Genomic DNA, 109,091 nt, shown 5'->3' with positions numbered 1-109,091 from the left:
TTTGGAAGGAGTTAGAGGAAGACCAGTAACGAAGTCCATCGTAATTCGCTCCCATTTCCAGTCAGGAATCTTAATTGACTGTAACAATCCAGACGGATGCTGGTGCTCTGCCTTAACCTGCTGACAAGTCAAACACCTTGCCACAAAATCTGAAATAGTTTTCTTCATACCAGTCCAAAAGTAGCGCTCTTTGAGATTATTGTACATTTTGTCCCCACCGGATGCATAAGGACTACTATGAGCCTCCTGAAGAATAACCCGTTTCAACTCATCATCTTTAGGGACGCAGTAATGACCGTGAAAACACAAAATACCATCCTGGTCCACAGTATACTCCGAACTCGATCCTTGCTTAACTTGTTCAATAATGGGAAGCAACGAGTTATCAAGGAGTTGTTTAGCCTTAATCTCCTCGGCCAAAGTAGGTTTAACTTGTAACTCTGCTAACAAACTATTCTCATCAAATAAGCTCAAGTTGGCAAATAAGGCTCTGAGATCTGATATCGCCTTACGGCTTAAGGCGTCTGCCACTACATTAGTCTTCCCTGGATGATATTCTATCTCAAAATCATAGTCCTTTAAAAGCTCCAACCAGCGACGCTGTCTCAAATTTAATTTTTCCTGAGTAAGAAGATACTTTAGACTCTTATGATCAGTATAGATATAACACTTTTCTCCGTAGAGGTAGTGTCTCCAAATCTTTAAAGCAAAAACCACAACAGCTAATTCCAGATCGTGACTAGGATAGTTACACTCATGCGGCCTTAACTGACGTGACGCATAAGCGACAACCTTCCTATCTTGCATCAAAACACATCCTAATCCAGAATGAGAAGCATCACTGTAGACAGAAAAATCCTTCCCATATTCAAGCTGAATCAACATTGGGGCTTGAGTTAGAACAGTCTTTAATTTCTCAAAGCTAGCTTGTTGGTCCTCAGACCAGACAAATGGAACATTTTTCCTTAATAGTCTCCACTTTGCTCGGATAAAAGCAGCAGGGGCATTAGTTAACCCGAATGACATCACTAAAAACTCATAGTGCCCATATTGAGTACGGAAGCAGTCTTCGGAATATCTGAATCTTTCACTTAAGTTGATAATAACCAGATCTTAAGTCTATCTTTGAAAGATATAGAAGCCCCTCGAAATTGGTCACCCCACGGTGATACACTGGGTCGGATAAATCCCTGTCCAACAACTCCTGGAGTTGGATTTTCAGTTCTTTAAGCTCCTTTGGGGCCCATACGATAAGGACCATTGAAACCGGGGTGGAACCAGAATAGACTTCAATCACAAACTCGACTTCTCTATCTGGAGGTAATCCAGAACTCCTCGAGAAAAACATCGGGAAATTCCTTGACAATTCGAATGCCTTCAATATCGGATTGCGATCTCCTAGTGTCCAAAATATAAGCAAGAAACGCCTCGGAACCCTTCCTGATCATCTTCTCCGCTACTAAAGCAGACACAACATTCGTCAAAAATCCATGTCGTTCCCCGATCATTACAATCTTTCGATTATCTGAGGTCTTCAGAACAGCTCTCTTAGTCTCAAATCAATTTACTCGATGTTTGTACAACCAATCTACGTCGAGAATCAAATCGAACTCTTTAAAGGGTAACTCCATCAGGTCAGCCAGAAAAATCTCCCCATTGATCTCTATAGGGCACTCTCTAAAAATACGATCCAACACGATGGATTGGCCTAAGGGACTTTGAACTATCACTGAACGCTCAGTATTCTCAACATGAATATTTAGACCCTCAGAAACGGAATGTGATACATAGGAATTTATAGAGCCACTATCAAATAATGCAAAATATGGAACTGAATGAATAGTAACAGTACCTGCAGTCACATTAGGCCCATTACGAGATCTTGTCGAAGTCTAGCAGTAAACCAATGCAGGTTGTCTGGCCTCAGATCTGACTTGACCCCTACTCTGAGATGCTCGGCCCCTATTAACTGATCCAGGTGCTCTCTCCTGAGTACGACCACCCGCAGGAGTCTGAACAGTACTCTGAGTACGAGCGGAGTACGAGCTGTGTCTGAATTGTAGAAACTGACACTGTGCAATCCCTTATAATATGGTCACTAGAACCACATCTAAAAAGATCTGACTTGACCCCTACTCTGAGATGCTCGGCCCCTATTAACTGATCCAGGTGCTCTCTATGAGTACGACCACCCGCAGGAGTCTGAACAGTACTCTGAGTACGGCGGGAGTACGAGCTGGTGTCTGAATTGTAGAAACTGACACTGTGCAATCCCTTATAATATGGTCACTAGAACCAATCTAAAACATGTGCCAAATTTTCTTCTGTATTCCCCAAGATGATGTTTCCCACATTAATCACATGTCTGCAAGGTTGCAACCCAGAAGATCCACCATGTCTAGTAGACTGAAAAGTTGAAGCACCAGAGCAACAGGTCTGACACTCGCACCGCCTCTCTGAAAGGAATCACCCCTGTCTCTTGCTAGGATGTGCAGAAGAATTAATAGAACCAGAAGGCCTGAATCGGGTTTGAGCTCGATCACTATCTCTCCGGTGCTCCATACCCAGTCGCTCTATTTCCTCAGCAGTCTTGTTATCTCAACCAAAGCATCAAAATTCCTCTCTCGGTGGGTAGCGACTCGACTCCTGATTTCATACATGAGTCATTCTCGAACCTTAAGCATCGATCTGTCTCAGTATCCACAAGTCCAGGAGTATATCGGCTCAATCGGATGAACTCCACCTCGTAATCCATAACAGACATATACCTTGCTCCAGGTTCTGAAACTCCTGGCGTCGCTCCTGCAGATATCTCTCCGATGTAGCGACTCCGGAAGCGCGTCTTGAAAAGATCCCATGTTAATTGGTCCTCGGAATACTACCAGAAATGGATTGCCACAATCTGAAGCTTTTTTTCTTCAACATGTTAGGGCCCCCTTTAACTTTTGCTCAGGTCTGAGGTCCTCTCATCCATAATCCTCTCTGTGTCCTCCAGCCAATACTCAGCGTTGTCGGAGGTCCACCGTAATACCCTCAAATGGTCTACACCAGCAACCAGAGAATTTGAAATCTCCACTGCAGTCATGTTATAGGGGCTCTAGCAGCTCTCTGAACATGCGGAAGATAGCTCTATAATGGCGTCTTCATTCATCTCAGTATCCTCATCTTCAGTGACAGGAGGGTCTCTCATAGGAGTAAACTGATCATCATGAGAAAGAGTCGGATCTACTTGCGGAACAGGAGGATCACGTGCTGACATCGGATCGTCTATCGTAACAGAATGTCGAGTGACTCGCCCTCTACCACGTTCACGTCCTATCCTACGACCTCTAGCAGCATTCATCGTTGGATCTATAAGGCTCTACAGAAGAATTTGAAACATATGTCAGATTAGCATCAGGGATCTCGAGAAAAACTTTAAATCATAACATAAGGTGACATTTTTTTATTTCTTAAAAATTCAAAGTTTAGGACCCATATACAGTCCGAGTGTTTAAAACCGAAAGCTCTGATACCAACAAATGTAACCCCCTAGACCCGGTCTATGAGTTAGACCCAAACCTAAGTGGTCACATATCCCATTCAGAGGTTTTTTTTAATATCTTACAATACATTATATTAATAATACAGATATGTCCAAAATTATAGCAAATACATGTCACCAAACATAACTGAAAAACATATAAAAACATATGTTCGTACAAAATAAGTAGTTGATTTCCAATGATGCCAAATCTGCTAGCTTACTGTTTGCTAGTATCTGAAAAAGGGTAAAAACTACAGAATGAGCTAAAAAGCTCAGTGTGCTCCATACAGTATATAAGAAAAATATACAGATAAAATCTTTCAATGAAATCGGTTTATGCAACATGTTTTTATTTTTTTTTAAACATGAACACTACCCCCATCCGTTCACATCATAGTTGTGTAGGTTCCCCAGAACCATACACCCAACCGCACATGCCATTTAGACCCTGAGCATAAAGCCGAAGTCTGCAGATAATCTTCCTTCACAATACCCCCAATGACAATGGAATGTATTCAATTAAAAACATGATTAATCACTTAAACATAACAAATATTTCATACTTAGAAACCATATGCAAAAATACGGAAATCAGAATTCAAATCAATAATCAGATATCAGATAAGCAGATCTCAGAAATCGGTATGAAATACCTTAATTCAGAAATTATATCAGAATATACAGCAAATCAAATATCAAATACTCGGTATTCAAATAAATTATTTAAATTAGTAATATAATACTGTTAGGAAACACACCTGTAACAGTCTGAGAAATCAGATAGGGAAGCCTATTACTGGGTCTGTCGATCACGTTCTCTGCTGCTAGATCCTACGAATTGGAAAAATCCATATTGGAATCCTAATATAAATAATCTAAATATTATTTAAATAATATACGGAAACCTACGGGTAATTCTCGTAGTACGTGATTTAGGCTGATCTAACGACCAAATAATACCGGACCTAATTGATCCTTGCTCAGGTGAAACACAAGTACCTTTATAAAATATTTTATTGAATAAATCCTTGACCAAATCTCATTTAAATAATCAAAATATTAAAATATTAAGCCTTTTGGGTTTACAAGCTCGATTCGGGAATTTCGAGTCAGAATTTGGCAAAACGGACTTCGGAATCAAATTCAGAACGTCGAAAAATATAAAGTATGACCTTCCGAAATTTTGAATTCTTAGTCAAAATTAAAGTCAATGGGGTTGACTGACGATTTGGAGACTTTCGGGTTTGAATTTAGCAAAACGGACCCCAAAAACGAATTCGGGACGTCGAAAACTATCAGGATAGGTATTCTTGGTCGAAAACAAAGGTCGTTTAATAGCTGGTCAAAGCCATTCAAAGTTCTGGTCAAAGGAGGTCAACAAACTGTCAAACATTTTACACAAATAGCACTTTTTTAATAATTACCAAAATAGCACCCTTTTCGAATTAATTCCCACAATAGCACCAATTTTGAATTAATTCCCAGAATATCACATTTTTTCAAAAAGAATTATTAAAATAGCACCAATTTCGAATTAATTCCCCGAATAGCACTAAACCGAATTAATTCCCAAAATAACACCGGTCAACGGTCAACGGGTCGGGTCAACGGTCGGGTCGGGTCAACGGGTCAACGGGTCGTGACCGGTCAAACCGGTCAAAACCGATTTTCAGCATTCACTCGCCGCGGCGGCGCGTGTGGCGCGTGCGACGTCCTCCGGGACTTTAAAATCACGGAAAATTTCTAAAAATTATTTTGAGCAATTTCGAGATACTTACAAAGATCAGTTCAAATTTTTGAACGGCGGAGAGCTCGATTTCGACTTGGCCGAATCTTTGACTGATCCACCTCCCCACGCGCCGCCGTCAACGGAGATTGAGGATGACGGCGGACTCGGACGGGGAACACGATGGTGCGGGAGGTGTCGTAAACGGAGCAACGATCGGCGATGAATTTAGGATTTTCTAAGCGATTGAGCTTAAAAAAAGTCGATGCTTTGACTTGAAATTCACAACGTTTGGCAGCGTTTCGCTTCAATTAAATTGAAGGGTTTGTTCATCGCTCGATGATGAACACGATGGTGGTTTTAAAATGACGATCGGAATTCGGATGGCGTCGGGATCGTCGTCGGAAGTTGAGGTTGGGAGAGGGAATTTGGGAGGAATTGGTTTCTGATTTTCAGAAACCAATTCACGTATATAACAACCCATACCTAACATTTTAGGGTAAATTCAGGACTTGGTCCTTGAATTTTCTTTAACTCTAAAACAAGCTTCAAGTTTTAAAAACTTCCAATTTAGTCCCCAAAAAATCCACCAATTTTCACAATTAAAACCTCAATTCCAAATTAAATATTATTTTAAAATTTTCGGGTTGTTACAAGCAAGAACCAGATGGCAAATCGATAGCTGAAATTGGAGGTCATTATTGATGAATTCAAGAAAAAAGTGAATGAACTTCAGATAGTCCATTTGATGGAGGATTCTAATAGATGCAGTCATCCGAGACTTATTGAAGCATGTACAAAAAGCATCTCGTCACTTACTCGGTTTATCCAGAGAAGCCGGAGCAGTTCGACAGGGCGTTCGACTGATGACAGACGAAGGCAAAAGACTAGTCAACCTGTTCCGGGTCTAGAGGATTTAGTCAGAATATACCTTTGATGTTTTTGTCTCTTAAAAGATAAAACACTTTTGTCCCAATAAAGATTATTTATAATAACAGACATGTTTTCGGATCAATGCCTCGAACATCTCATGCATTTTTTGCATTTTGCATCTACATTTCATTTTAAGCATTTTCATAAACATGAAATTTCTTCATGGAAGATTCAATGAAGTGGTTATAACCACATGGAAGCACGATTGTAACATCAAAAGAAAAAACTGAAATCGATACAGTGTGAGCTTGATCAACTGCTTGTATGACTAAGCCTGTCAGGATGATCTAAGAAAAGAGTCCACATATCCTAAGGGCCACGATATTGAAGTTGTTTGCAGTTGCCACGTAAGAAACCCCAAACATCTATCTAAAAACTATAAGGCACTAAAGCGCGAGATCCAAACCCTGATAGATTTAGGGGCATGGACAACCGAAGAAGGGGGCATGACATATATCATTTGCACTTAGAGGATTGTTTTGTTTGAACATGTCTCTAATCTTTCATCTTTTGCATAATCTTTTAAACAATTGAATTATGCTACTTTCTAAGGTGGAACAATTGAACAAATTTTAATCTTTAGTTCTTCGAATATTAAATGAATTAAGGATTCTTTTAATCCTTCAAGAATTATAGATTTCTGATATATGGAAAGATTAGACATTTCTTATCCTGTCTCAAACCCCAAAATAAAATACCTTGATTCTTTACCCAAAATAACTCATGGTCATTACCAAAAAGACAAAATTTTGACATTACCTCCATTTGAATTTTTTTTAACAATGCCTTTATCTTTTTGATACACCCATACCTTTCTTTGAGTCAATAAAGTCACACCATTGTCTTTTTAGACTCAAAATTTACATTTTTATACCATTAAAATCCAAGGCATTGAGTTGTTCATTTGAACATGAGCATTCTTCTAAAGACACAACTTGGGGCATCTTGCAGAGACATGTTGGGGGCAAGAAGCAAAAAGAATAATTCATTCGAAATAATTCTATCATGCATTAAGTATAATGCTTTCATGTGAATTAAGTTAATCTTGAAAATCTATCCCCCTGGGGATACCTCTTCTTTGAAGATTTACATGTATGAGATGATAAACGGCTTTTTTTTCTTTATCCCTTCACAACAGGAGAAAAACTATATCTCTTGTGTCCCCTTTTGAGCCTATAATATTTTTCTTCTAATTCAAAACTAACCAAGGATCACCCTCCACACTAGGGGGCAAGGTGGAGCAAATCTGCTCGCATGAGTGAATGCATTGATTCATATGAGATACCGAAAGGTGAACCAAATGCCAAGTGTGAAGATTCAATCAGAACAAAAAGAAAAAAAAGAAAAACAAAAGAAGCAAAAAAGAAGAAAACAAAGGAAAAAAGAAAGAACAAAATCAAAAAGAAAAGGGACAAAAAAGAACATGCAAGATTCTCTGAAGACAAATGGCGCATCAAGCTTCAAATTATGAGATTGATCAAGCACAAACATTCCCGAATCACTGAATCACTTCACTCAAAGATCATAGAGCATCAAGAGAGAGACATTTTGAGCAGGACAATTGAAGGCATCAGAATGAATGATCCTTGGTTCAACACCCTGAAACACTTGTTTGAGCCTATTTATCCTTTTCTTTCATAACCATGAACCTTAGCCTACATTACATTTCTTAAAAGTCCCTTCTAATCATACATGGATTTCTAAACAGAAGAGACTATCTTCAGATTTCATCCCGCCCATCATGATTAATATTTGTTTGCAAAAAACAATGTAATTAATGCATGGTAGAGAAAAATAACAAAGGGGGGTTCAGGACGTAAATCATGAATAACGTCTTGAAACCAAAGGAGGATTCGAGTTGAAAACCTGAAAAGGTGGCTCGAATATAAAAATTGTGCAACTGATGTGATCACACAAATTCCTTGATAAGGCATCGCACAATCCAAATGTGACCATGAAAGCTGGGAGTCGGAGAACACTTCCAGTAGAGAAGCATGCAAGCTACCCATCCAACCTTTGAGCATCAAATGCCAAACATTTGAGCATCAAATTCCAAACCTTTGACCAAACACAATAACCTGAGACCTTTTTATCCTTTCCTTAACCATTTCCCAAAGATAGCTTTGATCTTGGCACGTGTCAAATAGCTATAATTTATTGAATGATTAACATTGTAATTAAACCTTTGATATCCGATGAACTCTAGTTTTATGATTCGTCTCAATTGTAAAACCGCGAAAGTGACAATATTTTCAAAAACTTTGGATTAAACATCTTTCAAAACTCTTTTAATTGATAACTTTGAAAATAAAAGAGAAAGAAATTTTTTTTTTCAAACAATACAGTCTCTCTAGAGTAGATCTTGGTAAATGACATGTGACTCTTAAACACAAAACTCATGCTCAGAATCAAGGCTGAAGTAAGAAATGAGGAACATTTGGGGCATCTTTGAAGATTCAACATCAAATATTTGGACATTTTTTGATATTGAGGCATCTTTGGGGATTCAACATCCTAATGCGAATTATCAGACCTTTCAGGAGATAAAACATAACCAATTCATATTACATGCATCTTATGCATACATTTTAGAACATCATATTTGTCATTTTTTTCCACATACATAATTTTTGTAGCTTTTAGAGTCAAGTTTCGACATCAAGACGAAGGATACTCGATTCAAAAGCACCTTTAAAGAATGATATTGAACTCAAAGCTACACAATCAACTCGAGAGTAGATTTCAACTTCGTGACGGAGAATATCTAGCTCAAAGCCAAACTTCACAATACTTGGATTTCAACTTCACGACGAAGGATATTCAAGTCAATGCTCAACTTCACAACGAAAGGGTCATCCGCGATTTCAACTCCACGACGGAGGATATCGTGCCACTCCAGACAACACAAGTTCAACTTCACGATGAAGGGACCGCTGGTTGTCAACAAAAAACTTCTCAATTTCAGAGCCAATTTCAACTTCACAACGAAGGATATTGGACTCCAGACAACGCAATTTCAACTTCACGACGAAGGGACCGCTGATTGTCAACAAACAACTTCCCAATTTCAGAGCCAATTTCAACTTCACAGCGAAAGATATTGGACTCCAGACAACGCAAGTTCAACTTCACGACGAAGGGACCGCTGGTTGTCAATAAACAATTTCCCAATTTCAGAGCCAATTTTAACTTCACAGCGAATGATATTGGACTCAAGACAACGCAAGTTCAACTTCACAACGAAGGGACCGCTGGTTGTCAATTTCCCAATTTCAGCGCCAATTTCAACTTCACATCGAAGGATATTGGACTCTAGATAACGCAAGTTCAACTTCACGACGAAGGGACCGCTGGTTGTCAATTTCCCAATTTCAGAGCCAATTTCAACTTCACAGCGAAAGGCATTGGATTCGAGAAAGCACAAGCTGAACTTCACAGCGAAGGGGCAGCTGGCTGTCAACAAATAATTTCCCAGTTCCAAATCCAGTTTCAACTTCACAGTGGAGGATATTGGACTTAGAGCAAGACAACTTACTTGGATTTCAACTTCACGACAAAGGATATCCAATTCCAGACTCAGCTTCACGACGAAGGGGTCACCCGCGGTTTCAACTTCACGACGAAGGGAATCGTGCACACAAGCAACATCCATCTTTTGGATCTCAACTTCACAACGAAGGATATTCAACTCAAAGAAGAAGTGTCTGTCAACAAACTTCCCAGTTTCAGAGTCAATTTCAACTTCACGGCGAAGGATATTAGCCTCGGAACAGCGCAACTTACATTGGATTTCAACTTCACGTCGAAGGATATCCAATTCCAAGGCTCAACTTCACAACGAATGGGTCATCCACGGTTTCAACTTCACGATGAAGGGAATCGTGCTCACCATTGTCTCTCTTGAGACAGTTTCCCTTGAAATAAATTTTGTCTCCCTTGAGACAGTTTCTCTTGAAACATAAACATTGAGACAGTTTCTCTTAAAACAAAATTTTGTCTCCCTTGAGACCGTTTCTCATGAAACAACAAATATCTTTGAGATCGTTTCCCTTGAAACGAATTTTGTCTCTTTCAAGACAATTTCTCTTGAAGCATCATCCGAAATGTGCCATTCAGATCGAGGGCCTTTCAATCACATGTTGGAGTCAAAGAGATACTTTCCAGTCAAATCTTTAAACTAAGGTCTTTAAATCAAGAAGAAGACCGAAGTGGACTACAGTTTGGCAATAAGAAGTCACATTCTGATTCAGATTCTGAACTGTAGCTTCAATTCCATTTTAAGATGGACCCAACTTCACGACGAAGAAGTCATCTGCAACACAGCAACACCGAAGTCTTCATGACAAGTTCCACCTTCACGACGAAGTATCTTGGGCTAGAAGACGATCCAGGAGTTACTTTCTCTGAGTTCGATTTCAACTTCACGATGAAGGATTTCATGCTCAGAATTTTTCAGTTTAGACTCAACCTCACGACGAGGGAGTCATTTCATATTTTAGTCCAAATTAACAAACCAGTTTCAATATCGGAATTCAACTCTACGATAAAGGACATTCGATATGGGCGAAATTGGTGTCTTTTAATCTTTGCTCTATTTTCGTTACACGATAATGAGCAAAGAGGGGCAGCTGTAGACACCGTATTTCGCCCTTATTATATAATGCATATATTATATAATATGTATATATTATTTACATTTTTTCCTTCTTTTTACAAGCCTATACATGGGGCCCAAAATCATTACACCTAGCCCATTTACAAGACCAAGTGGCCCAGTAAATGAACCTGTGAACCCATCCAGCGTTGTTTTCCTCTTCAGCAAGGACTCCCCAACGATCGCACGCTTCTCCTCCGCTTTTCACGCAACACACCACCATTCTCGGATCCTCCGGCGCAAGGAGAGCACGACAACGACCCATTACCAACAAAAAACAAATCAAGTGTTTTAGTTCGTATATGATTCTAAAAATAGCCGATAGCTTTGGCTATAAAATCATGTACATCGAACAGAGGGGGAGATACACAAGCAAAAAAATCCACGATTGCACACTAGAGACTTACACTGAAAAATACGGGAACACACGAATCATACACCCGAGTTTACACGAAATGGACTACGATTAGGCACAGGAAAATCACGAAAAAAAGGGGGAAATACCTGAATCAGAATCGACGGGGAAGGTTTCACGGCCAACCGGTGTTGTCCAGCCGCAATCCAAGTCAACTGTGCTTTCCCGGAGAAGATACGCCTTACCACGGCCACGAATAACCGAGCACAGTGGCGTAAGAGATAGGTTGGCTAGCCCGAAGCTCGCAGGTTTGATGATAACCCGCTCCAACGACGGTGGCTGCGAACGGGGTGCGAAGGGTTCATGAGGAATGGCCCGCGAACTTACCTTGATGATGAATGACGGCGCGACGTTGAAAAAACTCCACGAACGGCGCTGCTATGGTCTGAAGCGAGAAGGCCGAAAGAAGAGGAAGAATGAACCAAATCTGCATTTGGTTTCACTATTATTGGATAAAAAGGTCACGTGTAATCCATTGTTTTTGGAATTTTCAAGCAAATTATTATCTTGGCCCTTCAAGGTTCTGACTTATTCCATTGTGACCCTTCTTTTTTGCATGAAAAATTATTTTAATCATTCTAGTTTACCCCCTAACTTTTTATTTTTAATTTTGCAGTTCATTTCTATTACTAATTTAACTCATTAAGTTTAATTTGTTTTAATTTGATCCTTTACGTTTTTTATTTTATTATTTTTAATTTTTTTTCTTATTCATATTTTTCTTTATTTTGTTGCTTTTGAAATTTAACTTTTTTAAAACATTTTTAATTATTATTATTTTTTTGTGTTCTTTGATTTTTTTTATTCTATTTTTATTTACTTTCCTTTGACTTTTTTTCATTTTTCTTATTATTTATTTAATTTGTATTTAATTTTTTTTTATTTTCTTTTCCTCTTGATTTATTATTTATTTATTTTATATATTTTTTTAAACATTTATTTATTTATTTATTTTTTGTCTAACGTTTCTATCTTCTAAAGGTCTTCATTTAAACCAATCAAATGTAAACAATTCGAATCGAATACTTTTAAATTTTAATTTTCGCAAATAAAGACAACCGACAAATTAATTGGTACCGAAAGGGCGGTTCAAGGGTGCTAGTCCTTCCTTGACCGTAACCGACTCCTGAGCCCGACACGTTTCTGGTAAAACACAGATCAGATAAGATGGTGTCCGATCAACCTAAAACTTGTTTTTAAATGATCGGTGGCGACTCAACCCAATCCACATTTTTCAAGTCGAAGCCCAATTCTGGGTTTAACCGAAAGACGGTTACGACACTCCTCAATAATTTTTCGATATGTTGCAGAATCGTAAGTTTCCTGTGCTCGGTCGAGATGTTCTTAATTAAGTTGATAGCTTCTCTATTATCTGACTCTAGAATCACTTTTCTTTCTCCCCTTAACCAAGCGATTCTTAAACCTTCATGGATACCCCATAGGTCTGCTTCCAAAATAGAACAGATTCCTATTTTTTTCCCGAAGCCCCAGCGCCATTCACCATTACAATCTCTTGCAACAACGCCACACGTAGCTTCCCCAGTGCTTTGTCTTTTGGTTCCATCAGTGTTTATTTTGCAGAAATTGCTTGCTGGCTTTTTCCATTTGAATCGGGAATTAACTCTAAAATTCTTGCTGATAGGATTAGTAGAACCCGAACTCTGTATTTCTTGGGTAAGTCTTTTTGCTTGTATGAATTTAGATTTCAATATCTATAAAATTATAGTGTGATGATCAAGCTACGCTTCACATTGTTTCTAGTCCAATTTTGTATGAACAAACAAAATACATTGAGATTGATTATCCTTTTATTCGTGAAAAAAATTAACAAAGTTCGATCATTATTAACTATGTGATGGAGAACAGTTGGAAGATATTTTGACAAAAACTTTCAACGCGGATTGATCATCTATATAATAATACTATGGACATAGTTAATATCTATGTTCCAACTTTAGGAAGTGTTATATACATATACTAAATATTAGGGTTAATATAAATTGTGTTTTGTATATGATATTATATAATTAATGTAAGATTGTTTTATATATTACAAGACCTTTATACTTGTATATATATCCATAACGTTTACGAATAAAACACAAAATATTATTCCCTTCCTACTATTTCTACATTACCATTATTCCTTTTGACAAAGCAGCTTTTGCTGCCCTTGTCATCACTAAAATATACAGCAGAACTCATTCTGAGAAGGAAGATTTCAAACTGTCTGCAGTCGGCAGCTACTGAGGTACCACAGTGGTAACAGACAAATTGCTTTCATGGCATTCACAATGAACTCCTTCGGCAGTGCACCGCATCCAAAAGCGTTACCGTCACCAAGGAGCATTAAGGTTTCTGCTCTCGGAAACATCGAAGTAACATTACGGGCACAAGCGAGACCGAAGAGAGAATGCAATCATATACATCGATGCACTCCTTTGTCAAGGACCGGTGCCCGAAAACTGGTCCAAATGATGACGAGAGGGTTGCAATGAGAGTTTAATTGTGTTGCCCTGCGACGATCCGCATACATCGATGCACTCCTCCAAATCGTCGTCACATGTTAATAACACCCACTCGGAATCATCATCCATGTACCTTAGATCAAATCTAGTTATATCATCCAAATTAAACCGTTTTGTAATTTCATGCAATAAATCTTTAAACCACCATTTGCTCTGCATGCGGAACCGGATCTTCTCATCTCCATACGTTACCTTTACCCTTTGAGCTTCTAAATCTCGAGTGATTAGACTAGCAGTCTTTGATATGAGTTGAAGACTGTCAAGGTTAACCTGTTCCTCAAGAGATACAAGGCTCTGGGATCTTGGGAACAGCTTCAGTTCTTCTTGATTTAAGGCATGCAACTCTACATTACTTTTCACCCTTTTCAGCTCACTGTTCCCAGAGCTGTCTCCAATTTTAAGCTCTTCATTACCAGACATGTTAAAGTTCGAAGGTTGATGTGTTCCACTGGAAAAGCATCGACTCGAACTGGAACTCTGACTACACGAGGAGGAAGGTGAATTTGAAGTAGCAGCTTGGGACACAAAATTACCACCCTCGGGCTGTACCCTTATTTGCTTTGGCTTATCGATCCATGGTGAGGTCGATAATGGACTGTTTCCTACCAATTTTGGAGAAGCCAACTCGGGAAAATTTGCATAGAAGTTACTAATATGAAAGGCACCAGAGGCACCTTGTACCGAGTCGATGACGTGTTGGAGTTTCTGCAAGGAGTGTCCAACTTTATTGATTTTTCGAGACGGCCAGCGTTTTATTCCGTGTTGCCTACAGATTCTTTTCAAGGTTGTGGGACACACTGAAATCGAAGAAAGAACAGGAGAAGTCGTCAAATTATAAGAATTCTTTCTGAAACACATTCAGCTGATAAACCGAATAAATTTAGCTACACGGAATAACACTTACCACCAAGGCCCTTTGCTGCATCTTTTAGGCTTCCGGCAAAATATTGGCGGAGAACCTGCAAAGTGATTGTTTTTTCTGCCTTGCTACGCCTCTTCTCTCCTGTTTTTACCGTAGCCCTACTCGAAAAGTTTATCTCATTAAAAGCGGAATCTCCGTATTCAACACTTTCTCTTAGGCTAATATGTTCTTGATGCGGCTTCACATCAGATAGTTTTTCATCCGACATCACCCTTGGCTTTTCTTTTTCGATTATCAAGGCAGTGTCGTAACTCTGTTGGACCTTAGTGAGGCAAGATGAACTTTCTTGAGAGAACATTTGCGAACGGTGAGTGTACTGCCCTTTCGATAACTCTTCTCTAATAGGTATGCCATCCGAAGGGGCTACAACTTCACTAACTGCCAAATCGGTTTCTTCCTCTAGCTCCTTATCCGTCACAACCCGTAAACTGCAACATACTTGTTGTATAATGAAGGATAGCGAATTAAGCATCTTCCTTTGTCCCTCCGGATCTCTGCAATGCGGGGGTAAAAAGAACTCCAAGACAAAGTCCGCTTTGCTGGTGTGAATGCATCTGAAACGTATCGCAACAGCAGCATGCAACTTGAACATCATTGCATGGTGAGCAAGAGGATATTCGGTCTTCTTAAAGGAAGTTATGTCGGGCCAGAAGCACGGCTGGTTAGTCATGAATGCTCTCCCGACAACACCCTGACCTTTTAACAAGTGATGCTCAGAGCAAGCCTCGTGAAAACCCCGGATATTAGGATCAGCAACACAGCAAGCATCATCCACCGTGGACACGCAATGAACATAGTTCTCGGAGGAATGCCAACAACCCTCTTTCCCTTGTTGGACACAAGAAACCCAAGCCTGAGCTAGCGGTAATCTGTGCGTCTCACAGGCACACCTTAAAAGTTCTTTGATCTCGGGTAAGGCGGCTTGGTAGCAATTATTGTAAGCCTGATAAAACATAAATCTAACCCGTAAGTGCAAGAACAAGTTCCGAACTCTTAGCAATTAAACGTATTCCGTAAACGCGATAACTTACCTTCATGCTTTGAGTGCTAGAAGCTATAGAACTCCTAAGGTTGACAGCCTGCTTGCAAATAAAAACATGATAAGGAGCAATTTCAGGACTTTGAACTGCATTCTCTAAAATGCAGTTATAAGCACAAAGTTAATCACAGCAGCTTACGACGACTACGAATGAAGAATTACGAACAAAGTAACAGAAACAGATCGAAGTTTTCATTTATTTCTTTCGTAAAGTCGGGAAGCAATTAACAGCATCCAAGACGGCACTAAAAGCTATCAATAAGCAATCTATAGTGTGGAAGGAATGAACAGTTTAATACGAGACAGCACTAAAAACTCAACGAGTTTTCAAGCAGGAAAAGAAAAGTTCATTTAAGAATTCTATCGTTAATCACATGAAGGAGATTGAAAATTGCAGTAATCATTCACCATCACTTGCAGTAAAGCTAAATTAATATTCATTAACAATTTTCCGGTACTAACATAAAGTTCGTTGAACAAGAACAAAGTACACAACAAAACAATAAGAAAAAAATAGGTATAAGGAAAAGGACCTCTAATGCTTTGCAAACACTTTCGAGCTCAGATCGAATCTTGATTTTCTCGGTTGTCATCACGACTTCAATAACGCCCAAGCAAGTTCCACTACCTTGTTCGAAAACAGGAAGGGCAAATGTTCCGCGGACATCGTGTTGTTGAGCATCATTCACTCTCATATATTCATCGCTTTTAAAGAATCGAACATCGGGAGTCCACTCCGGTGCCTTATTCAAGAAAACCCGACCAGGCAATCCTGCAGTGTCCTTGGAATCCTCCTCTGCTGGAAAATGATATTTGACGGATATGTTCCTATAACTTGCAAGCTTTTGGCTGTTCGGATCGAGTGAAAAGGGTTGCTCACTGGTTGTTAGAAAGCGTCTACCTCCTCTATTTACAGGCAACCATAGTTGTACAAGGACATCTTTTTCGTTCGCAGAAGCTTTAATATAACCAAGTGATTGAATTAACCTCTGCATAACAGAGGTTGCTGGACCTGGATTAGTTCTCGGTCCAATCCACCATCGTTGACACGACTCAGAACCGTCGGTTGTGCAATCGGTATGCAGACTGTGACATTGGCTAAATTGAGGAGTGACCAAACTTTCCCCTTGAGCTTCATTCATATGTGAACTTCCAGACAACAATGATCTTTGATGCTCTCCTAGGTTATGTATTAGACAGAGGCCACCACCCGAATCGCCGACATTAGACTCCGAATTCGACCATGTAAACAAAGGATCAAAGAAATGATTTGAAAAGGATAAACTAGGATCAGCGAAATCAGATCCCGGTGTTGTCTCCAACCAGCATCCATCTAACAATAATTCATCCATGAAGTCGAAGTCCATGGCTGAATCCGGCGGTCCGCCGATCATGGCGCCAGGTGAGAAAATAGCATCCTCCATTGCACAAAGATCCCCTTCGGTATGGCCTAATGTTCAACTATAAATTCGACAAGAGAAACTTTTACTATCAATTCCAGGTCTTCACTAGATAATCTGTTGACAATAGATTGACCAAATATGAAACAGATCAAATACTTGAGGAACACAGACTTGAGAAAAAGATCATAAGAACCATGAAATTTTCAGAAATTTGAAACAGCAAAATATTAAGGCAAAGGATAAGGAATAATCAGTGTGCTGTTCAGCATCTAATATCAGTCCACTCCCCCCCCCCCAAAAAAAAATACAAATCCGCAGCCGAGAAAATAAGACTGAGAATCAATCAAAAGGAGAAATCCCAATTTGAGGAGAACCATATTTCATGAAGCAACTTCAGAAAACGAGAACAAAAGAACCAAAAAGAACCCCACTTTTCCCACTTATTATTCCCAGCTGGTCAGCTGATATACTGCACTTTTGATTCAAGATTCTTGTTTTACCATACAGAAAAAAAGGGTATTCTTTTTCACCATAAATCCATATTATCAGAGCTAAGCAATCTGGTTTATGGAGATTAAATCCAAGGGATTTACAGTTCCTTGAAAGAAAAAAAAGGACAAAAGACAGCAACTCACGATGTTTGGATAGGTAATACGTGGAGATTCTTGAAGATACCCCAAATCTCAAACGGGATATTTATTTATTCATTTACTTATTTTGTATTGAAAGTTGAAATAGTAGTCTCAAAGTGAAGATCTGTCTGAAGAAGCAGGAACAGGAAACGTTGAGCAGCAAACAAAGAGAGAAGATCTCATAAAAAAAAAGCTTGTTGAAACAGGCTGTCTCTGTTCAAAACTCCCCTAGATGAGAGCTGTTAAGCAAAAAAGATTAAGACAGGAATGATTCTGGGGTTATTGAGGAGGAATTGAAGATTCCGCCATCGAAGGGCATTGACCCCACGTCAGCTAAACGAAAATTCTCTGTACTTTGGGCCTTGATACAAAGTCAACTTTTTGGAAGCCCAGTGGTGGAGAAGAACACCACCAACAGCTATTGACTAACCTGCTTTGCTGATGCTATCATGCTTTGGTTAATAAATAATAATGGAAACAAGTGGTAAGATTTTTTTTAAATGGTTGTTTTCAGAGTGTGTACCACTTGAGATGCTCTTTGTTTAACTTCTCCTCTCCCAGCTTCCTTCTCTTGCCACAAACGTAAACAATTCATTTTAATTGATTCCGTAAACAACTGGTGCACGATGACTCGCTGACTCAGAGACAAAGAGGTACTGTCCCAACTTGTGAGGTTAAAATTCCCAGTTTTAACAGTATGTTGTTTATCTTTCACGTAAAACATTGTTATGTTGAAAAGGTGAATGAATGATGCTCAAGGCTTTTTGATCCGGGACAAGGAAACCCGCCAGCCTCCATTTTACTTTCGTTTTCATTATACAAGGACAGGGTCAGATTAAGTTAGATTTTCAGTTCACTTTAATCCGACCTGAAAATTAAAACGCTTCATTCACATCCGATTTAATATGAATTTAAAAAGATTTCATCCAATTTGATTTTTAAGTTAAAACTCGTATTCAATCTAATCGACTTAACTTAAATAAATAAATAAATAATTTATTTTTATTATACCAAAAAATAATTTAATTAAAAATATATGAATAAATTTTAAAATTGATCTGATACCTAATCAAATTTTTTTTTAAAAAAATTAACCTAATCCAATTTGGAGTCAAATTTTTAAAACAAAAATTATTTCGATCGAATTAAATCAAATCAGAACTCGTTTGAATTCGAATTAAAATGCAACATGAAAACATCATGCCGTAGCCTTCTCCTCTCTTTTCATTTTCATTGCCTTTTTTCTTCTCCTCATAAAACTGTTTCTGGTCTTCCCCGAGAATTAAAATTATTATTCTTTTGGTAAATCCTTATTTGCAAATTGGAATCTCAATCTCGATGCATGAGATTAGAGATTCATATCAGTCTCGTTAAAATAAACACTCTGCCTTAATACTAAGAAATTAATAATAAATAAAAAGGGTATTTTTAAAATTATTATTTTTGGATACACACAATCTTTAATCAGTTTATGACTTAAGAATGGTTCTATGCGAGAATAGATTGATAATGGTGGTCTTGCGGGGCTGATGTGTATAAAAAGTAGGAATATTCTACTTCTCTATTTTACTAAATAAATATTAGGGTAAACTACACATTTAATAATCCAAATAATTTGGAGTTTTTTCTGAAAAATCACCGATGATCGGTATATTTATCGATCTAATACCAGTCAGATTATATTTTTCGATCTAACACCCGTAGCAGTAAAGCGTGCCCCCTGCCCCGTGCTATATGATTTGGCGCCACGTGGGGTATAGCGCGCCCTCTGCCCCGCTATACACTGACATGGGTATAGCGCAGCCCCTGATCCGCGCTATACGCCACGTAGGGGTATAGCGGGGATCAGGGGCCGCGCTATACCTGGTTATCTGACACGTGGGGTATAGCGCGGTACATGGGGCGCGCTATACCTTTAATTACCCACCCGTTCACACCCCAATCCTCCCTATAAATACCACATCCTCAATCACTTTCATCACACCAAATTCTCTCAATTTCTCTCAAATACTCTATCTGTTTAAGATATATTTTATAATATTTTTAATATTATGTATTTAATTTATTTAATATTTTACTAATATAATTCTTTTGCAGATATATAATGGAAGGTTGTCTATTTCGCTTGGATGGAAATCATATATCTCGACACTTTGCTGATACGGTAACATTTTAACGTTTTAATTTAATTTAAATTATTAGTAATAATTAGTTGATTTATTTAATACATGATTATTAGATTAAGAATTAATTTTTATAATTATTTATTTTTAGGAGAAGGATCGTGTATTATATCCTTTTATTATGAATCTTAAGTTAGTGATACCTAGTTGTGTCTTGCTGTATTTAGTAGAGGCTGGATTTGGTTACATAGGTAGATATCAGGGTTACTGTAAGATAGAACCAGACTTTATTTCTGCCTTAGTAGAGCGGTGGAGGCCGGAGACCCACACATTTCATCTTTCGTGCGGAGAGTGCACGATCACGCTTGAGGATGTTGCTATGTACTTGGGGCTTCCAGTGGATGGAGATGTGATATCAGGGATAACTTCCGGTTCTTGGACTATTTTGTGTCGGGATAATCTAGGACGTGTCCCGGAAAGTTTTATCGGAGGTAGGATACCGTTAAATTGGTTAGATGCCAATTTTCGGGAGTTGAGCGCAGACGCCTCTGAGGATGAGGATAAGATGTATGCACGGGCATGCATATTGCAGTTGATAGGAGAGTTTCTGATGCCAGACAAATCGCGCAACCTAGTTCACTGTATGTGGTTGCGACATCTTAGCGACTTTCGTCTCGCCGGATCATTCAGTTGGGGCTCGGCAGTTTTGGCTTTGTTGTACAGAGAGATGTGTGGAGCCACTGACTACAGGCATAATGCTATCGGCGGATGTCTCCTACTGCTGCAGTCTTGGGCATGGTATCGATTGCCCTTTTTATGTCCCGTTGTGAATAACCCATTCGTATTTTCACTACTTCTGAGGTAATTATAAAACTGATTTTGTATACTAATAATTTTATACAGCGTATAATAATTTTTTTCCTTGAATAGGTGGTCTACTGATAGGAAAAATCATCAGGAGCTACCTGATGATTTAGAAAAAATTAGGGTGTTAATCGATCAGAAGGCTGGCACACAGGTATGAATTTTAATGTTTAAAAATCGATTTTAGATTATAGTTATATAATTAGATTATTATTTTGATAAAAATTATATATTATTTATTTTAGTTTGAATGGATGTCATATTCTACTGATAATGTGAGGGCGATGATTCCACCTGAGTTGAGGGGTCCATCAGATGTTTGGATGGCGATGGTCCCTCTGATCTGTTATGCGACCATCGAGTGGCACTCCACTGATTGCGTGCTCCGGCAGTTTGGTTGTTTTCAACCAATTCCGGAAGCACCTCGCAATATGGACGAGTTGCATAGCTTAGATAGACGCGGCAAGACAGATACAGATTGGCTGGTGAGGCATCATGAGTGGGTCATGTTGTGGGAGGATCGACATCGACGCCTTCCACGTAGAGAACCCATTTTTACTGACTTCTTAATGTATGCTGAGGATTATTATGAGTGGTTCAACAGTAACGGGAAACCGTTTCTACTTCTCGAGGATGCACGAGGGCATACCTTTCCACGACATCGACAGAGACGTTCACCGACACAGCAACATCATCCCCCGACTCGTGGACGGAGAGCAGGTGCTTCCGGTTTATCCTCAGCTGCACCAGCAAGACCTTCACAGCAGCCACCGCAGCCATTTATAATGCCGCAGCCATTTATGATGCCGTCATCGCCTTTCCATTACTAGATGCCATCGTCACCGCCTTCACCTGGTTTTATGACCCTCCGCCGCCACCGTCACCGTCACAGTCACAGATGACCTCTCCTTGAGGCTATTATGGGTCTATGTTTGTAGATCTGACTTGGGGTTCATATGCTGAATATTTGGTGGGTTCGGCCTCATCACCCATGGCCGCAACACAGACACCTCATGTACAGTTTTCACACTCAGCGATGTTTGGGTTTTCCCAGTTTTCGCAGGCCGGTGGGATAGTCAGTCATACACCTCCAGGGTTCTTATTCTATGGATGTGCTTCATCGACATCAGCTCCTCATCAACCTAATGTACCTGCTCAGGACGACGACGACGACGATGATGACAGCGAGGAGTCAGAACCAGTGACACGAAGAAATCCTCCTCGAGACTGACAGCCACCACCCTGCGGAACACATTCGCGACGTAGACATCGATAGATTTTTTTTATTATATTTGTATTTACTTTATTTTGTTTAATTGTAATTTTTTATTATTTCTCATTTAATACTTACTTTATTTTGTTAAATTTGTTGGACTTTTTTTAAATATATTTCAGTTAATTTTGTTTATTACCATTTAATATCAGTTATTATAATTTGGTTATCATTTACCATTTAATTCTTATTGTAAGTTTGTTGTATTTAAATACCAAATTGTTATTATTTTGATAAAATTTAATGATTGTGTTCGTTTTTTTAATCTTCATCAACAATTATCGAATGACATTAACTTGAAGTAAATGCAAATTAAAATACAAGAATTATTATTTGATAAACAAATACATCATTTCCTCATCAATTGTTACTTGATGACAACATAAGTGGACATGTTTTTCTAGTGTGTCATGAGTTTCTACAATGCCCACATCTTCTATCTTGTCTAGATCTTTCTCGAATATCCATATCGCAATGAATTCGATTAGATTTTGGACGACCACGCTCCCTCAATAAAACTCGGATTTAGTACAATCGGAAGCCAATCTTGAACCTCATCAGGGTCTTTGTCATTACCTATGGGGGGAAACTCAAATTCGTATACCTTAAAAACTTCAGATAGTAGGTATACGGGATCCACAAAATGGTTATAGTCTTGACGTGTATGCGAGCAAGCTGCTATCACATGAGAGCATGGATACTTCAAAGCTTGAAAAAACCCGCAGTCGCACGTTCTGTCCCTTAGATGTACTCTTAACGACACAGCTTCAATCCTTTGAAGAGGTTGCGGCAACTCTGTGACACGAAACATTTCATGCCTTCTAGAGAAGCTTGTTACAGACTTCCATTTGATGCAACAATTTTTTTCCTGTAGATATGCAACTAATCTAGGGTGATAAATATGACCGCCTTGCATCCAGGTTTGAGCTTGTCCCCCGAGCTTCGCAAAAATTGCCCCCAAACGAAAATATGTAGTTTTTACCAAAGCCGCTACAGGTAAGTGATGTGCACCCTTTAAGGTTGAATTGATTGCCTCAGCCAAGTTGGTCGTCATGTGTACATATCGATATCCACCATCATATGAGTTCGTCCATATTTATTTATCGATGAGGCTGATGTAATCGTATCCTTCCTCGTTCTTTGCCCGTAAATCTTGAAGCATTGATTCAAACATTCGAGGAAGTAGTTCGTAACCTGATAAAAAACTGTATAACTTACTAACTTTCTTTCTTTGCAAAATTAAAATGATCAAAAAATGTATAACTTACTAACATGCTTTCACTTACCCATGCCCGTCGATCTGGACCACAGGCTTGTAGTATTTGGCAGCATTAACGTACTATGGTAACTCCAAAAAACCCGGTAGAATTGGCTTCGATCGCGAAGAACTCGATCATTATGGTATGCATAAGAGGTTTCGAAGTCCACAATTGTTCCAGGATTCAACGTCCACACCAGCCTAAACCAACCTGAAAGTTCGTTGTAAGATACATCTCATTCGCCATGAAGTTTGACATTGATATTTTTTTTTTGCCAACCAAGCTTTTTTATAGGAGACAGTATACCCATACTGCGATTGTATAGTTGAAATCAACACTGCAACAACTATATGAGAGCTTGTTTTTACCATGGGAATGATGGCTTGTCATATCATTTCAGAGTTCAAGTTGGGATGATATTGGTTGACCCCTCCAGCACAACATGTGTGAGGACCGTTGTATACTGTTAGTTCCCATATGTTGTTTTCGCTCTTCATTTTCGATACGCGAACCATCCAATTGCATCCGTTTTCGCGTCGGGCACAATAACATACATATTTTTTGGTCGTCGATCGGTTGACTCTGGACTGAACAGAATTACGGATATTGTAATTTTTTATAGCCATCATCATTTCTTCTTTGCTTGAAAACTCCATGCCTAAAGATAACTCACCATTATTTATTGATGAGTAATATCCATAGTCACCGAGATGAGGCATATCCGCAAATTCTGGCCCGTACATTGCACCATAATCAGCTTCATACATGTGTGCAGGAGGGTCAGTTTGTGTCACATTTCCTGGAACTTCATCTACATCATCATCATCGGAGTTGAATTGCGGTGGTGATTCTGGGTGAATGAATAGTCCGGTCTCAGCACCATCCGCACCAGGCTCACGAAGTGGTTCTTCTGATGGATATGATGGTTCCTCCGGTGGAGATGATGGTTCCTCCATGCGCTCCACATTTAGGTCGAAGAACCTACTACTTGCATGTCTTCCCCTTGAACTAGAAGGCATATCGACAAAGAGATCGAAAAAACTCGCAGTCGAATGCCTCCCCCTGGAGCTTGAAGACATCGTGTCAAATGAAAACTCCACAGATTGTTGCGTCGATGACATCTCCATATTAAGGTCAAAGAAATTTACAGATGAATGTCTTCCCCTTGAACTGGATGCGGTGTTGTCATACGGATTGTTCGTGGACCCACCTAGGTACATATCGTAAGGAGTTGCGGATGAATATCTCCCCATTATGACATTAAAATCATTACACATTACTGTAGTCGGGCTGTCAACTTGATCAACTTGTTCAGCCAGCCCATAGTGGGAGCTTAATGATTGACCCCGAACAGTACGCACTTGAACAAAATGTAAATACATCTCAATAGCGACGTCTGAATAATTACTTTGAGCTTTAACCATCATTTGAACATCATCATAGTTCGAAAGTTCGAACATTGTATAAGTTAATGGCAACAATGATGTTGGAAATCTGCACTACAACGACAACATTCTTCTTCTACTTCCAACATGAATCTTCCTCGAAATCTTCGTTATTAGCTCCTCAAGAGTTATGTTTCTCTTGAATGATATTTTAACACGCTCATTTGATACGAAAACAACGCCGATTTCATCTTCTCGAATGTCACCATCATAATAAACAATAGCTGAAAATCGCGCCATTCTTTGAGTTTAAAAGTGCGGTAATATTATATCTGCAAAAAAATTAACTAAAACAAACCTGATTAAATAAATTATATATGAACGAAAATATAACACAATAAATTTTTTACACATCAATGTAAATAATTTAAATAATATAATTTTATATTATTACCTACACCGCAAAACTATTTCGACGTATGCTCCCGTTTTTCAATTTTACAAACATAAAAATTAATTGAAAATAATAGTATAATATTTTTTCAAATAATGATAAACAATAAGTATAATTAAAAATTAAAACAAAATTACCTTATAACGAAAAATCGCACGAACTTCTAAATCAAATATGAGAAGATTGCCAGAATTATTACTCGTTGACGGAATTGTTGAATTAATTTATAAGTTGAGAGGAGAGATGCGATGAGTGTATTTATAACCATATAAGGCGCGGTACCTGCACCGCGCTATATGTAATTATTAAGATAAAAGATATAGCGCGGACCAGGGACTGCGTTAAATATAATTCACCCCTATGTGGCGTATAGCGCGGCCCCTGATCCGCGCTATACCCCTACGTGGCGTATAGCGCGGATCAGGGGAGCACTATATACACGTGTAACCCATGTCATCGTATAGCGCGGTACAGGAGGGGCGCTACCCCAAGTGGCGCCAAATCAGCATATACGCGGTTCAGGGGCGCGCTTTACTGCTACGGGTATTAGATCAGGAAATATAATCTGACCGATGTTAGATCGGTAAATATAACACCGGTGATTTTTCGGGAAATACACCAAATAATTTTCTTAATCATATATAATATTATGTTTTAATTTTATTTTAATAATATATCGTAAAAAAATTAAAAAACTATCGTCATGACATTTTTAACTTTTTCCAATGATGACACGACATTATCTTATGATAATACATAAAAAATATTATTAATTTTTGAACGGTGAATTATCAAAATGAAAACAAAACATAACGTCAATTCTGATTTTAAAAAAATGATTGAGTGACTAAAATGGATACACTCATATAATTAAATAACTAAGTATGTACTTTATCCTAAATATTAATATGGATGCTCACCTCAGCTAAACTGTTTTAATGTTGGCAGAAAAATTTCACCGGCAGCAATCTTAATATACGACTAAAGAAAAATATTACCGGTTTTGTTATTATTATTTTAACAAAATCATTAAAAAAATTGCCGAAAACATTACTATTTCTATCGGTTTTGTTATTATTGTGCGCTTTACCGATTTTGTTAACATATCTAGTAAAATATTATTAGTTTTGTTATTTTTTTACTGGTTTTGTTATTATTAAACATTTTACGAAATTTTTTAAAAAATATTAATATTTTAGGTAAAAATTATAATGTTTTAGGTAAAATTTTTTATTGATTTTGTTAAAAAAATAATAATAAAATTAATAACGTCTTTCCTTAACGTATATTATTACTGTCGCAAGGTATAACTTCCATGTTGGCTCTTAGCCAGTTACCGTAGCATGCTTTCTTTTATCCATCTATTTGTTTATTATTTGTTATGCTTCATCTTATTATTACTTTAATATTTTTTAATATATAATAATAATGATAATAATTAATATCCAAACAAATAACTAAAAACGTATAAAACTATTAAGACTTTCAAATATGGTTAGTGGAGAAAAAGATTTATGATTAATTTATCAAATTTGTTAAGATGCTTCAAAAATTTAAACCTAATTATTTTTATTCGTGAATTAAAAAACTTTCATCTATTTATATATATCTTGAATAATAATTATATTTGAATTACCAATCAATTAATTCAAATTAAATAGTATAAATATTTATTATGTGAATGGTTTTTAAATTTAATTTATAATATTTAGATTTAAACTTTAAATATTATTTAAAAATTTAACATTTTATCTCATTTAATCTATAAATCAACACGTAATCATATAATGAACAATAATTCTATATTTAGAAGTAAAAATCTCTAAAATTCCAAAAGTTTTATAAGCATTTGTGTCTATCTCAGTTGGTAGAGCACACAGCTTTTAACCTTGTGATCGTGAGATCGAGTTCTACTAAGGGCAATTAATATCGGAGGTATTTTACGGAAGTTGCTCTCAACCTGGCGTTAGAAACATCCTACTACCCTACCTTCCCCTTATCTCATTACATATGAGAATAGGATCAGCTAATTTTTATGTGTCACCATCAGTAGTTTACATTCCTCCAATACATTCAAACATTGTGGTTTGAAAATGGTGAAAATATTTGTTAACAATATTAAACGATAAATTTTCGTCAAGTATTACTGTTTTTTATTGTTTGATGAGATATTTAAAAACATCTCTAATTAGTATATAAATAATTAGTGGGACGAGAATCGGAAGCGAGAGCGTAGCCGACTACTGGGTCACAGACAAGTTATTTTGAGAGCTGAGAGCAGCAACTTGGAAGATACGTCCAAGAAACGCGCTTGGTGGGAGAGTGTGACACTGACATATTCTATTTTTTTACTGTAACCAGATAACCTAGCCTTTGTTTATTGTGTAAAGTAGCCTACACCCTACTTTAGTTACTACAACTAAACTGAATAGCCATCATCGGTTAGGTTTAATTTAATGGTTCACCAATCATCCACACGGATCTTGCCTCGGTTTCCCCCTTCTCTAAACCACACTCTTGAAGTTAACTATAAAAAAGTAGCATCACAAGCCAAATTGGATCCTACTTGTAAACAAAAGATAAAGTTCCCGTGATAATTCTTTTTCATCAGCAAAATTTGATTGCATATTTTATTTAAAGAATATTAAATATTTTACCACTAAATTTATTTAATAATTTTTTAAAAATTATTTTTAAAGAAATTTATAACAGTTTGGGCAATTGATTAACCCTTTAAAACAATCAAAATTTTCTCTAACTCGTGATTTCGTCTCTTAAAATTTAGGATAAAATACATATTAACTGCTAAAAACATACATAATATTATTTTTTGATTTTATTTTAATCATCTATTATTAAAAAAATTAATTAAATTACTGATATGATATTTTTTTATAGAAAAATCAACAATGACAGGCATGGATAACTCTCATCAGTAAGCTAATTCCAAAAGAATTAGACCTATAAATCTCGCATGGATACGTGTAATTTGAGAAGAGCACGGACGGCAAAGAGTGTTTTTACCTGAGACCAGTATGAGATTCATATGCTGCGGATTTCACGAGTTATGAGTGGATCAGACAAGGCGTCAACCCAGCGACACAGCACGACGAATAGGATCGGTAGGGAAGTAATTTATCTGAAAAGGAGCACCACAGTATCTGATCAGAACTCTGGCTGTCATCACTTATAGCATGTATTAAGTATATACATATATATTAATTCAACACGTGTAGACATTCAGCAGTTAGTTATTGTGCTAGGAGAAATTAATGGAAAAGAGCCAAGTACCCACTCATCCATGTGCGTGAAATTCATAAAACCTTCATGGTGATTGTTGTGATGAGCACACTTGGGAGCATTTGCTGGGGGATGCAGATAGTTTGGTCCAAGCCTGTGCCTCTGGGTGTCGGCATAGGAGAAGATACGAGTCTGGAGCAACTTATCATCTGAGTAGTGGATTTTAGGAACCACAATGGCAGGGCAAAAAGCAAGCTGCTCATTTTCGGTAAAGAAGTTGCAAATGTTCTTATTTAAACCAAGCGACCAACAAGCTGCAGGGGCAAGATGTCCTCAGGCCAGGTCTTGGTCACATCAAGGGGGTCAAAGTCAAATCTGTCTTCATGGTCGGGATCTTTGTCAGGATGTAGAGTTTCCACTCAGGATAGTTGCCTGCAGCAATTGAGTAGATCCTGAGTGGCATGGCTGTGATTGGTTCCTCCAACCCTTGATTGCCTCTTCTTCCAGCAAGCATTTGACCCCACAAGTGGGCTTCCAGTGGAATTTCACTTAGTGCTTTCCTAGCCTTGTTAATCAGAGTGTATGTGTTTACACCAGAACCTTCCATCAGTTCCATGTGTCTGTAGTCTTGTGGAACAACTACACCATCAAATAGGAAAGTAAACATATGCAACCTCTCAGGTTGGTGCGAGAAGAAGTCAACGATCCTCCAATCCTCCTGAATGTGAGACCTAGGGTTGGGCTTAAGAGCGCGGATCATATCAGGGAATTCCATTCCATCACGAATAAAGAAGACGGGAAATTGTTTCCCACTAGATCAAAAATACCCTGGTTCATATTAAAAGTTCAGAACAAGAACATATCAATACATTGGCAAATAAATAATATTTCAAAAAAAGTTTAATGAATGAAAACTCAGCAATTTATTCATGAACTAAGCCTTATACCAAAAGAGGACAAGTACAAAATGTAATCAATAAGCAACACACACAGAGCTATATATCTTTATCTTCAAAGTATGTTTTAGCTAATAACCAAAGTTACAAACTCTCTAAACATCTTTTTCCTTTACAGTTTACAATGCATCAAATAAGATTACTGGCAAAAAGCAGGTAACAGATAAACTCTTACCTCTCGAGGGTAAAACTTCACTGCAAAACCACGAGGACCCCTCAGTGTTTAAGGGCTTCTACGCTCATGAATGACAGTTGAAAAACGTACGATAACAGGAGTTTGAACTCCAGGTGCTCGCAGAAAATCTGCACACGTAAGGTGAGAAATGTCACGGGTAACCTCGAAGAAACCGTTTGCACTGGCTCCCCTAGCATGGACAACACGTTCAGGAATTCACTCCCTGTCGAAGTTGGCAAGCTTTTCCACCAGATGACTCCTCAAGGAGGGTTGGACCTGTCAAATAGAACGATGGGATCCAATTTGTCAACAAAATGTGTTAAAAAGACAAAACATTAGTCAAAAAAGTTTTAACATAGTCTTCAAGTACGCCAATTTCAAACCCCAGCAAGGAAGGTTTATTGTTTAACTATATGATCAAATACACAACATAAGCACACTAAAATAAGGATGCTGAATATGGCAAATTCCTCGAAAAGAAATCACGACTAATAAACTGTCAGTCAAGTAGTTCATGAGTTTCATTATAGGAATAAAAAATCAGATACCTCTGGGTCCAACAGTGAGTGATGAATTGTTATTCCAAACTGGAGCGCCAGAATTGGTTGTCCAGAATGGAGGGTTGAAAGCACTTGAAGGACTGTGCTGCATCATCCAATTTAGTATACAAAAAGAAAAAAAGAACGATTAATCACAAACTACAGATAACTGCAAAGAAAAATGAAAGACTTCGAAATATGCAAAAAGAAAAACTAGATTAATCAATAAATTATCGTTACAAAGAATCCTATTCGAAATAATTGTCAAATAAATTTCATCATCCCTCATCTAATTATAACAACTCAAGATAAGAAACAAACTAAAGAACGCAAGAGGAAGTAAGCAATGCTTCGGTACAAAGATCGTCGAGGATCAAAGATGGAGTAAAGCACATAATATTCAATTAGATCAATCAGAAATAATAATAAAAGAGCAATTGATTAATAATTAGTATAATAAGATCAGAGAAAAGATAAGAGTACCTTGTAGGGATCCATAACCGAAGGAAGGAAGAGGCGAAGTAGACGAAGAGCTTGAGACGAAACGGAAGGGTTGCTGTTTGGTAATATTATGTTATAAGGTGAACGTGGCTCACGGTCCCTCGTTTTTTTCTGAACATACAATTAGGATGGCAAACGGGTAAGTCGGGTGCAGATACCCTCCCCATCCTATACCCACCTAACATGTTTTAATCTATCACTGACCCATCATCCATGATAGGTACAAATTTTTAAATTTACACTCGCTCAGATTAATACATTTTCAAATTCATCCCCACACCCACTATCCACTAGCGACATATTTATCTAGACCCGCCTGACAGTAAATTAATGGGATGTTGGAGTTGGTTCCCAGACGTTCGTATGGGTAGCACATGCTTCAATTTGTCAGAGGAGTAGCTCTACGAATGTATGGAGACAGATTGTAGGGAGCATGTAGTCGCAGAACTGGATTGTTGAGTTGCTTTCGATGTTAATGCTCATAATGCGCCTAATATGGATTTTGAGGGACTAAAGAACATGAAAAGTGATGTGGTTAGTGGGATTATGAATTTAATCAAAGAGCCGAATATTTCCCTAATTAAAGACCAGATTAAACACTAAATATCCTTAATATTTGGTTAAATTATATGTTATATATTATACAATATTAAAATTTATAAATTAGTCTATAAAATTACACCTAAATTCATAATGATCCAAAATTTAATAGATATTTAGTGGGCGGCGGATGTGGGGTGGCGGATGCGGGGCGGGTAATGTCTCAAACCCATTACCCGCCCACCACCCACGGCGGGTACCACTTTATAAATCCACACCTGCCCACTACCCGCTAAAATTATACCCATCCCCGCTCCAATTGAAGCGGATGCGGTGCGGAATCTACGAAACTGTACCCGTTTGCCATCCCTACATACAATAATTAATTCATTATTGTGTAAATTATATTGATCCCTACTGTTCTTAATCTTTTATTTTAATCATCAATTTTAAGAAAAATTACATTTTAATCACTTTTATTTTCGATTGTCTTATTTTAGTCATTTGACCAAACTTTCATTAGTTTGCAATGACAAAGGGTTGCTACGACTTGCGAACAAATCATTTTAGATAAAAAGTTGAAGCTATTTTTTAAGACTAGAACATCAATAAATTTGCGATGCCTTTTTGAATGAGATTAGAACATTTTCTGAGTTGATATACCTTTTCACAACAAGGTTATATTTCTCGTAGTTTTCTAAAGCATCTTAAAACGCACCAATTCGATGCTGAGAGCTCAATATATATTTATAATAATTATGAATTTTCAATATTTTATTGATTATTTATAATTTAAATCAATATAAAAAATATGTATTATGTATTAGGATTAGAATGACCATTTGCTAGGGTGTCCATAACTCCTTAAAAGGAAGGTTTTTATTCATCTATAATATTCAAGTACTCTTTGAGTAATTTTTTTACAAGATTCTTTTATCTTGTTTCTTTAGAAATTCTTTCAATAAAAAAATTTATTGAAAATCTTTTAGTGAACCATCTCTAACTTTCTTCTTGTTGTTTCTTAGAAGAGAAATTTGAAGAAGTTGTTGAAAAATGGCATACAACTGAAGTCTCTAATCAACATCAAAATATTTGGCCTCTTTCCCTTTGTTGCATCTTATTAAATATACATATAAATATAATTACATTATAATAAAACTACATTTTATATAAATTTAGTTCAATTTCACTTTTTTATTATAATTTATCTTACCTTCAACCTTACTTTGAATCCAACACACATCTTGCTGAAGTCAATTGCACTGCCTTTTCAAGTGAATATCCATAAAAAACTTACTAATAATATTTATCTGCAACTCTGCACAAATTAGAAATTATAGGGAAAATTAAGATATTAAGGGAAAACCAGTATGGCTCCTCGTGTAATCATACAATACAAGCAAAATACTTCTCCTAAGTTATGGACCACAATTAAATGTCGAATACATACTCTAATATCTGTGAACAGGTCATCATCATATCTATACGGAGAGGATTAACCCCCCAAAAAACGAAGGCAAAAGAATAATCAACAACTAATTTAGATTTGGGGTTTCCATCTATTTATATGGATATGCATTTATATATGTAAGATTTATGGAATTTGTTCACACTTGCTCATAAGCTGTAAAAGAGCAGTTGCTTTCCTCTGAGCTCTATTTGTTCCACTCTGCTTGATCTTAACTAAATGCTCATATACCCCAAACTGAAGGGCTGCAAGGATGTGAGATGAATTATTCGAACTCAACTCGAGAAGAACCGAAGTTGCACACTCCTTGTTCTTAGGGGTTCCGTTTTTGATGAAGTCGACAAGAGTTTTCGATGAACGAGAGCTGTCCGATCTCAGTCTCCCCTCCGGGACAGTTGCAAGAAGTAATAAGATGGAGAGAGCCTCATCAACCATGCCTTGGTTCTTGTCCTCGAGTAACTCCAGTAATGGTGGACAATGCCTGCTTCAATGGCCCTAACCTTATTTAAGTGGTTGAGATAGGCTGAACAGTGCAGTGACAGCATCCCTTTTACCTCTAACCGTGCCGTTCTGCAACAAGTCCACAAGCGGGGGGATGCCATCTTCGAGAGCTATCGTCACTTTGTTCTCGTCGAGCATCGACAAGCTAAATAAAGCCGCTGCCGAATTCTCTCTCGTCTCCATACTTCCCTTTTGCAAGACTTCTATTATCGGGGATATGGCACGCTCATCGGTTATGAGCCTCTTGTTAGACTCGTCAATGGATAAATTCAGTAAAGCTGTAACCGCATGCTCTTGGATTTTAGAATCTGGATAGGACAACAGATGCACTAATTGTGGGATTGCTCCACTTTTGGCAATCAAAACTCTGGCCTCTGGATTCTCCTTGGAAAGCATACGGATATTCTTAACGGCCCTTCTCTGAACTTCTAATTGACTGGAAGATAGTTCTTTAACCAGACATGCCATTTCGTCTTTGTGATCAACCAAGAATCTCTTGGAAGATGGTTGATCCTCTTTCTTGGGGAGATGAATCATGTTCTTCTCACACCATTGTGCGATCAGGTTCTTGAGGGCATAATTTGGTGCCACTGACAAGTGAGCTAGAGTCTGCCTGGTCTTCGGACAAGTTCGATGGTTAGAATCAAACCACTTCTGGATGCTCTCCCTTTCAAATGTCTGAATTTCATGGAAAAAAATACAAGAAACATATAAAATCAACAAGTTTCCCATATCATAACATGGTCATCTCACGTCGTCTCGTCCCCGCTGCATTGAAGAGTACCTATGCACTATGTTCCGGTTCACTGATAAGGAAGATAGAGTTGGGGTGGGGGTCTACGATGTGATACTCAAGTATGACCCGGGGAGATACATCTAACTATGGGTAGGAAGCAGGAACCTTTATGTAAATAACTTCGGGGGGGGGGGGTAAAGATCTCTTATACTACCATCGATCGACAGAGCGAAACGACCAGAAAAAGAAGTGAAGTTAGAAAGCCGTATGATAGGTGGTAACTATACGATAAACTGTCACGATCTGCCGGACTGACAAGGTACTACTGCTTCCTTGGGTCGCTTCATACCGGTGTCATGAGCACAAGGTACCCAAAGTTGACAATACTGGCTTGTGCTCATTGACATGGCCTAAAAAAGTTGCAGTACCTTACCGATTGACGGATCATGATATATATATATATATACACGCATTTCATACTGTATTAAAAGGAACCGAATATGACCCAAGCTAGGTCGGCTCTTCATAGATGCAAAGGTTTTTGTTGATAGGAAAAGTTGGGTTATGGAAGTTGTTAAAGGTTTACCTCATATGATTTGGGCGGAGAATCGCGACCGTTTGTTCAGTGGAGGAAAGGTAGAGAGTAGACGGGATGAAGATAACGATAAACAAAAATAGTTTCTAAGTCATCATATAACGCTTCTCTCTACTTCCCCTCCACCGAACAACCGCTGTTACACTCTGTCCAATACAAAAGGAATGAACCGGCAACAACAGCTACATCCAACTTTTTCCATCGAACACTTTTGTTCTTGGTAATAATCGATACATAGTTTAAAAAGGAGAAGATATATAGATATATAACGTTACCTGTCCACTGGCAACAATAACGGGATCTCTCATTATTTCAAGTGTGATGGGACAGAGGAACTCATGAGGAATGACCAAAGATTGGGATTTCCCCGGCATTTGAGGAGTGGAAGGATCATCAAGAACGTTGGTAATTTCCATGCCTACAAAATGCTGGAATTTGTTGAGAAGTCGTATAATTTGCTGCTGTGTAGACTCTGAAATGCCGCCTCTTTCTTTAACAAGCTTCTGTACAGCTATGGTTTCTATCTTCAAGTCCTCGACGGTATGTAGCTCTAGCTTTTTGGCTAGCCTTTCTACTATGGCTATATCAGCATTCCTTTCATCAGTTTTGATGATACCGCCATCAGATCTACAGCAAGCTCTATATCTTGTGTATCTGTTCTCTTTTTGGCTCGGGTTAGTTGTGTCAGCATCAGCTGAATCTGAATTACAATCCAGATACAATTTATATAACATCATAGATATATTACCAATAATCAAATTTACCTGCCTTGAATACAAAACATATTATATGTATATATGTGTATATGCATATATAGATATATGTATATTGACATGCAAGAAAGATAATATTTTCTTACCTGTTCCCTCACTTCGTCGGATACCTGAAGTTCATCATAAGGCAAATCTTCCAAAGCTTGGATCAACTTCCCGTAAACAGTGTGGAATTTGATCATTACGGCCTCACTCTCGAATGCCTGAATTTCAAAGGCAAAACACAAAATATATATTTAAAGCAACAATTACAACTTTTGCAAATCCATGATATTTACCGATGGTTATGGTTGGATCGAATTTTTTTGTCTATTTGAACCTAATTTAAAAACAAAATCCTTTCACCCGCACTTGATTTAATATGAGTTTAGGAGTAGTTTATCCAACCTTATTTTTGAGGTTAAAATCTACTACGACCCAATCCAAATATATATGTATAAATTTAATATTAATAGATAAAATAAAGATCTAATTGAAGATATATTTTTACGAATATCTCTAAATACAAAGAATAATTATAATATTACCTCAAATCAAATTTTTAAAAAGTCAACTCAACTTGATCCAAATCCGAATTTTCAAAAAAATAATCAACCTAATCAAATGCAAAAACATGTCGGGTATCAAATATCTACCCTAAACTGACATTGAAAAACTAAAAATTGATAAATCCCTCTTACCAGGTAAATCTTGCTACCCTCGTTGCAAGTTTTCAACAGCTTCGCCGCCAAACGAATCGCTTTCTTCAACTTAGACAAAGAAGCCACACCATTCGGGCTGATGGGGGAACCGAGGTGCCGAATCTCATCGAAGAAAGGCAAGAAAATCTTCAACCGCCTAACCATATTGTAACATTCTTTCTTTTGGCTTCTCCGATAATCCCCAAATCGAGCAACGTATTCGATCATATTCACCATTTCATCAACCATACCGGCGGGCGATTTCATTCCGTTATCATCGCCGAACTTCTCCCATCCTCCATCTTCGCCATCTCCGTCTCTTTCTCCAGCATCCATCACCATCCGAAGTTGTTTCCTGCTATAGCATTCTCATTTCTCAAGATCTAGACAACTGAAAATGTGCTGTGGCTGACTTGCCAAGTTCCGGCTCAAATTTTCGCTAGACTAACTCAAGGTATAAATCCGATTATCTATACGTCAAACATATGAATCACTTTTTTTAATACGTCAAACATGAATCATAGACAATATTACCCGGGAATGAAAGAGGGGGATCATCATAGATACATGCAAAGAAACCCTAGCCCTAGATTTGCATGAATGCCGGAGTGTTTTATCGGGACGTGATTTTGCGGGCTTTTCGTGTTGTCTGTTAGAATTAATAAGTTTTTTTTCCGCGGCTTATTCCTTATAATAGAACCAAAGTTTGTTACTCTTAAATGGACGGCAATAATTTACTTTTAGAAATTCAAATTATTAATATAAATAATGACAAAATTACTCGCCTAATAGTTGCATGGGCTGGTTCACTGTTTCTCCATATCATATATATGTTTACCTTAAAATTTGAAATTATTTCAATTAGTCACACATTTTATTGGTGGTGTCTATCCTATAATTTTATCTATGTGCATTCAATTCAAAAAAAAAAAATTATTATTAACATATGTGTACATCATAAAAAATATTCCTAGATATCCACCAACAGATATTTGTACATATAATTACTTTGTCTCATTTTTTTTTAATTTTTGGAAAATTTTATTCTCTAACATTTCAATTTTTAGTTAAAACAAACATTTGTTAGATGAAAACTGTTAATTAACTAACGGTTAATCTATGTTTCTGACATAATATTTTCACATATTTTACTGATGTGGTAAATGTCTCATCATCATTTTGGTGACATGAATGTTATCATTTTAAATGACGTGACATATATTATATCATCATTTTAGGTGATATGAATGTTATCATTTCAGTAACACAAAATAATTCTTTGTGCAACCATTGGGTAGTTTTGTTGTAATGCCTAATTTATATTATTAATTATTTTTCGTTAAAATTTAAATTATTTATTTAGCTTATGCACATGTATTTAAAATTTGGTGATAATTTTAAAGTCTAGACAAAAATTTGATGCAATTAACTCTGATTTTAAAGCATGAACCAAACTATTTAGTGATTTAGGCTTATGGTTATCCCTTAAAACTTTGAGTTTGAACACCTCATATTTAGGCATATAAAGGTTTTGAGACTTTGATAAGATACTACTTTGTATTCACTGGATTGAAACTTGTGAATATATCCGATTATGTATTTGGGTCATGATATTCCATATCCCAAACTTCTTAATACTCTTTAATTCAGCATGGTCCAACCCAATAACGACAGAAGAAATAGAAATAATAATAAAGGTAAATTTTATAATGGTCATTGAAGTTTTTGGGTGTTTACATATTTGTTCGTTATATTTTTAAAACTTGTAATACAATAATCAATTTTTAAAAAAAATTGATAGTCATCATCAATCTTATAATACCGTTATAAAAATGAAAAAAAAATTAAACAAAAAAGGAATTATGACTGATTATGTTTTTAACAATCGTTTAAGAGATCGCATTGTATCGATAAAGGTTCAAGTTAACCTTCATATCAGAGTTATTCCATCCAACAATCAAAACCTTCTGATTTTCAATCTCAAAAACTAGATTTGTACGAGCTCGCATGAATGGCATAATCATCAAACTTGTAAATCCTAAGAATGTCTAATGGTACAAGTTTAATATTTTTATCGATAGCAGTATGGTAAGGCACCTTGAAATGTACTCAGAGTCTTGCGTTTCAATCATATAGAGTCTTGAAACATTATTGTAATTGGTTTTTCATAAGACCAGGTTGAACTTCAACTGAATTAAGAAGTGCAAAGCGTAGGATTCCAAGTAGGAGATGAACTAGTGCTTGATCGAGAATTTTGGGAAATTCTAAAGGAGAGGTAATTGGTAGAAATGTTTTGGGATGGTAATGTTTTTTAGTATGATGAGTGTTGTATTTAGTGTCGACAAGGATAGAAAGAACAACAAATAATTATAATACATACGAAAAAAAGTCAACGACTATCAATTTAAATATAAAAAGCTTTAATTTTAAGAAGAAGATTTTAACATGCTACATCATATTTTCTTAGTGGAAGTGATTGTAATAAAAGTGAATTAAAAATTCAGTATTATATTACACGTATTAAAAGTTAAGTAGTCAAAAATGAAAGCACCGTATAAGTATATGACCATTTATGTAGTTTATCCTAGTAATAAAAAGCCCTTATAATTTGAAAACACATGGCATCGGAGGCGTTGTGACTTTACACCCAATTAACTAGCCGTTAGATTTGAAATTAGAGAAGTTCTGTTTGCCTCTATTTAATTTGGTCCTTTTGTGTAAAAGAAAAGGAAAAAAAACCCCCAAAAACAAAAACCTGAACGGGAGAAAGAAAATAGAAAAGTGAGAGAGAGAGAGAGATCACCCCATTGCTGTCCATTTTCAAATGACAAATTTGGGTAATCTCTCTTCTTAATTTCATTTCCCCTTTTTTTCCGTGAAGTGAACATCAAAGGAGACGGGGTTTTTTATTGGAGTTCAAAGATCAAAGAGGAAAATTCTCTTGAGACAGGTTCTTGACTGTTTTCTTATCTAAGATGATTTGATTATTTCTTTAATGGGTCTTTAACATTTCTTTCAGTTTTAATCATTTAAAAAAATGATTTGTTTTAGTTTTGGTCGATGAGTCTTGATTTTGATGACCTTCATTAGGGGATTCTTATTCAATATATCTGTTGTATGTAGATACGGAATATATGGCTGGATCAGACGAGAACAATCCTGGAGTTATCGGAACCTCGCATCTTCAAGGTGACTGAAACCCATTTTTTTTCTGATAATTCATTTTGATGTTTAAATAACTATTCGAAATTCCAAGTTTTTAAAGAAACGTGTTTTCTTTTTAATTTCAAATAAAAGGGGGTTTGCCGGCGACCGGGCAGAATCGAAGAGCATTGGGCACAATTAATCGGGATGTACTTGGATGTCCACCTTTCCCATGCGCTGTCAAAAAGAGACCTTTATCTGAGTGAGTAATTTCTTAAATCCTCTCTGTTTAGTTGCCGAGAACAGAAAAGAAAGTATTCCCTTTTTTCCTTCCAGTTTGCTATTGTTGACTTTGTTTGTAATTCCTAAATAAGATACGAGTAAATGATGTAAATGAGTGGGGTTTCCCTTGGTATTCAAGGGGCCAAAAATGAGACTGCTTCTTTTTAATTAATTAATATAGTTTTGGATATATGCTTTTCTCAGCAGCAAGAAAAAAAATGAAGATTTGTAATCAAGGAATAGTGTTATTGTTCTTTGTCCATTTTCTTTTTGTGTTTTATTTCAGAAGGAATGAAATCTCTAATAAGATTCCATCCACGCATGTGCATAGACCTATTACTAGGTCAGTGAAATTTTCTTTAATGTTTTGTGATTTTTGTTTTGGTTTCCAGAAAAACATATTCTTCTTTTCCTTTTTGCTTATGGTTCTTTTTATCAGGAGGTTTGCTGCGAGATAGCTAACAAGCAGCAAATCAAAACCCAGGTACCAATTTTACAACGAGAATTTTTAGGTATCATTCAAACTTTGATGATAATGATTAGTTACTCTTACAGGTAATCAAGGAATCAGTCCTTCCAGTGCCAGTTCCAAATGAACCTGATGATTGCACTGTCATAGATTCGGATGACCCCAAGGCAAGTAAGGAATTGGATGTGCAGATGTTTGTGCAACAAGCTGAAGCTATGTCGGAGGAGATTGACAGGATGGTTCAGGACACCTCCCTTTACTGACTCATCGATCGATATTGTATTATGGTTTTGTTTGTTTTGAAAGGCACTGACGCTTTGCTTCCATTTGCAGGAGGTTGAAATGGAAGATATTGATGAAGAGCCTTTTCTGGACATTGACAACTGTGATAAAAATAACCCTCTTGCAGTTGTCGAGTACATTGATGATTTATACAAATTCTACAGGAAGGCAGAGGTGATTTCATGCTCCTTTTCAACTTAAATTGAGTAGTTAATAAGTGGTTGATTTTCTTAACTTTTTCCATTAATTTTTGCAGTGTATTAGTCTTGTTCCTCCAAACTATATGTCACAACAATGTGACATTAACGAAAGGATGAGAGCTATCCTCATTGACTGGCTGATAGAGGTAAGCGAAATGTTGCATTAATTGACACCGCTCCCTGTTATGAGATGAACCAGGTAGTAATTCAAATTCCATCATGAATTTGACAGGTTCATTACAAGTTTGAGCTGATGGGAGAAACCCTATATCTGACAGTCAATATAATCGATAGGTTTTTATCAGCTCATCAAGTAGTGAGGAAGAAACTTCAGCTGGTCGGAATAACAGCCGTGCTTATTGCCTGCAAATACGAAGAAGTTTCTGTTCCGGTTGTAGAGGATCTGATTCTGATTTCGGACAAGGCTTACGACAGGAGAGAAGTGCTCGACATGGTTTGCGATTTTGTGTTTTAAAATACATTGAATCTACAAGTAATAGGGGATGATACATATGCACACCTCTTGATTTGCAGGAGAGATTGATGATCAATACTTTACAATTCAATCTATCTTTTCCTACGCCGTATGTGTTTATGAGGAGATTTCTCAAAGCAGCTCAATCTAACAGGAAGGTTTGTGACCACAAAACATTGTCATTTTGCTTTTGTTATCCAACAATATTCATTAACCTTAGATGGTTTTAAATGTGACTTTTGAACCAGCTTGAGCTTCTTTCATTCTTCATGATCGAGCTTTGCCTAGTTGAGTATGAAATGCTCAAGTTTCCACCTTCTTTATTAGCCGCTGCTGCTATTTTCACTGCTCAGTGTACTATTGATGGTTAAAGCACTGGAGCAAGACCAGTGAGTGGTATACTAACTACTCGGTAGAGCAACTAATGTAAAGTCTTTTTGGCTCTTCTTCATAAGTACGCCATAAAGTTATGTTCTTGCAAGCTAAAAACTTACTTTTGTTATTTCTTGTTTTTTGGTGTAGGGATTGCTCAAGAATGATGGTAATTTTCCATCAGAAGGCAGGGTCAGGGAAACTTACAGGCATACACCACAAATACTGTACCTCAAAGTATGATTATGCTGCAAAAACTGAGCCAGCAACTTTTCTGTTGGAGACCAAATCCTAGCACAAACATAGAAGCATTGACTTGATTGATCAAACCCGGCCACCAAGTAGGAACCGGTGGGGATTAGGTGTAATCGAGCAACACAAGTTGGCCCCCCTGTGTTTATGATCATGATACTCTGGCTAGGTTTTTTCGTCCTCAGAAGTTTTCCTTTTTCTCTTTCCCAGAGATTATGTGATTTTCCTTCTCTTTCCCGGAGAGAAATAATTGTATTAGTGTTCTAGCAAGGTATCTATGAATAAAAGAACTAATTTGATATTATTTGAATTCCTTTCTTTATGCAAGCAATTAAAATCAGAACTGAAAACAGATGTGCTTCATCTTGTGAAATGTACCCGAGCCTTGTGAACTAAAAGCAATTAGAAATGAAAACAATATTGGTAGTTGTTCCATTTGAACACTGCAAATGAGCAGTCATTTGGATACGGGCAGAGTAACTTAACCTATATATAATTTCTTTTTTTCACATCAAATATGAAGAGTACAAATTTGGTTACACTAAAAAGGAATTTTCCAAGCAGCTTGCAACAATGAATGCTTCTTGAGCCACGGCCAGCAGCTTGAGCCTGCAGAACAAGAAATAATGAAGTTAAAGATCGAGAACTGATGCACAGACACACACAAGGACATTACAGAATAAACTTACTTTGGCTCGCACTGCAACAGCTCTACCTCTGCCAACTCCAAGAGATGAGCTCTTACCCTTAATCAAGTTACAAAACGAAGTCAGAAATAGTCCATTGAGTGTATAATGTCAGAAAACTGAAAACTTGCAAGTAAAATGTACCTTGATTTTAGCATCCAGACGTTTGAACATAGGAGCATTCTTCAACATATCTGGTATGACCATGAACCTGTTACAGTATATTTCCTATTAATAGTCAAACAAAGTTTGTCTGATGTCTAAACGCATCATAAACAACAGTACAAGGTGAGGGGGACGAGAAAGGGAAATGGTCATAGTACCTGACTTTACTGCCTCGGATGAAAACATGCTCAAGCTGCGAAACCTTTCCATCCTGAAGCCAAGCCAAAGCAATCATCATAAAATCAGTTTCAAATTTATGTAAACCAGAGGGAAGACGAAAACATGCTAGAGCCAAGGGGTATGACAGGATTTTGAGAAGGATTATGCACTTCTGAAAATGAGAGAAACATGCACTTCAATCACAATGAATTTTCTTGGAAATAAAAACGGGAACAAATAAATAGTAAAGAACCATAATGCAAGAAACTCGGAAACAGGGTTACTTCATTAAATCAGCGCACTACCTAACATTTGTAGGATATGATTTCAGTTCTAATTTGATTGAAATGGACAGAACAACACATAAACAAACCAACTGGAATAACATAACAACCAATAATCACAGTCAAAGTGAGTGATTGGCTAGTTATATCGTTGAATTCAAGCAGTAAACTCCTTCACCAGTTCCTTTCTCTCATAGGATTTAACATATTTATAAACTTAAGTCCGGGTCCAGATTCCGATACCTACATCTAAAAAAAATGTTTATACTAGCATTTTAAGGTTTATCACTAACACACCAAAAACAATAAACCTTGAACTAATCAGATCGAAATAACATAGAGGAATCAAATTCATTATGAAGCAACTAAAAAAACGGGGGAAGGAGAGTGTAAGGTACTTTAGCAGTGAAGGTGATATTCTCAAGCTGGCAATTCCAATTATCCTCGCACTCGACCATGCTTCCTCTGTAAAGCTCTCCACTCTTGAGTTCCACCGTTACAATGTGGCCCGACGCCTCATGTAGTAGCTTCACCGGTATGCCCAAGCTCCGACTCATTGTTTCTCGCTCGCCTGCTTTGCTTCTGTCAAGATCGCAAAACCCTAACGATGATACTCGGCTGGCTATTCACTGATTACTTCTCATTTTACACCCACTTCGGTTTAGATTTCGACCCAAAACTGGACGGTCTATTATTAACCCAATTGACTCTGCCCTGCTTGATGGGTCTTTTACTATGCCCTTTACCCAATTGAGTTTATAATGCTTTGCTTGCTCTGTTAGCCCAATTTAATAGATGTAACGCATCGCTGGAAAATGAAAGGGTAAACTACCTGTATACTCAGTAAACTATAGGGGTGACTTTATTTTAACCATATAACTATAAATTTTATCAATTAGGTCAAGTAAGACCAGATTAATGGAATATATAAATAATGATCATCAAATATATAATTATACAAATTTACTTAACTTCTATGTTAACATTTCAATTAACAATTAATGGTTTCATAACTTTAATGAAACCATTTTAATAATGACATGATGGTAGAAAATTATCCCTAATGTTTAACTTAATAGCCACTTTAGTTTTTATCTTATTTTTTGAGCATTTTAACCCATCGTTTCATTTTAAGACAAAATTTTTATAGTTGAATAGAAATCGTTAATTGATTAATGACCAGCGTTTGTTATTAATTTAACAAGTCTTGTGTCCAAAGTGATGATGTGACATGTCACATGTACATAAGTGATGACAAGTCTTATATGTTCAAAGTGATGACAAATCTTATATGTTCAAAGTGATGACATGATATGTATTATGTGTTCATAAGTGATGATGTCGTGCATGTGTACATAAGTAATGATATGAAACATATTACATATACATAAATAATGGCATGACACATGTCATATCATCACTTTGGACATATAAAACTTATCATTTCAACATGCTTAAAACTAGAGTCACCAAAGGATAAAATATATAATCATCACTAACAATTTTCATTAAACTAAGGGACATTTAGTTAAAAAAATAAAAATTTGGGTCAATTTTTTTAAAAAAAATAAGAGTTAAAGTGATTATTTTATTAAGGTGAATTTTAGCATTAAAGACTTAATGATTTAATTGACAAAATTCATAGTTCAGTGGTTAAAATAGAACGATCCTATAATTTTGTGACTATACAGGTAGTTTACTCAAAATGAAAACTCAAATTAAAATGGTAATTCTTAATGAAAGAAAAGGGTGAAGACGAAATATTTCGATCAAGGATTGCTGCTGCCGTATCTGATAAAGCAAGAATTAAGAAAGCTTAAGGTTTTGGACAGGAGAAGAGAATGGATGCTGCAAAGAACAAGTACAGTATAATAGTACCAACTTATAACGAGCGCCTCAACATTGCTCTCATCGTCTATCTCATCTTCAAACATCTCCGGTATGGCCCTAACAACTCCGGAATCTCTCCTTTTCTCTCTCTTTTTACATGGATCTCTTTCATCATAGTCTTTTTAGTGAGCACCAATCGGGTTCCGGTTACTTTTCTTAAATTCGCGCCATTTTCTTGTTCTCATCGGGCTTATGTTGTGGTTCTCCACGGTCTTTGAATTTTCTGTTGATTATATATGTAATTTTATATATCGTATTGTTTTCTTATTCTTGAAATGATTTGAATTCTATGATGGATGTAGAAAAATCGTTTACTAGGTGTTTGGTTGGAAGGAAAGAGTGTGAACATAAAATTCTACCACTGGCTGTGTGAAGCAGGACTTTAATCAATGATCCACTTATTGTCTTTGTAAATTGAAATTCCTATCTATATGTTAAAATTTCATAATAATTGTGTTTGTGGAAACTGAGTTTTCACTGAAATTGAGCTGACACCACAGAAGGGAAAACATTTTCTGATTTATAATCATCAAAATGAGTAGCAATGTTGCTACATAACACTCAGTAGATAAGTTAACAGAGATAGGTTTACCTATTTTAGAAAATCTTTCCTCCTATTCGTGATATCTTCGGATATAAGCTGTTGTTACTTATCATGCCTGGAGCAGGGATGTTGATTTTGAAATAATTGTTGTGGATGATGGGAGCCCTGATGGTACACAAGAAGTTGTGAAACATCTACAGAGACTGTATGGGGAAGATCGTATTGTAAGTTCCATGCTAATATACCTTCGAAATTTGATTCAGTTTACAGTCGGTTTTGCTAATTGATTCGTATGCTTACATCTACTTCTTTCCCCTTAATCATGCAGTTATTGAGACCGAGAGCTAAGAAGCTTGGATTGGGTAAGTGAAAATCATTCCCTTTCAGGAGTAATCTGCTGCTGGCCTTTGAATTGTTATTGGTTTCAGGAACGGCTTATATACATGGTTTGAAGCATGTATCTGGGAACTTTGTTGTAATCATGGATGCCGATCTATCACATCATGTAAGTGCAATGTTGTGTTTTATATGCCTCTTATACCAGTTAAATCCATTTACAACACTTCAGTGCCTATTTACCACCACACATGCTGATCTATTTCTTCAATCTCGTTTTGCAGCCGAAATACTTGCCAAGCTTCATCAAGTAAGAAATCCTTTGGTTGATCCATTTTGGGTTATAATTATGCCCGATTTGCTCAAATCCTTCTAACGTGCTGGTCCATGACATCTTTCAGGAAACAGCTGGAAACTGGTGCCAGTATAGTTACTGGAACACGATATGTCACAGGCGGTGGTGTGCATGGATGGAATCTGATGCGCAAGCTAACAAGTAGGGGAGCCAATGTTCTTGCACAGACTCTTTTGTGGCCTGGTGTTTCGGACTTAACTGGATCCTTCAGGTGTGAGAACTAGTCAACAGAAAATGGGCTATTTCATGCTGTTATAGCTTCAATATTTAGACCTAACATTTCTTTTGTTTCCTCTTCAAAAGGCTTTATAAGAAATCAGTGCTCGAAGATGTCATTTCCTCCTGTGTTAGCAAGGGATACGTATTTCAAATGGAGATGATTGTTAGGGCTTCAAGAAAAGGCTATCACATCGAAGAGGTAAACTTCATTTCATTAGTTGTACTCTTATGAACAAAGTTAACAGATATTCGAACCTGAGAGAACTTTCTTCTTGCACCGACTGTCAGTGAACTTGATGGTATTATACACCGTTAGTGCATCAAATACCCTTTTCCTATTTATCTTTCGACTGGAATTCACAATTGAAACTACCATCAACTCCTACATTTGAATGTCCTGCCCTGCAATTACCAGATAGTACAGAAACTATCTGCATTGGAGTTTGCTCATATGCTTTATACTCTATTTGGTTTTCGTCCCGTCCCCTGTTTCATCTTTAAGCCGCCTTCTCAATCTCATTGATTTGTTTTATACTGTCTACAGGTTCCGATAACTTTTGTTGACAGAGTATTTGGAAGTTCAAAACTCGGTGGATCTGAAATCGTTGAGTACCTAAAAGGCCTTATATATCTTATGATCACTACGTAGGACCTCAGTACATATAATAACCGGCACGAAAATCATCTTTATCTGTTTAAAGCGAGAAGTAGCCGACGACTGAAGGTGGAGACTCTGCAGCAAACAATTCTTACAGCTTGTTCTTGGAAGTTTCTTTGCAAACCCCGACTTTTGATGGCAATGTCTTTCCTTTATTTAGGTAGAACTCTATCAAGTATTCTGGTACTGGATTGTTGGTTAACAATGAAGAAGACGCATCGTCTTAACATTTGAAGTGTGTTATTTAACCACAGTTGACATTTAGTTCTGAATGGTTCAAAGTGCGATGTCATAGAGAAAGTTGTTAAAATGTTACAAGAGATTACAGAATACATTTATATAATAGGTAAAAAAATTTCATTATTTTTTCATCCAAGGGTAAGATTCAGTAGTTACTTTTTCGTTCATATGTACTTATATTGATCATCATCGTCCAAATATGTAGGATTTGAGATGATAAAAGATCAAGTTGGATCAAATTTTTTACTCATTCGATCTAATTCAAGAAGTATAGCTCTTTCTTCTGAATTCTACTTGATTCGATTTTGAGACATTTCATCTAATCTGAAATTCAATCTGAAATTATTATTATATCTTAAATTTAACTTGATTTTGATTGAATTTTTATTCAATTGATATTATTATTGTAATATCTTAAATGTTGTTTGTGAATACACTTAATATATAATGGTTCACCATTCAAAAACATTTATATAATGATCCATTATTTTTTTTCATTCAAGGTTAAGATTCAATCAAATTAAGTAATTTTTATAATAAAAGAAAATATAATTTTGTTATGTCACTGGATTTTGAGTAACTATATTTATAAAATGTAAATGTTTTTAACATATATTATATTTATAATCACCCCAAATTATACTTTAAAATGTAAGATAATTGAATACACCATCGATTGAGGATCGAATAGTTTAATTATTGTATTAAAAATTATAAAAAGAATGTCATTATCTTTTTAACCTATAAAAACAATAATTAATCTGTTAAAAAAAACTGCAAATTCCAGTCATCTAGTGAAAGTATATACTGTACTATATATTCCCAGAAAAACTAAATGGAAATTAACAGAGAAGCCCGCCCGTCCATCGCAGCAATCGCAGAGTCAGCGTTATTCTTCTGATTTTATCTGCGATGGGTGGTTCATTTCTTATCGTCTATTATCTCCTCTCCGTTTCTTTTTCATTGCCAATTCCCTCTATTGCAATCGCTAGCACAGATGCTGATCTCGCTCAACCTTCTTTTATTCCTATCAACCGGGATCTTTACCATTCCAGGTATGTTTTTCTCTTTTTTCTTCATTGCTATTACTTTTAATTCTTTTTTTCTTCAATGTGATTAAAAAGATTTCTATCTCTTAATGGCGTTCGATTTAATTTGAAAAATACAGCATCGTCAAATTGAGTAGGATAGAGTTCGACTTTTTAAATTTTTCTATCACATTTTGGCGGATGAACGAATCTTTTGAATCCAAGAAAGAATTAATATAGTAGGTTTGCTGCAAATTCGTTCGTGAAATAGATAAGCTTGAAATACAGCTTACAGTGAGAAATCTTAGTAGATTCGAGTAGAGTGATCTCTATGTAAATTTGTTATCGATGCTCCAAGTAGGGAGATTTCTATAAGAAGATGTGTTCTCGATACTTCCTTAGCCTGCTGTTGTCAAATTTGATGTGTGATCTTTCTTTCAAGCAGAGATTCCAAGCCTTAAACCTCCAGATCAATTTTAGGGAATTACATGCTATACTCGCTGTTTTGAGATTAATTTGGCATGGTGGAATCTGCAATAATTGAATGTCAATTTTGGCCCTTCTGCCATACTTTTTTAAGTTGAGTGTTTTTTAGATCTAGACATGAGAACAAAAGGAGTAACAGTCCAAGTGTAGACTGGAAGAACAAAATGAACTAATCTAGTCAAGACTGTTGAAATGGTTGGAAGAATCTAATTCAGAATGTCCAATTATTCCTTTCAATCCTTGTTTTAAAAGTACCGCTGAACTTTGGAGTTCAGAGTTTTTTTTATCATGTTTTAATTTACTTTATATTATTTTTGCAGTGATGCTTTGATTGAACAAATAAAGTCGTTGGTTCATCGACACCCTGACAAACTCACTGTAGGTGAACTACATCTTATATTTGGAAACAATTTTCGTATGAGAATTTGGTTTTATATTATTCATACCATAAACAGGTAGAAACAATTAGAGCTGGAAACAAAGGGTACAAGTCAGAGATAACTGTTGTTACTTATTGCCACAGTAGGAAAGACAGCGATGACAAATCCAAGTTCCGGATCCTTCTTGTAAGTTCCTGCATAATCATATTTGGTAAATAGTATGGCAAGAACAATTGATGGTTTGCCTTGTAGTTATTAAAGATGGTAATTGATTGAACCCACTGCTTAAATTTCCACACAATCAATGTATCTGCTAACCTTTTCTTATCTGTTACGTAGTTAATATATGATCTCAGATTAGTACTTGCTGGTTTTCTTGACAGATTATTCATTGTCTTCCAGAGTTTTGGGCAGCATGGACGGGAGCTTATTACATCTGAACTGGCATTGCGGATCTTGTCCATCTTAAGTGAAGAACAGTTTCTACCGAAAATGGATCGAGCTTCCTTAAATAGTACCCTCGAGAATGTTGTCGTAAAGGTAACTTTTTTTACTTGCAAGAACATCCCTGGCTTTTGTTGGGCCTTTGTATAGTGAAGTGACTTGTTTATGAAAATTTAGTTTACTCAAACTTCAACTATGACCTCGCTGCAGGAGGAAGTATGAATAAGATTTTTTTTACTGAATACTAGCATGTGATGCTAGATTGCTTGAGAGATACAATATACAGACCATTTACAACTTGAGTGCTAACCTTCAATAATATGGCAGGTAGTGCCAATGGAGAATCTAAACGGTCGGAAGCTTGTTGAAGCAGGAAATCTTTGTGAAAGGAGAAATGGTAATTCAATTTTATCTTAATGTTATAAATATCTATGATCTTGTGATAAGAAGTTGAAATGTTTAAATTGGGTTTCTTTGGCAGGGAGAGGAGTGATCTTAATAGGAATTGGAGTGTAGATTGGGGAAAGAAGGAGAAGGTTCATCATTTCTCCCTTTCCTTCATGCAAATCCTCTTTGATGTAGTTCTTACTACAGTTTCATGTTAATTTGTATCTCCATTAAGATTATGCTATTTTTCATTCAAATATTTTGTTCGATATAGGATTATGATCCATATGAAGAGAATCCTGGAATTGCTCCTTTTAGTGAGCCTGAGACCCAAATCATGCGGAAGCTTGCCGTATCATTCGATCCTCACATATGGATTAATGTACACTCTGGAATGGAGGTGAGTGATCATGAATTGCATGTTAACAATTCTTCCTTTTTACTTTAAGTACTGATTTTCCTTTAACTATTGTGCAACCCTTAAGCTATTATTTTCTATGATTGCAGCATAAAGTACCTTTTTTGGACATTGAACCTCTAGGAGATATTTAGATTCACTAATAGGAATTTTTCTTTTACCTATTGTGAAGAGGAATCAATCCTGCCGGTTCAGTATGCATCCACACATGACAAAAAATATAAAATCTTATATATAAAGTGATATTAATCCATAATCAAGAGAAAACTTTGGATGTGTAATCCTGTAAAACGTTGCTTTATGCTTTTTGTATTTGCCTTTTCCCTTGGAAATAGGTCAGATTTGTTGCCTAAATGACACGTTTTTGATTTAATTCATGTAGGCACTATTTATGCCATATGACCACAAAAACAGAACCCCGGATGGATTGCCTTCTCAGCAAATGAGATTGTTGCTTGAAGAGCTGAATAATGTTCATTGCCACAACCGTTGCATGATTGGTTCTGGTGGAGGTTCTGTCGGGTTTGTATTCCTATACTTGAAGCAATGATAATAAGTCATGCTAGTTATAATATTCATATACTATTTACTTGTAATACTCCAATAATTTGAGTGATAGGATCAGTCTTCAATAAAGCTTTTGGCATTGGCAATTAATCATTTTACTAGTAGTGTAAATAGTTCATGACAATGAATCAATCCTAAAATACGTTTTTGTACTAGAACACTATAGTTCAATGAGTTGCTGATATATATGCAAGCAAAATCATCAAATTAGAAGTCTTTCGAACAGGGGTTTTAATGGAAACCTTTCTGTTTTTCTCATCAAAATCATGCACTTAATAGCAAAATGTCCTATTGGACCAGCCGGTTGAACCCGTCATACCGGTAGTACCACAAAGCGACCACTGGTCCAATGTCTTATCTAGTTTCAAAAACATTGTTAAAAGTTGAAAAAAAAAGTCGTCTTTATATTTTTCTTGTTTTTCATGCAATTTCGTTCCACTAAGATATGAATGTTACTGATTTCAGGTATCTGGCACATGGGACAGCAACAGATTACATGTATGATGTTGTAAGAGTCCCCATGCCATTCACCTTTGAGGTATTTGAATTGAAAACTCTCTTTCCACAAATAAAAAATAGAAAATAAAGCGAATTTATATCATTAATAGCCATACTTGCATGTTGGGTGTCAGATCTATGGAGATAGTACGGCCACAACAAAAGACTGCTTTAAAATGTTCAATCCTGTTGACCATACCACCTTCAAGGTATGTTAATTTGCCCCTTTTACTAGTTGGTGTATCGGTAACAACTAAACAAAGATTTTCTGGGTTTTCAGAGAGTTCTCAATGATTGGGCTGCTGCTTTTTTCACAATATTTAAGCTGGAACCACGTCAGATTGATGTCCAGTCCAAGGCACATAAGGTGGATAAATGGGTGTCCATTGACGACTACTTCGATGCTTAATGGGAAGGAGAAACAGATATGGGAAGAAGATGGAGGTTCTCGAGGTCGGAATGCAGGAAATAAGAACGTATTTCAGACTTTTCTTGCTGTCATCGGTATTGTTATTGTTCATGTTCTGTTCTCGAATTTCAAAAACCGGCAGACAAATCGTTTCGGCCATTCCTCTGTGAATTTTTACGTCAGATACGAACTCAGAACAACGGCACAAGAATGTTGTGATTTTGTACACGTTAATTAGATGCCTCCTTTTTTGTATGTCGATTACATTCTTCTTAGATACTGTAGATATTACTTTTACCATTTCCGGTGTATCAAAGCTAATTCTTGTTAGCAAATTAAGCCACAAGCTGAAGCTATTGACTACATTACTCTTTATTTTTTTTTGATATTTCAATGTTTATTTTATGATTCACGTTTGTTCCAGTGTTTGCAGGCATGTCAACAAATATTATTTCTTCTATAAAACGAAATTTGGAGAACACAGGTTAAAGTACATTTTGAATATTGTTTTCTATAGAATGTTTCTTGTTATGATGTATGATACACAAGATACAATGTTCCTATTTCGAAATGGTGTCTGACCCAAATGCAAAGATGAGAAGGGCGGATTTCTTCATGTTATATGGCTAATAGTCCTAACGTATGGCTAATATTCCTCATTCCAAGCTTTGGAACACGGCTCGTATAGTTCGATCTCTCCGACGATTCACACAAGGATGACCCTGCATGGCAACATGAATAGATTGTTCCTGCAAAAAGTTTATGAAGGGGGAAAAAGTTTACTGGATGCAGCAGAAGATTCCCAGGTAGGTTAAAAGTGTCCATTCACCAATACAGAAAAAAAAAATCTTTGAAAGTTCTTTTAACTGAGGAACTTGTGAGCCGAAACCGCGAGGAAAACTTGCTCGCTCGCTTTCATTATGGCATTATACAAAACGTCTGTACATCAAAAGATAATGAATACTAACCTCAAATTGACAAGTCAAACAACAATTTGTCATAAATTGCTTTAGTCATACGGATTATGGATTGTTAACTACGACTTCACTGCTTGCTTCATGTATCTCAGAGCAGACCGCAACATTGCCCTAGCTTTCCTATCAGGGGTGCAACCAGACAAAATCATCTCTTCAAAGACCGACGGGACCTGAATTCAAACCACACAGGGTATCAATAACAAAACACGAATGTTAATTATGAACAGATGACATGGTGTAATGCATTACATCCACAACAACTAAGATAGAAGCAGCGTTGATTAGATCAATACCACAAATTTATTCGATCTTTCAGTGATTTAGTGAAAATGACAAATAGAAAAACTTGAATCAATGTGCTATATGCAAAAGAACAGACACAGAAGGTGTGGGAGATAGTCAGATGTCAGTAAGATGCAGGTTTATAGTTGTTTTCTTTTGAGGGTTACTTACAACCATTATCCAACATATAAATAGCAAGAACACAAAAACAGCAAAAAGCAAAGACAATAGGCAACTGATCCAAATGCCTATGTATGCAAAGACAAAAATATTATTTATGATACAGGAAAGCAGCGGGCTAATATCTCATTCTCATAGAAGAAAGGACATGTTAATAAATACCTTATGGAACTTGTCAACACGGATAAGAGCTTTCATAAGCGTGGTATATGTGACTACATCCGGTTTTACTCCCTGTACATGAATCGAACCAGATAACAGTGTCATAAGTATCACTCAAAAGAATAGCACTGATAATTTTAAACCAGGCAAAAGGAGGGAACAGGGTACTCACATTTTCCTTCATATATGCAATACAGCAAATGCCTCGGCATCCCTTCTATCCTCACCAAAAGCATTTATTAGTGAATTGAGAGCCAAGAGATTAGGTTTCAAGCCATCTGCTCCCATAACCCTCAATGCATTCATTGCTTGCTCAGATAAACCCTGTTTAAAAGCAAACAGAAGATAATAAAGGTATGCTACAAAATGATTGTCCCTCTTTCCCATATGTATGGGGTAAGAGGGAGGTAAAATAGTAGGCTACCCCCAACACCAGGTTGAGAGCAGCTTCCGTAAGAGACCTCCGAATTATGAAATGCCCTTCGTGGGACTCGATCCCACGACCTCAAGGTTAAGAACCTTGTGCTCTACCAACTGAGCTGGATGATCATATGATATAGCTAAACCTCAAACCTTTTAAGTAGAATAATGAACTGACAGAGCAATGGAAAATGCAGCCTTTGTGACAAGCAGATCATTAGACTGGTATATGTTATTGAGACTACATAGACTCAGATAACCCTGACTAAGCATTTTGACTCACTTGCCAAAATTATACCTGGCACCTTTCCCAACCAGTTCCTACTAACCAGGAATCATGCACAAGAATTATCATGATATAGAACGTATTGAAGATGATCTGAACTCTCAACTCATCTATATACTATGAACTCACTAACTCATAATGGCACTATGAGAAGCACATAACTCTGCCTCCCACTGGTGGAGAATATATACCAACATGAATTTACAATTAAGGCAGCTGCAACCAACTCTACAGCCAACGAATTGATTAAAGAATACATATCGTAGCAATTCATGAGTCAGGTTAAGCACGAAATTCCAGCCTAACTGGAGAGAAAGAGAATTGAAACAATGATAGTATAACTTACCCTTTGTGCATATGCATTTATTAAGGCATTATACATGGTTGAGGAAGGTTTTAGTCCAGCAGATTTCATGTGCTCCAAGCACTCTATGGCATCACTAAACCTCCCAGACTTTCCATAAATATCTACAAGTGTGGTATATGTTACAATATTAGCAACAAGCCTTCGGCCTGCATCTTCCCCAACAAGCTCTTCACATCGTCCCACCTTTCCTGCTCTCCTAATGAATTTATCATAATATTATAAGTTGTAGTACATGGTGAATACTCTTTTTCTTTCATTTCCTCAAACAATTGATCCGCTCTGTCATGCCACCCTGCTTTACAGTGGCAATCTATTAGCGTATTCCAAGTAACAGTATCTGGCTCGATCCCCTCTGATAGCATCCGATCAAATGTGGCCATGGCATGATCAAGACAGTTATACTTCCCAAAAGTATCAATCATGACATTATAAAAATGTCTATCAGGTTGTATCCCATTACTCTTCATTTCCCTCAAAACCTGGAACGATCTTTGCCATTCTCCTTTGTTTCGATAACTAGCTAAAATCCTACTATAAACAAAAGAATTCGGCTTCACATTATTGGCTTGCATCTCTTTCAATACAATTCTTGCACTCTCCCATCTATCGGCATTCGAATAAGCATCAATTAGAAGACTATATGTATGCTCATCAGGTGAAACCCACTTCTCTCCATCTCGGAGACAACTAACTCAGCATCTTTCAGAGAACCCGCTTTCACATACCCTTTAAGAAGCGCATTATAAGCTCTGGTTCTAGGCTTCAATCCACTTCCTTTCATTTCCTCAAAACAGCTTCAGCCTCTGCAATCCTCCCACAACAGCTTAAGGAATAAATGACCGCCACTAGCGTAGCCGTTTTCGGGCTCAGACCAATTGCTTGCGCCGTAGCTAAAAACTTTAGAGCACGGCTTGGATCATTCGCTTTAGCGAAACCGACGATTATATCATTCAAAAGTTGCCCATCTACCTCAATTCTATCACACTCAATTTCCCCATAAAGCTTCTGTAGAAGAGATGAATCAATCTTGTTGTTCCTAGTAAGCGATTGAATGATCAAACTGTAATTCACGAAATCAGATTGATAACCATTTTGACGCATTCTCGACATGAGATTAAGAGCCTTCTCCAGATCGTTGTTGCGGGCGCACGCGTTGATTAAAGCATTATACGTTAAGGGAGTAAGGGTCTGCCTCTGAGAGAGTAAAAACGCTTCGTATAGCTTCTCGGAGCGGCCAAGCGCGTGGATTAGAATTGAGTAAAGAAGTTCGTAAGAAAAACAAAGGTTGTGTCTTTGAAGCCACGAAACGACAGCGTAAGCTAAGTTGATAGAAGATGAAGAAGAGGAAGATGACGAAGAGTCGCATAGAGATTTCAATAGAGAGTGCCAGAGCGGAGCAGGAACTGCGCGGTATGACTCGGCCAACTGGAATTCGATAGGGTCGAGTGAAGTGGGGGAGACTGAGTCGGAGTCCGAGTCAGACGCCGACTTGGAGCGCGAGAGGTAGTTGAGTAACGGAGTGAAGTCGTAACGGCGCCTGTGAAGAGAAAGAACATCATTCTGGTCATCATTTTCATCTCCATACATGTCTCTACCTCTCTCTTTATCGACTGAGAGACTGACGGAGGTTTCGGCGGCGGAGGCTGAGCATTGGGATGTTTGGAGGCTGAGGTGGAGGCGCGTGTTTGGTGAAGATAATTGAATAGAAGGGAAACGCGCGGGGAGCGGTGTCGGCAGCAAAAGCATTTCTTATTCTTAATTTCTGCGTCGTTAGGGAGACGAAAGAGAGTGGCCTTTTATCGGTTCTTCGGCGGTTAGTTTTGTGGTGGTGACCGTAGCGAAGCAGATATTTTTCCCTTTTCTTTTCAAATAATAATTTTTTCTTTGACGTCAAAGAAATGGGTCTGCTCATGGCCCAATTTTTTTTTGAGTAAACTACGTATTTAGTCATCCAGTTATTAGTGCAGTTCTGTTTTGATCATTCAATAATTATTTTTTAAAAATCATGTCTAACATTACATTTTGATTTCATTGGTCACTAGCCGTTAAAAAAATAATGATGATAGTAATGAAACATCACCATTTAAGAAAAAAAAAAGTTATGTTAGCAGTTATGTTAATTTTTTAATGGTGAGTGACCAAAATAAAACCAAAACTTAACGTAGATATGATTTTGAAAAAAATAATTAGGTGACTGAATACGTAGTTTACCCTAATTTTTTTATGTATGGTTGTTAAATTAAAATGATAAAATTTATAAATGTGAAGAGTTAAATATTTTAGTTTATTTAAAATTAAAATTAAGTTATATATTGTATAAATAGTATATATTAAATGTGTTATTATATTATTAAAAGTTATTAAATTTATTAATTGTTTATTAATGTATTAATGAAATGATTAATATTTATAAAATCATTGACAAAATTAATAATTTAATTCGATAATTAAACAAAACATTAAGTCATTGATATGATAGTTTACCTTTTGTATATTGTCGGAACCGTCTTTCGGTTGGGCCCCGAAATCGGGTTTTGACTTTGATTAAACGAATTGGAGTCGCCACCGACCACTCCAAAACGAATTTAAGTGGGTCGGACACCATCTTACATGATATGCATTGTACCAGAAACATGTCGGGTTCAGGAGTCGGTTACGGTCAATGAAGGATTAGCACCCTTGAACCGCCCGTTCGGTACCAATTAATTTACCGGTTGTCTTTAAATGCGAATATTAAAATTTAAATTGAAATTTAGAAATCTTATTCGAATTACTTACTTTTGATTGGTTTAAATGAAGACCTTTAAAAGATAGAAATGTTAGATGGTAAAATAATAATTAAATATTTAAAAAAAACCCAAACAATAGAATAAGTAATCAAAACAAATAAAAAAAATAGAAAATAAAAAGACGAAATTGAATATATAAAAAATGGTTTTAAAAAGGATGTTAATTAGTGACTAAAATAAAACCTGCATAAAATCTTAGGGCATATTCAAAAATATATAACTTGGGACTAAAATATACGCATAATAAATTAAAATTCCGAATTAAAGTACTGAAAAATGAAATTCAGTGACCAAAGTACAAATATGACAATACCTAATGGTTGAAGACTAAGTTTACCCCTCCATAAATTACACTGAAGTCTCTCCCCAAAACGTCGTCGTTTTGAGAAGGGTATAAATAACCCCAAAAACGGGCCATTAAAGCCCCAAGCTTTCATTTGCTCTCTTTGCTCTCTCTCTCTTCAAATGAGAGAACATAGGTTCTCTCTACCCTCTCTCTACATTTCTTACCAGAGCGCCGCCGACCGCCGCCCCAAAACACCCCGAAACACTCACTTTACCCTCGAGATCCTAAATATAAACCCTAAATCAACAAAGCAAGCCCCGATATTTGCAAATCTACTGAAATACCCCCGGTTCTCACCTTTTTTCCGGCGACCTTTTGAACTTTCGATGGGTTTTCCTCTTCGAGCCGAGACTTCACACCGCCTTCTTCCTTTTGTTGGTTGTTTCTGATGTTTTGTTTTGCGTTTATTGTTTGTGTTTTGCCCTTGGTTGATGGTTGCTCACTGCTTGGTTTTTGTTGTGACTGTTGGTATTGTTAGTTTCGACGATGGTTGTGTTGTGTTGTTAATCGGTGTAGATGCCGTGTGTATTATTGTGTAGTCCCCTGTTGATGATTCTCTGTCTATATTTATAATGCCCCGACGGGGACTGTTTCTGGCTATCTTGGGGTCGATCCCGGATTATTCGGGGTTGTTCTTGTTACGGGCTATTGTGATTCCTTGTTTCACGTCGGCCGCCTCGGGATGATTCAGTCCCGTTGGCGTGGCCGGAAAGTGCGATGGGTGTTGACTGTATTGTTGGCTCGATGATGCTTGAGATTGCTTCTGGCCGTTGGATTGGGTCAGATCCAACGGTCCAGATCTGCCTGGACAAATGATGTTTGAGGGTTTGTAAGCCCTAATCCCTTACTACAGCACTGTTAGAACCCCAATCTAAACTATAGGATGCCTGAGTTGGGTTCATCCTTGGACCATTTGGACCATACCTTTGGACCTGAACCAGAAGAAAGAAAAATAAATAAATAAATGAGAAATAATAATAAATAATAATAATAATACATATGAAAAATATTTTAAAAACAATATAATATAAATTTTTTAAAAATGTTTCTTTTAAAACTATATATTATATATAAATTTTCAAAAATGTTTTTAAAAAAACTATATAATTTTCAAAAATGTTTTTTTTAAACTATATAATTTCCAAAAATGTTTTTAAAATTATATATTATATAAGTTTTAAAAACATTTTCAAAAACTATATATTATAAGTTTTAAAAATGCTTTTTAAAAATCATATATTATATATATTTTCTAAAATATTTTAAAAACTATATATTATATAGTTTTCAAAAATGTTTTAGAAAAACTATATATTATATACATATTTTCAAAAAACCGTCTGCAAACTATAATATATATATGTATACAATAATAAAAATGTGAACGGAAATCCTGATAGTGAAAGGAGGAAAAAATGCCTCAAATTTATTAAATTAATTCGAAAAGAGGTTCGAAATAAAATATATTTGACTCCTCAATTCTTTTATACAATGTTTAAATTATCTAGATATTTGTATTAATAAATTGAAAAAATATTAAAAGTTAAAGTATATTCAATTTTATTTTCTCTTGTATATTATAACTTTTCTTATTACTAATGAAGATTGGATTTGTTTCCTTTTGGCGAGTGTATATGCTACTCTGATTATCAAATGTTTTACTTCAAATAAAGTTAAAACTTCAAATGTTTTTAATTTTAATTATTTCATATGTTTTTATTTGATTTTATATAAAATATAAGTTTCACTTCCAAATGTTTTAATTATAGTTACAGAAGTTTCATACATGTTTTTCTTTTTGGATTAATTCCAAATTTATATACCATTTTTACAAAAAAAAAAAATTAAATAAAAGTGAATACTCTTACTATATTTACTCTTAAAATTTTATTGAAAAAGTAAATAGTTTGTATATTACCGTCACATGACTTTAAATAAATTTTGTATTTATTCATATCATCAATAATATTATCATATTGTTCTAGAGGATTTTCAATGGAAAAAAAAGTAATATAAAAAATAATGTCTCAAAATTAAACTATTTTTAAAATAGTACCCCTAGCATATTGAAACATTTCCCAAAAGGTATTGGTCGCATGCATGGAGAAATCTCAATAATGGAAACACTTTGTGGTCAATAACCACTCCAACCTTTATGTCTTTTGATCACTACTACATGATGGATGCTCCCAAAAGGTCCTTGCCACCATGAACAGGCAATATCTGTCACCTCTTCCTTTCTGATCTCCATTTATACACTGGCTTGGAGGTTGGACATGTCAACTCATCTTCTCGGAGTTTGCGCTTCCGGCCCTTTTCTGTCCCATTCAATCAAATCGAAAGTTTACATGCATTGCTCACGTTATATCTATATTTTAAAGTTATCAAAAACTTCAAAACGTTTTAATAGAGATCTCAAAATACGAGTATTATGTCAATCATGGCCTTCTATCAACCTAATGTCAACTTAAGCATTAATGTCAACCCAAATATGACGTAGTGTATATTAAAAACACGTGAATACCTATTGCATGAACAACCTGAATCTAATATGTTAAAAATACAAACATGTGATTAGAATTAGGACTGTTTCAATTTTTTAGTACATTAGACTCGAGCTATCCATACAATAGGTACAATTATGTTTTAAATTTGATCTACTTTTTTAAATATGCTCATCGTCAAACCAAAGATAACATTTAACAACTAAACTGATTACCAGAGTAACAGAAATATTTTATTATTACGACGCTGATACTTTGAAAATTCAACTAAAACGCTATGAAGTTATGACTAATTTAGAATCTGGGGTATGGTCCCATACCTGTAATTCCTTCTTCAGGGACATTTCCATATATAGTTTCTCCAACTGATTCACTCTACTCTTCCTGGCCTCTAATTCCCTGTACGAAGTAGCAGTCTTCCTACACGTGAAAGGGAAAAAAATGTGAAGATGTGTAAACATGACCAAGATGAAGACAATTTTGGCAGTGATAAGTTAGCACAAGATGGGAAAATTCTATAATATTACAATCAATCATGGCTTACGTATTAAAAGGCAAGAAAATAATGCTTTTAAGGTTGAAATGAACAGCAGTAATTAGGATTTAATGATTGATTAACAGAAAAGGGTTGAAATTAAATGAAATGGGGCAGGTGGAAAATAGTATCCGTAGGGAATTTTAAGAGTATTCAAGATCATAACATTTTCTCTATTAATCAAAATAAGTTACAAACATATAGAGGTATATTCATCTTTAGGATAGTAAATGTATTCATGGATGCATTTCCCCTATTATAGAAGCTTTTTTTTAATAGAAACCTAATGTGATGCGACTAAGAGCTTTATATGATAAGTTCCAGAAATGCTAAAAATTCAGACTAGTGCTTGAAACTGAAGAAAACAAGAAATACAATGCAATCTATAACTCTTGATCAAAGATAAAAAGTTGAACAAACAAAATTTATATATATAATGGTCCTAGATAAGTCCAGCATGCAAATGTCAAATTCCAAGTCATTTATATTTTAACTTAATGATAACTTAATCATTTTTGTACATTATCTCTCCTCAAGCAGTAAGTTCTAAAGTACTCGGTCCACCAGCAACAAACAGAGCCCAAGATGACTATATCTAAAGGCAAGAAGACTATTTCACTAAACCGCATAAAGCAGCAATTTGACAACCAATATGCATAGCACATCCATCTAGTAAAAATCAATTTAGAAGAGGATGAGACGAAGAAATTTCATCTAAAATCATATATATTTTCCAATAAAGTTCCAAATATATGACTTTATTACAGATTATTCGGTCAAAACTAAAAAGCATCTCATTGCCAAAATCAACAAATCGAATAAAGAGTGATTGCTTTAGAGATAACCTTTTCCAATCTCTAATGAATATTAGCTTTAGAAATTGCATTGGTTTTAAAAAGTAAACTGACTTCATAGGTCAACACACTTGGATGGCCAATCCAGTTATTCACTAAACACTAAGTAAAATATAAGTCAATTAACTAACCTTTTAATATGATCAGGGATATCACCAGAAAGGAGAGTAACTTTGCTTTCTAAAGCTTGTGATTGTAATTCTCTAGCTTCTTCCCTGTAAAAAATAATTTATATTAATACATATTTTTATATTTCACAACAATATATAATATCAATGATTAAAAAATTTACTATGATTCATCCGAAGATCATTTGTTTCTTTTTTCCCTGTTTCTGAAGATGAAGAGAACATGTACTACTAAACTGCTCTATATCTTAGGGATTAAGATTTCAACTAGTTTTACCAGTTCAACAACCATGTCAATGTGTAGCAAACAGAGATGAAAAATCAGAGTAATTGTTCTAATCAGAGAAAGCAAAAGCAAGCAATTTCAACTGTATTTGCATTACAAGTGTTAATGGTTAAACATTATTTTTACTTTTATGAAAGAAGTATCCTGAAGGGAAAAAGTAGGACAAGATCACAAGATAATATGAAGAAAAGACAGCATGTGGATGAATTAGTTGGCTATTGAGTCAAACAAGGTTGTGTTTTGAATAATGGTTAATCTTGCATGCATTAAACTGCGTTTCAGGTAGATCTTGTGTTTCATAATTCAAACATTATACATGGCCATCTAGCGCATCAATTTCATTAATACTAAATAAATAACACACTACATGAAGAATAGAAAGGAATATATATATATATATATATATATATATATGCATATTCACTGGTATGGTCCTATAATCATGAACCTATTTCTTTCAGAGAAATTCATTAAGAAGAGCTTTGTAATAAAAATACTCGAGATTCTTTTAATAACACTTTCTAGCATAATACAACCAATAATAATGAAACAATTAGGCTGTCGACCATGTATACCGCAAAAGAACTAAGTTCTATACCCTGTTCCCTAACCAGTAATACAAGCACGCCGTACCATACAACTATTAACTAGTAATGAATGATATCCATCTACCTATAACCTATCTAATTTTCGTCCATCTCATTAAGATAGACGTACACATGTACAATCTCAGCCATAATTATCTTTTTTCCATGATCTTACGTTTGTCTTCATTCACATAAAATGCAAAAGAACTTAAAAGACAATCCCATCATTAATATCATGGATGCAAATTTCCATTTTTGTTTTTCTTCTTTGGCCAACCGTGGATGCACGTTTCTGACAATATAGCATTTTATTGATTTCACAATTTAATATGATAAAGGTTACTAACAAGATTCTAAGAGCTTAAACATCAAATGTCATGATGGATGCTATTCAAAGAATGTGGCAGAAAACAGAAGATAAGTAGGTACTTTTGGGTTGAACTTAAAAGAGAGGAAACTAAAAGTAAATCACTCTTTCAAATAAAAGGCCATCACCCAAGACTAGTCTTGTACAGCAACAGCTCGCACTTTTCTTTCCTTTCTAGCCAACAACTAGAGAAGCAGATACAAGGGGAAAAGAAAGGTGTTATTAAGAGATCGAACCTGTCTTCTGCATAGTAAATGTGTCTGTTAGATGGATGATTATCAACAGAATGCAACACTGCAGTTAGCTTCTCAACTTTCTGCAGCAGAATCAAATAGTATCAATAATACTATAATAGGAAACATCATATCCCTTGACAAACCAAAAATACCTTTCTTTCGCTTTGCAATTTCTGCAATATATATCCTATATCTTGGGTCTTCATTAGCATGAGTTCTTCTTGAGAGTATTTGTTAGCTTGATTCCTATACAAAAAAAGGGGGAAAAGAAAGAAGACCAAATAAGCTTTCTAGATTTTAAGCTCAGATAGAAAACAATAAAACATGAAAGTCATATTATACTCTGGCTTATGAACTCCATCCACAGTTCTCGTTTTTATCATCTGAAAGTAAAACTCATCCGGGTTTCTGAAAGCAGCTTTCTCCTTGAGTTTCTGTAGAGCAAATCAACAAACGAGCACAAAAAAGAAAGAAATTATATAATCATGAAATTATAGCCAGCACTCCTATTACAATCTAAGAAGCAAGAAATTGGGTGCATTAACAAATAAAGTTACCCGTAAGGTCTCTTCCTTCTTGTGGAATGCTTTAGCACGGACGACATAATCCTTGTGTTTCTCAAGAAGCCCAAATTTTTTCCTCGAGGACCTAACAAAAAACAAGGAAATACGCCACAAGGAGAGACTTCTATCAATACGAAAGCAGAAAGCTTGGTAGAACGATGGCTATAATAAAGGGAAAAGCAGAGACTCACGGTTGAGCTCGTTCCTTGTGTGCCCGTCTGCTGATGGCGTTCCTTAGTGATGACATTTTTTAGAGGACGTAAAGCAATTTTTTTTAACCTCCTGCAACCTTGAACCAGCAGTATTATCTGCCTCCAATGCTGCAATTGAAACCCAATACAAAAATAAAAAACCAACACAATAATCAAACAAACCCTAAAATACCTAACCACGTACAAAATCGAAAAATCCAAACAGAAAATAATTAGATAAATTGAATTCTATATTTAGATTAATGCATTACCTTATAATTTATTTAATTGTTGTAGGTCTGCACAACGTTTAGTCTCCTCTGCGTTGCAAAACCACGATCGAAATCTACATGAAAGAGATTAAAATAACAAAACCAAAGCTCAGAGAATCAGTTATGCAGTCAAGACTTCCACTCTTGTAAGATTATGAATAATCACAAAAGAAAGTGAAGGGGGTATCTTACAAAACAAAATTTAGGGTTTCTAACTGATTTCTTCTTTGTGTGCTTCTTTTCTTTTTCTCCTGAATTCTTCTCCGATTGTTTGGTAAAATACTGTATTAGTCACAACATTATTACCGAATTTCTAATTTGGTCACCAATGATTTTTTTACAAATTTGTTACTATGATATTACATTATGATTCCGGTTTGATCACGTTAAAAAATTAATGATAATATTGACGTGTCATCATAAAATAATAATATATCATCATTAAAAAAATAAAAAAAGTTACCACATCTACAATTTTATTATTTTTTAATGATTGATTATCAGCACGAGAAAAACATAATAAATGTAATTTGAGAAAAACAATTAAGCGAGCAAAACGGAAGTACAAGAATGGTTGAATAGCTAAGCACGTAGTTTCTCCTAAATTCTTTACTTTAGAAATAACCTCTCCTCTTCACATATCCCACCGTCGCCAAATTTCGAAACATTGAGGGTGTATTTGGTTAGAGGAATATAAGATTCTCATGATAATGAAATTTATATTTTTTATTTAGTTGGTAGGAAATGTTATTCTCTGTAAACTTACATTATTAATAGTGGATTTTTTGCGATATATTACCGGGAATGTCATTACCTCCATTTCTTTAAGTATTATTGGATTACCGGCGTTTTAGACTAAATGTCTTTAATTTTTTTTAAAAAATATTATTATTTTGTCATCGAATAATAAAAATTATACGAATGTTAAATTATAAATTTATCCTTAAACTATTTTAAATTTACAAAAAAATTAAAATTTTATATAAAGTTCAGAGGTTAAAATAAAATTTTATCATTTCATTAAACATTTTTATATTTTAATTTTGTAAAAAAATTATATAAATTTATGAATTTAAACTTTTTAAAAAATATATATAAATATTTTTAATTTATTAAAAAAATAAATATATAATAAAGATAATTTAATTAAATAATCTTTTATTAGTAAACTTACATTAAAAAAAAACAACAACAACAAAAACAACGCACCCTGAAGGTTTCTACTGGAATGCTCTTTACTTCTGCGTCACTCTGCTTTACTTGATTTTCTGATTTTCATCCTACTGCTTCTTACTCTGTCTCATAGTCAGAGCCACCGGCAACACCTCTACACCACCGCTATTTGAAACCCTGGTGCAGCTCACCATGGGAGGATCTCGTGCTCAAGTCAGTAAGGCTCACAAAACCCGTTTCGCCTCTAAATCTTCTCGGAACATTCACAAAACCCTCAAAATAGGTTGCTCCTCGCTATTCATCTTCTATGGCTCTAATTTATATTAGTTTTTTTTTGTTTATTATGATTTTTTTTCCTATTAAGCATTTTGTCTGTCTTCTGAATAGTTCTTTGAATCTTTTTGTGGTTTAGATAAGAATCGGATTGCAAAACCGAGCCGAAATGTAGCGCAGGGAGCCCGAGCTGCTTGGCATCAGCGAAGCAAGATGGTGAGTGATGATAAATTTGAGTTGTGTTATGCATTTTGTCTCACACTGGAAATTGCTATTTGATTTTGTAGCTAAGAGAGCAGAAGAAGGCAGCTGTTTTGAAAGAGAAAAGGGCTTCAAGTGGATCAGCCATCCCTCCTCGTGTCATTGTAAGATTTTTTTATAAATTAATTCTTCCGATATTGTTGCTTTGAGTAGGCATCCCTCTCCCCCTAAAATCCTAGCTGTTTCTTTTGCCGCAGCTTCTTTTCCCTCTTTCTGCATCTGTGAATTTAAGTTCACTTGCTGAAGACATTTTGAGATTGCTATCAACAGAAGCTGGTGAAGCCTTGTCATCAACAGTAGCTTCTTCCGAGTACAAACTACGAGCAACAGTATGCAGCACTACCCTATTTTCATGTTATTAGTTAAAGAAAGCAACTAGTTAATAGGTTTAAGGTTTTAGTTCTCTTTGATTTGTCAAATTTATTTTGGATATCATTTATCTTTTTTTAGGTTCAGTGTAATGTTCTTGTAAAATGTACCTTTTAAGCCATGATCCTAAGTTCAAAAACTTGCAAATCTCTCAATCTTAAAGTTGTTTTTTCTAGGTAATGCAAACTCCTCATGGGGATCTTTTATCGTGTATGGAAATGGCTAAGGTAAAATTGTCATGATATTTTGTGTTAACCTCATTTACCACCACCCTCTGTTTTGAATTATAGGCTAATTGCCTTTTGAATTCTAGGTTGCTGATTTGATCGCTTTTGTGGCATCAGCTACTGAAGAAAGCACATGTGACTATATTGATTCATTTGGAAGTCACTGCCTTTCAGTGCTCAGGTCTCTAGGCTTACCAAGCACTGTCGTTTTTATTCGTGTATGTTACCGGTTCTCGACTTTATATGGTTTGTATGCTTGTGGCTTTACTAAGAAAGAAATTTTTCTTCCAGGATCTACCTACAGAGCTTAAAAGACGAAATGATGCAAAAAAGATTGTTACTTCTAATCTCACTTCTGTATTTCCAGAGGATTGTAAGTTTTATCCGGCAGATACGAAGGATGACTTGCACAAGGTGATTTTTGGTACCATGAGTTATCCTTTTTGGGTTTAACTAATATATACGTGGATTAATTAGATTGATATTGATTTGTGTACTTTTTTTTTTGATAGGAGATTTGTGTACTGATTGTGATCCATTTGTTTACATTCTTTTCCTCTTCTAATACTCACCAGTATCCACTGATATGTTGATTGCAGTTCATGTGGCTTTTCAAGGAGCAAAGGCTCACAACTCCTCATTGGAGAAATCAACGGCCTTATCTCATGGCACAAAAGGAACTTCTAAGTTCTTGTAATTTTTTCTTGAATTTATACATTGTTAAGGGTAGCATAGATGATGAGTAAACTTTAACAAAGGCATTTTGGAAATGTAAGTCTTGGAGATGTTCATATTGGTGCTTAATGACATATTTGCGATCACTTATTGCCATGCAGGCTGCATGGGTCTTAGATGATACGGATGAAGAGGATTCTGGCGCGGAGGATGATGGAGATGATGATGGCATGGTACTGGATGGAGGAGAAAGTGCCTTTCCTAATCAAGAAGGCACCAATAATCCTACTTTGAGGAAGATCAAGCTTCCTTGTACTTAAGGGATTCTGATGAAGAAACTGAAAATGATTCAGTGATGATGGTGCGTCTCTTTGATGTTTATGTCCTGATGCAATTTTACTTGAATTATAAGGAAGTGCCAGCTTTATGTTCTTCTATATACTTGCTCCATGTGGCATCAGTATCATATCATTTGCTTTTAAATCTTCAGTGTGTGAATAACGTTCCTTTTCTAAATGCAGGAAGGGGAGAATTTGACAAGGGAACAGATAGAGGATGAGATTAAAAAAATAAAAGGCACATGCTGAAGATGAGGGTATTTATATTTTCTGGATGAGTACTAGAGTTTTTGTTCTGAGCATTGCCATGTATGAGCACCTCTTGTAATGTAGATGCTAATATGCTGTTGTTTAAATGTTAATTTCAGAATTTCCAGATGAAGTGGACACTCCCCTAGATGTTCCTGCTAGAAAGCGATTTGCGAATATAGAGGCCTCAAGTCCTTTAGAACATCCTCATGGGACCCCAAAGTAATTTATTGTGATACCATTTTAATAAGATATGTTTTTAGTTAATGTTATGAAGTTGTTAAAAGTTTAGCTGGTTATTGTTAGGAATCTCTACCTCCAGAATATGCCAGAATTTTTGCATTTGATAACTTTGCAAGAACACAGTAGTATGTTATTGCAAAAGCCTTAAAAATGGAGCAGGAAGGCAGAGATGAATGTGCACCAGCTGGTTCATATGCAAGGCTTTATATCAAGGATGTACCTCTTCATGTTGCTTCAAAATTGTGTGCAGCCTCTAAAACAGCACCTGTTATATTATGTGGTCTCCTGCAACACTAGTCTAAGATGTCTGTGCTTCATTTCAGGTATCTTCTTCCACTAATATATTCCTGGTTATGAGTAGCAGCAATTTTCTTTCTTTATTTTTCTTTTCTAATATGATTTTTTTTTGGTAGTATAAAGAAGGTTGATAGTTATGATGCTCCTGTTAAAGCCAAGGAAGAACTCATATTTCATGTTGGTTTTCGCCAGTTTGTTGCTAGGTAATGCCTCTATACCTTACTACTGTTTTGGACACTTTACCAAAATTCTGAAATCTCTATCTGGTTATTTTCAGACCAATATTTTCGACTGACAATATTAATTCAGACAAGCACAAGATGGAAAGGTTTCTTCATGCAGGGCGTTTTTCAATAGCCTCAGTATATGCCCCTATTTCTTTCCCACCTCTCCCTTTGATAGCTCTCAAGGGTGCAGCAGGAGCGGGTACACCTGTAGTTGCTGCTGTTTGTTCCTTGAGAAGCGTTGACCCTGATAGAATAATTTTAAAGAAGATTATATTAACTGGGTATGGGTTCTTTTTTTGGTGATGAAATTTTTATTGAATTTGTTATCATATGGTTTCTTATACTAGGATTCTACTGGGTTTTCTTTAATGGGAATGATTTTTGTACTGTGGACTTGTTAATTTGGATTATATCTTGGTGCAGTTATCTTCAACGGGTATCCAAGTTAAAAGCGTACGGTATATGTTCCATAATCCAGAGGATGTAAGATGGTTTAAGGTAAGATGATCTTTACAAGTGAGAAAATAAATGTTACTGTTGCCTAAATTAGAATCAGCATTCGTAATCTGGATGTGGTTGCAGCCGGTAGAAGTGTGGACCAAGTACGGTCGAGTGAAGGAACCTGTTGGTACCCATGGTACGTGGTTGCTAACGTACAATATACAATATGTAGTCATTTGGCCATCTTGATCAAAATGTACTTGGAGTAAATTTTGTTAATTTTTCTTTATCAGGAGCAATGAAATGCGTATTCAATGGGGGTCTTCAGCAACATGACACTGTTTGTATGAGTTTATACAAACGTGCATATCCGAAGTGGCCGGAACACCGCTTCCCCGTTCTCGATGCTTGATCAGGACTCTTTTGCATGAATTTTTTTATACCGTTTCCATGTTTGCTGTTAAATATTTTTTTTGACAAAAGGGGGGAAAAACATCTATATATTGTGTGCTGATCTGATTTTATTTCTTTCGATCATTGTCAAAAGCATGTGTGCTAGGTGTTGAAGAATAGCGCTTGGAAACTATTTCGACTTCCATGCCCATTTTCTCAGGCAGAATCACAAGTTCTTGGTAGAATAATATTAAAAAACTTAAAAATGAAATTATGAATTAAAATAGAACATGATGTAACCCCAGCCAATAGAGGTGAGTAGAATTTCACTCGAATTTTTTTAAAATTTAAATAGAGGTATAAAATATAATTCGAATAACTCGAAAATTTTAATAATTAGTGGATTAGTTTTCAAGTTTGAGTTGGATCTTTTAACTTTACATGATATATGTATATTACATATAAAAAAATGTATATGTATATCATATATAGTTATAGAAAAGTATGATAATATTATAAATATTTATAATTAAATTTAAATAAAAACTTGAACGAGTTGACTTTAATTTTATGAATTTGATTTGAAAATTTTATAAATAAAGTTTGAGTTATAAAATAAGATTTATTAGCATGACTAATTTTAAAAAAAATATTCGATTTGATTGAATTCTTACTCTTACCAAATTGTTCAGTGTTGTATAACTTTATTAAATCATTAAACTGAGTGGACTTTTCCCTAAGGTGCCAAATGCAAGGAGCTCTTCGTTCTTCTCTAGCATAATCATGTGTTGTTCCTTCATGAACACCAATGCTTCGACTCCATTCTCCAAATCTGTATCCATGAGAAGAACCGTATTCTGGATCGCAGCTTCTGATTCGGCACAGGCCTTGCATACCCACGTCGGCTTTCCCCACCCATAATCTATCTCATACAGACCAAAGTTGCACCAGCTCGTAAAATTAATAACATCAATCTCACCACGACACCTTGCCGATCTCTTTCATATACTCAAAGAATTTAAGCCATCCTCCATCTCCTCGTAGAGAAGCAACAAAATCGCCATCAATTTTCCTTATTGCTTTCCTCAGAAGGCAGACCAAGCTATCCAACTCTGTTTCGTTTTCAGTCACGAGAGCGGCCGCAACACATAAGAAGTTTCCGACTGAAGTTTTCGGGATTTGCGGTACTGTCCTTTGACGAAGATTAACTGTATGATTTATAAGTGCCGATTTTGATATAAGAGCAGCCATGATACACTTGCTGAGGAGGGCTGAGACGACTTCGACTCGTGTCGGATTCGGTACACTTGAACTAGCTGTTCTAGCCTCAAGTGAAGCTATTGCCGAGGCATCAAAAACAATTCTCGTAATTCTGCATGTTCTTTCTTTGAGAAATGTGGTCATTAGTGTTGAGGTTGCCTCCTTGGAGAATGCCGTATTCTGTGGAAAGACAACAGAGGCGTTGAAATCCGGTAAAACAGCTTCATCGTCGGATTTACGAGTCAGTGAAGCCCAACTTCTAAGAAATGTTGTAATGCTAGTTCCATTGACAACCATATGAGAGAGACGTGTTCCCACCACAACACCACCGCACGCAAAAGACGTTACTTGTATCATGGCTACATAACCTCCTGCACTCGTTGCAGGGAGCAGTTGAGGAACATAAGACGAATCAGTGAGCTTGAGAAACTCCCCAAGCGGACGATTAACTCTAGCCTCGACGTAGTACGCCCCCTCGTCATTACAATCAACAGAAAGATGATGGTCCTCGATCCTTCCGGCAAACGGGTAAAAGAGAGTTAAGGTTTCTGATAGAGATTCCTTAAGCAACCGTGCCCTCCTAGGAATGATATCGGCCGGTGGAATGCTGGTTTCTTGGTTCATATAAAAGAGGACTATAGGAACATAAATTGAAGGAAGGAACTGATCCAAAAAGGAAAGCAAGTGTGTTCTAAGATGATGAGGCGTTGGAGAAGACGGTTTGATCAATTCTTTTGAAACTATTTCGACCTCCGTCACCATTTTCTCTTGCACGAAAATACTCTGACGTTTAGCACAATCCACATATCATTTATATAACTAGATGTTTTCCCAATGCACATGCAGTTTGTATTTAATAATCAATATTTAATTCTTATAACATATAAAATTAATAATTTAATAACTATTATGAAATAGTAACATTTATAATTAAATGTTTATGCTAAAATCCATGAATTCCTCATTTTTCTTTGTGTTACTTTGCTTTGTTTTTTCATTTTTCTCCTCTCCTCATTATTTTACAAGCATAAATATTTTTCATGAATATATATACTTTAGCTCTCCAGTAGAGAAATAGAATAATTTTTTCATGATTTTTTACGAACCAAATGATCTTAGTTATTAAAGGATTGTCGTTTAAAGTTATGGATTTGAATATCACGTTTTCAGGGGTATACGAGCGTTCATTATCAAATAAAAATTTTTAGTTTACTCAAAATTTGGCATACCTAATCTATATGAATAGAATATGAAATTCAACTGTTGTATTTTTAAAATATTAATTGTAAAAAAAATTAAGGTGTATAATTCCCACAAGGCTTTATTCTTCGATTAAATGGATTCTTAAGGCAAATGCTAAGATTCAAATTCACACAAGATGGAACAACATAAATAACCTTGATCACTCGATCAATTAATGAGTCTTTCACTTAGATTTATTCTAATGTTTAATCTATATTTCTCAAACTTTACAAAGTTGGTACTTGTATTTATTAAATCTGAATAGAACATGCATTGCTAACGCTAATGCTTCAATTCCGTTCATGTACAGAGTTCCTACGTGGGTGGTTCCACTACGGCCTAATGTAAGATTAATGTATGATAGTTTTTAATCTAAAATGTTATATGTTTAACCTAAAAGTTATATAATTTGCAATAATTTCAGTTACAACAAAAGATATTACATAGTGGCGGGTTTTAATTTATAATGTTACGTGTTCAACCTAAAAAATTATACATTTTTCAATAATTTAGATTACAACTAAAAATGTCTTGAATATAACTTTTTAAGTTACAATCGGAATAATTATACAATTTATATGATTTATTATGAAGAAGTAATATTTCGATTTTAACCTAAAATATTATGTTCAAATTAAAAAAATTAGTCTCTTAATAAATTTTTCGATTACAATCGAATTTTTATCGTTTTTATCTTATATTAACGTATTGTACTTTAGACCCATCCGACACACATTGGTTTTTCCACCCAAAATCATCTCATAGAGACCAGAGTTGCACCTATCTTTTTCATGTACTCACAAAATTTAAGCCATCCGTCATCTCTTTGTAAGGCAGTTACAAAATCACCATCAGCTTTTCTTATTGCTTTCCTTAGATGTCACGCTAAGTGATCCAACTTTGACGCATGACTTTATAATATTAGGGAATAAATTTATAAAATCTTCAAAAATATTTTTTAAATTAAACACATATATTAATAACATAATTTTTTATATGAAATAGATACAACCAATAAAATAAATAATTAGTCGAATAAAATTTAAATCTCAAAATGAACACGTGCATAAATCTGTCACTGATTAATAAATTCAGTCAACCTCCATTGGAGTGCACTTCCCTTAACTCTGCATATGACGATGGCAGTTTTCACAACACCGACATGGAAGCATTGCAGATCGAGTATGTGGATGATCTCTTATTAAAACATCACTGGAAGAAAATAAGTTAAAATATGAGTACAATTTTGAGCTGTCTGATGTAATGAAACTTTTGGAAGAACCATTTGCAGCAATGTTAGATGAATGCCAAAATTTAGCTCTATTTAAAGGTAAGAATTACGAGTGAAAAGACTTTGTTTCATCATAAATTTTGGATAAAATAGAAGCCAAACGTGCAAGGCATGCACAAAATTTCCATGTTTTCTCCTGCAGCAAATCCCCCTGAATTAACCACCCCCAGCTTCTCCACGTAAATAATAGCATGTTGATGTTCTCCAAATTTGCTATCGAGTATATTAGCAGTTGAAACTGCCAGCATTTAAATATCTTCTCCTGGGGGTAACTCGGCGAGCTTTGGAGGGGTGCCGAGTACTCTTTCCATATCAAATCGGACTTCAATGTTACGAAGGCTGTATCCAACCACCATGAGCCAATAAAGAAGCTTCGCTAGTTCCGGTGCACTAGTCTCAGTTACACTTGTCTGTAACACAAAACAATGGTAGGTTAGGATGTCTTTCAAAAATAAAATGAAATTGCAGTATGGATTACACGTTTCTTCTCAAGGTGCATGTATCTCCCAAATCAAAAAGTGGAATTCTGATTCTGATTCTCCAAAACAAAGAGGATGGAGATCTCCAACTGATTTCTTCATTCAAATGAAAATTTAAACCATGAAACCAAAACCATCAAAGTAATGTAACGGTAACCTTCATTTGGTTAGGATCCGAAACAGCTAAAAGACGCTTAATGAACGTATTCATTGCAAATACGACATCCTCTCCAGCACTACTTGTCAACTCCTACAAAGCATGTAATTTGAGTTAATACATATGTAGATAAATCAAATTTGAAGCAAGTAGAAAGAACAATTATAATGGATTCGTAATGCAACAAGTATTCATTAAGTTCTAGTCATAATCAAAATGCAAACAGAACTATAGAATTAGCTGTCAACTAGAACCAATTCCATGAAATTATAAACAGCTTTATATACCTTCAAATTTTGGGGCTCAAGAGACTTGAGATATTCTAACAGTTCATTTGGACCATTAGCAGAATTTCTGCCAACTTGACGATTTAGTTCCTCAATCTCTGCTTCAAGTAACTCAATGTACTTTTTAGCATCTATTTTCTCGGGGCCAGAAACATTATTCCACCTGATAACTTCACCAGACACATTCTTTTGCGTACCGGGTGCGTAATCTGGAACATCCTGTAAAGATGAAGCCCTTTAGCACCATTGAAAAATATTTGGACATTTAAGAATTAAGAGTTCATTGAAATAAACATCATTGCCATTAAACAGATCAGTTAAGTCAACATGGTGAAAATTAAATAGAGAGCAGTGTACAGGAAATCAAAGTGCTCAACAAGTAACACCAAACATTTTAAGAAATACAGGAAAAAGAATCATGCGTTGTTGATCACTTCAAACAAAGCTATACTGAGAGGTTAACTTACATTAGCATCAAACTGTGCAAAATATCTCTCTCCGGAGTAAAAGACAGCAAAGATAACTTGATAGGATTCAATGGCTTAAAGAATAGAAATTAATCACAACAGGTATGCTTTGAATAGACACAAATTGGCCCATGCTTTTATATCACTAAAATGAAATACATGATGGTATGCGACATCTGACTATCTGTTTCTCATATCTATCAATGTGAGATTTCTCCCTGACAGAACAGGCTGCATCATACATGGTTCCAGAACAAAGCACCATCAAGATGATGTGATGTGCAAGCCATTACATTTTGGGTACGTATTACGTGGCAAAGCAATAGCATCAGCCTCTCAAGATCTTGGTTTCTTTCAAGATGCAACGCAAAAGGGGTAAAACACGTACCTTTTTCTCTTGCACCTCAGGAAGAGCAGCCTGCTCTAAACCTTGATGCAATTCCAATCGGTATTGTGCATTCTTAAACATATATCCAGTCATCATAACACTGTACATGAGTTGTGCAAGATTTTCAGCAACCTAAAGGAGAAAATCAAAGAAATCCAAATGATTGTCTAAACCAAGTCAAGTTCAATAACACTGATAAACATGATAAAAATATAATCGAAGAACATATTTTGCATTCTTAAACACATATCTAGTAATCATAACACTATACATTAGTTTTATAAGATCCCAGCAACCTATAGTGAAATCAAAGAGCTCCCAATGATTGCCTAAACCAACAAGCGCTTGGTTCAATAACGCTACAATCTGAGTCAAAATCGAAACAAAGAAAATCTATTATCATAATATGCTTACGGTGGTGACTGTCACAGCAAAGAATTGCGGGGGCAGTGTTCCAATCATGTTCGTCACTGTTTGCCGCATTGCCTCAACAACCTGGGAATTTTTTTTCCTCAATTTTCAGTTTCATTTCATTTCCAGAGCCTAAGAAATTATAACCCTTTGCAGAAAGAAAAAAAAATGAAAACCTGTTGAGGAGCTCGTTTCACGAACAATTCCATGAACTCCGGCTGCACATTTTTCACATACTCCAATAGAATCTCTCGCCTGGTCTTAGGCAGCTGATTTTTCTTCATAAAAGAAAAAAAAAGTTACACTTAAAACCCTCAAGCATAAAACACCCATACAAGAAAAGAGACCCATGAAAAAGAGAAACAGAGAGAGAGAGATACCAGACTGCCATGAGGAGGCTTGGAATCATCATTGGATTTAGACCCATCATCGCTCTTGGAAGAATCATAAGCTTTAACTCTCAAACCCAATCCCGTGCTACTTTTAATCTTCCGTGGGAAGCGAACCGACGAAGGAATAGATTGTTTAGTGTTATTATACGATGAGAAGACAGTGAAGGAAGACTGCAGCACAAAAGAAGAGGGCTTCACAATCAAGGAATTCATCTTAGCTCCTACAATCAATAAAAACAAAGGTGTGTTCGTTTATGGTGTGGACATTAAACACGACGGGTGAAGTGAAAGTGGTGAGCTTTTTGGTACGGCAGCTCCGAAAGATGAGAGTTTATTGGTTGGTGTCAAATCGAAATTTGCAGTCTCGTTCACCAGAAGAGCGTGGAATAGCACCCCAGAGGATAACCTGTAATGGGTCGGGTTTTCAACTACTTGCGTTTTCTTGTTTAGGTACTTAAGTTGGTGTAAACCACAAATGAGTGACATTATCTTATTAAGGGAAAATCTAAGGAAAAGTAAAATTAAATTAGTGATTCGTATTTGAAAATAATTTCAATAAATGATAATTCAGTATATTTACCACTTCTAAATATAGCATAATAAACCATAATAATTAAAAAATACATTAGAAATAAATTACGTAAAATAAATAGTCACATATATTATATTATATCATATCATATCATAATAATAATAATAATAATAATAATATAACAAGGTATATATATTAGAATAAAAATTTTCTTTATGGAATCATAATACGTTGATACTTCAATAATTTTTAATTAAAAATTCATGAGTTTATAATCGAAACTATTTTGGTTATTTAAAAGAAAATGCAAATATATAAACAAAACTAAAAGCTTTCAAAATATTTAAAAATTAAATTAAAAAATGTACAAAGATTTAGTTTAATGATAGACAGACATGAAGAGAGTTATAGTAGAACTCATTTTGAAGTGTTTAACTTATCATAAAATTAAAGATAAGCATCAAGTTTCACTAAGATTCCTTCAATATATCGAGTTATTTTAATGATAATGGGAAATAATCACGATACATTTCGTGAGTGATCTTTCATAAACTTCAAAGAAAAATAATATAATTTAAATAATTATTAAACAATATAATTCACTTTCTTCCAGTCGTATGAATTTCAAATTTTAAAAATTAGTTGACTTATACATTAATAAAGTAATTAAATTCCACGATGTATTTATGTTTATTATCTCGTATGGAGATCTACGATTCACATCTTATTTAAAAAAATCTCTACAAAAAACATTGGGCACTCCTTAATGTGATTTTTTATCCTCAAACCAATGGCTAGTCAAAAAAATATTCGATAGTTTCTTTAGCAAACAATCCATAATATTGTTTAAATTACGATATCAGTTTAAAATTTTCTGGAGGACACACTCATATGAAGAAAAACAACCCTAAACCTCTAATGGTAAGATGAGTATTCGATCGAGATGAGTAAAAAAATTTAAGTTGGTTGAGTTAACGATTCATAATTTCTAACTCAAATTTCATTTGAATTTTGAGTTTTTGTTTAAATTCAATTATAAATATTTATAATGTTATGGTATTAAATGATTCAAATTTTTTAAAAAATTCTATAATCATATACGCTATATATTTATATTTTTTTCATATTTGTTAATATGTGGTATATATATATAATGTAAAATTAAAAAAAAACTCAATTTTATAATTTTTAAAAGTAGAAGGATTCAAAAAAATAATTCTCTACAGTCGGGGTCATTCTTGTATTTTACCCTAATATTTAATTGTTTGTTTAATAGTACGTAATGCTTCTTATTGACCAAGAAATGATGGGTGTAATTAGTAAATTTCATTTTTACATTTAACAAGTGTTCATTTTTTTTCACCTCTTCCGTGAGTGTGTCATAAAATCATAATCTCTTTTTTCCCCCTACTGAAAAGGAATAGTGACAGTAAATGAGCAAAACACTGACAAGTAAAAAGAAATAAAAGGGCGCAGAAGCCAGATCACCACCGCTCTCAACCCACCCGTTATTCGTTTCGTCTTGAGGTGGTTTTGTTCATACTTTTTATACTTCTCTCGGTTTCTAATTTTCTTTTTCTATTTGTTGTTTGTATTATTTCTTCTTGTCCTTACCCGGCCAATGCCATAACCTTATTATTATTACTATGGCGGAGTAGTAGCACAGAGCTGAGAGAGAGATCAATCGGTTTCTTACACACGCTCTCCACTTATAGTGTTTGCTTGGAAGGAAGGGAGTGAAAAAGCGGCGGCGGCGGAAGTAACGGTGCAATGGCTTTGCCACGGCGGCGAAACCTTTCCCACAACAACCGCCTCCGATCTCTGGTTAACCTGGTATCGGTCATCTCCGGTGTTCTTCTAATCCTCTTTGCTTTGCTTTCGTTTCTCGCGCCTTCTCCTAACGAATCGCAGCACTTCAACCTTCGCCATCACCAGCGCTCTGTAATTCCTCGCTCTCTTTCTCGCGGTTTCAAGTTCGCGTTGAATTTATGACTGATTTTTGTTTTAACTTAATTCTGTTTTCCTTTGGTGTAGTTTAACGCAGTCGTTGAGGATCTTGCTACCAGTGGAGATTCAGTTTTCCGTGTTCCGGTTAGGCTTTTTTTTTGCTCCTGTGTTATATTTTTCTATACAATTTCAGTGATTGTGCGTTTTGCTTTAGATTTCGTTGGATGCTAACGGTTGACTAATTTCTGTTATTGTTTTTGAGAATCAGAGTAGCGGAGCTAAATTAGATCGTGAAATATGGAGTTCGAAAAATGCTGAATTCTTTTATGGATGCAGTAATGCCAGCGCCAAATTTGCAAGTATGTATAATCATTTTTTCTGTAGTTTGACTGATAATTGTACATCTTTATGCAGAAACTTTAGGGTCAAAGACGGTAGGTTTGGAAAATGTCAAATCTAGTCTAGGAATAATGATAAAAGGATTGAGATGATTTAGGGTTTTTATACCTTGCTTTGGACAGTGAGGAAATTGCTGATATACATAATGCAACGAAAATCATTAATGCATTGGTTGTATTGCAGAAGCTGAAGCTGTTTCGCATCCCACACGATATCTGGCTATTGCCACTAGTGGAGGCTTGAACCAACAAAGAACTGGGGTAACACTGATAGCTACTTCTCACTGTTCTCAGTAGAGTTATTTTATCTGCTGGAATGATGTCTTATAGCATTTTAATGCCTTGATTTTGGGTTTGATTATCATAATTACTATGAGAAGCTGCAAGCCAGCTAGTAAGATTCATGTTTCTCTTGCTAAATTCTTATAGAGCTTGCAAAGGCAGAATTCAAGAAGACATGCTTTCAATTATTTGCATTGATTTTGCTGATTCTAGATGATTGAAACTTTAGTGATCTGCAGACATGCTTGAAACTATTGGTCCTTTACTAGTCTGAGCTTTCTGTTACCGACTCACCATCAATGTCTCATGACCACAAGGATTGGATCGTTCTTTTATTGCTCTATTGATGCCATTTTGAGATCAAGCTTACTAGTAATGCATGTTGCAGATTACTGATGCTGTTGTCGCTGCTCGCATTCTGAATGCTACTCTTGTTGTTCCAAAGTTGGACCAAAAATCCTTTTGGAAGGACGCCAGGTGTGTAATGGGATGAAAGATATTTGCCATTTGAATTCCTAATATCATTTAGCCACTGATATTGAAGAGAAGTTATGCACGAGTTGAGTTGTCAATATGTTATGTGACAATTTCTACTTCTCCATGTCCAGTAACTTCTCGGAGATCTTTGATGTTGATTGGTTCATATCATCTTTATCAAAAAATGTTAAAATCATAAAGCAGCTGCCTAAAAGGGGAGGGAAGAGTTGGACTCCATACACCATGCGTGTTCCAAGGAAATGTAGTGTTAGGTGTTACCAAAATCGTGTATTGCCAGTTATTTTGAAAAGGCATGTAAGTTCCATATTCTCTATATTTTTCATGTTCAACTTTTTTATTTCTTTATTCACTTGTGCCTTTTGCCTCTTCACATTCTATCTTATTCTTTTCCTATGGAGAAAATTAACAAATATGTTGCTGAATGCTAACCATGCTTGTAAGCTGAAGTTGGTTTGCTGGTTCATGGAGGATGAATTATTGAGCGGTAGGGCATCTTTTAGTATGTCATATAGAATCTGGGAGTAATTAAAAAGAATGGTAGGTAAAAGGTTAAAAACTGGTGATGCATGGAAACTTTTGCACCCATAATGACTAACCTTTCCTGCACATTTCAACCATAGTGGCATATCTGCTTGAGCTTTCACTAGATCCTTTATAAGTAGTCTTTTCAGTATTGGAAACACAAAGTCTCTAGAGAACCAACATACAGACCTTTCTGATCGCTAATAAGTTTTATTGAAAATTTGTTTGCATTTTGGATTCATATCTTCTCTCCTTAATACTCGTCTTCCTAGATATAGTATTGAATGGCTTTTATATTTCTGTTGAAATTTGTTTCATCTTAAGTCACATTTTTGTTTCAACCATTACTTCACTCTATTCTATCTAATAACCAAATTAAGGGCAGTTGATATTACTCTTGTCCTTTAGAACTATCTAATATTGGTTGGTTTCACTAGTAACACTTCTCTTGTCATGTGAAGCATGCAGTTCAGCTCAACAAGTTTGATTACAGACTTGCAAACAAATTGGATTCGGATCTGCAGAAGTTAAGATGCCGAGTTAACTACCATGCTCTGAAGTTTGCTGACCCTGTTCTAGAAATGGGCAAAACACTTGTTCATCGAATGAGGATGAGGAGCAAGCGTTATATCGCTTTGCACTTGAGGCATGTATCTTTATTTGGTCCTGTATATCTATCATTCTAATTAGCTGTGTACACAAGTATACCTGGATTGTATGGGCCTTAAGGTTTGAAACTGCTTAACCTGCATTCATGATACAGATACAGCGTAACTAAATATACAAGAATGATACAGATACAATGGCAGCATGACCATTTGATGATAGATTAAATATCTGATGTTACAATGAAAATATCTTGCATGTTTTAAAGCTAGACCTTCAACCATCATCATAGACGTGTCCACATACAGCAATGAATGAATGCATCATTATTTTCAAGCAACAGTTCTTATGGTTATTGATGTAGCAAAACTTTTTTGTTACAGGTTTGAGCCTGATATGCTTGCATTCTCAGGATGTGATTATGGTGGAGGTGAAAAGGAAAGGAATGAACTAGGTGCGATACGGAAGAGGTGGAAGACTTTACATGTAAGACTCAAGTTTCATACTCGTAATAGTTTTATTCGTCCCGAGTCTTATCTTTTACTGGCAAAGAACTCGCAATTCGAAAGCAAATTTAGTAATCATGGTCTCCCGACATATTTTTTTAGTTTATAAATATGATTGTCTCCTTCCACGAATGGAGGGGAGGAATTCAGTTCTTTCCATTTGCATGATGTGTAAAGTGTAAACATTATAAAAGGTTCAAGTAAAGTGGGTGAAGATTTTATAAAGAACAAGAGAGGGTAAAAGCGATGCATAGGAAATTTTTAAGCAACAGCTATTGCGAGAACAGAAACTGCAGTCCTTTCAAATTATCCAATCTGTATTAGTTTGAGTTGCATCAATCTGCTTTAACCGCTGATCTATTGCAAATGCTGTATGGACCTATTTATTGGTATGCAGAAAACCAATCCTGATCGGCAAAGAAGGCAAGGGAAATGCCCACTTACCCCAGAGGAAGTTGGTCTGATGCTGAGAGCTCTTGGATATGGCAGTGACGTTCATATATATGTGGCTTCTGGTGAAGTGTATGGAGGGGAGGAAACTTTGAGACCCTTGAAATCACTCTTCCCAAACTTCTACTCTAAAGATACCATTGCCACGAAGGAAGAATTAGCGCCATTCTCCTTGTTCTCTTCTCGAATGGCTGCACTTGACTTTATTGTTTGTGATGAGAGTGATGTGTTTGTCACCAACAACAATGGTAACATGGCTAAGATATTAGCTGGGCGAAGGTAAACAAGCCTGTCTTTCCATTCCGTTACTATAAATGCTGGCTAACTTTTCTCGTTTGTTTTGTTGCAGGAAATATTTTGGACATAAACCCACCATTCGTCCAAACGCTAAAAAACTATATCGGTTATTCTTGAACAGAAACAACATGACATGGGAAGCATTTGCCTCTAGTGTTCGTACTTTTCAGAGAGGCTTTATGGGGGAACCAAAGGAGGCCAGGCCAGGCAGGGGTGAATTTCATGAGAATCCAACCGCTTGTATATGTGAAGATTCAGAGGCCAGGGAAAAGGCAAATGTAACAGATTTAAGAGAGAAGAAAAATGGGAAATCGGGTGCTTCATTGAAAAAAGAGGCTACGGTAAGTGATGATCAGAATGATTATGATGATAACGATGAGCCAAAATGGCCTGATCTGGATGACGACGACGATCAAATTTGGCCTCAAGAGAAGCAGCTATATAACGGAACAGGTTCGGATTATGATGCAGTCATCTCTGATGAACCTGAGTTGGAAGAGATTCTTTCAGACTAAAACCTAACAAATTCATTCTCGAAAAGTCCTTGTTTTGTTGATGATAATGCAAAATGTCATCATGTCTATTAAACTCCTGAGATTATCAACAGTTTATGTTTCTTTTGTGGTTTGAGTTTTAGTTCCGGAGCATTCTACTGATAGTGAGGCATACAAATAGCCAGCAGGTGAAAGAACTTTCTCCTCTTTAGCTGAGGCTTCAGAACAATCCAAATACCAAGACATGGGAAAGAACGAAAGGTTGAAATACAGCTATGGTTGTTACTGACTTTTGGGTGGGTTTATGTAAATTTTGTCCAAGTGCTTTAGTTTTGTACCCATGATCACCACAACTGATATGAGAGAAAGGCGGCCAATGTAACCAATTTCAGTTTTTTTTTTTTAATCAATGTATCACCTGATACTTGTAACTTTCCCCTCCCACAATCCTAAGTTAGATCCTAATGTTTGGGCCACAGGCTTTCCACACTATGCTCAAGATTGGACCATTTATTGCATCGGCATTTTTTTTAAAAGACCTACATTTAAATTAACCTATATATAGGGAAAACAAATTTTTTTGAATTATTGGGACCATTTCAAGGATTCATCACAATAATTATAAGAGAAAATAACCTCAGTGACCAAAAATCTCATATAATATACGATTTTAACCAACTTTTTCCGGATTTGCCAAAATGACCAACAAAATCGCAATGCGATCGCTAATTCGCAACGCGATCTCCATTATCGCAAATTCGCGTTGCATTTTCGCAATGCGATAGTTGAAAATCGCGTTGCGATGGTCTACAGTATCGTTGTGATTTTCCCAATTCGCAATGCGAATAAGTAAATCGCAACGCGAATTGGGAAAATCGCAATGCGAATAAGTAAATCGCAACGCGAATTGGGAAAATCGTAATGCGATACTGACTATCGCAATGCGATAATAAAAAATCGCAACGAGATACTTACTTTCGCAACGCGATACTGACTTTCGCAACGCGATTCTGACTTTCGCAACGCGATAATACATAATCGCAATGCGATTTTTCAAAGCGCCATTAGTATCCTGGCCAAGTATTTTATTTTTAAATTCCAAACACGAATATTAATATATTGGAACACTGAACTGTCCACAGTATATCCCGTAATCGCAACTCATAACCTAAAACCTAAAATCACAACTCAGTCCCATCTCCATCTCTCACTCTCTCACCCATCTCCGACGAAATCCGTCTATCTCCATCTCTCAGAGCCACCCTCACAATCAGAAATGGAAAATCAACCAAATCAACCAAACGAGGGTTAGTTTTTTTAATTATTTTCTTTTTGAAATTTTTGCATTATTATTAGGTTTTTCATATTGAAATTGATGATAAGTTTACTGGTAATTTCAATAATAGATTAACCATTTCACTTAGATTGCTTATTAAATCAACCGAGAATCGCAACGCGAAATGCAAATCGCAACGCGATTTTAGTTTCGCGTTGCGATTCTCTCGTTGCGATAGTCGAATTCGCGTTGCGATTTTCATTTTCGTGTTGCGATTTTCATTTTCAGAAAACTATTCTTCTTCTGCAAATTGAAACTTGAATGAATTGCATTACTTCAACCAAAAAACAAAGACAAATACGAAATTCACAGTGTTGCATATTTAAGTTTGAAGAATAAACTACTACTATTTATGTTTATTATTGTTTTTGATATATCTTCACAGTGTAGTTTTTGGTATATCTAATTTAGTATGTTTATTGTTTTTGTAGAACTTTTATTCGGCTCAATTGACCTTGAGAAATAAAGTCAGCCTGGCCAAAACAATTGCGTCGAAGCTTTCACCTGCACAAAGAAAAATGTTTGAGGATACATGCTTCGGGCCATGGCTGAAAGTACAACATCCCGGTGGAGATGCGATGTTGACACACCTGTTTCTTCAAACCATGACTAGCGATCTACCAGAGACTATACAACGTCGTGATGAAGAGATATGGTTTGATTTTCCACCGGCGTATACGTGTTTTGGGCGGGAGGAGTTTTGCTTAATCACCGGTCTATGCTTCGGACACGATGATGTAGGTCGGTACACTAGACACATTACCCGCCCATCATGGCTATCCCGGGTTTTTCCTGAGCTGGAGAGGCCGAGTCTACACGTAGAAGACCTGACAAGATTTTTGAATAATAAAGATGGTTTTACTCGGATGGATGACGTCGACGTTGTCCGAGTATGCCTTCTAATTCTTTGCATGCCGGCTTTTTAGGCAGAGAGGCCAGACAACCTATTCCAAATGATCTAATCAAATTGGTAGAAAACCTAAATGCGTGGAACCTGTTTCCGTGGGGCTTGTATTTATGGAAAGCTACATGGAATAAGTTATCGTCTGCCTTGGATGATCGAAAAAGTTTGCATGGCGATGGTTCCAAATACACTTTGACAGGCTTTATTTGGGCCTTTAAGGTAAGAATTTTTATATGATGTTTCTAAAATTATAAGTAATTATTTAACAATTACTAATGTTTGTTATTATATTGTTTGTAGATTTGGATATTTGAGGCCTTTCCCGCCATGAAGACATATGCAATAAAAACTTCAAATGATATTCCCAGGGCTATTTCCTGGAAGAGGAAACGGACCTTGCAATGGGAAGATTTACTACGGTATACGACAATAAATAATGTAAGTTAACATAAATACTACCATATATTTATAAACAAGTTATTACTAGTACACGTTTAACTTTGTTTGAGCTTTTATATTGTTAGGAGGCCAACACTCCTCTACAGAGGCTGACACCCACGGAAGCTGAGCTTGCCACTGATTGGTGGCAAGCTAGTAAGCATTTTTTGATGGAACGGTTGATGAGCAGCCTCCACTTCGGGAGCCATCACCTCGCCCAGAGCTATCACCTCACCCAGAGCCATCATCTGATCGACCCGGCTATACACCTCCACAACGACAGCCATCACCTATTCTGTCACATCATCGAGCCTCTTCTCCACCATCACCGCAAGATAGGCGACCGGAAAAGATGCCACGATGTTTATCTCCCTGTTCTCCACCTCAACGGGATGAGTTAGGGGAGTTACGTGATGAGGTCAATGCCTTGCGTGAGGAGGTCGGTACTTTACGCAAAGACGATGGTGCATGGCGTGTTGAGGTGTCTATATTACGCGGTGAGGTAGCCGCTCTACGTGAGATGGTAGCATCGTTGCAGAATGAGGTTCATACTCTACGCAACGAGGTAAGTTTAAGATTTTTCATACTCGTAATTCATTCGGTTGCTGCCAATACTGCTAAACTGTTTTTGTTAGTATTTGTTTTTGGTTTTGTTTGTCTTTTGGTTGAAGTAATGCAATCCATTCAAGTTTCAATTTGCAGAAGAAGAATAGTTTACTTTCGCAACACGAAAATGACTATCGCAACGCGGAAATGGCTATCGCAATGCGAAATAAAAATCGCAACGACAAAATCGCAATGCGAAATGAAATCGCAACGACAAAATCGCAACGCGAAATGAAAATCGCAATGCGATTTGTGTTTCGCGTTGCGATTTTGTCGTTGCAATTTTGTCGTTGCGATTTCATTTCGCGTTGCGATTTTGTTGTTGCGATTTTCATTTCGCATTGCGATAGCCATTTCCGCGTTGCGATAGTCATTTCGCGTTGCGATTTTAAGTTTCGTGTTGCGAAAGTAAACTATTCTTCTTCTGGAATGTTTATATATGTTGTCCTTTTAAATGTTTATATAAGTGCTTACTTCTGGAATGTTATCTGAGCATTTTGTGAACTATGATAGAATAATGATTTGGGTGAATACAATGCTAGTTTGAAACATATTTGTCTTTGTTTAATATCATGTTTGTTTATTTACTGATTTATGTATTAATTTTTTTAGCGGCCCGATAAGGTGGATGCTTTACGTCGGGTTTTCCTTGCACGACGGAGTTCACGCATCAGACGGCGTGGACGTGCTATTACGTCTCCGTTCACCCAAATGGTGAGAAGACTCCGCAAGAAGAAGCCCGACTCACCGATCATCCCTCAAGAGTCCCCTCCAATCGTTCAAGAGGCCCCTATTCTCCCTCAAGATTCCCCCCCCCCCACCGTTCAAGAGGCCACTGTCATCGTTGAAGAGGTCCCTCCCACCATTCCAGAGCCTGATTCACATGGGGTAATATATCGAAGTATTGAGAAACCCCCACCGGTTCCGGACATGATGGATGAGAGTTGGCTCTCGTATGAGTTACCGGCTAGTACCCTTCCGGTATCTGAAGTGGAGAGGAGACAACTACCGGAAACAATTGTGGATAATACCCTTTGGGCTAAGACCGCAGTTGATTTTTATCTACATGAGCGGAGCCAAGGGTGTTACACTGACATCAGCAAACTCAACGATGAAATGTTTTTGTTGCTTGATCGGTCTTGGTGGGGTGTGCTATTAGGGGTTGAAGACAGTGGCTATTTGGATGGGGAGGTAAGTCTTATATTTGTCTTATATATGATTTTGATTAATTTGTTTAAAAATTAATGTATTTCACTAATATATGTATTTTTTTGTAAAACAGCATATCGATGCGTGGGTGTCACGTCTACTAATAATAAGGAAGCTTAGGAAAAATAAAAAAAATTCGCTATATACAATAATGCCGACGGCTTTTCACGCAGTTCACTTGAAGAATCAACGAGATGAATCATTTTTGTTGGGCAATGGACAAGCTAAACTTTATCCTGCATGGTGGGAGGTCGATAAGGTTAGTGTTTATTTTTTAAATTTTTTAAAGGTGTTCATAAATAAGTGCGCAAATAAATGAATTATTACTTATGATCGCAGGTGTTTATCCCTGTTTTGGAACGTCGTCACTGGCTTCTCGTCCAACTTCAGCTCCCATCCCTGAAGATAATAGTGTATGACAGCATGATCAATTACATATCACTGTCTGATTTGAGAGATATTTTCAAGGGATGGAGCTCTCATTTGGCTAAATTCTTGGATGGGATTAAGTATTGGAGTCATTCTGGAGTTTTTCCGAGCCTCTATTCAAACAGTGGTACTACAAGAAAAGAAACCATGCAGGTATTATTTCTTTGAATTCGTAACTTATCATATATTTTACTAAGTATTATTTATTTAAATTTACAGGAACATTGGAACATCGTGTTACACCATGGACTGAAAAAAAGATAACGAAACGTGTTGTGAAGTCAACGTCATGGAGAGTTGAACCATGCTCAAACACTTTGTTTGAAGTACTGGATAATAACTTAAATGGGCTTGTCGATCTAAATGCAAGGACGTGTAGTTGTATGAAATGGCAAACATCTGGTTATCCGTGTGGCCATGTTATAAAAGTTGCTCTTCATCTAAACCAAGATGATTCAAGCACATACGCTATGGATTACTACACTACAGAAGTATATCGACAGACTTATGCCGAGATTGTCTACCCTATTTCACATCCTTCTGAGTGGGATATACCAGATGACTTACAAACAGTTTTGCCACCAGCCATGGACATAAGGCTACCTGGCCGACCAAAAAGTCACGATCGTATACCGTCTAAGGGTGAAGAGAAGAAGAGATTGACGTGTAGTCGGTGCAAGGAAAGTGGTCATACAAGGTTGATATGTGGATCACCAGTGCCATCACAATCATCTTTTCCTCTACCAAAATATGGATCATCATCAAAATCCAAAGCTCATATGATGTCAAAAAAAAGGCAATCAAAATCGCAATCATCTTTAAAATCCCAATCACAACTGGCTTCACCTTTTGGGACTGTTAACTTAGGTGATTTTTAAATGCAAACGTTGTATTATGTAGATTTTATGTGTGAACTTTTAACATTTTCAGTTAGGCATGTATTAGTAACTTGAGTTTGAAAATTGCTATGATCTGTTTCAGTTGTTATCACTTAATAAGCAATCATCTTAATGTCTATCGCAACGCGGAAATTACTATCGCAATGCGAAATGAAAATCGCAACGAGAGAATCGCAATGCGAAATGAAAATCGCAACGCTAATTTCGCAATGCGAAATGAAAATCGCAACGAGGGAATCGCAATGCGAAATGAAAATCGCAACGCGAATTTAATTTCGCGTTGCGATTTTCATTTTCACGTTGCGATTCTCTCGTTGCGATTTTCATTTCGCATTGCGATAGTACTTTTTGCCTTCAACATAATGCAGATTGAAATCAACAAAATCAACCATTACATTTCAATCAATTAAACAAGCACAAATAAGAATTATGTTAACATCAATTAAACAAATCAAGTTTTACAAATCACCTTTTACAAATCAATTAAACAATCAAAAAATAAGCAATAATTATTAGAGAAAATAACACTTCTACTATTGAATCAACTTTTGCAGCCATACATCATTTTCACGCAGCTCACTTCTGAGATTAACCTGCATAAACCAAACATTTGCTCAAACAACACTTTCTACATATCTAAAACCTACAAACAGCAAATTATTGAATTCTAGGTACTTAACCAAACATTTTCAAACCACAAGCCTATAAACATACCAATTGTTTATGGACATTTTTATAACGCGGATGCAGGTAGGCAGCGTCTCGTATATATCGATCTAGCCATATAATGTCGAAACCACAAGCCTACTGCAGCTCTATCTATATCGGTGGGAGGTAGATACTTTTTACTTCCTGTGATCAAACGGTCCAACGCCAAGCATACGAGAGGACCACAATCCCCTATGGGTCCTTTCGTTTGTTGTGGTGCGGTCTCGTCTCTGCTAACTGTAATATTGAGCTTCTTTGGCTTCTTGTTTCCAGAATGAGTCCAATAATTTATCGCATCCAAGTATTTAGCCAAATAAGAGCTCCATCCCTTAATAATATCTCTTAAATCAGCCAATGATATGTAATTTATCATGCTGTCATATACAATTGCCTTAAGGGATGGGATCTGAAGCTCGACGAGAAGCCAATGGTTACGTTCCAAAACAGGGATAAACACCTGCAATCATAAGTAATAATTCATTCATTTGCGCACTTATTTATGAATACCTTTAAACTTAATCTAAAATAAACACTAACCTTATCGACCTCCCACCATGCAGGATAAAGTTTAGCTTGTCCATTGCCCAAACGCAAATGATTCATCTCGTTGATTCTTCAAGTGAACGGCGTTAAAAGACGTCGGCATAATTGTATACAGTGTATTTCTTTTATTTTCCTTAAGTTTCCTAATTATTAGAAGACGTGACACCCACGCATCGATATGTTGTTTTACAAAAAAAAGACATATATTAATAACTTACATAAATTTACAAAAAAAATAATCAAATGAAAATATAAGAAAAATATAAGACTTACCCCTCCATCGAAATAGCCATTGTCTTCGACCCCTAATAATACGCCCACCAAGACCGATCAAGCAACAAATAGATATCATCATTGAGCTTGCATATGTTAGTGAAACACCCCTGGCTTCGCTCATGTAGATAAAAATCAACTGCGGTCTTAGCCCAAAGGGTGTTATCCAGAATTGTGTCCGGTAGTTGTTTCCTCTCCTCTTCAGATACCGGTATGATACTGGCCGGTAACTCATACGAGAGCCAACTTGAATCCATCATGTCCGGCACGTCAGAGGGTTTCTCAAGAATCCTACATATGATGCCATGTGAATCGGGCTCTTGAATGGTGGGAGGGACCTCTTCAACGATGACAGTGGCCTCTTGAACGGTGGGAGGGGACTCTCGAGGAATGATAGGGGCCTCTTCAACGATAGGAGTGGACTCTTGAGGGATGATAGGCGAGTCGGGCTTCTTCTTGCGGTGTCTTCGCACTATTGGGGTATACGGAGACTTAATAGCACGTGCACGCCGTCTGATGCGTGAACTCTGTCGTGCAAGAAAAACCCGACGTAAAGCATCCACCTTATCGGTCCGCTAAATAAAAATACAAATATCAGTAAATAAACAGACATGATATTTAAACAGTGAAAACAAAGATAAATATATTTCAAACTTTCAACTAAAAGACAAAACAAAGACAAATACTAACTTCACAGTGTTAAAGTAAAAAGTTTAGCAGTTTTGGCAGCAACCGAATAAATTTACTAAGCAATCTAAGTGAAATGGTTAATTTAAGTGAAATTACGAGTAAATTTATCATCAAGTTAAATATGGAAATCTTAAACTTACCTCGTTGCGTAGAGTATGAACCTCATTCTGCAACGATACTACCATCTCACGTAGAGCGGCAACCTCACCACGTAAAGTAGACACCTCCACACGCCATGCACCATCGTTATCAAGTAGAGTACCGATCTCCTCACGCAAGGCATTGACCTCATCACATAACTCCCTTGACTCATCCCGTGGAGGTGGAGAATAGGGAGATAGAAGTCGTGGCATCTTTGCCGGTCGCCTATCATGAGGTGATGGTGGAGAAGAGGCTCGATGATGTGACGGGATAGGTGATGGCTCTCGTTGTAGAGGTGTATAGTCGGGTCGATCAGGTGATGGCTCTAGGTGAGGTGATGGCTCTCGAAGTGGAGGAAGTGGAGGCTGCTCATCATTCGTGCCATCAAGAAAACGCTGACTAGCTTGCCACCAATCAGTGGCAAGCTCAGCCTCCGTGGGTGTCAGTCTCATTAATGGAATGTTGGCCTCCTAAAAATATAAAAACTCAAACAAAGTTAAACGTCTAATATTAATAACTTGTTTATATATGATAGTATTTGTGTTAACTTACATTATTTATTGTCGCATATGGTATTAAGTCTTCCCAATCCAACAGACGTTTCCTCTTCCAGGAAATAGCCCTGGGAATATCATTTGAAGTTTTTATTGCATATGTCTTCATGGCGGGAAAGGCCTCGAATATCCAAATCTACAAACATTAGTAATTGTTAAATAATTAATTATAATTTTGAAAACATTATATAGAAATTCTTACCTTAAAGGCCCAAACAAAGCCTGACAAAGTGTATTTCGACCCATCGCCCCGCAAACTTTTGCGGTCATCAAAGGCAGACGACAACTTAGTCCAGGTAGCTTTCCATATATACGAACCCCACGGAAACAGATTCCATGCATTTAGGTCCTCTACCAATAATATTAGCTCCTGAGGAATAGGTTGTCTGGCCTCTCTGCCTAAAAAGCCGGCATACAAAAGTAGTAGAAGGCATACTCGGACAACATCGACGTCATTCATCCGAGTAAAACCATCTTTCTTATTAAACAATTTCTTCATGTCATCGACGTGTAAGTTCGGTTTCTCTATTGACTCATCAGGAAAAACCCTGGATAACCATGATGGGCGGGTGATATGACGAGTGTACCGGCATACATCATCGTGTCCAAATCGTAGACCAGTGATTAAGCAGAACTCCTTCCGCCCAAAACAAGTATACGCCGGTGGAAAATGAAACCATATCTCTTCCTCACCACGTTGTATACTGTCGGGTAGATCGCTAGTCATGGTCTGAAGCCACAAATGGGTCAAACTAGCATCTCCACCCGGATGCTGTACTCTCAGCCATGGCCCGAAGCAGGTTTCTTCAAACAATTTTCTTTGTATAGGTGAAAGCTTCGAAGCAATTGTAGTGGCTAGGCTAACTTTATTCCTTAATGTCAATGAAGCCGAAAAAAATTTCTACAAAAAAACAATAAACATACCAAGTTAGATATACCAAAAATTACACTGTCAAGATATACCAAAAACAAAACAATAAACATAAATAGTAGTTTATTCTTGAAACTAAAATTTGCAACACTGTTTTTGTCTTTTGGTTGAAATGAAAATCGCAACGAGATAATGAGAATCGCAACGCGGAAATGACTATCGCAACGAGAGAATCGCAACGCGAAATGAAAATCGCAACCGCGAAATAAAAATCGCAACGCGAAATGAAAATCGCAACGCGAAATAAAAATCGCAATGCGATTTTTGTTTCGCGTTGCGTTTTTTATTTCGCGTTGCGATAGTTATTTCCGCGTTGCGATTTTCATTCTCGAAACTATTCTTCTTCTGCATTACTTCAACCAAAAGACAAAGCAAAGACAAATACTAACTTCACAGGCTAAACAGTTTAGCAGTATTGGCAGCAATCGAATGAATTTAATAAGAAATCTAAGTGAAATGGTTAATCTATTATTGAAATTACCAGTAAATTTATCATCAATCTCAATATGAAAAACCTAAAATAATGCAAAAATTTCAAAATAAAAAAAAAACTAACCCTCGGAGGTTGATTTTCCATTTCTGAATGATTGTGAGGGATTTTTGACTGTGAATGGTTGTGAGGGATTTCGCCGGCGATGGGGACGGAAATCTTCGGAGATGGGGACGGATTTCGCCGTAGAGAGTGAGAGATGGAGATGGGACTGAGTGTTGTGTTTTTGGGTTTGAGGTTATGAGTTGCGATTACTGTGGACGGTTCAGTTTCCGATTTATTAAGAAAAAATTCGTGTTTGGAATTTGAAAAAAAAATACGCGTTAATACGAATGGCGCTATGTAAATCGCGTTGCGAAAGTCAGAATCGCGTTGCGAAAGTCAGTATCTCGTTGCGATTTTGTATTATCGCATTGCGATAGTAAGTATCGCATTGCGATAGTCAGTATCGCATTGCGATTTTCCCAATTCGCGTTGCGATTTACTTATTCGCATTGCGAATTGGGAAAATCGCAACGACATTGTATACCATCGCAACGCGATTACCAACTATCGCAACGCAAAATGCAACGCGAATTTGCGATAATGGAGATCGCGTTGTGAATTAGCGATCGCTTTGCGATTTTGTTGGTCATTTTGGCAAATCCGGAAAAAGTTGGTTAAAATCGTATATTATATGGGATTTTTGGTCACTGATGTTATTTTCTCTAATTATAAACTATTATATCAGAACTACACCAGTATTATAGATTATTATATTAATATTATAAAATAATCTTTATCAGTCAGAAGTTTATATTGAATTAATTTTTTAAATTTAAACATTTCATCTTATCTTATATGAATTAATTTTAAAATAAACAATCAATCAAGAATTTTATGAAAGTGTTCACTCTAACTCACCTGACATAAACCTGATCTTAAAGTAGTGGTGGAGAGAGAGTTCTATCTTTAATCTACACAATATTAACGTTCAGTTTATGTTTTGGGTAGAGAAACCCTTTTCCCTAAACATTTTCTATCCTAGGGACTTCTATAGCTTCACTTGTCCCTCCCCCCTTAAACTACATTATAATCATGTCACATATATACAACTACATTGGTGGTCGCGTGTACCTCATGTACGGACTTCCTTTTATTAAATGTCTAATGTTTGGTGCTCCTATATCTGCAACCATTATAAGAGATACTCTTATTATTCCTAAGGGTGTTCATTCAGTTAATTCAGTGGCCAAACCGATCGAACTACCATTTTTGAATTAATCGAAACTGAACCGAACTTTTTTTTTGAAAATATTAACCGAACCAAATAAATTTCGGTTAATTCGGTTAATTTTCGAATTAACCAAAAATTTTTAGAATTTTAGAATTTAATATTTTTTTAATTAAAAAAACAATTTACAATTAATTTAAATAATATCTAATTATAAATAATATCTAATTAATTTGATTCAAATATTTTGTATTTAGTTTTGATATTATTTTAATTAATTAATATTGATTTGGGTTTTAAATGGATTGAGCCTCTTAATATAATTATATTTAAAGGTTAATTCGGTTAATTAACCGATTTCGAGCCGTTAACCGAATTCTAAAAAAATCCTTAACCGTTCCCCGACCGAATTAACCGAACTAATTCGGTTCGGTCGGTTAATTCGATTAAAACCGAATTTTGAACACCCCTACTTATTCCGTTATAGCCCTCGCTCTGTAATTGATTAGCTTCTTAAGTTTTGCAAATACTTATGGTAATTTTAACCTTCAATTGCTATTGAAATAGTAGTAGTATCTGTAATCACCATTTTTAACTTCCCTATCCAGCAACCAACGACAGCAGCCCCTCCACGTGCATTTTCAGCACCTTCCAGCAACCAACGATAGCATCCCCTCCACCACAACAGCTCTCCAACAGCTTCCACTAAACCAGCTGTCCCTCCACGTTTCAGCAAGTAACCCAGCTGTCCCTCCTACAGCTTATCACCAAACAAACAACAATCATTACTTTTTAAGCATGTAAATGGGTTAATATATAACCCATAAAAATTACAGTGTAGAAAAAAAAGGAGGACACACAGAGATTGTAAAAAAAAAAAACCAGGAGATCAAGCATCAATACAAAGAAAAAAAATCAGAAAACAACAAAGGTTTTTATTTTCAGATTTGTATTTTACTTTTATTTGTATTTTATTTTTTTTCGAAATAAAAAAACAGTAGGTTAATAAATAAAAAAAATAGTAAAGAAGAGTGAGTTGTACCGGTGCCAAGGGTTCATCGTCGGAGTCTAGGTTGCCGGAGAAACGCCGATTGAAGCATTGGGAAATAAAGCTTGAGTTGTTAGGCATGGATTTTGTTAGTTTAAATCCCAAATCGGGATTTAAAATTTTTTAGGGATAAATTTTAGGTTCGGGTTTTGTGTAAGGGATGATTGGAAGAGTATTTGGCCACCGATTTACGGTGGCCGGCGACGAGGTGTGGGGGTTTTATGGCCATCGGCCGGTTATGAAAGAGGAAGAAGGAGAAGATTGAGCTTCTCTCTATGAGAGAAAAGATGAAGAAGAGTGGCTAGGTTAGCCAAATAGAGAAAAATATATATATATATAGCTTACGTTTTGGGTTATTTAATTTTAAGTCACTCTAGTTTATACTGCGTTTTACATTTCAGTCACTGTTTTTAAGGTTAAATTATGTTTAAATTCCTATGTTTTCTGCGTCCTGCGTTTTGGTCACTAAGGAATTTAGTTTAATTTGCGGGATAAATCACGCTAAAATCCCTGTACTTTAAGCATTTTTTTATTTAAATCACAAATTAGTGGGTTAATCACCCATAAACCATTCTAATTTACGCATTTTTTTTATTTTGGTCACCAATGTTATTTTTTATTTATTTCGATTTTTTTTTTGCATGCTAATTTATATTTTATTTCATTTTAGTCATTAATTAATTATGTTATTATTTTATTTATGAATATGATATTATAGTTTTAATTTTTTATTTCAGTCACTATTTAATTGCAATTTAATTTATATTATTATTATTATTTCAATTTCAATAAGTTTAAATTATTACTTTAATTATTATGTTATTATTAGTTAGTCATATAAATATATATAATAGTATTTATTTATTTATTTTATTTTATTTTCTATTAAATCATATTTATAAATTTAATTTTATAAATTACTTTTAAGAAAATAATCATTTTAATATATTTATCAATATTAAGAAAGGACAGTCTTAAAGCAACTGGATGTCCATTTTCTGATATTTTTAAATAAAAATAAATATTTTAATATATAAATCTGTTTTTATATTTTTTCTATTAAAATTTATTCAAAATTAAGAAAGGAGCTGTCTTAAGGCACCTAGAAGTCCTTTTCTGATATTTCTAAATAAATAAATATTTATTTATAAATATATAAATTATTTTTTCTCATAATTATAATTTTGAAATAATAGAATTTTAAATTAAATATATTTTGAAATTTTAAATTTCTAATAATAGAGACAATTTATAATTAAAAAGTACCAATTTTGGGCGTTATAGGGGTGCTAATCCTTCCCTAAACGTAACCGACCACGAATCCCTTTTTATTATTAAAAGAACGAATTTTTGGTTAAAACGCAGATCAATTTATCTTTAACTGATGTTTTCTTAAAAACTCTTTTAAAAGATAATTTTTTAGGTATTCGACCTACCTGATCCAAAAGGCCGATGGCGACTCCCAAATTATTTTCAAAACCATTTATTCACATCAATTTTCTCGCCAAATAAATATTTCGTGCCCGGACGAAAACCGGTTACGACAGCTTGGCGACTCTGCTGGGGACCTGTCAAACTTCAAAATTAATTATAAATTGTCTCTATTAATTAGAAATTAAAAATTCATTTATTTAATTTTTAATTCTTTTCTTTCAAATTTTTATTATTTATTATTTTTATATTAATATTATTTTTTATTCAGGTATTAATTTTATTTATCTGTTAGAGGTTTGAACATTTCTCCTCACACAACACTTGCATTGCATAACATAAAGCTCTATAATTGAGTTTGTCCCTTTTAAGTGGGAGTGAAAGCGACGTCTTCGTGAGAATTTATTCTCCGTGTTAGACCTAGCAAGTAACTTTCGGGGTTCATATGCTCTATGTCTTCGTGAGAATTTATTCTCCGTGTCAGTCATAGAGAAATGTGTCCCCTCGAATTGAACTCGATCCGCTTAAGTCTGTAATGGACTAGGATTGAGGGTTTGACAGCCCAAGGGGGCATCAACAAGGACAGTTCGAGTACCTTTACTCCTAGAACTGAAAACCTGCATATAATAAACCCTAGAAACTCTCCCAATCTGAAACCATGCCGAAATTTTGTCAGTAGGTATACATAAAGGAGAAATAAACTCTAGCTTTTAATTTATTTCTTTTTCCTGAATAAATGCATACGAACTAGAAATCATGCGGTTAGGTTAAATTTTCCAAACAAAGCATGGAACTAGAAAGCATGAGGTTAAGATTTTTACATTGATAAATAGATTTTTTTAGTTGGTACTAACTATTCTATTTTTTTTTCATGCATATTACATTGCTCTAATATGTTCATATTGATTTCTTTTGTTTGCATTACATGATCATGGCATAACCAAAAGGTGTTGGCTTGAAAGACTGTTCATCATATTGGAAAGAAATCGTAAATGGACAAAAAGTTTTTATGATCAAACAAAATATGATACGATCAAGGAAAGACATCCTGAAGAAATTACGAGGATCGAAGGAAGTTCTGCACACAGAGAACCGGTTATATTAATACCAAAAGTAATCCATAAAGATTCTGCCAGATTGATACCAAAAGCAGTCTATGGTAAGAGTATCAGTCGGGACATTCAGAGTAGTGGAGATTTTTATGAATCTCAAGCATGTTATTTGAAGGACTTGAACGACCAAAACGAGAAATTGAGCACAGAAATGAAAACCATGCATGAAGATTTTCAGAAGATCAGTCAAACCTTTCAAAATGCTGGCCTAGGAAGTACCCCAGAAGAATGGATAACAGGGGTCACCAAGCTGAAAAAGAACTGCAACATATATGAAGATCTTGTTCAAGAACTTCTTGGACATAAAAAGATCTCTTACAAGGGAAAATGAGCAACTCCGAGAAGTGACAGAAAATGAAAGAGAATGTCATGGAAGAGGTTGCAGTCCAGACAAGCAATATGTCCCTTAAGTTGATAGACTAATTTGGCTTTGGAGAAGTTAGGAATGAAATATATCCCTACATGTAAAGTTTTGTTTGATGTACCGAAACTTTTGCGTTCAATGAAATCTGTTCTAAGATGATCACTCTTGAGTAACACCTTTTCATACATGCATTTGTATTTTGCATTTGTACATTTTTACGTTTGTATTTACATTTACATTTTTAAATTTACATCATGCATTAAAACATATTTAATTAAATAATAATGTTTATTTATTTTCAATATCAAATAAAAGGGCAGTCTTAATATAACTGGATGTCCTATTCTGGTATTTTAAATAATTTACATTTACATTTTTACATTTGCATATTTACATTTGGCATCTTTGCATTTGTATTGCACAATTTGTATTCTTGTTATTACATTCACATATTTACATTTGCATTTGGCATCTTTGCATTTTTTATGTCATAATACATTAAAACATTCATTCATTAAAGTAAGGATTTCAAACGAAGTGATCTTGGTTTTTCCTTGAAGCAAGAACGCTCAGCACGACACAAGAAAAATGTCTAAAGAAACTGAAGATAGGCTAGCCAAATTTGAGATAAATCAGAAAGAAATACAAGAGGAATTGAGGAGCAAGTTGGCACAAATCGAAGCTAATTCTCAGATCGATCTGCTGAACAATATGAAAGAAATGATTGATAAGCATTTGACTGCTGGAAAGAGTCTTGTTGAAAACCCCACAAATTCTTTGGGTGTTACACCTGTTCATATTCATGAGTTCACCTCTGTACCCCAGGAAATTCAGTCACCAATTTATTTTGCTGTTAAGAACTCACCATATCAAGCTGGAGCATTGTTCCCCACTGATTGTCCTACTACGTCTGAGTTGAAGCCTGATGAATTTTGTAATGAGGTCCTTGACCTAAACAAATCAGTTGAGAAGGAAAAATTCACTCAACTACTGGAAAATATAGAAGAGGTGATAAAATCTATAGAGTCAGTTGAGACATTTTATGAGTTTGACGCCAAAGAACTGAACTTGGTCCCCGACTTAATTCTCCCACCAAATTTTAAAATTCCAGATTTTGAGAAGTATAATAGGACCACATATCCTGAATATCATATCACTATGTACTATCGTCGTATGACTGGCTATATAGAGAATGAAAAATTATTGATTCACTGTTTCCAAGACAGTTTATCCGGGTCTGCATCCAAATGGTATAATCAGCTAAAACGTACTCAAATACGTTCTTGGAGGGATTTAGCTCAAGCTTTTTTGGGTCAATACAAGCACATGACTGATATGGCCCCTGATCGAACAATGTTGTAAAGCATGAATATGAAGTGTAATGAAAGCTTTCGACAATATTCACAACGATGGAAAGACGTTGCTTCTCAAGTACATCCACCATTGACTGAAAAAGAGTTCACTACTTTGTTCATCAGCACATTAAAATTTCCTTATGTTAATCACATGATAGGGGTTGTCCCTAATAATTTCTCTGACATCATCATAATTGGAGAAATCATCAAAATGGCTATCAAGAATGGCAAGATAAGAGGCTCTGACAATACTAAAGTCAAGAAAGAAGCTGGGGTTAATACAGTGAAGTCTTATTCAGTTAAACATGGTGCCAAATCTTATAGAGTGATCAAGAAAAAAAAAAGAATGTGCAGGGATTTCAATTTCCTCCCTTCAACTGTTCGAGTGAAAAGTTGCATCCAAAAATGCTCTCAGCCAGATCAATTACTCCACAACTTGATCAATCACAGTGGCCTCCAAATGATAATTGGACCTATAAGGAAGTTTCTTGGATAAATCAGACTGGAATTCCAAATTGTTCAGTTAAGGTTCCTGGTAACCTTAAGAGAAATTTCCAAGACCCTTTAGAGCAAGCAATTCAAAAATATAAGGTAAAAGAAGGGGTGAAGTTCAATGTTCAGAAATTGTTTCTTCAACAGAAACTAATATAACCAAATCCTATGAAGAATATTGGGCACAAGAAAATGGGAAAAGAAATCAAAAGGCTCCCATGGATGTAATTCGAGATTGGCTTATAGGTCTAAGAAAGAATGAGGCAGATATAACCCAGAAGACATCTCAGATACCTATATCAGATTTTCCGAAAATCAGTAAGGCAAGGGGAAACTTAAGGAGTCTGGTTAATACTACCCCAGTTATAGCTGAAATGAGCATTCAGAACCCCCTCGATAACATGAGAGCATTCATTCGGTCATAACGATCAAAGAAAGTGATAGCCTCGCGAGTGAGAAAAACTCTGAAGGTGTTTCAAGAATCTATCTCAGACCTGTACCCTCATTTGGTTAAAGGTCACTACATTACACCAAGATTGGTGAAGGTGTCACCAAAGCCTTATGCCCATTGCTATGATCAAAATAGCTTCTGTAATTTTCACTTGGGAGTATCTGGACATTCAACATGGAATTGTTGGTCACTGTTAAAGGAAATAGAGACGCTCGTTGACAAGGGAGTCTTGACACAAGAAACGATCAAGAAATGGGGAGCAAATAAGGATAAAAATCCTGGGCCAAGTACATACCCAACAATAGAGTAGTGATGAGTCATGATAAATAAATAAGTGGAAGTGTTATCTACCACTATAGTACTTTTTTATTTTCAGCATCTTGTTTGAACTTGTTTTTTTGTTTCTTTCTCCGCCTTTTGTGCAATAATAAATATGTTTCTTTTATGGTTATGAGCAAAGAATCAAGTTTTAATCTTGAGATTATTGAGTATCAAGTAGATTAAATATTCTTTTAAATTTGCAAGAGTTATAGATCTATTGGCAAGTGATAAAATTATATCTTCCATATCCCATCCAACACCAATTACTCGACCTTTACCAAAACCAAATCCTGACACTACATTTATCTGAGATTCTGAAGAAATGTCTCTACCTGTTTTTGAGACACAAACTCTAGATGTTTACCTTTTCGGGTATAGTTGATTGATGATACTACATTCCACCATATACATGACTTCAAAAGTCACACATTTGTCTTTTCGAACACAAAACCATCATAAACCAAAAGACCTCAAAAGAACCAAACTTTCAATTATCCGTGAATTTTACTGCAAGAAGAGACTAGATGAGGCATCATGGACCAACTCATTGATGATAATTTCGAGTGATTAGGGCATACTCAAAGAAGAAGGGGAAAGTGATTGATTGAAATAAATATATCATGCATTAATTACATTTTTTCATGTAAATAAAGTTAATCTTGAATATTCATCCCCCTGTGGATACCTCTTTTTACAAAGGTTTCTGTGTATGAGATGATGAACGGCATTGTTTCATTTATCCTTTAATATATATATATATATATATATCCTTTGTTGTCCCCATTTGAGCCTGAATAATGTTTCTTCTAATTCAACCCTAACCAAGGATCACCCTCTACATTAGGGGGCAAGGTAAAGGATATTGGCTCACAAGAATAAAGATTGTCAATACAGTTTTATTACGAAGACAAGTTTCCATGAAGTCATGAAAGTTTTGAACTACAAAGTATGTCAAATACAGAGTGCTTGAAGATCAATCCAATCAAGAATAATGGAAAACCTCCAAAATGCAAAAGGAAAAAGAGGTGCTCAAAGCAATTGAAGTATTATACTCATCCAGCAAAGAAAGAAGAAGAAAAAAAAGAAAAAAAAAAGAAAAAAGAAAAAGGAAAATCGAATAAAGATGGGTGATTTATTGAGCCTCAAGTTACAAGGTTGATCAAGTACAAACAAGAAGAGCAAGAAATGCTAGAGATATGAGAAAATGGAAATGAATCCAAAATTTGGCACTCTAGAGGGATCCAGTTGATGGAAAATTCCTCAGCAAGGCAGATCCAAGTCAAACAAAACAAGATTGACGGCATCAGAATGAATTGATCCTTGGTTTGATGACCCTTAAACACTTATTTGGGCCTTTTTATCCCTTTCTTTCGTAACCATAAGCCATGGCCTACGTTACGTACCTGAAAAGTCCATTCTAATCATACATGGGTTTCTAAGTAAAAGATGATATCTTTAGAATTCATTCCGCCTTCCAAGATTGATTTTTATTTGCAAAAATTAGTTTTTAAAATCTTTAATGCATGATATGAAAAATGATAAAGGTGGGTTCAAGATATAAATTTTTAAATAACATCTTGAAACCAAAGGAGGATTCGAGTTGAAAACCTGAAAAGGCGGCTCGAATATTGAATGGTGCAACAACGACATAAGAGACGATCTTAAGCTCTTAATAAAGCACCACACATCTCAAAAACGTTCCTGAGATTCTGGAAACGAGAAGCATCTCTACAAGATGAGCATAACAACCATTTCTTCAAGTTAGTGGAAGCCCGAAGACATACTGAACCAACTTGAAAGAACCTACTTTACCAAAATCAACCTACACCTCAAATCAGTCAATAATTTTGACACTTGCCATAGGACTGTGATTTTTGAATGATTTAAAAGTGTAGTTGATTTATTTGATATTCATTAAACTCCTTGTTTATGATTCGATTATATTGTGAACCTGAAAGGGGTAATACTTTGCAAAATTCTTTCATTCTTCAATAAAGAAAGAAGAAAAAACATTTTCAAACAGTACAGTCTCAAATGAGGAAGGTCCTTAAAGCAATTGTTGCTTATTCTACCTCTGTTGTAGAAAAAGAATGAACGAAGCCAGAATAATGAAGCACTTCACATTTTTGAAGGCAAGTGGTCCAAGAAGCCAGAAAGTCTGGAGAATTGAACTTGTGACACTCTCCTATGACATTATTAGCAGCTCATCAAGAAAGATCGTTTATCTCATACTGAGGGCAATAAGGATCACCAGACAGATTATTTTCTCCAACCATCAATTCATGTTCTCTAGAAGATTACATTATAGAACCATGAGCAAGTCACTACCTGCACTCTGGTTATACCGTGATGCTGGCTCAAGTCTTGATACATCATTGCTACTTCTTCTATGCCGATCACTTTCTTTGTCAAGATGATACCCATTATGTCCTTCAGAAGATTGCTGAATTTGAATTTGAGGACTCAGGGCACAGAATAAGATATTGGAACAGATTCTACACTTGTATGCTGTACAGGATTCCAAAAGTTGAGATAACCAGTTTTACCATCAACTAAACCTTTCCATAGTTAAGGAAGAGTGAGATATGGCAGTGTGTATTTTGGAGCAGCAGAAGAGACAGCTGTCGTAGCAGTCATTACAAGAAAATGCACCAACAAAAATCTTCTAGTTAATCATGATGATGTTTATGCTTCCGGTAAGATTGTTACACGGGATGCTACCGACAACAAGGTCGAATCCGCCAAATCTATTCATCAATTGCTCCAACCGATCACCATTCAGTTCTTGCACCTCTGTTTTCAAAGATATACTAAGACAGTAGAAGGCGATCTTTGCAGCACTGATTCCAGCAAAAAGAAACAAGACATTGATATCACTGGGAAACATGTCTCTAAACAGATCCTTATGTATGGTTTTTAAGGAAACCTAGAAGTATTTCCACCTCATCAGGTTCAAGTGGAGCAACTTTATTCCTTCCAACCCATACTAGATTCCATTTTCAGCACTCATTAAGAACATACTTCCGGACACTCTAAGGTGGCTCATTGTCATAAGCTTCAAGAACCTTACAGATCCTTTCTGTTAATTTGGCACTTCCTGTACATGTTTATAAACAGTTCAACTTTGTTTTTGGATTCCAAGAAGGCCATCATTTCTTTGTCAATGGAAAAGCATCAGCACATGGAGGAAGCAGAATAAGAGAAACTCTGTTCTTAATTGGCAGATTATGAATATAGCCTATTTTCAGTGTGACAGCATGAAAATGCTTCGAATCTACAAATTCTGGCTTTACATCGAATAAGTACTGTGATATCCCAGTCCAAACATTAAATGGAACAAATGAATGTGCTCATAGCATCTTCTGGAAGTGTTCTTTGAGTTATCTGATCTGGTTTGGCAAAACCAATCATTGAATTTGGAAGATGAATGTGCTCATAGCATCTTCTGGAAGTGTTCTTTGAGTTATCTGATCTGGTTTGGCAAAACCAATCATTGAATTTAGAAGATGAATTTGTTCATAGCATCTTCTGGAAGTGTTCTTTGAGTTATCTAATCTGGTTGGACATAACCAATCATTGAATTTGGAAGATGAATTTGCTCATAGTAGAAATAAGGAGACTCAATAGCATCTTCTGGAAGTGTTCTTTGAGTTATCTGATCTGATTCGGTAGGAACCCCAGAACCGATCATTGGAATTGAAAGATGAACTGCATGATCATCTTCATTAAGAAGCTTCTTTTCAAGCTTCCTCTGCTTCTTCCTTTTCCACAAATCATAGCCCAAGTTTTGCCTTTGCTTGTAATTGGGATCATTGCATAATGGCTTCCTATCTTCTACCATAAGAAGTACGTCAGTAACCTTAGCCATTTGATCAGCACATATAAAATCTGTCAATTCTGCAATTGATGAATCTGAACCACATCTCTCCATGGTTATTGAAGTTTCAGCCTCTGAGAATCCCATTTCTGTCAAGTATAACAGTTTACTCTCCTCATCAGAATCAGAATTCATGATTTCCTCGATATTAGAAGAACTATCAATATATGTGAAACCATCCTGAAAGATCGCTTCATAATCAGATGAGTTGTTATCAGAATCAACATGTTTCATGGGTGTGGATTTTTGATGAGCTTGTACCATTGAATATGTAGTCTTGCTACTGCATCAGATTACTGTTTGCATAAATTGGTTTCTCTCCCACAGAAAAGTATATTTAAGATATGGCCTTCACTGAAAGATGATAAGCCACTGTGTCAGCCTGGAACGGATTACCAAGCTATTTTTACTACTCTGTCTGATTAAATCCCTCTATATACAGAAAATGGTCAGTTCATTCAAAAGAGGCACATATCTCAGACGTTTCTGTCAAAATGATTGATTGTTTCCTAAGTCTGTGACAACGTGAAGAGGATTCCTCCAGTTACTTGACAACACTGCTGTTTAGTGACGCCAGAATGAGAGTATTCAAGATAAACAGATTTTGGGCACGAATAAAGCCACAAGTACCTACAACAGTGCATTGTCAAAATTGAACCTTGTGATGGATCATAACATTTCAGTCAAATAGACATTGAGAGTGAATCAAACAGATCTAGAGAGATATCTTGAAGGCCCATTTTCAACCAGAAATAGAATATTGGGGCATTTTGAAGGCTCGCAGCAATATGAATATTTGGCCATTTTGAAGGCCCATCTCAACAAGAAGTAATGTTGAGCATACTTTTAGCATCTGTATCAGCCAATGTTGAGGCATTTTAAAGGTTCCTTCAGACAGATCCATGGGGCATTTTGAAGGCTCAGATTAACAAGAAACAAATGTCGGGGCATGCTGAAAGCCCCTTTCAATCAGAATGAAGAATGTTGATGTAGTTTGAACGCTCATATCAGTAAATATTGGGGCATGCTGAAGGCCCACATCATCCTATGTCAAGATCATTGACTTGAACAAATATTTACAATAAGACAGAAAGGTATGAAGAATGAAAATGATGAAACAGTGACAGTTGAGCTGACTATACATAATTTCTTCATTCATCAAACACTTACATCAGGGTCCTGTTGTTGAACAAATATCTACCCAACAGAGATAAAAATGGTCCCCAGGTAGACTACTCAATCCAGGGTTCAGTTCCTCAAGATCTCAGCGTTGAATTTTGCATTCTCTGTATCAGTGATAATTGAAAATATTTCTTTGAGGTTCCTGGCAGTTAGTTTCAACCATACTGTTGGGATTATGAAGCTGTTTTTCACATCAGTTTTTACTTACTTGATGACATTGGAAAGGAATACTCGACTCACTTACATTACTGTTATTCACGTTGTTATTGGGGTCATCATTGCCAGCCAAGATGAACTGATTTTCCATCTATTGGGTTTTATCATGCGCGTTTCATCCCCAGCAGCAAGAATTCCCTGGACCTTTTTCTGTACGTGGATCCTATAGTTGATGTGTTTCTACTTCCTACAACGCTCATTATGGAAAAAAATGTGATCAATATTATACTTTCCCTTGCCTGAGATAATATCAAGAGCAATTAGTATCTCCTATTCAATTCGACACCAGCACATTTTGTGAATTTGACCAACTTTTTGGGTCATACTAACATTTCTCTTGTATTCCCATTGAGTTTTGTTCTCAAGTGATCTTGTGACATTATACAAAAACTTTGAACACTAGGCAAAGAGCTTCAATGATTGAGACATCTGAGCAGAATACACAGAAAAGGATGAATGTGTTGTCAAATGTTTTACATCTGAGTAGAAACCACATGAGATGATGCATGTGTTGTCAAATGTTTTACGAACCAGTTATTCTGATGCTGAACCAATGTTGTGATCATATGGTTTCCATTGTTGATCCAAGATGAAGTCTGTCTTCTTCAACCCCAAGATTAGAAGTTGAGATATGATGAAGATTTCTTTCCACAGAAGGAGAGCTGAAATTTTAACAACAAGAAACTATTGGAGCCAACTAAGATCAAACAATAGGTTGTTGTTAAACATCTTTACATGATATGGTTTGAGTTGCTTTGTTTGAGATCCAATTAGATGTGGAGACATGAAAGGAATTGGAATAAATCCTCCTTGTGATATGTTTCAAGAGTCAAATCAGAACAGACTCTACTCTCTTAATTAATCCTTACTGAGTCAGGCATATATACATCTACACTCTTCAAAGATGGTAGATTCTCTTTTTAAAGATGACAGATTCTCTTTTCAAAGATTAAAACTTTATGGGATTTCTACACAAGTCCAAACAAATAAAGTTGGTTTTATCCAAGACAAAATGGGGCACTAAGGTCATAATTCTGACTACGACAAGAGTTCCACAAATAAAACAATTCTTCTGAGACTTTCATGAAGCAAAGAATACATAAAGATACAAGTTGATCAGATAGTTCTTCAGAAATGCAAGCTTGATAGCATAAGTTGCTACACTGATATCCAGAGGTGACCCTGGCAATAAATGATGAAGTGGAGGAAAACCGAGTTCACCATTTTGAAGTCAAATGAAGATTGCATCAACATTCATGCATCATATTTAGACATTTGCAAAATAGGAGCATTTTCATTCATTTTATCCATGTTGAATATTTGACAGGAATTTCAAAATTTTAGCAAAGATTCAAATCCATCATATGATGGATCAGCTTTTCCAGAAAAAGTTCATAATGAGAAGAACTCATCTGAAGAAGGAAGAAGAAATTCATAATGAGAAGAATTTGTTCAACCTTTTGCTCAAATCCATCATCTGATGGATCAGCTTTTCCAGAAAAAGTTCATAATGAGAAGAACTCATCTGAAGAAGGAAGAAGAAATTCATAATGAGAAGAATTTGTTCAACCTTTTGCTCAAATCCATCATTCGATGGATCAGCATTTCCAGAGAAAGTTCATAATGAGAAGAACTCATCTGAAGAAGGAAGAAGAAGTTCATAATGAGAAGAACTTGTTCAACTTTTTGCTTAAATTCATCATTTGATGGATCATCATTACCAGTTAGAGTTCATAATGAGAAGAACTCATTTGAAGAAGAAGAACTTGTTCAACTTTTTGCTTAAATTCATCACCCGGTGGATCAGCAGTGCCAGTTAGAGTTCATAATGAGAAGAACTCATCTGAAGAGGAAGAAGAAATTCATAATGAGAAGAATTTGTTCAACCTTTTCCCTGAATTCATCACTTGATGAATTATTTTTTCCAGAGAAAGTTCATAATGAGAAGAACTTATCTGAAGAGGAAGAAGAAGTTCATAATGAGAAGAACTTGTTTAACCTTTTGCTCGGATTCATCACTTGATGGATTAACATTTCCAGAGAAAGTTCATAATGAGAAGAACTTATCTGAAGAGGAAGAAGAAATTCATAATGAGAAGAATTTGTTTAACCTTTTGCTCGAATTCATCACTTGATGGATTAACATTTCCAGAGAAAGTTCATAATGAGAAGAACTTATCTGAAGAGGAAGAAGAAATTCATAATGAGAAGAATTTGTTTAACCTTTTGCCTGAATTCATCACTTGATGGATTAACTTTTCCAGAGAAAGTTCATAATGAGAAGAACTCATATGAAGAAGGAAGAAGAAGTTCATAATGAGAAGAGCTTGTTCAACCTTTGTTTGATGCTATCACAGAAGGAAATAGATCAGTATCAGCATTTCCAGAAGAAGTTCATAATGAGAAGAGCTTGTTCAACCTTTTGCTCAAATGACACCTCCTTCAAGTATCAGTATTTCCAGAAGAAGTTCATAATGAGAAAAACTCATCTGACGAAGAAGAAGTTCATAATTAGAAGAACTTGTCAAACTTTTCGCTAGATTACATCACAGAAGAATATGAATTGTCATCCCCAGTGGAAGAGTTCATAATGAGAAGAACTCATCTGAAGAAGAAGAAGAAGTGCATAATAGGAAGAACTTATTCAACCTTTTGTTCGACTCGTCATAGAGAGAAATATATCAACATCAACATTGTTTAACCTTTTGTCAAATCCATCACAGAAGGAGGTGGATCGTCATTCCCAGCAGAAGAGCTCATAATACGAAGAACTTATAGCTCAAAAGTTTGGACAATTCAAGCTAAAAATGGTGCTTTTTGTCTTTGCTCCATTCCTGTTCCACAACAACGAGCAAAGAGGGGCAGCTGTAATCACCATTTTTAACTTCCCTATCCAGCAACCAACGACAGCAGCCCCTCCACGTGCATTTCCAGCACCTTCCAGCAACCAACGATAGCATCCCCTCCACCACAACAGCTCTCCAACAGCTTCCACTAAACCAGCTGTCCCTCCACGTTTCAGCAAGTAACCCAGCTGTCCCTCCTACAGCTTATCACCAAACAAACAACAATCATTACTTTTTAAGCATGTAAATGGGTTAATATATAACCCATAAAAATTACAGTGTAGAAAAAAAAGGAGGACACACAGAGATTGTAAAAAAAAAAACCAGGAGATCAAGCATCAATACAAAGAAAAAAATCAGAAAACAACAAAGGTTTTTATTTTTCAGATTTGTATTTTACTTTTATTTGTATTTTATTTTTTTCGAAATAAAAAACAGTAGGTTAATAAATTAAAAAAAATAGTAAAGAAGAGTGAGTTGTACCGGTGCCAAGGGTTCATCGTCGGAGTCTAGGTTGCCGGAGAAACGCCGATTGAAGCATTGGGAAATAAAGCTTGAGTTGTTAGGCATGGATTTTGTTAGTTTAAATCCCAAATCGGGATTTAAAATTTTTTAGGGATAAATTTTAGGTTCGGGTTTTGTGTAAGGGATGATTGGAAGAGTATTTGGCCACCGATTTACGGTGGCCGGCGACGAGGTGTGGGGGTTTTATGGCCATCGGCCGGTTATGAAAGAGGAAGAATGAGAAGATTGAGCTTCTCTCTATGAGAGAAAAGATGAAGAAGAGTGGCTAGGTTAGCCAAATAGAGAAAAATATATATATATATATAGCTTACGTTTTGGGTTATTTAATTTTAAGTCACTCTAGTTTATACTGCGTTTTACATTTCAGTCACTGTTTTTAAGGTTAAATTATGTTTAAATTCCTATGTTTTCTGCGTCCTGCGTTTTGGTCACTAAGGAATTTAGTTTAATTTGCGGGATAAATCACGCTAAAATCCCTGTACTTTAAGCATTTTTTTATTTAAATCACAAATTAGTGGGTTAATCACCCATAAACCATTCTAATTTACGCATTTTTTTTATTTTGGTCACCAATGTTATTTCTTTATTTTATTTCGATTTTTTTTGCATGCTAATTTATATTTTATTTCATTTT

General features: G+C 35.9%; 7 protein-coding genes and 6 pseudogenes across 12 annotated transcripts; 5 read left to right on the top strand and 8 right to left on the bottom strand.

Moving 5' to 3' along the window:
- Positions 1-13,404: 13,404 nt before the first annotated feature.
- Positions 13,405-17,234, bottom strand: LOC120160436 (protein NLP4-like). The gene is made up of 4 exons (XM_039170855.1): positions 16,277-17,234; positions 15,736-15,783; positions 14,687-15,647; positions 13,405-14,579 (listed from the first exon to the last, which is right to left on the bottom strand). The coding sequence occupies exons 1-4, from the start codon at positions 17,165-17,167 to the stop codon at positions 13,699-13,701; spliced, it is 2,781 nt and encodes a 926-aa protein (XP_039026786.1). The 5' UTR covers positions 17,168-17,234; the 3' UTR covers positions 13,405-13,698.
- Positions 17,235-28,050: 10,816 nt separating this feature from the next.
- Positions 28,051-30,544, bottom strand: LOC120160246 (annotated as a pseudogene).
- A 2,137-nt stretch (positions 30,545-32,681) lies between these two features.
- LOC120160476 lies at positions 32,682-36,201 on the bottom strand (annotated as a pseudogene).
- A 2,330-nt stretch (positions 36,202-38,531) lies between these two features.
- Positions 38,532-41,582, top strand: LOC120160747 (annotated as a pseudogene).
- Positions 41,583-41,787: 205 nt separating this feature from the next.
- On the bottom strand, positions 41,788-54,335 carry LOC120160746 (small nuclear ribonucleoprotein SmD3b-like). Of its 2 annotated transcripts, XM_039171099.1 has the most exons (6): positions 54,327-54,335; positions 43,009-43,172; positions 42,326-42,378; positions 42,147-42,213; positions 42,006-42,062; positions 41,788-41,925 (listed from the first exon to the last, which is right to left on the bottom strand). In XM_039171099.1, exons 2-6 carry the CDS (start codon positions 43,165-43,167, stop codon positions 41,803-41,805), a joined length of 459 nt encoding a protein of 152 aa, XP_039027030.1. In that variant the 5' UTR covers positions 43,168-43,172; positions 54,327-54,335; the 3' UTR covers positions 41,788-41,802. The 2 variants fall into 2 exon arrangements, with proteins under 2 accessions (XP_039027030.1, XP_039027029.1); XM_039171098.1 differs by lacking the exon at positions 54,327-54,335 and having other exon boundaries at positions 43,009-43,229.
- On the top strand, positions 44,343-46,876 carry LOC120160743 (dolichol-phosphate mannosyltransferase subunit 1). The gene is made up of 8 exons (XM_039171093.1): positions 44,343-44,549; positions 45,169-45,268; positions 45,373-45,406; positions 45,473-45,549; positions 45,665-45,690; positions 45,782-45,946; positions 46,039-46,153; positions 46,499-46,876. Exons 1-8 carry the CDS (start codon positions 44,452-44,454, stop codon positions 46,601-46,603), a joined length of 720 nt encoding a protein of 239 aa, XP_039027024.1. The 5' UTR covers positions 44,343-44,451; the 3' UTR covers positions 46,604-46,876.
- Positions 47,728-51,795, top strand: LOC120160748. The gene is given in 12 exon segments (XM_039171100.1): positions 47,728-47,907; positions 48,687-48,744; positions 48,822-48,932; positions 49,149-49,286; positions 49,518-49,597; positions 49,681-49,726; positions 49,852-49,977; positions 50,378-50,517; positions 51,028-51,100; positions 51,195-51,269; positions 51,341-51,461; positions 51,464-51,795. Coding segments are annotated over 12 exon segments (1,287 nt in total). The 5' UTR covers positions 47,728-47,764; the 3' UTR covers positions 51,640-51,795.
- LOC120160742 lies at positions 51,905-55,929 on the bottom strand (annotated as a pseudogene).
- Positions 55,930-59,337: 3,408 nt separating this feature from the next.
- LOC120160745 (probable U3 small nucleolar RNA-associated protein 11) lies at positions 59,338-64,033 on the bottom strand. Of its 4 annotated transcripts, none has more exons than XM_039171094.1 (9): positions 63,994-64,033; positions 63,530-63,658; positions 63,333-63,423; positions 63,118-63,209; positions 62,928-63,021; positions 62,776-62,855; positions 61,303-61,386; positions 60,103-60,202; positions 59,338-59,596 (listed from the first exon to the last, which is right to left on the bottom strand). In XM_039171094.1, exons 2-9 carry the CDS (start codon positions 63,583-63,585, stop codon positions 59,558-59,560), a joined length of 636 nt encoding a protein of 211 aa, XP_039027025.1. In that variant the 5' UTR covers positions 63,586-63,658; positions 63,994-64,033; the 3' UTR covers positions 59,338-59,557. The 4 variants fall into 4 exon arrangements, with proteins under 4 accessions (XP_039027025.1, XP_039027028.1, XP_039027027.1 ...); XM_039171097.1 differs by having other exon boundaries at positions 59,338-59,591; XM_039171096.1 differs by lacking the exon at positions 63,994-64,033 and adding an exon at positions 63,802-63,899.
- Positions 64,034-65,052: 1,019 nt separating this feature from the next.
- On the top strand, positions 65,053-69,062 carry LOC120160177 (annotated as a pseudogene).
- A 612-nt stretch (positions 69,063-69,674) lies between these two features.
- On the bottom strand, positions 69,675-70,989 carry LOC120160176 (annotated as a pseudogene).
- Positions 70,990-72,796: 1,807 nt separating this feature from the next.
- LOC120160131 lies at positions 72,797-75,752 on the bottom strand. The gene is made up of 7 exons (XM_039170568.1): positions 75,330-75,752; positions 75,126-75,227; positions 74,953-75,033; positions 74,539-74,670; positions 73,684-73,902; positions 73,397-73,489; positions 72,797-73,170 (listed from the first exon to the last, which is right to left on the bottom strand). The coding sequence occupies exons 1-7, from the start codon at positions 75,552-75,554 to the stop codon at positions 73,009-73,011; spliced, it is 1,014 nt and encodes a 337-aa protein (XP_039026499.1). The 5' UTR covers positions 75,555-75,752; the 3' UTR covers positions 72,797-73,008.
- A 1,562-nt stretch (positions 75,753-77,314) lies between these two features.
- LOC120160741 (O-fucosyltransferase 16-like) lies at positions 77,315-82,000 on the top strand. Of its 2 annotated transcripts, XM_039171092.1 has the most exons (11): positions 77,315-77,400; positions 77,589-77,814; positions 77,908-77,964; positions 78,089-78,179; positions 78,403-78,479; positions 78,889-78,977; positions 79,109-79,292; positions 79,982-80,166; positions 80,510-80,612; positions 81,030-81,361; positions 81,432-82,000. In XM_039171092.1, exons 2-11 carry the CDS (start codon positions 77,644-77,646, stop codon positions 81,892-81,894), a joined length of 1,752 nt encoding a protein of 583 aa, XP_039027023.1. In that variant the 5' UTR covers positions 77,315-77,400; positions 77,589-77,643; the 3' UTR covers positions 81,895-82,000. The 2 variants fall into 2 exon arrangements, with proteins under 2 accessions (XP_039027023.1, XP_039027022.1); XM_039171091.1 differs by lacking the exon at positions 77,315-77,400 and having other exon boundaries at positions 77,520-77,814.
- Positions 82,001-109,091: the final 27,091 nt, after the last annotated feature.

The sequence above is a fragment of the Hibiscus syriacus genome, unplaced genomic scaffold (genome assembly GCF_006381635.1).
Source record: "Hibiscus syriacus cultivar Baekdansim isolate YM2019G1 unplaced genomic scaffold, ASM638163v2 tig00111392_pilon, whole genome shotgun sequence".
Lineage (NCBI taxonomy): Eukaryota > Viridiplantae > Streptophyta > Magnoliopsida > Malvales > Malvaceae > Hibiscus > Hibiscus syriacus.
Note: the sequence above shows the minus strand (reverse complement) of the source record. Positions and strands in the feature narration are given on the sequence as shown.

Excerpts from the sequence above, each read along its gene's own strand:
- LOC120160436 (XM_039170855.1), bottom strand. The coding sequence starts at position 17,167 with ATGGAGGATGCTATTTTCTCACCTGGCGCCATGATCGGCGGACCGCCG. Across the intron at positions 15,784-16,276 it reads GTGTTTGCAAAGCATTAGAG|GCTGTCAACCTTAGGAGTTC; the intron begins GTCCTTTTCCTT and ends ATTTGCAAGCAG. Across the intron at positions 15,648-15,735 it reads CTAGCACTCAAAGCATGAAG|GCTTACAATAATTGCTACCA; the intron begins GTAAGTTATCGC and ends ATGTTTTATCAG.
- LOC120160746 (XM_039171099.1), bottom strand. The coding sequence starts at position 43,167 with ATGAGTCGGAGCTTGGGCATACCGGTGAAGCTACTACATGAGGCGTCG. Across the intron at positions 42,379-43,008 it reads ATATCACCTTCACTGCTAAA|GATGGAAAGGTTTCGCAGCT; the intron begins GTACCTTACACT and ends GCTTGGCTTCAG. Across the intron at positions 42,063-42,146 it reads GTCTGGATGCTAAAATCAAG|GGTAAGAGCTCATCTCTTGG; the intron begins GTACATTTTACT and ends AACTTGATTAAG.
- LOC120160743 (XM_039171093.1), top strand. The coding sequence starts at position 44,452 with ATGGATGCTGCAAAGAACAAGTACAGTATAATAGTACCAACTTATAAC. Across the intron at positions 44,550-45,168 it reads CTCATCTTCAAACATCTCCG|GGATGTTGATTTTGAAATAA; the intron begins GTATGGCCCTAA and ends TGCCTGGAGCAG. Across the intron at positions 45,947-46,038 it reads GACTTAACTGGATCCTTCAG|GCTTTATAAGAAATCAGTGC; the intron begins GTGTGAGAACTA and ends CCTCTTCAAAAG.
- LOC120160745 (XM_039171097.1), bottom strand. The coding sequence starts at position 63,585 with ATGTCATCACTAAGGAACGCCATCAGCAGACGGGCACACAAGGAACGA. Across the intron at positions 62,856-62,927 it reads AATTGCAAAGCGAAAGAAAG|AAAGTTGAGAAGCTAACTGC; the intron begins GTATTTTTGGTT and ends ATTCTGCTGCAG. Across the intron at positions 60,203-61,302 it reads ATCCCTGATCATATTAAAAG|GAAGACTGCTACTTCGTACA; the intron begins GTTAGTTAATTG and ends TTTCACGTGTAG.
- LOC120160131 (XM_039170568.1), bottom strand. The coding sequence starts at position 75,554 with ATGAATTCCTTGATTGTGAAGCCCTCTTCTTTTGTGCTGCAGTCTTCC. Across the intron at positions 75,228-75,329 it reads AGCCTCCTCATGGCAGTCTG|AAAAATCAGCTGCCTAAGAC; the intron begins GTATCTCTCTCT and ends TCTTTTATGAAG. Across the intron at positions 73,903-74,538 it reads CTGAGGTGCAAGAGAAAAAG|GATGTTCCAGATTACGCACC; the intron begins GTACGTGTTTTA and ends TCATCTTTACAG.
- LOC120160741 (XM_039171092.1), top strand. The coding sequence starts at position 77,644 with ATGGCTTTGCCACGGCGGCGAAACCTTTCCCACAACAACCGCCTCCGA. Across the intron at positions 77,965-78,088 it reads ATTCAGTTTTCCGTGTTCCG|AGTAGCGGAGCTAAATTAGA; the intron begins GTTAGGCTTTTT and ends TTTGAGAATCAG. Across the intron at positions 78,180-78,402 it reads TGCCAGCGCCAAATTTGCAA|AAGCTGAAGCTGTTTCGCAT; the intron begins GTATGTATAATC and ends GTTGTATTGCAG.